This window comes from Brachyistius frenatus, unplaced genomic scaffold (genome assembly GCF_029030835.1).
Source record: "Brachyistius frenatus isolate BFR_SWC_R1_liver_20210118 unplaced genomic scaffold, ASM2903083v1 Contig_253, whole genome shotgun sequence".
NCBI classification, from domain to species: domain Eukaryota; kingdom Metazoa; phylum Chordata; class Actinopteri; family Embiotocidae; genus Brachyistius; species Brachyistius frenatus.
In genome coordinates this window covers 271,678-376,853 of record NW_027210852.1, presented here as the reverse complement: position 1 = coordinate 376,853, position 105,176 = coordinate 271,678, and the positions used below count along the sequence as shown (strand labels likewise).

Here is a 105,176-nt window from a genome sequence, read left to right as displayed (position 1 = left end):
CAGAAATGAATTATTGCAGCCAAAATTTCAGTTGAGAAAAAAATGTGCTGAAAGCGGCTAAATTGTGAGTTCATTAGAATCAGTTGATATTTAAAAAAATAGTTAGAGCTGTAGTGAACGTGGTGGTTCTAATAAATACATGGAAACACCTTAACGCTGACAGGAAAGTGCAGAAAGTGGAAGATTCAGATCGAGTTTAAACCCCGAAAGGAGTTGAAATGTTACATAAAGTGTTGGCGATGAATTTGAGCTGGACGCGTCAACCCCGAAGCGGAAGTTGAGAATTAACAAACGAAGTGGCAGAAACTAAAACACGACATCAGTTCAAACGTCAGTTGAAGTGGAAGCGCCGAAAACAGTTCAAGTGTATCTGAACCAGTTTGTAAAAGACATTGAAGGCTGTTTCTTGTTACTCTGCCAAACACACTGCAGCACGTGTCAGCAGAAAACCTCAACGATTTCTCCTCCTCCGTCTCTCCTTCTGTGTGGAAGAGTTTCAAAGTGATTCTAAGGATGGACGGCGTCTAACTAGAAAACCGTATGAACTTTAACTGTAGGCAGCAGCACGACGGAAGAAATAACAATAAGCACAAAACGGGCAAAAGAAGAAACGCTTTACCTGCTAAAAGCATAAAAAGTTTAGGAACAATCACCAAATCGGGAACTCGACAAAATGGTGAAGTTTAAAGTCTTTGCTTTGTGACGGGCTCCCGGTGGGGAATGAACAAAAACAGCATCACAAGCGCGACATGAAGCGGTTGAATTGTTAGTTAATGTGCGTCTCAGCTCTCAAATGATTATCAATATTCATTTCGATGTTTACGTGAAAACAAAAGTATTTTAAACACTTCAGCACAAGGCGATTATTTGCTGACCGCACTGAGCCTCAACCTGGCGCCGTTATGGCAGAGGATAAATAATTCATGTGGTATCCAGTCAAGATTATGGGCTACTTATTTTTTTTATAAGTATATTTTTTTTCACTTTGAGCCCATGCGTGACCCCAAGCTGTCCAATGTTTAATTAACTCTCTCAGACTTGACGCGAGGAGGAGGCAAAATCTTCAAAGAATATGACCAGCGCTTTGTGAAACATTAAATCCAGCTCCAGATCCTTTTGTGCCGAGTTTGCTCATAGTTGACCTCACCTTCTGTTGGGATATCCTGTTGAAAGACACGACCGGCTTGGACCGCCCAGACAAAGAGGATTTCCCTCCAGGGAAACTCTGAGCCGTCGGTGGGAGATGCTGCTGCTGATGCTGTTGTCATGTGTCTGATCTGTTACTTATGAAAGACCCCGGCCTGAAAAAAAAAAAAAAAAAAAAAAATAAAAAAGGATCAACAAAGAGAGTTGTTGTCGTTGTTGTTGTTTTCTGTGGGAAGTTTGACGGCAAATCTGTTCTGCTCCCCGTGGAGAGGCTCTTATGGTTGCTTCTGCATCCTTTCATTTAACACGCGGACCGTCACCCGGCACAGTACATTCGGAAACGGCATAAAACCGTCAGCACGGCTCGGCCTGAACTAATCAGAGACGGGTGTTTATCCCTCGCGTGTGGCAAACGCTAACCAGGACGCATCTTTCTTCTAAACTTAGCAGCGGAGCCGCGTCCGCTGCCTCTGCTGGCGAAACACCGTCTGAATGACGGTATGCGGTAATTGCATAACTTGCTCCTCATCTCGGTTTACAGAATCATCTCACATGTACAGTAAATTCTTTTCTTATTATGTGATGTCTCGGTGGGTCCCTGCAGACAGATAGTAGCTGTGTTCGCTGGCAGGTAGTCAGTTGTAAAATGAGTCGTGAAATGTGTTCTTTAAGCACCGAGACTGCTACTTCACTGGCGGGTTGTTGTTTTTTGTTTAACCGTAGGCGATGTTGGATTTATCTGTTTTGGCATTTGTCTGACTAAGAAAATGTGGCCCCTTTAAAACAGTGGAAGTTAACGTGTTACTTTGAACAAAGAAGAAAATTATTAAATAAGGGTTACTGGAAAGATTTCATACCTGTAATATGTTTGATTGTCGTGGAGCACTTGTATCATGTATTCTAAGTAAGTTGCGCAACTTGAAGGAATATTCCTATTTTTTTTTCTCCGTGTCATTAAATGACTTTGTTTCTTTAAAGGGTAGAAACAACGATTATTATAATTTATTATTATTATGTTCCCACAACTACGGCGAGCAAAGTTGAATTGAGTCAAAGTTGATCTGAGAACATCAAAGTTAAGCAAGTCACTTTGATAAATTCTCTAAAATTTATTGCGTAAAAAAAAAAAAAGGCTTTCACAGTATATGGACTATATACAAAAACTCATTCTAATGTTCTGAGGCAGAATAACACATTTATTCGGCATAAATTATTTTAAAAGTTTTTATATGTAAATTGCCCGTAGAATTATCATGGCCGATAGTCTTTACTGACTGTATACAGTATAAATAAACATATTTTGCAATGATCCCGCTAATGTGGTTATTAAACCCTTTTTGACACTTGAGAAAAAAGATATGTAATGGAGGCAGGATATTTGACTGTTTATTGTCCACTCTGACGAGTCCACTAAAACCAAAAACTTGATTGGAAATGTAATTATTATGAATAACTATGAAGAAAAAAGCCCCCAAAAAGCCTCAAATGGAACAATTTCATATTTTACTAAGCATCCTTTTCTAAATAACGTTCTGTTAAAAACAGCTTTCTTATTGGCCAGCATGCACACCATTCCCGACATAACAGCGGTCGCTCAATATTAGCCGATCAAATCGGCCGGCCAATGTACGAGTTAGACCTTCGTTGCAATAATTTAAGTAGTTACGAGTTTCTAAGTCTGTTCAGACAAATGTTTCTGTACCATTCGCTGCAAACGCATCACTCCCCGGGCACCGGAGCACAATCCCCTGGAAAAAGAACCGAATGTGAAAAATAACTGGCAATAGGTGGATTCATGTGATAAATGAGGCACATTTCTATTCATGTGCAAATGTGAGATTCAGGTGTCCACGAAGGGGAATCATATAAGTTGGACATCACTTTAAATAAGCTCTTGCTGTTTTGTCACTGACAGCCTTCAGTTGTCGCCATGAAAACAACCAAATTAACCACAGAACAGAAAAGCATTCAATCCCTCAATTAGACAACCAGATAGAAGGTTGAAGCTCAGGCGTCATCCATCATTTCAGCTGGCCAAATAAGAGGTCAAAAGTGGGGTTGAGAGGGGGGGTGGAGGAGGGATGGGGGGTGGGGGGGTTGTCCATTTGCAGCTGTCAGATCACTGCTGGGTAAAGTTGAGGTGACAGTGTCCCAGCTGGGGATGGATGGTGAGGAGGTGTTCAGGACAAACCAGGAGAGCTGTTCTCCTGACAGCTGAGTCGCAGCACGACCAACAGCTCCTCATTTTTCAGGGTCAGCAGATTATGTTGAAGATTGTTCCGTTCCCGTCTTTTATTTATGATCCTCGTTTATCTTTGCTCCTGTTCCTTTGCTTTCCTTTTTTTTTTTTTCCCCTTCCTCTCAGTTCCTTACTTTTACCTTTCCTTCAGTTGTTTTCCGGCTCTTTTATCCTTTTTTTTTTTTTTGCTCCTACACTGTATTACATTAATGTGTCCTTTTCTTTTTTTAATCAGTTCTTTCATTCCCTTTCCATTTTGATCTCCTTAGATTTATTCTTTTATATTTTCCTTTTTCTTCCATGCCTTTTCATTGCTTCCTCGTTCTTTTCTTATGTTTTTTTTGTCCCTAAACTGTGTATTACAGTTCCCGTGTCCAACTGTCCTTGTTTTTTTTTTTATTGCTAATTTCTTCCCTCCTTTCTTTTTCTTTTGTTAATTTTTAAACTGATCACATGCACTTACAACCTAAACTTTTGGCAAATGTGTGACTCACTGACTGTCTTTTGAAACTGCTAATGAATATTACAGTAGCTGCAGTGTCTCAAAGTGCATGAGATTCGCGAAATGTCTGAATAATTCAAAAACAAGGAAAATACAGAAATAAAGGGGGAAAAGAAAAACACCAAACAAACAATGTAATATTACTGCTTACTGTAGACTTTTTCTTTTTGCCATCGATTCCGCAGGTCGTCTTTCTTCATCAATTAGGAAATGTGTTGGCATCGCAGGCAAAGCGTTGAGTAATGCTGATGATGTCATTGATGAAACCCGCAGCTTACAAATCAGAACAAAATCATAAATCATCTCACAGATGTCTCCTTCATTCGATTAACACCGTGTCCATATGGTTCACTGTAGTATATCAATCAGGAGAATACGCCCGCCGCTCGCCGGCCTCTCCTCCGCTGAGGCGGGCCTTAATGGGGAACACGTAGTAACACATAAACTCCTCAGGTTTTACACTTTTAAAATGTCCGTTGATATTGTCCTGCAGCCAGAGCTGTTCGTTTTGTCACTCCAGGCTGTCATCTTTTATTTGTTTATGTTGTCGAGGTGTTTGCCAGTTTTTTTTTTTGTGACACTTCTATTTAATTTTTTACGGGAATCCAATTTGCCGACACAGCCATTTGCATTTCCTATAAAGTGAAGCTCTTAGCGACTGCTCAAAAGCCTGATCTTTCAGGACTCTAAGGGTAGCACGAGGTTATGATAATTTCACACACAATAAGGCTGCCGCTCTGAGCCTTATAACATGAGCAGGCCTCAATGCTCCCTCTCTGCATATCAAAAACAAAACCGTTTATGCGGCGCACAACTGAACTCATCTCATCTCTCATCTGAAGACTCATCCGACCATTATAGTTTTTGAAAAAGATCGCAGAAATGATGCAACAAATAATTAAGGGATTTCAGGCTGCAGATATGAGCTCTATGTACTAATTATCGTACTGCTGTAAATGTATTCTCTCCTGTTTCAAGTTCATCCTATTGATTTCAGCGTTGCTTTCTTTTAATAACATTTCTTTTATGTCTGTCAGACCTCATGCATTAGTCCGTGGGTCTCATTTACATTCAGGTCTAAAGCTCCACAAATGACACGACAAAACCTTTGAAGTAGGTGAATATGATTTATTCATTTTAGTTAACTGGGTTTTTTTTCCTAACCTGGTAGTGCTACTGAATTCAAAAGCATCTATTTTTTTTAAAACGTGGCTGTGACAGGAGGCACAACACATACTCAGCAACAAGTACCAGGGAAACAGGCAGGTGGCAGAAATCTATGAAATATAAACCAAAAGAAAAAGTGGTGTGTGTTACCGTTTAAAGAAATGCCAATTACATATTAAGAGTGCCAGCAGATTGGTCGGAGACTGATTGTTATGACATCGTGAACCGAGTATCACGCCAACGCATGAATGTCAGTGTCATGTTCCTTCGGTTTATTCACCAAAAACCATGTGGTTATATTTCGTAGGAGATCGTGGTTTGGTTAAAAATAAATAATGTTATGTGAGCAGGTCAGATCTGAATATATGGGTCTGGGAGCGCTTCATCAGAATCAGAATTGGCTTTATTGACTCCGGTTGTAACTTGAGATCTCAGTGTGCAAACAACACAGAGACATAAAAAGACATGTGAAACATAAATCGACGTGTATGTACAGCTAAGAAAGAAAGAAATATATACACCTAAAACAATGGTGCAATTGCACCTGGTGCAAATGATGCTGATGGAGTTGGGGAATGGTTTGCAGTCGTTGCATCCTAGTGGAGCAGCTTCAACCAATCAGTACGCGTGGAGACTCAAACACTGGCGGCTGATTGGTCGCCGAGCGGCGGAGCGAACGTTAATGCGAGCTGCGTTTCTAGACTAAAATTATAGTGAAGAAAACTGAAGCTGTGAGCAACAGTCTGGTGAAGCCAGGCTAACGAAACGTGACACTGACACAATATGCTCTAATCAAACCGACTGGTTTATTAAATGCTTTTTTTGTGATACCTGGCTGATATCACTGGAATTCCTCGAGGGGATTTCCTCAAATCTGTCACATATGTTAACTTGGACTCAAGGATGAAGTGATTTAAATCTGGTGGTTAAAAGGTAACTCTTCCCTTTAAAAAAGGTTTTTTTTTTTGTTTTTTTTAATAACGCAACCACACAATGAAAAGGTGCAACTAAACCACAACACAATATTTTAGCTGAACATTTCACACGTCAAAAGCAACCTTTGAAAAGGAAATTGAAGTCGACCCTGCTTTCTTTCAAAGTCGACCTGAATGATTTGAACATCTCTGACTTCGCTGAGTCCTCGTGGAAATTTCAATGAAGAACTAAAGCAAACGGCAGCTTGTGTTGCTAACCATCTTCCATCCCCCTACGAATACCCAAGGACACTTCGAATGAATGACTGCCGCAACACATACTGTAAACTGCAAATAATCATGCCATCAAAAAATAATGGAACACAGCATGTGGAGGTTTTGAGTGACAAACCAAAAGGTTGTGAACCACTGATTTAGAAACATATAACTAAGTGTGTCGTCTATGTTTCAAAAAGGTATTCATGTATACACTTCTCTGCTCTCTAATTGGGTTTTCACATCCTCATATTGCAAATTAATAACTCAATACAACGCTATTCACTTTCCATCTGAATTCACTGGTGGAACCTCACGCGTTTAAGATTGAATAGCTGATGTGTACGCCTCATTGTCAATTGAGTGTTGTCTGGTGGGTACTTGAAAATGCATTAACCTACAAACCAGGGGGAATAAGCCAGAGAGGGTCCATGTAAAACCAGTGAACCCATTAAAAGGCCTGATCAGAGCGCTCCGTTTATGAGCGTCTCCACTTCATCCTAATGTAGCTTTTAGATGATGCTAATAGATCACAGGCCGTTGTGATCAGACAAGGTAATGGACCTTTGTCACAGCTTGCTGAGTATGGCTTCAGGCAACACACACACACGCGCACACGCACACACGTATGAACATGCACACTCACAAACACATCTGCATACAAACGAAACACACACACACACACAAGAACAATGACCCTAATTAATAACGATTAGTCCTCTCTCAAACACACTCGCAAAATGTGCAAATGGAACAATAAATATAGCTCTTAAACATGGCTTTTACAAGTGAGCTGAAACAATCTCTACTAATCATTAGCAAACATTGCTCCGATTCGTCATTATTACTCTGTGATGCGTGGAAAGGCAGATAAACCGGGTTCAGGTCTGGCACTGAGCAAAGCTCGTCAAAGTGTAAAGTGGGAATCAAACAGCTCTGAAAGTCCAAATACAAACTCGGCTCCGACAGAGAGGATATTTGGTTTAGTTCAGTTTTTCACACTGAATAATAAAGTAGTACCCGAGTACAATTTTGCAGTACTGGTATTTGAACTTTCTGTTTTATGCAGTTTTATACCCTCTTGTCCACTATATTTGAGATGCTGTGAATTTTTAACTCCATTATTTATCTGACGGCTGAGGCTACTGCTTGCTTTGCAGAGTAAGATTAATATAAGATCACGGTGTAAAAATGATCAAAGATTAAACTACCCCCAAAAAAAAAAAAAAAGAAGCTAAATCAGGTAGTTAACGTTCGCTCCACTTGAAACATTCAAATGATTCAGTATCAATACCGCATGAAAAAAATACAACATAGCATGGTATGCTGTCCAGGAAATTATTAGCGAGAAAATGTAAAGTGTAAATCTTGCCTGTACATGTACATTATTATTCTTCTGTAAATGAGCCGTTATTGATGAACATAAAGAAACTGCGGATGCAACAAAAGCATAAAAATGACATCTCACCAGTACTGGACATTTAAATAATAATAAAAAATTTAAAAAAACCTCAAAACTGATGAACCATATTGTCTCTTTTAAGCCATCTTCCTCCTCGTCACAACCTGCCGCCTACATTACCCACAATCCAACTTGCCCATTGGCACTTCAGCTGAGGTGTGTTCTACGAATAATGGCTAATGCGGCCGGGGGTGCCTTTAGGCCAAAGATGAAACCGTGATGTCAGGTTAACTCACTTCTTCTCAAGTTTCCTAAATTTAGAAACTTGCGGTGTCGAGATCGACTCCGGCTCGAATGACATCACCTGAGGCAGTTTATCAGACTTCGTGCTCTGAGGACACACAAGTTTTAAAACGACTTTCTCACTAATGTGCAGCAGCGCTTCCAAAGAACTGCGAACACGCTTTGATGTGTAGAAACTTGAGTTTGCTTTGTTACGTCGAGCTACAAGCCCTCATTGTGAGGGCGATAGTTGAGGGGTTTAGATGCTCACTAGACATCCCTCTGTTTTCTTCCTGTCTATCTCTATCGTCATTCTCTAACAAAAGCAAAATACACCAAAAAAAAAAGTCATCATTTTTATATTACATATATTTTTATATTTAATATTCTCGTTTAAATTGACTCGTGAGAAATTGTCCAAATGACACGCCAGAAAATGGACTCAGCCAGCGTAATGATTACTTTTACTTTTTAAACAGAAGTTTTACTTGTATAAGAGTATTTTTACACTATAGCATTGCTGCCTTTACTTGGGGAAAGGATCTGAATACTTCTTCCACCAATGGTTTCAAAGCTTCAAGTGCAGTTTTGTCTGTAAGGGGAAATTATTATTTCACTTGTCAAGATTGTTTATAGTCTGGAGTGGATGACAAGTTCTGAATCCCGGTTTGGTGTCACCATTAGAGTTGACAAAATACCAGAATAAAAGGGATCACGGGGGATTTTGGGGGATATTAAAACCTCTGTTCATCTATTTTTCAAATTCATTGTCCTAAATGTCCCTTTTGAGAGCACTTTACTCCTCTTTTATGAAACACTGAATGGTTTTCAGCCTTCAGGCCTCATCTGATCTCCTATCAATGACACAAACTGAAAAAAAGAAAAGTCATCTCGGCTCCAACACTCCACATTTCCACAGCCTCAGACAAAGAGCTGCAAATACTGAGAGGATGAGGGAAAGGAGTGACAAAAATAAATAAAAAGTACATTGATATATACCAACCTAAGACATAGATTAAACAAATACTCCAAGTATCACAGGTTTTAGCTTCTCAAATGTGGAAATTTGCTGCTTTTGTCTGTTTTAAATCATTATAAATGGAGCATATTTGGGTTTTGGACTTTCGTTTGGACAAAACAAGCAAATTTCAAACTAAGATTAAAAGTCTAAAATAGAATTGTTACTTAAGGCATCAGCTGTGTTAAAATGGGGTTAAACAAATCAAAGGGAAAGAGTGGGACAGCATTTTTCAATTAAACAACATAGGAAAATATTGTAAATATCACTAATGCAGGAAACGAAATCATAGGGAAAAATGAGTGCTGCTGTAATACAATTTTAATACAAGTCCGAACTGCACTCAAAATTCATTGTTCACCTCTTTTAAACAATGAAAGCCGGATTTTTTTTATCTAAATATTAGCTGCTGCTGTTGTCTTTCCCCGATATCATTTCCTCCATCAGTGACCTGACCATCAGAGCATCACTTCTGACAAACAGCTTATTGTTTTAGCCCAGAGAGAAAAGCAGGGAGCGGTGATAGTGGGGATAATAGGGGACTATAAAAAAAAAAAAAAAAAAAAAAAAAAAAATAATGATTAGCCTACTATGTAAATGGCAATTAAAGGACACTAAGTGCTGCAGGCGTTGTCCTTGCATTACGCGGTTGGATTTTGGTAGGAACACACCCAGCTGCTGAGAGCCGCTGGCCTCTGACACTCATTTGTCAAAATGAGGCTGATGGGGGGGTGGAAGGGGATCTGGCACTTTGCTTTAAATCAATTAAGTATTATGGAAAAAGTGATTAGAATGATTAGTGCACCCCTTCTATACCTAAAAAAAAAAAAAAAAAAAAAAAAAAATTAAGTGTACAATGGTTTTAAATGTGTACGTGTGATGTAAATAGAAATCATACAAAACAAATAATCAAAACGAGAGTCACTGCGATTCAACAAAAAAAACTGAAACTTTTGAGCCCGTTCAAAATAAAACGGTGATAAATGACAGAAATGGTCAACAGAGTGCTGCGGTCTGCTGCTGAAAACGAGCGTCATTAGTTTTACTTTAAGTCAAAGAGCTCCTGGTGTAATTGCAGGGTGGGGTGGGTGGAGGGGCGGAGGGGTGGGGTGGGGTGCGGTGGGCGTCCGCGTGAAGCCGCTTCCCCGTTGACGAATCAGAGATGAGGAAGAGAGAACGAGCACAAAAGGGGAACAGACTACAACAAACAGCGGCGGATGCTCAGAGGTTGTCTGAACGCTCATTGACTCATCTCTTCAAACAGGCAGAGCAAACACAGCAGACGGGGCGTCGGGAGGGATTTGCATAGAAGCACACTGCCACCTAGTGAGAGTCCGTATGCAAAACCACAGAAATAACAACAGGAAACACTGGAAGTTAACTTTTTTTTTTTCTTCTTTCTTTCTTTATAGCGCAGTGACAGCACTATAAATAATAATAATAACAATGATAATTGTAATAGCTATTATTTCTGCGGGCAAATAAGATAGATCATAAAGATCACTTCATGCAGCTTTTAAAAAGTTGTTGTTTTTTTCTGCGCCGTGGATTTAAAAGGAAGTCTCCGAGGGAGCAAGACTGATTTAATACGCCAGAGTTTGTGGGACCGGTTTGGGCCGGAGAATTTTTCACGAATTTACACGCTGTAAGAAAGACAACGAATCTTATGACACCTTAAAAGATAACATAACTACCTGTTGTCCGTTTACAAGCCATATTCCTGCCCCTGAACGTTTCCTAAAGGTTTTATTAAGATCTGCCCACACGTTCAGCACTGCGACTCTTCACTTGTATATTTGTGCACAGCGGCTTTGCACATACAAATTTTACATGCAAAACGTGATGAATGTAAAATATAAACTTCTCAGTATACTGCTTAAAGCAGTGGTTCTCAACTGAATCGTTAAAATGTGGGTCTTTTCTGAGTGACAGAAATGTTGAAGTGGGGGGCGGGGAAGGGTCTAACTTTTATTTGGAAATCTACACAATTTCCGATGCTGCACTTTCATGCTAAAGGACTTATTTTATATTTGAGCATTTGTAAACAGATCAGATAAGTTGGCCTTATTTATTTAATTCAAGAAAAGTCTAAAGACAAGTTTTTATTTCCTCCAGTTCAATTTAGATTCTTAAAAGCATCACCACTTTAAACTCGTTTAAACAGCAAACCTGTAATTAAACGCAAGTCTGCCTTTTTATTTTATTGGGATTTTAGCCCCATTTGTGCTATACTTTGCTTTATTTCATGGTTTGTTTGTTTTTTTTACAGTGCATTAAGGCATCGTGTATTTATTGCACTATTTGTTTGGGTGTGGGTCTTGAGGAGAAACCTGCTGAGAATCACTGATTTAAAGGGCTTATAATCACTAAATATACATCATTGCCACTTATAGAGGCATTCGTGATCGTGAACTTTTCATAGAAAATGTGAGAAGGACGTGGAGTTATAATTATTTTTGCTTTGTCAATAAAGCATGAGAAGTTACTCGTCTGTGATCCATTTAATCTCAGAGATTCCGAGTAACGCTGATGATGTAGATTTGTCCCAATCTGCTGCAGACTCACAAAGGAAAGAGTATATTACAGCTCCTCTCTGCAGTGAAAAAGAGCAGCGATCTGGACGTGAAGTCACAGTTCATTTCATTTTTCAGCACCGATCAGATCTCAGCTGTTATCTGATGAAATTGAACAACCATTACCAGGCGAATAAAGCTCTTTTGAGTTCTCCCTAACCGAAATTCAGCCGGCCCCTCTCTTTGTCCTCCGTTTTGAATTCATTGGCCCCCTCTCAACAAGATGATAGGAATAATCTTGCCAAGTGAGATTGACAGTTCATTTCAGAAATCAATATTTACAATTTACTTCTTTCAAAGTTCATTCTGGGAAAGGGCTCCATATTATCCACCTCCCAAATAAGCTGATCATATCTCCGCTGGCTCTGGAATGAGTTTCCTCCCCAAAATGTGTCGTTTTTTTCCCCCCCTTCTCTCCCGCTCAGAAATCAATGTCTGCGTTTGTGCGCTTTAATCTGGCCTCTGATGACAGTAAATCTTTATCTGTTTCTGGGCGAGCAGCAGTGAGCGGCTGACACCATTTCCCATCAGAACAAAGAGCCAGGCCTGTGTGGACTCTGGGAGATACATGGGGCTCTAATGTGGCTGGACATGTTTCAGCAGGGCCATTAATCAGAGAGGGTGACAGCCAGACCTGCCGTGGTCGTCTTCGGCCCGGAGAGCCGCCTCTTTTCATCGGCCAAACTCAGAAAACTGAGAAGTCCGGGGCAGGTGGAGAGACGTGAAACCTCAGGTGTGCTGCTGTTATCTCTGTCACAGCACGAGCCGGGATATTTATATCCGGAAAACTGTGTTTTCACCAGAAGTTTCAACTCGAAGAAATATTTGAACACCAGATCATCAGATACGGAGAAAGGAAAGGCTCTGCACACCTTAAAGCCAATTCAGGTATTTAATATTGAAGCCGAGCTTCAAAAAGGACAAAAAGAAATATGATGGGTGATAACGCTGAAATTAAAACTCCCAAAAACTGGGCTCAAATATTTCTACGGCCTTTAACGCTACATCTTTATACCACCTTGCCAGCATCTCTGTGAAGCTGTTAACAGCAACAAGCTATAACATACTTACAATCACAACACCAACATGCTTTTCTTGAGCAATTTACCATCTTATAGTTTGGCCTCTTATAAGCACTGAAGTAGAGCTGATGAGGAACCATCGTCATTCTTTGCCTACATCCCTGAAGCTCACAACAAAGAATTAGTTAAATTAGTTATGTAGTCACTTCTTAACTTGATTTTTTTTTTTTTTTTTTATCATTTCAGGTCAAAAACCTATCAAATCTAATTTTCTATCTGATTCAAGCTGAAGAGAAAAAAATAAAGAAAAGTAAAGAATAAAATAGATCACAACTTTTGATTAGACAAACTAAAAGATAATTCAAAACACAAAGAAAAACAGGAACAATGCTGGCATTATTGAAAACACCAGCAATCTGCTCTGAGATGAAAAGACAAAACATTTTTTAAAAAGCATAAAGATGTCATATGACCACTAACAACATAGCACCCAGTAAGTCTGGGGTTTTTGAAGCCCCTGGAGTTCTGGGGCACTCCAGTTCACGCTGTTAGAAATGTGCATCGTATTAAAATATAATCAAAACTAAATTCATACCTACATCTTTATTACATGGATCTAAATCCAGCCCTTTAAGAAAAGTGTAAAAAAAAAAAAAAAAACAAAAAACAAACATCTGCAGCAGATAAATGATCTCAAGCCTCACAGCTGCAACCCTGCAGTGAAATCTGTGATGATTCATAACCTCCTCTGTATTAATAACAGCACCTACAGCAGTGAGAGAAAAGGCTGGAGTAATATTTATCATTCAGCAGATTTATGACACCCCCCCCTCACTCCTTCGTACTAAACAAGGCTGAAGTAGCCCACTGCTCCTTTCACTGCGGCTCCACAGGGAATTATTGGGTGGTAATCTATTGTTAAACAGCTTTTGGAGTGATGGATGAAAAGGCCCGCAACCTCCACACAATCAATTCATATCTAATTAGCCCATATTATTTATGACACTTTCAATAGGCTGGGTGGGAGTCTCAGGGGAGGGATAGAGACCTCAGCTGCCACCGAGGGAAATGAGAAATGGGAGCGGTTATCAGGAAGCACTATTGATTAGCATACGAGATCTAGAAATTAATTTCCCACCGGCAGCGAAGGGAGGACTCAACATTGATACAGATCAGAAGAGAAACAACACACAGATACCCCAAAATTATTTGATTAATTGATTGATATTTTTAAAAAAAAAATTAATCTATCCTTTACTGCTCCAGAAACTAACAGAAAAGATTTTGTTCAAACTACACGTCATAGCAAAAAATAAAAGAAAGAAAGAAAGAGACAGAGAAAGAGAGAAAGAAGAAAAGAAAGAAAGATAGACAGAGAGAGAGAGAAAGAAAGAAAGAAAGAAAGAAAGAAAGAAAGAAAGAAAGAAAGAAAGAAAGAAAGAAAGAAAGAAAGAAAGAAAGAAAGAAAGAAAGAAAGAAAGAAAGAAAGAAAGAAAGAAAGAAAGAAAGAAAGAAAGAAAGAAAGAAAGAAAGAAAGAAAGAAAGAAAGCATCTCTACTATCAACACTTGTATAATCCTGCCATCTGCTGGTCAACTGATGTTAAAACAGCTTTTGATCAAAGGGGAGAGAATGAGTATCTGTATTTCCTCACATCCTCCATTCATCATTTTAATTTTAGGAGAAGCAGTCAGTAATGATCTCAGGGACTTAGTTGGCCGGGTATTGGGGGATAAAAGACAAATGATTTTCATATAATAATAAAAAATATTAATAAAAGCAGTGCCATAATGAATATGGTCTTTTTATAAGCCCCTCAGTGACGAGCAGCCAAACTACCTCTTCATCATGTCACTGCTGGTCTGGTCTAATGGAGAATAACATTAGCACCACTTCAGCACATTATATAACAGAGTCCTTCATGAAAAAAAAGACGTTCTTTTGATCCAGACACAGTAAGGATACCTTCAATTACACATTCATAACTAAGAAATAGATCGGAAAGTGTTTTTAAAAGCACAAAAAAGAATATCAAGTCAAATATATCTGCCATAAATAGCCTTATATTATAAAGACGTTGTGTTGTTTGTGTTTTTTCCTCATCAGAACTTTTACTTTCCATTGATCTGCATAATTAGTAAATTTTGAAATTATATATTGTTAATACATTTCTGGAAACAATTTCATACATCAAATCATTTCACTTTTTGTTCGTTATTGATTTAGTTTCGTGTCACTGACTATTACAATGAAAGAATATATGTGGAAAAGGGAGATAAAAAAGAAGGAAGTTTGTAATACATGTCATGCTAATTCAACAGTTATAGACTAAAGTCACAAAAACAGGAGGTTTTTTTTGTTACTGTGGAATAAACTGATGAATTATCACATAATCTTAATGAGGTCAGTAATGTTTTTCAAAACTTTAAGCCTACTCAAAATTATGACAAATATGAGGCCATTTCAATGTGGGATCGCCCTGCATTTATAATAAATGAGCAAACCAAACTCACAATCCACTTAGTTATGTTTAACATGCTGCCCTAAAGCCCTGGTTCAGAAATGATTCCCCATCTTGCCTTTGCAATCATGTTAAATTACAGCAAATGAGAGTGAACTCTGATTGATAATGTCTCTGCAGTGGCCCCATTCACTGATTCCCTGATTACAAGCTAATCACGAACCATTAAGTACAGTTTGTCCAAGGATGTGCAGCAGTGCTGATTGGACTGAGACTACAAGAGAAGTTTTTTTTAATTAAAGCCATTAAAAAAATATATATTTCAAAAGGAAAGGCAACAAATCCTCACATCTGAGAAGATCGTGACATTTGATTTGTTTTTTGCAAGAAAAATAACTTCCGTAAAGCGATAAATAAATAACAATAGTTCCCTCAAGGACGGAACAAGTATTTCAAAACTCTACTCGAGTTACTTTCCGTCACTGTCACTAACAACCTGAAAGCTACTTGAGGGAAAACAAAAGGGGGAAAACTGTCATTTAAAAAAGGTTAATGACCTTAAAGTTACACTTGACATTCTCACAATACAATTTCCTCTTCAGTAATTAGAATAGTTAATTACAAGGATATTGAAAGTGTTTGCCTGATTTAAGTAAGGGCAGGATGTCGTATATGCACAGAACATTTAAATGAAAAGCATGTTTGAAGCAGCCTGACGTGTTCCTGCATTAAAGGACGCACGTCACCAGACATCAGCTATTAGCCATGTATACTAAATGCAATTTTTCATTTGGAAAATCTCCTCATTTCGGCCATAAATTGTTCACATTCATATGCAAATGCTTTCTTTCTCTCTTTTCCCGAGAAGGTATGAAAGGCTGCTCTAGTTTTCGGCGCCATAATGACCGCGGGGACCGACGACGTTGCAGAAAGGAGCCGGCAGAATTACCTTCACGCAAAAGTTATCCGAATCTAATTCAGCCTCGGGGATAAACAGGAAACGGTATTTAATCTGATCAGATAAAGTAGCCCAGCTCAAGGCTGTAATGATTACATCAGAACAAGCTGATTACATCAGATGGTAGTTCATGCATGTATGAGCTATATAAAAAAAAGATAAAATTTAAAAAAAAAGGAGTAAAGTAATTATTAATCTGATATATTACTTATTCATCTCACTGTATAGTTCATTCATACACAAACATAGTGTACACGTATTCATATATTCATAAGACACTTAGTAAGACTACAAACAGAAGTTCCCGTTACAAAAATGGGGAAAATCAAGAGTGTGCAGCAAATTTGGAGTACGTTCCTACTTCTGTGAAATTATATATTATATAAATTAGGGCAATATTTCCATATCACCATGATCAAAACCTACAAGTGCAACACTTCCCCTGGATGATATATTGAAAACAAACAGAAAACCACAAATGAAAGGTGAGATCTTTACTTCCCCGACTCCCTTTTTTGTTGTTGTGTGAACACCGAGCAGGTAGACGTAGTGTGAACCTTTTGTTTATCTTTCACCTTTGGTCTTTGAGAGCAGCACGGTTATCAGCGATGTCACTTAAATGCTGCATTATTAATTTACTGTCATGCAGCTAATGTTCTCTGATTTAGAGCACGGCAGTAAGCGTTGGCCGTGGGAACATGTTCCACACGTGGGAATGACACCGAGGTCTGAATCCAAAATGACCAGACTTCAAGCCTGCAAGTCCAAAACAAAAACAAAAACAAAAACAACTTGCTTAAAACAATTATTTTGTTAAAAATGTTACTTAAATCAACGTGCCTTTTTATGAGTCTATCAGCGTGTCTGTCAGTGACTTGTAGAGTCTCTCTCAGGCCCTTCAGACTTGACATGAAGATGAACGGCGACTGAAGTCAACATGCTTACGTCATCGCTATTAAAAAATAACAACCACGTCATCGACGTGATGACGCACGTATTACGTCAATAAGGAACCGAACTACAAGATTTTGCTTTCTTCCTGTGGTACTCCAAATAGATCGTGAATAAACACACTACATTATTATTATTATTATTATTATTATTATTATTATTAAAAAATAAATAAATGGAGGTGAAATTCAGTGACAAGGTGCTCCTGAACCAGAGAGACTGAAGAAGCAACTGAGCTTTCCGTACTTTACTGTACTGACGGTAAAATGCCGTTTTATGGCCAATATACGCACTTTTAATCGTCGCCGAGTATGAAACGCGGTGTTTAAATAAACTTACTTTTGCCTCCTGGCTCCGTGTCTCCTTCCTCTCCCGGTTGCAGTTGGGCGCCGTTAGCCGCTCCTTTGCTCCCAATAACGGCTTGATAAATTACCCTGCCTGCTCTCTCACCGGCAAAAACGGTTCGCCGAGGTCCTCGTCTGTCGCTGCTGGTTCCGCTGTCAGCTGTTGGTTCCGACCTCCACCCCTTTTTTTTTTTTTTTTTTTAGTTTAACTGTTTTCGTCGGCTTCGCGAAGAAACTTTTAGCGTCGCCATTTTGTGCCAGTTTGTGGTGACGTCACCTCCAACCTTTGGGCACGTGTGGTTTGACCTTAAACGTCATTTCCAGCCGGACCGAGTTGTAATATTAACAACTTCCTGAAATCAACATATGATTAGAGTATGAACAACAACAGTAAATAAAAGCTTATTGTTTATTCATATTATTTTATTTATAGTTGTGGACATGCAGGTCCTCGACCATCCGCCGGGAGGTGCTGCAACATCCTCCCACTTCCCAAGACCAGATGGTTCGTACATAGTAATCATATATCAATTAAAGCAGTCTGATATCCTTATACTTACGCCATTTGTATTTACCAGTGCCATAATGAAGGTTATTCTTCTATCTTCTTCGTTCAGTCCAGTTTGGGAGAGTTTTGGCTCAGTTTTGCTTTCAGTGGTTGGAAATTCAACCAAAAAGCACTTTACAGATGGAGTCTTTTCTCAAATGTGTCTCAGCAAGAAGCTCAATTTAAGTAGATTGTAGTCCCCGTCAAACTGTGCCATTAAAATGACATTTCAAATCACTTTATGGCACTCGGCAGATATTACCAAACTCAGAGCCCAACCAATACACTTTTTTTTTTTTAATCAAATAGTGGCGCTGAGAAATAACCAACTTTAATGTTCTGGGTAAAACTGTGTCAATCCAAACATACTCTTTACATTATTTTAAAATCCAAACATCAGTTGATACATCAGCATTGAATTTTTTTTTTAAACTCTTAAGGATTAATATTTGCATCATCCTCAAAAATCCAGTATGAGTGACAGGCTCTACTCAGAAAACAGGATGCACTGGCGATGGCATCAAAGCATTTTACTGATCTGAGAGTCATGACCTTTGTAGGTCACACTGACGTTAGTGGAGGGCGCCTTCTCCATCCTGTTGCGGAGGTCTCTGGTGTCGTTCAGTGGACACTCGCCGGGCACCCGGCACCAGAACAGCTGCTTGTAGGAGTTCCTGAAGTTCTCGGACAGGAAGGCGTAGATGATGGGATTGACGGAGGAGTTGCTGTAGGCCAAGCAGTGAGCCACCATCCTGAACACGAAGGAGGCCTGGTTGAGTGGGAAGGAGCCGAACTCCACCCACAGGTGGACGATGTGGTGAGGGAGCCAGGACAGACAGAAGACCACGACTACCACGAAGACGGTCTGAGCGGTCTGTGGAGGGGGAACAGAGGACATAATGAGGTGGGCTTTAAAGTGTCATATGATCACATATAATTGGAAGAGAAGCATCGTATTAGAGGTAACAACAGTGACAAAAATGATAGATTTTATTACACTGTAAAATGTAAACAATTTTTTTTCTCAGATACCAACGAGAATTTTTTTTCTCTCAGGAATGTATCTGCTGCATCCTACATCTCTGGGAAATCCGAGGCAACATTTACAACACATAAAATCTACTTTTTCAGTATTTTCCATTAAATATTTCCTGTTTACTTGACATGATAGTGAATTTCCACATTGGACTTGCAAGTAAAGACACAAAAAACATTGCTTCCACTGACCTTCTTTTTGGACAGCTCAGATTTTTTGGAGAAATTCTTCAGCTTTTTGTGCAGATGCTTTAAGACCTGCCACCCACAAAACACAATAAGAGGGCTGTTTACACCAACATTTTTTTTATTTCTTAATTTTAAAAAGACCACACATTTCTCTATGATCAAGTAAATCAATGCAGCATCTGATTTCGGAGAGATGTCAGATTATTTAAACCGCACCTTTAAAATACATATTGCCTTATTTTATATTTTAACTCTATTTGTGTTTAATTTTATGCATTTTATTTATTTTCTATGTTTTAAAATGTTCCTTTATATGTGAAACATTGCATGTAATTTTCTTGCTGTAAAGCAATTTGAGCTGCATTGCTTGTATGAAAGGTGCTATACAAATAAAATGTACGATTATTATTTAACTGAACCTGACAAGTCAACATTTGTCATTATAAAAAGAAAGAAAAGTGACTTTTCTCAGTAAATCCACGATTGTGCATTATATGTGTCTCTATGCTGACATCTATGTCTGATGTGTGTCGTTAATTTGTTCCAAAATCTGAAAACACAATGGATTTATGCGCATACATTGACTCTGATTCATGCGCACCCACCTTTGCATAGCAGACAGATATCAGAGTGAGCGGCAGGAGGTATCCAAACACAAAGGTCCACATCACGTAGACTTTCCTCTGGTGGTCCGGCCAGACCTCCCAGCAGTATGTGTTGTTGTCCTCCCTCTCCACGATGCTCTGGTAGTGCGCCACGGGAGCTGCCATGATCAGAGACAGGGTCCAGATCAGCACCACTCCGAGCATGGCGTGCCTCCCCACCCGGATCAAGGAGGACTTCCTGGCGTGGACGATGGCCACGTATCGGTCCACGGACATCGCCGACAGAGTGAAAATACTGACCAGCATTGACACGGTGAAGAAGTAGTGGATGAACTTGCAGATGAAAGCTCCGAGCACCCATGTGGGCAGCATGTAAATGGTAGATTGGAAAGGGACGCAGAAGAGCAGGTAGGACAGGTCCGCCACGCTCAGGTTGAGGATGAAGATGTTGGTCGTGCTCCTCTGCTGTCCCGGTTTACTGCGCGCCAGCACGGTGATCACCAAGGTGTTGCCGAGCACACCGAGAATGAAAATGAGTCCAAATATGAGCAGAGAAATAAAGTTATCTACACCCATCCCCAGGATGAGTTTAGCTGGCAGCCTCACGGTGTTGGTGTTGATAGGCTGACTTTGGTTTTCCACCAGTAGCTCCATGTTTTTCAGGGAATGAAGACAAGTAACATGTTGATATGAAAAGATGAAAATCCTCTCCTTCAGGCGCAGGCTGAGGATGAGTCTCCTTTTCAGTCAATGTTGGATGGAGCTCTTTGCATTTGCAGGCTGCCCCCTGCCTTCCGAGGAAACGTCAGTGCGCAGCCACCAATACCTTTCCACTGTTTCCTCTGACATGCAGCCACTGAAACGGGGGGGGGAAAAACCAATCCTGAAGTGCTTTAAAGATCCGTATCATCATATCAGTTCTTCAAGCAGTCGGTATCATTAAATAAATTGTCAAATAAAAGCACATTTGCGCACTGAATATATTTTGACATAAAGACTTCTGAAGGGAATTTATCCACATATTTTCCAATACATGCAAATATTATTTTTCCTCGTGAGTGTCTTAAAAACATAATTATACAATTCATAGGCTAGAATTGAATATTATCAATATCTAACAATTAATTTTAAAGTATCAATGGTTAATGTATTCGTTCATACAATCGTTAATGTCACAGCAGCACAGAGACAGACTGAAGTAAGAAAAATGTAGTTCAATAAAATTTAAAGAGGAAGTCAACATCATGATATTAACAAAGTTTAAAGGCTGATGTTAAGCTTGCTAATCACATAAAGCTTAAAACCACATGTGCTAACTTTGTGTTGTCACTCAAGGAAAAAGTCTGTCATGAAGATTGTCTGGGCAACTCGAAGATCCAAACCAAATTTTTGCCAGTACATTCGGGAATCAGTAAATGTTAAAATTTGTAACTGGAAAAAGAAAATATTTGGCACTTGCTGGTTGTTCGAAGAAAGGTCAGAGGATCTCAAAAAGATGAATTCAATTCAATTTCATAACAATCCGTTCAAAATTCATCAAGATGTTTCACAAAATTACTTAAAATGTCAACCTTTCTGTATTGCAAGCAGAAGCATCAGACATTAAAACTTTATGGACCCACACGTGGACCGTCCGACTGACTTCACCATCCATGATGCCAGCAAGGCTAAAACAAAACATCAGATTTGCCCCTTTTATCCTTCCTACAAATAGACTTTTCTGATGAGTCTAACAATGAACATGTGAGTGAGAATGCACAGACTGAGGTAGGAAAAGGTTTGTCATTTTTATAATTTCCATTGATCGCCCTCTGTCTTCTGTTATCGATCTGCTCTGACCAGGTCTGGGAGCAGCTTATCATTTTGCGAGCATGTGAGCCTCAGACAGATCTGCTCGGGGGATTTAACCATCTGCAAATGACGACAGGGATGATGCACACGCTATGTAACCTGAGAGCCGAGGCTGATGGTATCTTCAGATCCACTTGTCCTCAGTTGATTGTGCATATTTGAGGCTGTTATTGTTGATCAGGCGTTAATCATGTTGCTTCAACTCTTTCACAGCTAAAAAAAAAAAAAATCAAGGGAATGAAGGTGGAGACGGTGACGTGCTGATGGTGTTGATGACGAAGGTGAAAACAGTCAGCCTTGTCGGAAAATAACAGTTATCAAATCACCTTTTTATCGCGGGATAATTATACATGTGGGAGCTTAGCGGTTGTTTTGTAAATGGTTTCTCATCTCGTGTCCTGAAGCAGCCTGAAGTTTCCATGGTGACTCTTCACTCCATCGACCGACATGTTATCCCTCTTTCTCCCGGGGAAAAAGAAAGTCCTGCTGAAGCCTGAGACCGCAGCCAATTTTCTGAGAAATTATTGAAGAAGTTATTGACTTTAACTTACCACACGTAATAGTTACTGAATATTAAAAGTTTGTTGTTAACTTTTCTAATATGACAAGAACACATAATAGTTGAAGTTGAAGTTGAACTTTATATTCTTATCTGAAAATCAGTGTGATAAATGAAGTGAAGACTTTAAAGGAATTGTGAATCCATCTTGTTTAATTTTGTATGATAAAAATCAATATTAACTTGACAAACATCTGCATTTGTGGAGTAAAGAAGTGAAAAAGAAGCCTCTTGAGCCTTTGTTTCCTTCCAGTCTCTGTGAGGGCATAATCATGACTCTCAATTTGTGTCTCAGCTTCATCTCAGTGCTACAAAGATCTCCTGCCACAGTGTGACTGCACCGTCTTCCCTCCTCCGTGATCTATTGCGCCAACCTCATCACAGACATCAGGAGATGATTTGCTTTGGACCCTGCTGCTCCTCCTCTCAAGTGGTTATCCCTTAACCTCAGAGTCAGAGTCAGACCTGTTGTTACCATGACACTGAGCCATGAGAGGATACCACGGCAACAGCACATCCATTTTCCCCAATAATTTGAAATGTACTCTCCTCGCCTGCGGCAGCCTCAGATTACCATTTGGGTGATTTAGCTTTGACAGACTGCCGTGTTTGTTCTGATTGGTGCTTTACCTTCATTTCCTTTCAAAGATAATGACCGTTGTTTATGAGAATCAGATGATTATAATGTCACTTCAAATCTGTTACTCTTAAATACTCGTAAATCTTCAGACTGAAAAAAAAAGGTAACTTTTTTCTTTGGTTGTTTTTCCTCACTTTGGACTTTGTAACTTCAGAGAACGCAAAACACGGCCAGTCTTTCCCTCAGATATCGTGCAGTGCACAGATACAAGCACATGTTATCTCCTGGGACTTCCGTTTTATTTCTATTATCTAGTTTTATGTTGTTGCATGCGTGTGCAAATAAAAAGCACTAACCAAAAAAAAAAAACCATTACACAAGTCATAAAAAAAATAACCGAGGGGGAATCGGAGCTGGAGGGCAGCATTTAGTTCATACCTCAGATATGGAGTACAGACAGGGTGTCTGAGGTCGAGCAGTTACTGGACTGTAGCTACAAGATCTAATTAAAAGAGGAGATATGAGGTATTTGGAAGTCTTTAACAGCAGACCTTCAGATATGCATGTCATGAGAGGATTTTTTTTTTTCTATCTTTTCAGAGGGTAAATATTCCCAGCTCTATCACACAGGGAACAGTGAGGTGTACCAAATGTGAGTAGTGATAAAACATAATGCACTGTGACAAAAAAATAACAAAAATTCCCCTTGCGGGATTAATATACTATCTATCTATCTATCTATCTATCTATCTATCTATCTATCTATCTATCTATCTATCTATCTATCTATCTATCTATCTATCTATCTATCTATCTATCTATCTATCTATCTATCCATCTATCCATCTATCTATCAAACAGACATGACTTTGACAAGTGAAAAAGTTGTTTCGAAAAAGCCCGACAGCCATTTAATTCTTGTCTGTAAACATTTTTGTAATGTTGAGACAAGAGAGGTGTTGATTACCATTAAGTTCATTAAGCCTCTAACAGTCTCAGTGGAACGAATGCTGCGTTCCAGATGTCCTACTTGTGTACTAAAACTCACTATTTTGAGTGCGTGAGTGCGTTCACACTGTCAAGTACAGAAACACGCAGTGCACTACAAGTACCAGGATGATGCACTCCCAAGGGTCCAAAAAAAAGCAGTGGACACTTACCACTCTAAACGGTCGCCATCTTGGTTGCGTACAGGAAGGGGCGGGGCTACAGGCGTAAAGAAGCTGTTCCTGAACACCTGACAGAGGTGTTTCTTTTTCCACTGCTGCTGCTGCTGGACAGAAGCTATCAGTGTGTTTATCGAGTGTGTCAAACGGTGGGCACGAAAAACACATGCTGAGGTTATTTCCGGTCATTGCAGAACAACAGCGTGCGATTTGAAACAACACTGCTCTGTCAAAATCACTGCACTGCACAAGTAAGAGTCCGGACATGTAGGAGCACTATTTGTTAGTGTACTAAGGGAAGTGTTTCATTTGGTTTCATGTTCTGAAAGTTCATTACAATCCACCTGCTGCACATTCATGCAGAGTTCAGTTCCTCCCACCAGCAGCAGAGGGAGCTGTCGAGGTTTGCCTCTTCCACTCAGGTTGCTGCACAGTTAAGCGCAAAGACGAGCGGGACTGTTGAGCATTTTTCTCCAGAGACACAGACAATATCTTCGTAAATCTTGATTTGCTCAGATTATTTTTGCGATTAAGTGTCAGCAGTGACACGAGCACGCGGAGATCCGTGAGAGCGCCTCAGCACGCCCCTCCGGGAGCCGGAGAAGATCCAGGTTGTTTATTCATTTCCATACTGTTTACTGCACATGCGGCACCATGTAGGGAGTAACATGAAGCATCAGTGGGGAACATTAATCTGTGCTGGAAACATTCAGCTTTTTAAACTGTTACTTGTTTTAAATGTCAAACACACTTTCGGCTGAAAAACGTACGAGAATTCCAACATGTTAGGGCGACAATATGTTCTTGAATATGAGTGTTGAATACGAGCAAATCAATGTTTAATGTACAGTGCTTTTTAAAGGAGGACAAAATGACAGACAGGCCTGTTGTTTCTCATCATGAGTCCTCGTGGAAGTGCACTGGTTGCCGTTCCTGGTTTCTTCTACTACTTCAATTCGGTTCCACTGGCAAAAATAACTTTTTAGGATTTTGTCCAAACACTGAAATTTGCCACTAGATTACATACATTGTTAAGAACCAATGGGCAGTGTTAATTTTTTTTATTTTTATTTATTTTATTTTTTTTATGTTAGTGGGTTACTGGATCAAAACAACTCAACTTCTTGTGTGATTTTCTATCCATTGGTAAAACATGTAATGTGAGTGCTGTACGACTCAGTGGTGGGTCCGTTTTAACAACACACGATGTGCAGACAAACAACGACAAGCTTCATCTCCAAAATGATTGGACAATTAGGTAATGGTCTGATTATATGAAAGAGTCATCCTAAAACAGTTTACAATGCAACTAATAATCTCTATTCCATAAAGACGGGACATTTGTGACGCAATTGATTGTTCTTTTGTCTGTTTTGACTTTTGTGAAGATCTGTCATCTGTCTTTATCCATGCTGACAGCTTGGCTCTAAAAATGGCAGCATTGGTGTGTCAGTCCACAACTTTGCTCCAAACTAAAAATAGTATTCTATTTTATTGTATATATTGTGCATTTTCATATTTAATATTTTTTACTGTTATTTTTATTTCTTTACCTGTGACTATAATGCTGCTGTAGTGAATTTTTTTTAAACTATATCTATCTATCTATCTATCTATCTATCTATCTATCTATCTATCTATCTATCTATCTATCTATCTATCTATCTATCTATCTATCTATCTATCTATCTATCAAACGTAATGCGAGTTGAACAGCAGCAAAATTCTCGAAGTACTTTTACTCAAGTACAAACTTAAGGTATTTCGATTTTACCTGTATATTTCCTTTTCACGCCACTTTACATTTCAACTCTGTTGCATTTCAGAGGGAAATATTTTTTCATGTATCTGATTAAGTTACTTTACAAATTAAAAATGTTAGCATTGTTGAGCTAAGTTATGAATGCAAAGGTATCTCAAAGGTAAATGGATTTTGGTTTCTCGTCTGCTGTCTCCTCGGTTGCTTTGCTGCTCCAAATAGCACGATGCTGCAGATGTTGGTTGCGGAGTTTGAAAACAGCAGGGCAGCTGGCCCGATGCTTTGGAAATCTTCGCCAGCACAGTGAGCGAAATCGGTGAAATCTTTTTTGGCATGAAAGTTGAAAATATTGCCAACCAAGACAATAAGGCTGTGCTCTGTTTCAGACTTTGCCAAAACTCTCTGAATGAGTTCAAGTGAAGAGAGCTAAAGCGGGGCGGCGATAGATGCTTCGATCGGCTGCCGAGATCCTGCCAGGAAGATACGGCTGGGAAATGCAGCAGCATTTTACACAGATGAGTTCAAGGCAGTTAAAGTCTCCTGCTGTGAGGCTTTTTGTTTGTATTCAGTGGCAAGCAACATGTTTCAGTCACGCTCCTCCGGACTGGACCAGACAGGAGAACATCTGTGTGGTTCACACGTATACAAACAAGGCCTGTTTTTCATGTGATGACAGGGACTTAATCATCACCTGCAAAGACCGTGAGATGTACTCACCTGCAGCACCAGGTGCACAATAGGCCGCTTCTACCGAGGACAAGAGATTTCTGAAAACACCCGAGTGGCTCTAACGATTGTGAATGGATGACTTTAATCTCTGCCGGTACTCCATGTGCGATCAAGGAGAAGTGCTGTGACTTTTTATTACATTTTTCAAGAGAAAGGCAGAAGAAAGAGAGATGGATTACTGTACATGAACCATTCTGCCACAAATGATGTCAGAAAAGTCACTAAACAATAATTATGAAACTGTAACTCGGAGAAAACGTATTCTATTTTTTATTTACAGCCACAGCGGCTCGAAAATATCCTCTGACTTTCAGTTTTGAAACAAGAGAGCATGATATTGTTGAGATGCTAAACAAATGATTGCATTATGCTCGAGCCCTGTGCCGCTGCTGCTCCTGCCAAATGTTGATGGAATCATTGGCTTTCAACCACCGAGACATTTGCATTGAGTTGTTTACCAGCCAAAAGGATCGCTGCGGGGAAAAAGAAGAATACATCACATCTTACGGCCGATCTATTAGTTCAAACAATGGGAATTTTCTGAGACAACAGAGGCACAAGCTGCCTCGGAAAAATCAGGGACTCGTTGTGCTTTTGAGTGACGTGTCAGCTTTAATTGGGCGGTTCTTCGTTTATCAAACCTGAAGAAAAGATCAAATGAGATACAATTAGATGTTGTTTCTTCAAAAGGAGGAAATGTCGGCTGCACGGTGACATCGGGGGCTCGGCCTCATAGCTATGCTGTCATCCATAGGCATCTACGAGAGCTGCATTCGATACAAAGAGGTCATCCAGGGTGACAAAGACACACACACCAGCACAAAGGCTTTTCACTGTCAGTGCTAATTAGTTTGTCACGATTTCTACGAGACACAATAAAGTCCCCTCATTTAACCTCGAGTCATTGTCAACTCTGGATTAAAGAAAAATGCTTTTGAACAAAGCAATTTCACACAAATTCAAACCTTCAAAGAAAAAAAAAAAGGCTCCTTCAGGGACAGAAAGTCTGTCGTTGAAGAACAACACAAGCCTCTGTTTTTTGTGTGTCACTGCAGCTTTCAGGGTCGGGCTGATTCATTCTGAGTTTGATGCAATTCAACACTTTGACAAACGGTTTCACAGCCACTGATCGCTCATCTTCTCTGAGGTAAGTGGATCCAAATGTGACACCACGAATAACTAATCAGCCACAAAATGGGCCAAATAATTAATAGCTTTAAAAAAAAAAAAAAAAAAGAATACGTGAGCTTTGACGTTTCCTGACATTTTCAGAAATAGCAGAGGCCACGGAAGTTTACTTTTTGTCAGATTATAAGTTAATATTGTTGTAATTTTAGTTGCATGAAGTCTTTCATGGTCATTGTTGTTGCTTAGCAACGGTGTTTTCATGAACACTTGAACGCTGATACGCACACACACACAAACACACGACTTCCCCTGTTGTAACCACGAGCTCTCGATAACTATCCGAAGGACGTACTAAAGACTCCTCAGCTCCTGTCATGTCCTGTCCCGAAGATTTGTAACAATTAGTGAGGACATTTCACGAGGAATTAGCACGAGACGAAACAGCTCATTTGAAAAAAAGGAAAGCAGTCAATTTCCCTTGAGGTTACTGTGGTATCTAAAATTCATTAGTTTGAGCAAATTACAAATTATGAGCCAAACGTAGGTCTTGGCTTCATGGTTAGCCTGGGGGTCAGCTGGCTAACTTGGCCTCAAAAGAAGTCCGTCTTTATTGTGAGGAAACTGTAGTATTTCTGGTCTAACAGAGACTGGCCCTGAGGAATGGCTCTCGTCTTGTGTTTAGGTTTTTGTGACCTTTTTGTTAACATAAGACTGTGCCTGCGAACAATTTATATAAAGGGAGGCTTAATTTAGACGAGGAAGTGACCTCCATTACTTGTGTCAGAGAGAAGAGCGTCAAACTAACTCTGGGAGCCTCCCATGGCTGCAGCTGCGTTCACAGGTTGCAGAAGTCAAAAAAACTGTTTTAACCAAATAGCTTAAAACAAACCAGACTGTCTCATGTGGTCCTTTTCTGCGCATGTGATGAGACAGAGGAAGGCTTTCTTTCTCCCTCTCTCCAGCAGCAGATAGATATTCAGTCGCTTGCTCTGAGTGGGTGTCTCGGTGTGGATCGACATTCCTGCCGGGGTTCGAGGATATCTCCCGTGTTTGTGTCCCACAGCCCTCTTCCATGGCCGCTATTGTTTTCCCATCGCTGTGCCCCGGCCTTCCAGCCCCAGGAACAAATCCAAGACTCTTCTGGACATGAGGGCACAAGCAGCGTGGTCAGCCCACTCTCTGCATTCTTGCACCCTATCTCTTGTCAGGCCCGTGGGTGCTGCACTGAGGTCCAGCCTTGCAGGACAAACAGTCGCAGCACTGTGCGCGAGGCCGGGTGGACAAACATGTCTCCCTCTGAGTCTACCCTCATTTTAGTGTGTTTGTACAGGGAAACCGGGCAGCCATGTTGGCTCTACGGACATCAAGGCACGCTCACCCACATATTCAGGATTCCTCCGTGGATGAGTTCAAATAAAGGCCTCGAGTTTCTCCACTTGATACGAGATTTTTGATTTCCTCCAAATCAGATTCAAATTTAAAGTGAATGAGCTTTATTTGAGGTGCTAAAATAATATAAAGTTTGTATCATGAGGACCAACTGCTGACCAGCCTTGTTCAGCAGGTCTCCTTGATTTGCCCCACTAAAAATCTCTCAAATCAGAGCTGTAAATGAAGGACAGCAATTTTTGCCTGAACGTGATGTCTAATTTTAATTTGCAAATTTGCGACGCTCGTAACAAAAAAAACGGTTGCGTCCGGGCATGACGTGCACGGAGCCCCCTGAAGCTATAACCTCGGTGAGTAAGTGTTCCAAGTTACGTCATTTGATCAACATCAGCGCCTGAGTTACACACAATTTTGTGACCACCGGTACATCCGTGTTTGGTCATTTTTACCATGAACCGGAAACCTGAGCAGAGAGTTCACGTAGAATTTTTTTTTAACATTTCCAAATTCATCCAGTAGGTTCGGCGGGGAGCGATAATTACGTTGTTCAGGGGCAAAAAAAAAAAACTCGCCCGGCTCATTGTTTCATTGCTGTTGATTTTCTGAAGCATTTCAAAAGTTTCAAAGTTTGAAAATCTTTTTTACTTTTCTGTCGCACCTTGTTTTAATTCAACAAAACGTATTACATTTCCTGATGAATAAAAAAAAAAAGTCTTAATATTAAGGCGTGAATGTTGTTTATGGGTCATGTTTTGTTATTGGAGACAACAACCAACTCATATTTCCTTTGAGAGTAATAATATATAATAAAATCCATCACACAACAATAACACCGTTGTCTGTTTTTCTTGTTTGTTTAAATATATATATTAAAAAAACAACTTTGCACTATTGTTTAGTTAGTTTTAATTTAATTATTATATTTTATTTTATTCTATTTATTGTATATACTGTGTATTTTTATATTTAATATTTTTTACTGTTATTTTATTGCTTTCCTGTATCTATAAATGCTGCTGTAGCGAAAAACTTTCCCCTTGGGGATTAATAAAATATCTATCTATCTATCTATCTATCTATCTATCTATCTATCTATCTATCTATCTATCTATCTATCTATCTATCTATCTATCTATCTATCTATCTATCTATCTATCTATCTATCTATCTATCTATCTATCTATCTATCTATCTATCTATCTATCTATCTATCTATCTATCTATCTATCTATCTATCTATCTATCTATCTATCTATCTATCTATCTATCTATCTATCTATCTATCTATCTAATAATATGAAAAAAGTCAGCTCTGCTATAAACTATAAACACGGAGGTCATGAAAGATTAATAAATACAAATGAAAGTTTCTGGCCTACACTGATGTATTTTCTCATGCAGCCAATTTTCAAATATTGGGATTTTTTTTTTGTATTCCTGTGAAAGCAGGAAAACAAGCACTGACATCTCACACACTGACTCACACTTCACCCTCAGACTTCAGCAAGACGTCTCAGAGCCTGTTTTGCCTCTTGAAATGATATTTCACTCGTCCAGAGCATATTTTGTATTTCTTATCTCATCTCCACATTCAGCACACAAACTGCAGACGGATCATTTTATTAATCTGCAGACCTAATTGGTCACTATTGCGCAATAACAAGAGATACAACAACAAGAATGATCTGGAAACTTTTCGATCAACCAGCGTATGTTTTTCAGGTCATCCGTCACATTCTCGCGAACGGGATATCTTCCAATTTGGCAAAAACATTGACTTGGACCAGAATTTGGTGGCCAAAGGTCAGAGTGTCAAAAAAACATGTTTGTGGCCATAACTCAAGCATTCATACACTAAAATTTTACACCAATGTCTGATAGGGTAAAATAATGAAGTGATGACATTTTATATCCAAAAGGTCAAAGGTCAGCTTCAATGCCACGTCATCACGTTCTGCAAAAAAAAAAGCTTTCCGGCCATTATTCAGTTCTATTTCTGAGGAACAGAAGGGGACATTGTGAACATATTTAATACTTGGTAAGATGTTGAATTGGTGACACTAATCTTCATTGGGTTGATGATGTGCATGAAGCATCCACGTTTTATAGCTTCTTTGCAGCAACGTCTATGTTTGAAGCATTGTCTACTGTCATGGCTGCTGCAACCATGTGTTCAATCAAAATCAGCTTAATTGGCCAAATTCCTTCAAACTCTTCACCACATATATTATATAAGTCTGGACGAACATGGATGGTCGGCGGAGGCAAACAACCACAAGGCGGTTCAACTGGAGTTTTTCTAGTTACTTTCTGACTTGAAATAAGAAGCAGCTCCAACAAAAAGACATCTGTTCCAAAATATTAATATTCTGATGCCGCATGGGTGTTTTCTGTCACAACTTACCGAGCAACAGATCCGCCTTTGTTCGCCGGCTGCTGCAGCCGAGTGAAACAACACATCCAGGACTCCTTGTAGTGTTTAAATGTGGTACGATGGCAAATAAATATGTTACACAGACAAACATTTGTGGATATTTAGAATGAAAGATCTAAGACAATAACAGCTGACAAAAGTTTTAATTTTAGGCCCTCTTACCTGCTTCTTGTGGAGCTTTCAATTGTGACTCCCGGGTCTTCGTGATCAAACATGGTTTGCTCAGTCGTCCTTTCCAATACCCTGAGTAGTTTTTAGTCATGTTTAAAAGAGCAAAACCTGTTGAAAAAAGAACAATCTTTTATTATTTGACACAATTAAAGTTCGTAAATTGAATGGCACATTATTAGTGACATTAAAACATGAAGGTTGGTCCCAATTTTCAAGCCCAAAATAAAATTTTGAAGCTCATACATTTGCAGTGATAACTGGAGCTGTGTGATGGATTTGATTGGTTTTGATTGAAAGACACTAAAACTGAGAACATCCCGACGTGAGTTTATTTCATCGCAGTGCAAGACACACAAACTTGGCCCGTGTTCACAGGTTTTCGCGTGTCTCACACAATGATCTTACGCTTCCTCCATATGTTAATGTGGACGACTGCGCGTCCAATTTAAACGCAATGCATTAAGATGATATATGAGGCCGACCCAACAATGGCCTCACAGTGCTGCGGGCTGCTTTGCATCAGGGTGTGAGTTCAGACTCAGAGATAACCCTTGTTGTCCCTGCGGCCGGGGTGAGGCAGATGGGGAGAGGAACAATGGCCGGGCCCATGCGGAGGGCGGCAGTGACTGACACAGCCGCTGAAGCTCAGAAGAATGTCTGGAGCCGAGCCAGAGCCACGGACCTCATCACCGCAGATCTAAACCCCCCACCGCCCCGCCCCCCCACCTCACCCCTCCACCCATGTCCCATGGTGCCCCGGGGCAGAGGGGACGACACCTTCAAAGACGGCCCCCCGAGCGTCAGACGGGCAGCAAACCATCCTCAAGGAGCAGCCGAGTGAAACACAGTTGGCACTGTAGGCTTTGGACTGCACTTGGAAGAGGACTAGTGAGCAGACAGAAAGGTCAACAGCACCCCAACCTCAGCAGCAGCTAGCATGGCTACAGCAGGCACCTCAGGACAGAGCGCCTTCGGGCTCGGGAGGAAAAAGAAGAACCCCGGCCTGATGGATCAGATTACCAAATTCTTTGGAGGAGACAAGAAGAAGAGGAGCAAGGTGAGCATCGGTGCATTCAAAGGGATAGTTCGCTTTTCTTTTTGCGGACGTCACCTTTCCGAGAGTTTAACTTTGATTTAGTTTGATAATTGTCTTGTGCCACATTGTGGTTGTTTCAGTTTGGGATGGTACGCGTCAGCAATGCTGGTATTAGGGCAAAACCATCGTTTTTTTAAAAAATTTCTATATACGTATATATGAATGACAATCATTGTTAATATCAATTTACTTGATAATGGACGTATTTTAGATTTTCACATCCTCATGAGTGCTGTTTGCAGAAATAAAACACACAAAAAAAAATCAACTATCTTAAAAAATTTAAAACATATTCTCGCTATTTTAAATCATATTCTCAGTTATAGCAGTTTTGGTTGATGGATTTAGGAAAATAATTTTTTTGGCTCCTAAAAGTAATTTTGCCAAAGGAGGATGATCGTTCACTTCCCCTCACAAAACTCATAAATTCAGTTTGAATTGGTGATCCTGTCATTGCAGGTTGTGTTTTAATATTTAGGCAAATTTTCTGAAAGATCTTTTTTTCAAAATAGAGAACCAGCATGTGGAGGAAAACACAGGACATAGTATATGAAATAACCTGTATTTACCCCTCTTTAGCTTTGCTATTTAACATGAATCTATAGATAATATCTTAAAATTAGAAGAACATTTTTTCAACTTCAGTCTGGTTAAAATATTTGAGCCGTTTCATGTTCTTCAGAAACTACATCTTAAGGAAATTCTTCAATGGGCACTGCACTACATAAAGCTGCACCATTAAACCTGTCGTTTCTACTGAGCACCGTGAATTTTCGGCGCTCCAGTTCTTGAGCGTCTTTCAAAAATATTTAGTGATATCATATTCAATCATTTTAAAATCCTTTCTGACATTTCGGTAGCGTTGCTTGTGCGATCGCAGCTATAACACTCAAACAGGGAGGTTGTGAAGGGAAGAAGCGAGTCCGATCGTGGGTGTACATCTCGATTCAACGCTGTTTGCTGGGAGGGGCCCTCAGGAGTCAGTCCGCTTTCATCCAGCATCCAAGCCTGCTGCTCTGAGTAGGTGCAGCTCAAGGATGTTTGTGCTCTGATGTTTTCCCTCTCTCTCTCTCTCTCTCTCTCTCTCTCTCTCTGTCAATACTTTGGTGATACCACACAGCGGCAAATCACAAAGACACGTGCCTGCGTATATGAAAGGTTTCTGTCCAAGTGTATTTTGGCTTATTTGCATTGATGAAACATAAAAGGAACAGACATTTCCGGGGATAAACCGACAGCAGAGTATTTTTTTTATTTTTTTTATGCTTGTTTTCTATCACACGGCAGAATGAACGGTATGAACAGCTGTTTGTTCTGAACATTGTGTGAGCTGCACTCACAAAAAGAAGGACGTAGTTCTGCATGTGGTTTCTTTTTCTATTTCAATTTCCTTTAATCGGTTCTATTTGCATATATCGCAACATGGTGTTAGCCCTCTTTTCTACCTTCCTGTCTGCTTTATTTTGTCTCCAACACTGTGAGACTTGAAAACCAGTAGTTATAATTATTGGTATTATTATATTTGACATGGTGCAGCTGGGACTGACTTTCATGAAAAGACTGAGTTCATATCAAGCTATTCTATCATAAAGATCCCAATAAATGCATTCAAGTTTACCTGGTGCTTTAACATCGATGTAAACATATCATGTGACCTCTGCTGACCCTTTCAGGGGTCGTTCCGGGGTCACCTGGCCACCTCACCCCAGCAATCCTCCTCTCGCCGTCGGACCAATGAAAACGCTGTGGTGCACTTCTTCAGGAGCATTGTGAGTTTCATGGATGTAAATAGTACAAATAAATACATGATGTTGTTTACATCATATCATGCACATTTCTAACCATGCACGTAAAGTCTTTCTTTCTTTCTTTTGTTGCATCATGCCAACATCCTGAGTTTTGTTCAAATTTTAAATGTGTTTAAATGTGCCATGAGTTGCATAATTCAGAACAAACACAATTCTTCCAGTTCACGTTGTATGAGTGATGCATTGTCAGTAGTTTCTTTGGATCTGACTTCTGGCATCAGCAGCGTGGCCGTGTTTCAGAACCAGCAAGCTAAACCGTTTCTCCTCTCTCTGATTGCAGAGCTGCATGATTCCCTCATTTACATACTGATAAAAAAAAAAAAGAAACTGGGTTTCATTATATTGTTGCTCTATTTTCTTGCCCTGTACAATCAGTCACTCTGTTGTTGTTGTTGTTGTTTGGTGTTTCTCAGGTTTCCTCTCCTCAACCTAAATCCAGGGTGAGTCTCATTTTTTCACCATATCTGTTTTTTTTGGTCACTGCAGAGGTGTAGCTGCAGGGTGGAGATTAAGAGATCCACTGATTATCTCGAACGTTCATCAAGCTGATTTCTAATTATTCTTTAGATGTCACTGCTTTCATTTCATGACACGGTTTGGTTTCCATGGCGTCTGCTCACTGCATACCTCTAAGCCACTGTGTAAGAGATTTGACAGTTTCAGACTTCCAGTCTGGTGTTGACAGGCCCAAATTAATTTTGTGAATATATGGTCGAGTTACTCTCCATCTCTGCGTAGAGAATTGTTTCTAGTTGTTGCATCCTGCTGGGCGTAGATGTAGTCCATTTGGAAACTATTGGAGCAGCCTCTAACCGTCGTAGCTACAAGTAGAAAAAAAAATACTTGACTTCAGCGTCGTAGCTCTTAGCCACACCCACTGGTTGCTGATTGGTCCACCCTTCAGAGTGGCTGTGTGGACATTAAAGCAAAGAGGGTTTCCAGACTACCATGTCAGCGAAGACTGAGTGTGAGAATTAGGTGGGCGGAGCCAGACCAGAGAAAAATAGTTATTTGGTCAAACTGAAATTGTGACCCCGATGATAACTACGCTGCATTATAATGTAAGGGACCATCAAGTTCTTTGCTATAGGGAGCAGTGATGTCTATTCTTCATGTCATGACGAGCCATTTTATTGCTATATTGAGATATTTTACTGGATTAACATTCATCCTCTGGGGAACATCAGTGGCTAAAACCTTCAAACATGATGGTTTTAAGTTGTAAATGGGGGTTTACATGCAAATACAGAATAATCAGAGTGTAATGTCATGATTTTAGCATCACATTTATGTATGTTTTATGTTTTTATATATAAACAAATTTTTACGTAAAGATGACATCAATTTTTATAATAGATGCATGAGTGGTTGCCAAAACTGAGGGTTGTGGCGCCTCCAATTGGTCAACAGATGAATCTGAGGGGTCTTCAGATGTTTGGATTGAATTTTTATATTTTTTTAAAAAAACAAAGAAAATCATTATTCTTCTGCATACACTTGTGGTTTTTTTTGTGTGTGTTTTTTTTTTTTTTAAATGACTTTTTACTACCGTTCCTTGAATACTTTGAAGACATTACTCAAACCACCAAAAAGGTCGGGCGCCATCAGAACTGCGGCTCGATGAAATCATAGGTCGCCCATCATTTTATCTGCCGCCACAAAGCCTCTAATCTGAGATGAAGGTGGAGTCGCTGTATCTAATCTCACCGTGTCACTATCTGTTTCTTTTTCATGTCCAGTGGAGAGACGTCTTGGGTTTGGTACGTCACGCAATCCTTGATCGAGTCGTACAAAAAGCTTCACCGCTGACTGCGCCGCTCTGAGCACGTGCGATGATCTCATTTCAATCTGTCTGTAGAGAGCTCCTTCTCTCAGCGCGCCCTTTGTCTGCAGTGCATCTGTCACGTCTAACCTTCACGCTCGTTTCTGCCTCTTTCTTGCTTTGTGTTTCGCCGCTTTCCTCCTTGAAGAGAATGACCTTTTACACTCCAGCATCAAGCCGTAATCTAAAAGCCGCGCCGGTTCATTCGTCGCGCAGGGACTGAGAGGCAAAATCTTCCAGCTGCTCGGGCTCGAGGCGCGACGCAGAAAATCACTGTCATTTACTGACTGATCATTTGAAAAGATTCATTGATAAATTTTTGACGCAATTATTGGCTTTTTGATACATTTATCATCACATTTCAATTCCCTTCTTTGCTCCAATCCAGAGCGACTCACTGCTTCTGGATGACTTTGAAACTGCTCAACTATTTATGAGCCGCAACCGGTAAACATTTTCTCTTAGGACCTCTTGACCTACATCACCCTCCTCCTCCTCCTACTCCTCCTCCTCCTCCTCTCCTCATCTCTTTCACACCTCTAGTTCTCTGTAACACCTCCATCCCCTTTGTGCCAGAGATGACTCACAGATCCATCTGTGTTGTCTTGCCACCTCCTTTGTGTCTTTTCATCTGTCCGACAACTGTGGACGGCCCTTTGTGTGTCGAGTGACGGTGATCCTCCTCAGTGTCACTCGCTTCCCCCGTGGACTTTGTCTCGTCCTCGTCATCCCTCTTTTCCTTCCCCTAAAGGCTGCTGTTCAGTGAATCTGGTTAGAAGTTCATACTTTCCTCCTCTTAATGTCTCACTCATGTTATTCTCTCACAATAACAAATCAAAGACAACTTTCTTCTTGCTGCTGTTGCCAAGAAACCACATACGTACGCTGGACTTTTATTGTCCAAGAAGGCAATTCAGCTCTTATCAAAGCACATCAGAGACCGGTGCAAACCGCAAATACCACAATGTTAATCCTAGTGCATTTAAAGAGGATGGATTTATGTGGAAAATACCCAAATGGTGCAGAAGTTCAGGCATTAATGAGAAGGTACGCCGTCATATTATTGGTGGTTATGTGTTTTTGGTCCAGCAACAGCAATAATCGTGCCCTTTGTAACAAAACATTTTCCGCAAGCTGTTCCGTGTTTTGTCAAAGTCACTTGGACGTCTCTGAGGCAAACTGGGTCTCATCTCGTAAAAGTGAGACAGTCCATCGACGTAAAACGAATTGAACAACTGCTTGAAGGTTAAACAGTGACAAAGCAGCGAACGTGCTTTCAGGCCCCGCCTCCAGGTCTCCATCTGTGCTTACGCAGCATCTTTTTCTAGGCCTCGTCACCCCGTGCCGAGAGCGCGAAGTCGCCGGTCAGAAGACGCAGAGACCAAAGCACACTGTCCAGACTCTTCAACCTGGTGAGCTGCCTGCATGTTCGCCTCTTTGTTTTACTCAAGTTTCCATCCGGTTCGTGTAAAACTGGGATTAATAAACGTTGTTTCCTGTCTGTGTTTGCTCAAATGCAACAGTGATGCTCTCCTCAGAGATCAGTGAGTAATAAAACAAATAAAATGTGATTCACCATTTCAGCTTGAGAACATTTTCATTTCATCGCTGCATCATAATATACTAACAAGCATAAGAGCAACATTTTGCATTTTTTATAGTCCACGTAAAGCCAAATTATTATTTTTTTTTCTGCATTTACATCAAAGAGTTTTATTTTCAGTGTGGATCATCTCCATGAATCCCAATAAATGTGAAGTGTTTGACAATCAACTCTTTCATAACCTTTCACCCCCTGACTCTCATCTGCCAGGCGGGGGATAGAAAAATCTGCGTTTTTTTTTTTTTCCTCAGCCTCCTCATCGTCCTCCCTTCTTCCTCTTTTCTCCAGGGAGACACCAAGTCCCGTCCCCCCCCCAAACGCTGGAGCACCATCTTCTGAGCTCTCCGCCGAGGACCGAACCACAGATCCAACGCTGGTGGGGCAAGAAGACGGAGGAGAAACAGATCTGCATGCGGCGGACTCACAACCTCAAGAAATGTTTAACCCACTAACACAAGCCTCCTGTATGTTTAGTCAGAGACACAACACTGGCGTGGAATAAAAATCCATCCCACGCCAGTTTTCCTGTTCTTTAATCCGACTTCTGAGGAACTAGTGAAGCTGTTCATAAAGAGGTTCAAGTCGTGCTTCTTTTCAAACGTCCTACTGTAAAAAGCCTCTTTCGTCTGATGGTGCTAGTGTCTGCTGTCTGACGTTTTGTTCCTGCGCGGCAGATGTTTCGTTTCTCTATTCGTCCGCTGTCGTCTGCATTCTGTACACGAGTGAAGCTTCGCGGATCTCGCTGCTTTTCGAGAAAAACACAACTGACCCAACACGCACGCCAAACAAACCACTGTTTTTTGTTTCATATGTGAAATCCAGACCGTCTCTGCTTGAGTATGTCGCAACGAAATGCAACTGAAAAACACAACTGGGAAACGAATATGTTTGAGTTTCATTATGCCTCCTTGTAATTAATGAACTTGTACAGTACGATGCTACCAAAGGTCTATGGAAACATAAAATGCCCTTTTCAAATGCACTGTTTCCTAACTGAAAAATGTCCCTAAAAGCTGTTCTGTTGTCTTTTTTTTTTAATCGCTTTTGCTTCCACTGTAACTCATTTAGTGTAGTTGATCTGTTTGCATTTTAAATCAAGTTTTAATGTTGTTTGTGTGCTTTATTTAAACGCTGACAAACGTAGTTTGTTTTAGCTGATGGTTAAATCGTAAGTGGTTCAAAGGTTGAAGACGGAAGCGGGGATACGGCGCGAGGAGCTCGGTACTGTCGGACAGCACGGTGGATTCAAACGTTGTGACGTATTTAATGTCGTTTTTATTTTGTTCATAATAAATTACGCTGCCACCCCAGTTTGTACACGATCTGCTTGTATGTTCGCTTTAATTGAATTGTCAAAGGCGCTGCGGCGGGACTCATTCTTCAGAAACTGTTGTGTTTCCTCTTAATGCAAGATTCTCATTTTAAATGCTCAGCCTAACTGGTAATAAACATCTTTAGTCCTCTCAGTTAAGACTTCTCTTGTCTTTATTAGCCTACTTTGAATTTGTTTATGTTTTGCAGGCAGTTTTCAGTCTCGATGCTGAGCTAACCGACAGTTAGCTACGAGTATGTAAATGTGTTTCCCAAAATCATAAAGTCTTTTTTTAACATTAGAAAAACAAATGGGAGTAATGACATGATTGTGCGGCTGTCGGTCATCTTTGCTCCGGAATATTTAACATGAACATGAAATAATAACAATCAGCAGGGACATACACATCCAGAAATTCTTTGCAGAACCATTTAGCGGCATAAAAAGCCTGAAAAAATACTAACACAACGCGATCTTATTCAATTTAATTTTTTTTAAATACTATTTTTTTTTTTTTTTCAGGGACACACCAGTAGTATGTGAGAAGTTTTTCATCTTGTTGTCCAGGTTTTACAACGAGAGATTTGATCTGAACTTTGTAACCGTGATACTAATGTCTACAGCAACATCATGTCTTGTCGAGGACAACCGAGCGGCCGAATTACTGAAGAAGGAAAAACTGAATTAGCCCCTAATGCGTCTCAACCGTGGTCCATCTGTGAAAACACTCCCCGCAAACTTCTGAAATATCCTCTCGAGGCCAATCATCTAACCTCGGACAATAATCCGCACATCAAAGTGTTCTATAGACGGGGGAAAAACAAGATCTCTTCCACATCAAGCAGCACATTTTGTCCTACATGTATTCATGAGTCATTCTCATTTGAACTCCCCTGTCAATACTCAGCAGTGGGAAAAACAATGTTTCTCATCATTAGAAATAACGCTGAGAGACGTTTTCAAGGACAGCTGCCCCTGAAACCACAACAGGCACAAAGATCCCATCTCTTCTGCATGCTGCAATAATTGGCTCAGCGGCCCATAATTCATCTCGCACAATGTCGCATTTTAACGTTCACATAAAGGGAAAAATATACTCTGAGGCTCTCCCGAAAGATCACCTTTTGGCCACGCAGATGTCCGGTGTGAGAAAATTTCCAAATCTATAATGCTCTTTCAAGAATACATCGTTTGGGTGTGACTTAATCACTCTTCTACCCTCACCTACTTTGATAGATAAAACCGCTACTATTAACAAAGCGTTGCATAATTCCCAATACCGTCATATCTGGCGTGTTGCACGTACACCGTCATGTAACATGTTTTTTTTTCCCCCATCGCACCCTTTGTAGAATTGCGCTTTCGTTGTCACGTCCTCATTTTTGCCGTTGAAATGTAACTTTCTATAGGCTGCATCCTTTGACTGCGCCTGAATACGTTGGATGGCGGTCCTAGTCATTAGCTGGCCACCTTTTGGAGTCTCTGGATCGTTTTACAACTGATGGAGGAGCAATTAGATGAAGAGACGCGCTGCCTTGTTGAGCCGGAGACCTCTTGTGCTCCGCCCTCGTGCTGCAGAGAGGAACTGCTCGGAAATGAGTCACGGTGCTCTGGTACGAGTTTCAGGTGTCGTAAATCAGTCGCACGGCGCTCATTTGCTCTTTACTACTCACTGCACTACATTTACTTGATTTATTTGCGTTTCTGAACCGTGTGAAGATAAATGTGTCGAGTCCCCAGTGCCCTCAAAAAGTGCACGATGGAAGTAAAAAGTAGAGCCCATATTATGTACAGAAACAGTTGTCAGTGTTGAGACTCTAGAATTACCTGCAATGTTTAAAATCAGCCTCGGTATTCTAGAAGGACCTACAATGTTTCCAATTAGCCTCACGAGTTCTAGAAAGAGACACAATGTTTCAAAATGAGTTCTAGAAAGAGACACAATGTTTCAAAATGAGCCTCGGAGTTCTAGAAGGACCTACAATGTTTCCAATTAGCCTCAAGAGTTCTAGAAAGAGACACAATGTTTCAAAATGAACTTCAAGTGTTTTAGAATAATCAAAACATTCTACAAGATATCCCAAAAAAAAAAAAAAAATGTATTACCAAGACTTCTTTCCATTACATTATGTAGTGACACATCAATATGGCACGAAATCACTTGATGCACGTATTTTCTAATGCAGGCGAAAGGCAAATAATTTATGTGCAAAATGCAAATGAACTATATTCGCTCTGGAGAAGTGCTTTCACAAGACTGCTTGGTATACAGTGGTGTGAAAAAGTGTTTGCCCCCTTCCTGATTTCCAATTTTTTTTTTGCATGTCTGTCACACTTTTTCACACAGGGCCATGTGGGTTTGGATTTTTTTGTTCTCCCTTAATAATAAAAACCTTCATTCAAAAACTGCATTTTGTGTTTACTTGTGTTATCTTCGACTAATATTTAAATTTGTTTGATGATCTGAAACATTTAAGTGTGACAGACATGCAAAAAAATTGGAAATCAGGACGGGGGGGGAAACACTTTTTCACACCGCTGTAGTTTATAGCGTCACTAAACTAAAATTGAGCCGACATAACTTCCAAATTAACAAGAACCATTTCAATAAATGATTGTTTATTCTTTTCAAAATACCAATGAATGCACATAAAACAGGGTAGAATTGAAGCAGTCGATGATTTCTGCCCGTTGACTTTTAAAGTTGTTCCCTTGTTCACCGTCCTTCTGGAAAGTATTTACGTACAAGCACTGCAAAGTGCTGTAAACCGCTGTCTCACATTAATATTTAATGGCCACTAAAGCTCTCACTGGCTTCCTCTTTAAAAACGTGACTAACAGTGTCCAAATTTTGTGATTGTGTTCGTAGCTCATCCACAATCCCAGACACGCTTCCCAACAACCTGCCCATTCCATCCTCCATCTCCCTGTGAAAATCCACCTCTTCAACTTTCACGTGTCCTCCCGTCGGGAGAAAAGCCTCGCCTTCATCAAATCCGTAACCGTAGCCGTCATCCATGTCTGCCGCTGGTGTGCCGGCATTGTTGCCGTTAGCTGAGGAGCTGGAGGCGAGTCTCTCACATCGGGCCTGATGCCTCAGGAAGCTGTCTCGCCAAATGACTTTCTTCCCGCACAGGTTGCATTCGTAAGGCCGCAGCCCTCCGTGGGTTTTAAGGTGCTTGGTTAGATGGTGCTTCATTTTGAAGGACTTTGTGCAAACGGGACACCCAAAGGGCCGCAGGTTGAGGTGCTGCATCTTCACGTGGCGGTCGCGCATGCTTTTCAGGGTGTAGGCTTTACCGCAGTGGCAGAAGTGGACTTTGCCCGTGTAGGGGGCACCGGCGATGGATACCGAGGATGACGAAGATGGGGTCGGAGGCGAAGGGGGTGGTGGAAACGCAGCAGAAGATGGGGACAAGTGACGGCTGGAGGTGGGGGTCAACGAGCTGCCCTGTCCCCCACTGGTGGACGGCCAGTTCCCCTCCGAGCCCGCCATGGTGAAGTCGGGAGACACGGGCACTAAAGGCCTCTGGGAAACCTGTCCCGTGCCGTCTTCGATCTCATCGTATGTTTCCCTGCTATAGGTCCCTTCTGTGAAACATTCAAAGTCCACATCCTCCTCTTCCTCCTCCTCGTCATCGTCGTCTTTACTGCAGCTGCCCGCTTCTCCTTCCTGCAGGCTCTGCTCTTGCTGAGACCAGGGACCCGTCTGCCACTGCAGCCTGGCTGAGACTGGACAGGACGGGCCTGGAGCTCCTTCACCCGTCTGGCACCCGTGGACGCTGGGCAGGTTTGAGGAGGGACCACTTCCTACCAAATCTCTCTGCACTTTTTCCTTTGTCACCTCCACACTCTGCTTCCCTGTGGCGTGTCCGCCTCCCTCATTTTCATTTGAAGCCGGGTGGAAGTCTGCTGGAGAAATAAAAAACAAAATAACATGTAGATAAATATAGTATAAACATTTAGATGACGCAGAAAACAAGGGGGCGGGGGGGGGGGAGGGCATGAATTACTACGAGTGTGTAAATAAGGATTCTTTGATGCCGGTTAGTTCAGACTAAAACATTGCACTGGTGTTTTAAGTCCAACGAGGCTCTTGGCGTCTTACCACAGTGACCCATTTGTGCAAAGCCTTCCTTCTTCTCCACCGCTTCTTCTCCGACTCCTTCATCTGCCTCGATGCCTCTTTTCTCATTCTTCCTCTTCTCCAGTGTCTCATCACTGTCCCCGATCTCTCTCGTTTTATCAAGAAGACGTTCAGCACTCTGCAATGCACCACGCTGCTGAAACCTCACTCTCTGCTTTAACGCCTCGCCACCAGCGAGCCCCCCGTAGTGCCGGCTATTGTGTCCAGGTCCATCGTGAGCAAAGTGGCTGGTTTTGACGTGGCTCGATACCCAGGCCTCATCACCGCTGGCGTAATCACTCTCCACATAGCCGGGGAGGGTGTCCAGTTGGGAGTCGGCTAAGTGCTGAGCTGACGAGGGCCGCGGGCGCGCCCATCTGGGAAACTGCTGTGGGCGTCTCCATGTAGCTAATGGAGGCAAAGCGTCGGGCTTCTTCTCCCTCCTTCTTCCCTCCCTTTCCACATACAAGCACTCCGTGCTGCTTGGGGACTGCTGGCGGGACGCCGTGCCCTGGTGAGCTGCGGCAGCCTCTCCGGAGCCGACTTCTGCCGAGGACCGGGGCCTCTTCAGGATCTCGGTGCATTTGTCCACGATGTGCCACATCTGGAGGAAACTGGCCACGGTGACGTAGTTCACAATGTCGTCATGCACGATGCTCAGCTGGCCCGTGTAGGCCGAACTCAGGACACTCTCGAAGGCCACCGGGTCCATGACTGAGGGCAGGGAAACGGTCGTAACGTTCTTCAACAGCACCTGGCAAGAGATGAGAACAAAGACAGAAACACGGAAAGAATTCAGTGCCTTTAAAAAAACAAAACGATATCTTTATAATCAAACGAATCTGTATGAGAATTACAAGGGGGTAAATCCAAAAATAAAAAAAGTACTCTGGCATACCTGATCATGAAAGTAAGGCGAGGATGCAGCGAGCACACAGCGGTGGGCCCTGAACACTCGACCCTGCACCTGGATGGACAGATCGCACAGCCGGCCTTCCTCCCGCTGCCGGTTCAGATTGTCCAAAACAGCAGCTCGAGCACCCGGGAAACACACCTGGACAGTCAAACCGGGCGGAGCCGCAGAAGCGCTGCAGGTCGGATCCATGGTCGCATTAAAACTGCAGGCGAGATCAAAACACCACAGGATGAGGACAACGCAACAACACAACAACAACAACAACAACACAAAGGGGCAGTTTGTGAATGAAGGTTCGAGATAAACAAAAAAAGCAAAAACAACAACACGGACGTTGAGCTCAGTGGAAATTACTCTATTTGTTCAGTTTATGAATAAAAGTGAAACAAAACACGTATTTATTTATTGATTATTTTTTTTTACCCAATAAAACGTGATGACTTCCTGCGTTTTCTGTCTTTTATGACACTAAATCATATCTTAGATGTTTAAACTGTAATTTAGATTAAAAAAAAACAAAAAAAACATCAGACATTTTATACACCGGACAATAAATGCCGAGACACGACTTTGCCAATTAATCGATTCCCTTTACGTAATCGATTTATTTGCACACACAAAAAAAATAATAATAATAATTGCCCGTCCCTCTGCGGATCAATTCATTAACTTACCGCTTTGACCCCCCGCAGCGGAAACAAACGCCGGCGGACTGTCGATCAATACGTCTGCTGATCAAACAGCTGACATCCGATCGTCGTTATCGATCAGTGATCCACCTGATGCGAGCTAGCTTCGAGGATGTCCGAAACAACCGTTTTAAACAACAACAACAACAACAACAACGCTGCGTCATTTAAAGAGTTATTGACGAAGACGGTGTTAAACGTGAAGTCTATAAGGAAGTACAAACTGTTTTTAGATTCACAGTTTAGCCTCCATTCGTCCTCACTTCCGGCGCCGAGAGCTAACTAGCGGCTAACCCGGTGACGTTAGCGCGAGCTGGCGACACGACATCGTTGCCGTGGAAGGTTTTGTTTGAATTGTTCCGAAACGCCCCGTCAAACTCTGCGCTTTAATCCGCGGCGGGGTTATAAACGCTCGAGTGTGGAAGTTACTCGGTTTATATGTCTCACTTTTGTTGACAGAAAGGTTCCCTAGCGGGGTCGCTAGGAGTTAACTTAAAGGGCCAGTCGCCCTCTGATGCTGTCACTCCTCCCTTTTTTTTTTTTTTTTTTTTTAATAAATACAAATTACATTTAAATGCGAGGTGAAATCCCATAAGCCGTTTCCCCCGACGCGGTTAAGCCGGTATTATATTTTTTTTTAAAACAACAACAACAAAAAAAAACAGTCGTCACAACATCGCGCCGCTGCTCAGCCTCACGCGCACCCCCGTTTTTACCGCAGTGCATCTGCAGCAGCTGCTGCAGCATCCTCTGAAAGGAGCGGCGGAGGACACAAACAAAACAAACAGCCAAGAAAAAGACACCCCCCGTGAACTGAGCACAGGACGTATTTATTAAATATTTTTGTTGTTGTTGTTGTTTTTTGGAGGGGGGGAGGGAGGGAGGGAGGGAGGGAGGGAGTTTCTGGCTTTTTGTGTCTGCGCACACGCAGTTCAATCTGCGATGCGAGCGAAACGTCTCTTCTACCAGCACGGGGTCATCAGATAGGTGAAGATAATAACCGTTTCCACGTCAGCTGTGCCATCGCGGGAGAGGACTGGTGTATTTATCCTCTTTTCTTTTTTTCCCGGAGGGGACGACTCCGCTCGAGGAGAGGAGGCCTCCGGTTCGGGACGGCGGGCTTTGGATTTCAGTGATCCGGTTGAGGATAGTCACCATTTAGACCATTAGACCGGTCAGTATTAAATACTGGTAGCGTGCAGCCGGTAAGAGGTAGCCATTTGATTTGATTTTATTTTATTTTTTATCATAGAGCATGCAAATTAATTATATATGCACTGGCATGTAATTGTAGTCGTCTATTCAGTTGCACACATCACGTTTATTATAAGCATTGTGAACTGATTTTTTTTTATTTTTTTTTCTGGCTGGTCTACTGATTCCACACTAGGACCTCAAGGGGGAAAAAAAAACAAACAACATAATCAAATCTCAGGGTGTGGATCTGGGGAACACTGTGAGTCACCAGATACCTGGATTGTTTCATCAGCTACTTGATCATTAATAGCAGAGAAAAAAGAGGTCACCCTCTTGGACCCCCCCCATGAGATAAATTAAGGGGAACCGTCTTTATAATTAGCAGTAATAACCCAACGGGAGACTGTTACGGGCTTGATCCAAAGATCCGAGGCAGTCAAGAGTGGTTGTACAGGACCGTTAAGGGCTGATATTATTTGGGTGTGTAAGTGAAGCCTGTTTGACAATGCATGTTTAGCTGCAGCCTGCCCGACAGCCTGCACCTTTACTGACGCGCAGCTTTGTAAAAATTCACACATAAGCTTTGTTCTTCTTAAAATATATTTTAAAAAAAATCCATTCATTCAGCTTTTACAAACTAGGAGGTGCTCAGTTTAGGAGCGTGATTTCAAGCTTCAACAACACTCTCGGCGTTGTAGTGTGTGGAGGCCCCCCCCCCCACCCCACCTCGTCCATTAAGACAGCTCTGGCACCCGGAGAGATGACACCTTTACACCTACTCCTCTCTCTTTCTGTGCTCTGCACCCAGTTTGGTGAGTGGAACCTTTTTTTTTTTTTTTTTTTTTTTTAACAGCCTTCGTATTTCCTTTTTTTCCAACATCAAGTTAAGCCCAGACTGAAGTTTGTCTGTCTGCCCGTCCTTTATTTCAGCACTGTACCAGTGTCACGGGGCATGTGCCGAAGTGGACTCCGACACCGAGGCGGTGGCCGGCAAGGGCTTCAAACTGGGCTGCATCTCCTGCAAGAGGAGGAGTGAGGTGGAAGGTTCCGCCACCATCGAGTGGTACTTCAGGGCCAAAGAGGAGTCCGACTTCAACCGTGTGAGTACAAATCTAACGCTGGTATTTTTAGAGTGATGCCAGCACACTGTGGAGGAGAGGAGGAGGAGGAGGAGGAGGAGGAGGAGAGGGGAGTCTCAGAAAGTCTTAGTCATGAAAGCGTCCTTAAAATTAAACATGTCCTGGGCCACCTTTTCTCCAGACACATGCTATTTATAAATGCATTTATATATATATATATATAATCTACTCCCCTCCGTCCCTCCCTCCCACCGGCACACACACACACGTCCCTCACGGAGACACTGGCTGTCCTCCGTCACACGGTGGCGCCGAGGCCACCGGAAGGCTCGGAAGGAATCAATCGCGGTATTTGACAGCACGGAGATCATTAAAGCTTCGGACATGACGCATAAGCGTGTTGACCTCCTGCCGGAGCCTCTATTTGTCACGCAGGCTTGTGTTAGTAGTGCCCCGTCAAATGATTCAGCTTCACCCAGAGCGAACGACATGTAACTGAAGAGTCGGGTTTTTAATTCCACAACAAAGAAACCGAAGGAGGAACAAAGTCAGGTGAAATCCTGTAACAGGAAGAATGGCGATTTCACATTTCCGTCTAAATACAACGTACATATCAATTCATTTGAATTCATATGGCGCCAAATCACAACAGAGGTGATTTCATGGCACTTAACGCAGTAAAGTATTTATAACAGAGCTTTACAACGTTATAACGTTGTACAGAGGAAGCCAACAATCCAACACTCATCATACAAATAATAATAACATCATAGGTAACATTTAGGCCACGTACATGCTGTGTGCATATAAACGTGTAGAAGCAACGAGGCAGCACTGTGGTTTAGCCGGATCTCCCCCGTGACACCAGATCTACACCTACAACGAGGACGGCCCCACCATCGAAGGCGACAACTTCATGGACCGCGTCGACTGGAACGGGAGTAAAAAGAACACCGACATCCAGGACGCGTCCATCTTCCTGCTCAACGTCACCTTCAACGACACGGGCACCTACCGCTGCTTCTTCAACCGCATCCTCTTCTACGACAACTACGAGTACAACACCATCATCAGCAAGGTGGTCCACCTCACCGTGGTGGCCAAAGGTAACGACGAAATCCGCCGCAGCTCATTCGCATTATTGCCAAGTGTTTAAAAATACACGACGGTAGGTTGAAACAAGGATTTAAAACCGCCTGGCGGTCCGGTTTGAGCACTTTTGAGTGCGTTCGTCTCTTTTAAGATGTGATTTCTGTCCGATGTGGGAGGCCGTTCAGCATTTACTGGCCTTAACGAGGGAAGCAAAGTTTTGTTGTCTGGCTTGAGAACCAAAGAACGAGCGTTATTGTCTGTTATTGAAACACAACCTGCTGGCGTGTTTCAAAGCCTGCAGAACGAAGTGCATTCATTGAAGAGGCTGCCTCGTCCTGCTCTGATTAAAACGGATCCATGTTGCTTCAAATTTAGAAGATTTGCCGTCAGACATTTTTAGAACAAGTTCATTAACATCAGCGTTTACCGAGCCGTTGTTACCAGGCGGTTATTTACTCTCTAATTTAGTGAAGATGTCGAATTTTGTTGCCGCTTTTCCAACCTGACTCTGGCTTGGTGATCTGAAGTTGTGGAGAATTTAGTGACTGAAATTGTGAGGATGTTTTTCAGGTGGACATTTAAAAAAAAAAAAAAAAGACCTAAATGGGCTTTAAGGGGTTAAATAAATAAATAAAAGGGTAGCCACTCATCTCTCTCTCTCTCTCTCTCTCTCTGCTTTGAGCAGGAAACATCCCTCATCATGGTCACTGATGGACATTGTGCTTGTTCAGCAGCTGGGTTGAATTATATACTGTCTGTGAAACGTTGTGGACACAACAGACGAGTAGACTCTTGCTTTAAATGCGCATGATAGAAAAGTAAATGCATTTGTACAAGGTGGTTATAAAGCTGGTGGCGCAAAGGTTTTAGGCTACGTGCAAAACCAGAATGACGTTGAGAAAAGACAGGAATTAAATGCACAATACTGTTATTTGATCGTGCTACGGCGTCGACGTCGGTGCGGACACGCTGTCGGAAGTAGTTTTCACCCTTTTTCCTTAATCTGGTGAATCCTCCACGTGACAGAGGCAGCGTGTGGGAGTACCGGCTGCATCTACATGCAGGGTTTTCTTGGCCTTTAGGTTAGGCTTTGCGATATAATGTTCATCGCATCAGATGTTGAAATATTTGTTAAAAAAAAAAAAAACTAAAAAAAAAAAAAACAGAATTACCGCAGGCTTTAATAACACAAGATTAATATCAGATAGAGAACGCATCATGGATTCTGGATTTCACGTTTACAGCCGATTGCTTCGGCCTCTCCAGTTTAAAAAAAAACGATGCCAGCTGCACTCCCGTCCTTCGTAGAGCAGATGCCTGAGCCCTTGGCAGGTCGCCTCTGTGGTTTTTGTCTCACTGCCTGATCCCCCACCCCACCCCTTCTCTCTACCCCCTCCCCACCACCACCACCACTTCCTGTGCGCAGCCACCAGAGGTACGGCTTCCATCGTGTCGGAGGTCATGATGTACGTGTCCATCATCGGCCTGCAGGTCTGGCTCCTCATTGAGATGATTTACTGCTACAGAAAGATCTCGGCGGCCGGGGAAGAAGCATTACGAGAAGCCGCGTAAGTATTTCTTGTGACATCTGCATGCACGGAGCCCAAAGGCACGTGAGAAATCCTGTATCTCCACTTTAAAGATCAAGTCTCAAGTTAAACCGCAACTGCATTAAAAGAAAAAAAAAAAAGAGATACAAGATTTAAACACCATGAAAGTCTGTGTTGTTGTTGAGTTCAACCAGTACCGGATTCCGGAGGCAGATATATCAGCTATATAATATTTTTTTGATACAGTAAAAGGGTTTTGGTTATAAAGGACCAAGATATGTAGTGAATGTGGGGGGGGGTGGAGAAAAAGAAAAAATACCGTAAACTTGTCAGCACCGTCTGGTGGACAAACACACAGAACTGCAATTCTTGTGTTGCTCACCGGCGGCTGCATTTGCAGATATATTCCGACACGCTGGTCTGGTTGGGATGCATGTAAAGCTGGAAACAACACACGTCGACGTTAAGGCCCGCTCGCACCCGCACTTCGAGCAATGACGGTGGAATCGCCTCGATCACTGGATCCGCTCGGAGTCAGTCAACCTCGCCGTCTCCAGTTCTGACGCCGTCGGCCGATAACGAGCCGGGCGGTCCGAACTGAAGGAAGCTGTCGCAGCGCCGTTTTCCCTTTAAGCCTCCTCTGTCACAATCCTCCGAGCGTGAGCTGCTTCCGCAAAAGGAAGAAAGTCGGCGGACTGCTGTTAAGACGACTCGCGCGTTCAAGTAGACCGCGCGAACGTATCGTCCGGTTACGAGCTAACGCCGAGCGACTTTTTCCCCTTCCTGCTCGTACATAATCGTTGATTTCATGAAATAATTCACAATGACGATAACAGAGTCCCGGGGGGGGGGGAGTAAACGACATAATAAAGAGAAAAGTAAGTTGGAGACCGGCCGGCCTTGTTAGCTCACGAGCTGGCAGCCACCAAGTTTCTAGAAGAAAACTGTTCATGCAGCTAATTCTCGCCGGCACTCTCGATGAAAAAAAAACAAACTCTCTCGCTTTTCACACGGATGCGTTCAAAAGGAAACATTCGGCGTGAAAAGGAGGCATTCAGAAGTGTGCATTTCCTCATGAATCCTGGCAGATGGTATTCATGTCCTCGTGTTGAAATCACACCTTCAACCTTGAGGTTTGTCACGTCCTCTCTTTGGTCCTCTCCTCCGGTTCCCCCGCCCTCTTATCAGTCCTTTATTTCTAAGGTTGTGTCCATCGTGTTTGTGTGCGTTTCACTGTGTCTCTTTGTCCCGTTCTGTCTTGTCAACTTTTCCCGTTTTCATCCCGTCATCCTCGTCCCCAGTAAAAACCAAAACCAAAACCAAAACCTTCCTCGTGTAAGTTAAAAAAAACAAAACAAGAAAAAAAGAAAAAAAAACATACCTGTATTGTTTTATTTTTCATTTTTCACCCATGTCACTGTGATTAATGAAAATGCTTAATATTTTTTGATGACCGGTTTGTTTGTTTTCTCCCTTGTTTTCCCTTCAGAAATGCTGAATATTTAGCGATAGCGTCGGAGAGTAAAGACAACTGTGCAGGCGTGCAGGTCGGAGAATAGCGCAGGTACGTTGGGACACGCTCGTCTGCAGCATCATCCCACGATGACATACTTGACGTACTATTTAATGAAGTGCAAATTCTCTCATAATTTGTGATCATCAGAGGCGATGTCCCTTTTTTTTTTTTTTTTTTTTTTAATTGCAGTCTTCGCACTTTGTTTGCCAATTCTCACCCGGATTGGGTATTAAAAGTCGGTACTTGTTTGGTCTGAACCAAACCGAGTCGATATTGCAGCAACAGATATCGAAAGCTCCTGTTGCATGCGGGTTAATGATATCAATTTTCATCGCTTAAGTTTAATAACGTCATCAAAAATAATCCCGCTGTCTTCGACGGCCGTCTTGGATCAGTCATCTGACGCGAGACAGCTCCAGTTCAGTCAAAGAAAAATGTTTCACAATAAAAGCCTTCTTAAGAATTGAAGAGGTTTTTGTCTAGTAAAATGCTGGAGGGCCTTTAATTTGAAAGGATAAAGGAAGTGTTTGTATTAATGCGCAATGCGGTAACTTTAACAGGGCAAACGGCAGCGGATCAAAACGAGGCTTCGGGTTGAATCTGTGAATCAGTCAATGCACTTTAAATGACAACATGACTTCAGGCACTTAAAACATACATTTTAACGGGAACTGTGAACGTTTTATTTCCTCAATTGGAGAAACAAAGTGGGCGGAGCCTCGTTCCGGCAGCACAGGCAGCAGTCTTTCTGTTAGCAGTGGGAATTAACCAAGTAGATTTACTGAAGTACTTAAGTGCAATTTTGAGGCACTTTACTGAAGTATTTCCATTTAATGTACCTTGTATTTCCTTTCCAATGCTGTCCTCACCTAAATTAGTTTGACAGCATTATTATACGACAACATAATGAGCAAATCAATTCGTGTATTATTTTAGATTGAGCTACCTACCAGTATATGAAGTAGTGAAATTAGCACTACCTTTGTTAGCTGCATCATAAAACTAACGTAGACGTCAATAACGACCCAACACAGTCCATTTTACCGCTACTTCTTGGTAAGTGTACTTTGACGCTGAAGCCTGTGTCATTTTAATTAAATAAAAGTTGACCAGCATTATTTGTACACTGCGGTATTGTCACTGTTATTTGAGTTAAGAGATCCGAGTACTTCCACAATCTAAACAGCTCCATCTTTCCATCAACTCGAGTTGATCATTTCCGAGGCTCCATTATTTACTCACGAACTGGGTTTTCTAACAAACGCAGCGGTTCTGAACGTGAATCCGCTAACGCGTTTCCGCCTCCGTCCCCGAAGGCTTCCCCTCGTGGACCGAAAACCTCCTTCCGCCCTCTGACCTGCATGACGACACCCCGAGGAAGAAACCCCTCTTCATCTCAAAACCTCCGTTTCCGCCTCCTCCCCGACGAAGACCAACGACCGGACCACGACACACAGAGAAGAGCATGGTACCAGCACTGTATATAGTCTTCTGCGCGCAAAAGCATGTTCTGCACTTATATGAGAAACCATTATGCATTAATGAGCCACATTGTCGATAGCATACACAGTATTTCTCCGAGTATTATGTAGTCACGCATTTCTATAAAATGTCAGCGGTACTTTGGAGGTCTGTTGGGACTCCGTGAGGTCGATTGTTACAAGAAAGCTTTTTACTAAAAAAAAAAAAAAAATCATCATCACTTCATGTATAAATGAGACACACAACATGTATGGTGACATTATTTATAAACTAGAATGTGATGGGCTATGATAGACTGTATTTCCAGTTTAATTGCTAGTTGTACATTCAGTGAAATCTAAAGATGTACGAATAAAAAATAAAAAAATGGAGAAAACGTGACGTCTTCAGTTGAAATATTTTGCCGTTTAGACTGTCGAGTTTAGAAGATGGAAGCTTCTTGCAGAAATAACAACTTACACTGCTTTTGATCAATATTAGTATTTTATTTTTTTTGGTATATATTTTAATCAGCTGTGCATCATGATGCAGCTCGGTGCTTCGACGTGAAGAAAAACTCTTCCAGAAAGCTTAACAAACAAAACAACAACCTTTACAGCGCCGCTTTGGATTTACAGAACAGCTGCTTGAAGGAAGAGTTCAACATCAAGGCGAAAACTCTCATTTGACTTCTCTCCACAGGGTTAGAGATTAGTTACACCCTACGGGTCTACGTTTAATTTGAAGCTACAACTGGCAGCTAATTATCTTAAAGACAGGAAGCAGGAGTAAACGGCTAATCTGGCTCCGAGGAAGAAAATCTGCACGCCAGCACGTAGCGAGGCTAACCGCTTCCCCTGCTTCCAGGGTTCATGCTAAGCTAATTGGCTGCTGGCTTTAGCTTCATATGTAGCGCACACACACACACACACAATGTTGTCACTGTAACGCTTCAGGAACGTGAACTCGGTGTATTTTGCGAGACGTTTCGCTATCGTAGCTTAGCATAAAGACTGAAAACAGGTGGAAACGCTTAAGCGTAGCTTTAGAAATGAACACGTATCTTTTTTTCTTTTTTGTTGTTGTTAAATGCACACGTAGACATGTAAAAGGGGTTTTACGTGAAGCTACGTGCTTTATGTATTTACCCGGTACTTCTGTGCAGTGTTACAGCGGCAGCGGCCTTTTCAATAACGGTGTCTGCGGAGGCGCGACGGCGTCACACCAGGGAACCTCGTCGCCATGACAAGAACAGTTCTGCCTCGACGCTCTCGTCACTTTCAGAAAGGGAGCAGATCGGCTTGTTTGCGAAAGGTGCCGCGGGTCTCCTACAGCTGCAGCACGCAGTCCGTGCCGGGGTACCGAGGCAGGTTGAGCTCGTACTTCCTCTCCAGGCCGGGCGGCACGAAGCGGCCCCCCAGGAAGTGGTACCGCCCTCTGAACAAGGAGGCGGACTTCTTCGGGGCCGTGAGCGAGATGAGCATGTCGGGCCGGAGTCCGTCGGTGCTGCCCCGCTCCACATCCCAGCCTTTTCAAAACAAAACAACAACAAACAACAACAACAAAAAAAACAACCAGAAAGTTAAATCTGAACGTGCAGTCGTAACAATCTGCTCGTCAGCTTTCAACACGCCGATCACAGAAGGTTTAACCTCCGGAGAAGGTCGTCCACACGTCCTCCCGGCAACCTCGACGTGCACTGATTGATTTTCAAGATGTCCCGTACTGCTCACAGAGGAGGTCACAGAAAATCAAACCCGCTTCCCATTACATTCCCACCAAATGGGACAAAGTTCCACCGGCCGACGAACCAAACTTTTTTTCTTTTTTTGAATTACCATATTTTTCACACATTTAATATATAAGGCATCTATTTTTTTTTTTTTTTATTTTTTTTCAGAGAATCACACGACAAAAACTGATTCCATTTCTTCCGAATCATTTTTATGCGAGTTAACGTCAGCATGAAGGGAACCGTGGTGCTAAAAACAATCAGCAGCGCCGCGCGAATGAAAGAATTTAAGTGACGGTGGAAAAACTCAGTTATATAATCACACTGACGACAACAAACTGCACTGAATGTGATAACACGTCCACTTAATCCGCTCAAAAATTGCACCGGTATTAATGTCAGATCAGCGCGTCACGTTTTTGTTTTTTTCCACTTTTTTTTTCCCCGTATAATACGATCTGTTGGGAGAGCCGAGCGCCTTCGAACACCGAGAGAAGCTTTATAAATTCAGAAAAAGCCGTTTTCCCGGCCGACCGATCGCTGCCGAGGTGTCGAATTTCATCCTCTGCTCAACCGCAGACGCCCAGAAAGAGCCGGTGCTCACGGGAAGATGAGCGGCGGAGCGGCGAGTTACTGCGATTAAAATGTAGGAAATACACAAGAAGCGTGTTGTTCCTGGAGCAGAAATCCTTCTCGCTCTGGACTGACCTGAGGGGATGTCGATGCTGGCTGTGGGCACCGTGGTGTTTTTCAGCACATTCAGGATGGAACCAAACGGCTCTCGCACGGCACCCTCGAAGCTGAAGCCGAAGATGGCGTCTATCACCAGGTTGTAAGCTTCGTCAATCACCTTGGCCTGAGAAGACAATTTTATCCACACGATTCAACCATTTGGGATCATCTACATTGACTGGAAGGCGCCGTAAATTGCCTTCAAACATGCGCAAATCTGTCATGAATTTATATTGTTGACTGTGATATTTGATGCAATAACATCTCTGAGCTCATTCACCCCCCCGCAGGGATCGTTACGGTCTCATCTGATCTAAACCGAAGCCTCGTTTTACCGAGATCTAATAAAGTGGAATACGGCGTCGGTGCGGCTCGAACTCCGACACGCGCTCATGAGCGACAAGCGGCGTGTTTATGACTCGACCGCGTTTAAAGCCGCTGAATAATTGACGAAGGCCGAACCTCAGGCATCTCGGTGAGGAAGGGGATCTCCATTTTCTGGCACTGCGTGGTCAGGCCCTGGAACAGAGGCTTGTTCGGCCTCTTCGGGTACAGGACGGTGGGCTCGTAGCCCTGCAACGGGACACAAGGAGGAAGGATGTCAAAGTGGCGATTTGTCCTCAGACTTAACAACAACAAAAACAAATCAAAACGGCCACCGAGGCACCGAGGAACGAATCTCACGCATTAGGGCGAGCATAACGCTTCAGAAGATTTGTTTCGACATTTCAAGCAAGACAACAACCAACACGACGGCGTCCGCCGCCTCTCTTTGACCTTTTAAAAAACGACAAACTCTTTCCCGTGCCCCGTGATGAAAAATGAATGAAAATAGGCTAAATAACTACTCTCCAAATATAGTATAAAGTACAGTTATAAAATATAAAATAGAAGTTCTCGGGTGACAAAATCTTACTGTAAAATACTCACGAAGAGTTTAAGATGTCGAGCGCAGACCAGGCCGTCGCCCCCGTTGTTACCTGGTCCACAAATCACCAGCAGAGCAGGTCTGGCCTTCACCAGGGACGTGACTGGATATGCCTGCAGGAAGAAAAAAAAAAACATAACACGTGCAAAAATCTATACTGGAAGGAAGTTGTATTTTACACAAATGCTTCAGAAGAAATTGACCGGGACGTATAAATGCACAAATCCTGGATTTCGATGGAGAAACCGAATCAACTTGAAATCGTTACGTGCGCATTTATACAGGTTGGAGCGACGGAAACCAAGTAAAGCTATGATCATTATTTTCAAAGTGAGAGCCCCCGAATGAGCCTCACCCGTGCGATGGCCGTGGCACAGCTGAGTCCAGCCAGCTCCATCAGCTGGTCCACGCTGAAGCCGTACTCGCTGAAGAGCTCCTCGTCGATGTGCTGGGCCTCCTCCTGCCTGCGGAGACTCTGCGGGTCAGTTCGGCATGTAGTCTGTTTTTTTGTTGTTGTTGTTGTTTTTTTATACAATAAAACCTCACCCGAGATATTTGATGGTCTGCGCCATGGCGGACGCCCGCCTGCTACCGAAACAGTCCTTCTTACGGTTGCCAGCTGCAGCGGACGGCGGACATGTCCCCGTCTGAGCGAGGGCTGGCGCGGCTCGCGAGGTCACCAGGAGGCCGATCCCAACCAGAGCCCGAACACTCAGCATCCAGATGCCGGCTCCTGAACAGAAGAGGCCACAGCGGGGAAGAGCTGTGAGCAAAGAGAGCGATCGGTCCGCCGATGCCGCGCCTGCAGACCGCGCTCTCCAGACATTTACATGGAAAATGAACTGCTTTGTTTGTTGTTTTTTTACAATGTACGTTGGATTTGTAATTATGAGTGGGAGATACGACCGCAAAGTAGAGCAGCTACTAACAATTATTTCTAAGTATCCTTACTCCATTAACTGGTCAGTCTATAAAGTTTATTTTAAATCATTTATCAAACAAAAATGTGAAATATTCTCTGTGGTGCGGATTCTCATTTGCTACTTAAGGCAATTTTTTTTTTTTAACTATTTTCTAGTAAATCAAATCAATTGATGATGAAAATACAGGTTAGATGGAGACAGGCCACAAGAGTCAGTAAATATCCAGTTTGCCAAAATATGAAACAGAGAAAGAAAACAGAACTTTTGAAAACATCTGGCGGTTTTTGTTTTCTGACGTTTAACAGAACAATTCAATCAATCGATGATGAAAATAAAAGTCAGCTGGTGCAAAGCAGAAAAATGTTAATTTCACAGTTATAAATGAGGGAAAGGCAACAACAACAAAAAACAAAGTTAACGTTTGAAAAAGCTGGAAGCAGCAAATATCTGGCATTTATATATTAGTTATCAAAATCGTTGGCAATTCATTTCAAGACAAATTATTAATAATTCATGTGTATTTTCGACTTGGAAAGAAAAACCTGTCCTGTAGTGAACCGCTGTTGTTGTTGTTGTTTTTTTTTTTTTTTACTGAATAACATGCAGCTCTGTTTCTATTAACTTCAGTTAATATCAATACGCACCATGTTGATATCATCAGTATTAAAGGTATTTAGTCTGTTTTCACGTCACTGAGCTGCAGTCGATTTAAAACACACTTTACAGTAGGCTGTTATCTGGTTGCTGGAAGTTGCTACGTCCAACGTTTGCTATGAGCTTCATTTTTCTCCACTTCGTGACAAAATATTAATCAAACTCACCAAATGTGAACACGCTTTTCTTCAAGCGGCTCTAACATGCAGGTTTGTCCTGTTAAACACAACTTACAGGTCGATAATGAGACCAAATGTTTGAAGCTCTGCAGCGACGCGAGCAGCCCGGAGGAAGTCGACTACTTCCGGTTTAGCACCAAAAAAATAAAACCATTGATTGAATTTCAAAATAAAAGTCCGCTCACGTAACACGAGCAGGCAAAAGAAGAGTTATCTACGGCCTTATAGCCAAAATAAATTTAAAAAAAATACCACGCAATGAATTTGTACATAGATGTAGAAGAAGTACAAGTTATAAACAAAACACCATGTGAGGCAGAATGGACCCTTTCAGTGTTTTTCAGGCTATATTTTTCAGTCCCTGGAAGATAATATTAAACCGTATCACATACTGGTAAATCAATGTTTAATGTATACCATAAATCATGTTTTTTTTTGTTTTTTTTTACTTAATCTGAAACACAGCTTGCAACTATAACCGTCTGAAAAATGTAATGGAGTAGGACTACATAAATATTCTTTATACAAATCTCACGGGTGTCATATTCTCTATGGATACCACAGTAAATAGTCACATGTGTGATTTGTTAAGTTGACGTGAAAATACATCGGACTTGACCAGGCTTGATATTCTTATATACATTACTTATAATATTATATTGTCCAATGAAATGAAACCTGTAGTGGAGTTAAAATTAAAAGAGGATCAAGTTTAAATAGTTTAATAATACATTTCTAACATAAGAAACCAAATAATATGATTATTTAATAACTATAATTGTTATTTTATTCATTCTGATGGGCACCTGGAAAATATTCAATTCAGATTTTTCTCTTCTTTGAATAAAGTGCGGGTATAATGTAGGTGTAATTATCTGAAGGACATTTTTTTTCTTGTGTTTTAAATGTTGATTTAAAATGTACAGTTCATGTTTTTGTGTTGTTTTCCATAAAGGAGCATTAATACAAGTTAATCACAGTCACACAAACAAAATCAAAAATATCTCAAAACACCATGAAAACAGCTTGTCCATGAATATATTTCTGTTTCGACAATAAAACAAAGCAAATACTGCAAACACTCAAACGACCTTAAATGTCGTTACAGTTAAATAAGACAAATCAGAACATTTTCTGAAAAAAACCTTTATTGATTTTAGCAAAAATACACCATATTCTGTAGATCTGCTGGGGTCAATTTACTTGAACTGAGGAGGCAGATTAAATCAAAAACTACATCTTCATAATAATCAAGCTAACATTGTGAATTGATCACAACCCTGTTGTGTCAGTACGTGTATAAAGCATAATGAAACAAATGAGATTTAACTTTGAAAGTTTTTTTGTTTTTTTTATCATATCATCCTTTTATTCACCAGCAAACAAAGGTTTTTAGAGTGACAGCTTTAACAGCTGGTAAGCTGATTTATTTTACTGCCTGGTGAACGGCTGGTGGACATTTGTTCAACCTTAAATGTCACTAGTAGGAAAAAAAAAGTGACGGTTCTAATCAACATGTAAATTTGAGAAAAGTATGTGTAAGCATGCCTATGTACATTATAAAAAAAAAAAGTATAAAGTTTTATTGCATATAATATCCTGAAAATCTTTTCAAAGGACATGAACTAAACTAAAACCTACAACTAATAGTAAGTAAACAACCAATAGCTGAAAAGTATTCAAAGTAAAAAGTGTTTCAACGTGTTTCCAGGGGTTCACATGATCGGACAGCTCTCCATTCTGGCTCCAGTCTGGGAAGAAAGTTTGACAAAGTTAGAGTCATCAAATCCGTTCAGAATGAATATTAACTTTCATTTAAACACCTTGATTCTGACATACAGACAAGAAAGCTTCACTTTATTAAGTCTTATAAAAGTGTAAATGGACCCGCGTGACCTGTTGCATGACCCACCTTGCGAGGAGTGCTGGCGCTGAACACGTAGGAGTGCGGCAGTAAACCCTCGGAGATGCCTCCGCTGCGGAAGGAGCGGGAGGCCGAGGACACGGAGCAGTTGCTGGATTTGTCTGAGGGAAGTCCGCAGGAGCCGCACGTCACCGTCCGGCTGCGCAGGTTGTACTCGCCGTCTCCACAAGTGCTGTGAGCCACCTGCTGAGAGGAAGGCGGAGACTCAGAATCAGAGCATTGAATCGGGACTCTCTGAAATATGTCCAGTGTTTGACTGTTTGAGACAGAAGGCAGCCTCTCCGATGTGAAGATTTGCTGCCTTTCTAATCATGTCTGATGGGAAACTGAACATCGTTGGTCTGTTTGGACTGTTTGTCGAGCAAAGCACGTAATACAAATATCTTTTTTGGGCTCTAGAAAGTTGTAATGTGCATTCTTCACTGTTTTCTTATATTTAATATAGAAAATAATAAAAAATAAAATAATGATCATAGAGGAAGTGTTTGACTGATAAAAAAAAAAAACTTTTCCTTTGAAGATGAGCATTAAATGTCGCGGTTATAATGTCACTAAGGCCAACAAAGCAAGAGAGGATTTGTCCATTTTTCAAAGCTAGAGCTGACAATTATTATATTTTGTATAATATATATTTATATTATATACCAGAATAAGAAAATACTTACAGGTTTTCTTAAGCAGTCAGATTGCTAATTTTGAAATGTTGAAACGTCTAATTCAACATTTCTGAGATGCTGAAAAGTGCTGCTAACTGCTGATAAGTTGGTTTGGTTTAATTCGATACACATCAGGGCCATTTATCATTAAAAAAAAAATAGGGAAAAAAAATAAGGAACTGATCAGTGCTGCTAAATGCATTTTAGTCCTGCAGATTGCTGTGTTATGCATTAACTATGTATGTTATGAATATAATTTTCCTCACCATGTCATCATCATCTTCTTCAAACTGAGTGCGGGTGACCTTCCTCATGGCCATTTCCTGCAAGAAAAATTGTCACTAGCATCGTGCTGCTGATGTTTCAAGTACCTCAGGCTTAAATAAAGAGTCCATCGATGAGCTGATTGTGTAAATTTAAAGTACCTCTCCGCTGGCGCTGATCAGAGTGGTCTGCAAAAGGTCTCCGGTGCCCCAGGAGGGCTGAGTCTTCCACACCAGGTCAGAAGGAGGATTGTTGGTTCCGCCACCATTGGAGGCCCAGATCTGACCGCAAAGGGTGCAGTTCAGGGTAAAATAACTGTTTATCACTGCGTTGAAATGTTACTCTGATTACTGAATACTAACCGTGACCCTCTGACCGGCCTTCAGGATGAACTTGGCCGGAAACTTGAAGCTGATGGCAGCACCGGATCCCACCTGCCGCTTCACCTGCCAGTTCCCCAAGTTCTGATCCTGCAGGAGGAGATGGTGGTGGTTGTTGAGTAAAAGCTCTTTTTTATCATGTCAACGTAATTCTCTCCATCAGCAGACATTGAATTAAAACCTGTATGAAGCTACAGTTTGTCTACGGCTTGAAATGAGAAGGAGAGGTCTGTGTTTTCAGAAATATGGCCCCAAATAAAAGTGCAGGCAACATGTACAAATGTGGCAGAAAAAAAATGATCGGGGGAGGCTCCTCAGATAAACTGTAAGAATCTTCTCACCTCATCGGCCTTGTTGCCGAGTCGGACAAATTTCCCATCCAGGTCCACCTCGTCCACGGTGACCCGCCCGCTGGCCGAGGCCTGCTGGGTGATGCGGGTGCGGGCCACAGCACCGCCGGCGAAGCTGGAGGCCTCGCTGTCGGTGTCGTTGGGGCGGCGTCTCTTGGCGGGGGAGCTGCGATCGCGGAGGTGGACGGAGCGAGAGTGAGCCGCCGAGGAAGAGGAACGACTTCCCGTCACTCTGGTGGGAGGTGGGCTGGGGGAGAGACGCAGCCTGCAGGGGAGGAAGATGATGATGGTGAAGGTGGACAGAAGCGTGAGCGGTAAATGTCACCGTGAGCCAGAACTCAGCCTACCGTTCCTCCTCCCCCTCCAGCAGTTTCCTGTAAGCACATATCTCCATGTCCAGGGCCAGCTTGACGTCCAGGAGTTCCTGGTAGTCGTCCAGCTGCAGCTGCATCTTCTGCCTCATCTCTGCCATTTCTCTGTCTTTGTCTCCCAGCATGCGACGCGTGGTGTCCCGCTCCCGAGACAGAGCGTCCTCCAGGTCCCTTATCTTCGCCTCGCGAGCCGCCAGCTGGATCAGACAGAAGGATCACACAGTTAGTGTCTGATAAGGATCAAAGTCTGGAAACACAGTTTAAGAGGAATCAAACAGTTGGAACATCACTACCTGAAAACTGTGGGGAAAAAAAAACACCCCCCCCCAAAAAAAAGAAATATCCAATAAAATGGCAAAAAAAAAAAATCTATATTATATTGTGAGCAATAGAAGTACGACTGAACGCTGAAACAAGCAATTCAACTTCATATGTAGTTCAATTTTTGAAGTCTTAAATCTGTGACTGCATAAACACATTTAATTGAGAAAACCTGCACTACACAACACTGCATAATGTCCCCACATTCCCCTTTTGAAGTAAAAGATGTAGGCCTATACATGACGCAATAGTTTACGCAAACGTCTTTAAGTGATGATCAGACTTCTGCTAAGAACTACGTTTCTGATCACCTGTTTCTGCAGCTGGCTGAGCTGAACCGACGTGGACTCCAGACGGGTTCGTATCTGCTGCAGCTCCTCGTGTGCCGATCCAACCAGGTGGCTGCTCCTGTCCGCCGACTGACGGGCGTTTTCCAACTGATCGACAGAAGGTTCACAAACGTTCACAGAAGTTCACAAAACGCTGATTGAGTACCATCTGAATCTCTGTATTTCACCCAAAAAAACAGTTAAATCTGGTGTCTGGTGAGACATTCCCGCACTAGCCGTAAGCACGCTCTCTGGCCAGAGTATCTTCACCACAGACTCCCGCCAGACATATTTCTGTGCAGCCATATGCTAACTTGAACTTCTGATTTAATCCCCCTTCTGATTATGATGCCTTTTTTTTTTTTTTTTTTTTTTTTATCCTCAACTGATCCACCATTTTACAGTCAATGTGGAGACCCCATAAGCACATGCGGACAGTGTTTTTGTAATTCCTCTCACTGGCAGAAGGGGGAGACTAAAGCTCCACACTGCCGGTTTAAATTAAGTCTACCTTGGCATTGTAGGTCTTCTCAATCTCATCCTTGTACAGTTTGATCTGCTGATCGTGCTGGTTGCGCATCTCTATCATCGCCTCCGCCAGTTTGCTCTCAAAGTCCTGCTGGTTTCCGTTATCCAGCTCGACCACCCGAGACTCATGACGCCTCTTTGTCTCCCGCAGTTCCTGTTAAGCAAATCACCGAGAACTATTGTCAGCGGTTCCTATTTTTAAAAAGTGATTCACCGGTGGTACGAACTTTTGTCTGACCTCAGAGTGGATGTTCCTCTGAAACTCCAGCTCCTCTTTGAGAGTCTGCATGCGATTCTCTCCGTCCACCCTCCTCAGCATCTCGTCCTGCAGCTGCTTCCTGGCATCGCCCAAACTGGTATCCAGCTAAGAAAGAAGCGAAGAGGAACTGAGTAGCAACGCACAAACAGTCAAGTAAACATGCCGCCGTTGGCAGTCAAGCAGGGAGACAGTCCTTTAATCAACATGTTTGAGCTCAAGTGGGCATGACAGAGGGAGAGTCTGCTCTTCTGATGTCAGCTGGGAAAGTCTCAAGATTTCATTTTTAACTTGAGAAAATTGCACAAGTCCTCCTCCCTCTCAAACCTTAATGAATAAACACACAAGCATCGTGTAGTAAATATAAAATATGGCTGTTATTGGCTGCCTGGCTGATGTTTGGTGGAAAACAGAGAGGAGGAACAGAGTTGGTGAGCTGAATGCAGGAAGATTGAACCCAGATGTTTGTCTTGTAAGTCCTAAACTTAGCGTGTTTACCTTGGCAACCTGAGCCTTCAGGTCCCTGTTCTCCACGTCCAGGTTACGTTTCTCTCCCAAAGCCGTCGTCAAGGACGCGTCTTTCGAGTTCAGCAGAGCTTCCAGGTCTTTGAGCCTCAGCAAGGCTGCTGACAACTCCGACTCCTTTTTGGTGTTCCTGCAAAGATACAAAAAAAAAAGAAAGAAGAAGAAACAGTTTAGATGCTCATGTGACTCCTCCTGGATGTGTTTAAGCACTAACAAATGACATTCCAGGGAATGGAAAAGGGTTAGACGTTCTTTTGTAACTTTAGACCCAAGTGGAAACTGTAATCATGCAGTTTCCTTGACGCAGTCTAATGAAACAAATATGAGCTATTTTGGAATAAGGATCTAGCCCGGATGAAACAGAAACAGGGGAAAGACCTCGCATGACTCACAGGACGCTACGATTTGCGTGCGGTCCCGTGCATGTTTTAGCCACAGGCCACAGCCGGTAGTGTTTAGCTGAGACGCTGCCATGGCAACGGCTTTGCCAAACACACTGTGGCCGCCGTTTCAATATTTATGGAAAGAAATAATGGAACCAAGCGGCGGAGACCTTGGAAACACTGCCACGTATTGTGCGTATAATGATTACTTTGGTGAAGGAGGAGAAACTGGGGAAAGAGTTAGTCATCGAGCTCTGGATGTGGCAGCATGGAGGAAGGGAGTCGGAGTGGAAGTCCAACGCAAAGCAGCAGTGAGCAATCAGAAGGGTATGCTGCAGGGAGCGGCCCCACCAGCAGCAGCAGGGCGGCACAGCTCTGTGTCAGCGTGTTAATTTAGCATCAGTTATTGAGAGGCAATGAGTAACTTCTGTCCTGCAGCTGAGCTCACGATGTTTGTTATATTAACACCGTAGTAACAAACCTTTACACTTGTGGACACACGGGTGTCTTTAACTGAGAGAGATCTGGATGAAAAGAGGGATTTCAGAAGCCTTGATGCAACAAATAATCTCATGATCACCAAATGTCTGTATCTGGAAATTTTGTTATTCGACTCTTTAGTTGTACTTTTGAGCAAATAGTTTGTTGCGAGTACTTTCCAAGGAAAATTCTGACTTTAAATCTTTAATGTGAGCTGAACGCCAGTCAAGTAATAATTATGGGATCATTAGTAAATGCTACAAAGTCGAGTAAATATTGCACAAGCTGAACTGAGTCATAACGTCTGCAGGATGACTGAAAGAAATCCCAGGTATGCTCACATTAGCTGAAAGCATTTAAACCAAGACATGCTGTAACAGCTCTGGGGTGTGTTCAGTACAGTAAAGGTGCATTTAGTGCTTATGAACTAAACTTTTCTTTTGTCTTTTGTCCTTTAAAGTTACATATTTCCGCTTCAATTGTGAAGAAACTACATTTCATAAACAAGCAGGGGTGTCTTTAAGAAATGTAGGGCCTCTAAAGTGACTGGGCACCTTTAACCCCACCCCCTCCACCTCCCACCTCAGAAACGTGAATTACTACTCTTCCCCTTTTTTCTCAACTGGCACCGCCCCGCAGACACGTGCACACACATGCAAACATTGAGCCCCTGTCAGATTCAGATTTGGACCGGACTAGTGTATTATCACCCACCTGGCTTTCAGCTCCTTGTGGTCCTCCCGCAGCTTGCCCAGCTCCAGCTGCAGACGCGCTCGCTCTTTGGCCACCGAGTCCAGCGTCTGCCGGGCGTCGGCCAGCTCCGACTCGTAGGCCGCCTTCAGGCCCGTCAGCTCCCGGCTCACCTCCGTCTCGGACTCGGTGATGCGCAGACGCAGGCCGGCGTTCTCGACCTCCAGAGATCGGACCTTGTCGATGTAGACGGCCAGGCGATCATTGAGGTTGCAGAGGTCCTCCTTCTCCTGCAGCCGGGTGATGCGGTTGGGGGACAGAGGTGTGCCGGCACCTCGAGGAGTGTTTTTGGGCGTCGCCATTTCACCTTTCTGTTTTTGTTGTAGAAACAGACATAATGGAAAAAAAGTTTTTTAATTCTAAATGTTTTTTTTACACGCACAATAAATGTACAAACTTTATCCTGTTCTGAAAACACAGATAATGTACGCAGTAAAAACACACAACCATGTGATCAAGATGAAAAAGGAGCTAAATTTAGCAGATTTGAAAAGCGGATTTTTAGCTTCAAAGAAAAGCGTGGATTTGAGACGCTCCAGAAATTTTGAATTAAAAAAATTATTTCCAAAACCTTCCAACTCTTTTGAATGCAGTGAAATAAAACACGCAAAAGACAAAGCGTAATTCATCAAAAGACATGGGAGGGGTTACGACTCCACCCAAAGATCAAACAAACTTCCCTAACTTCTACCGGTTGACTCACCTTTTTAAAACTGGTCAGACGAAGAGAAAATTCTGCCTCCGGGGATCTTGGTAGACTTTGCTTGTTGATTTTTGTTTTGTTTTTCTCTGTATTATCTTGTGATCAGCGTGTTCGTCTCAGTTCTCCAACAGTCTGTTACTGTGCTGCCTGCAAACACTCTGAGAGTGCCCATATAGGAAAGAATGAGATGGGAGGAGAGGAGAGAGGTTGGCCTCCAGTTTGGCACTGTAAGTGGCTGTTCCTCCTCTCTCTCTCTCTTTTTTCTCTCTCTCTCTCTGTCTGTCTGTCTCTCTCGCTCCCTCCCTCTCTCTCTGTCTGTCTGTCTGTCCCGCTGTAAAGGGTGTGTGCAGTCTAAATAAATGAGTCATCCTCCGCTCAAAGTGACTCGCAAGGCCGACTGAGGGATCCTTTTAAGCAGAGCTACTGGCAGAGAGTTGAGTTGTAGTCATTTACTGTATGCTGCTTACTTCTCCTCAGGGCTTTAAATTGTTTAAATTCCAGAATACAGGACTCTTCAGACTCTTCAAGGATTGACGCTGCAGAGATACGAGACCTAAACACTGAATTTCCTTCTTGGTCGGTTGATTAAGTTTCAGGAATTTGTTTCTTCAGATCAGACTTGTTAACACTTCACCGTCTCAGATGCTAAAATAAGCCAAAAGAAAACAAATAATGGCTTCTGTAATAACCGGTTTTCTTGTGCTTATGAGGAGTTTAATCTATTACGCACAATAGTTTGGGGAAGTGTGATTAAAGATGATGAAATCATTAAAAAAAAAAACACCGCAGCAGTGACGGAAAGTAACTAAGTGCATTGATTCAATAATGTATTTTGAAACTCTATTGCTTTCATGTGATGATTTGATACATTAAATATTGTACTTCCTCCTCCACTAAATTTTTTTTAAAGCTTTCGTTACTTTTAAGATGAAGATTTGGCACAAAATATGATATAGCAAGTGTTTAAAATACAGCACATTGTTAAAGATTTAAATCAGTGGTTTCCAACCTTTTTGGCTCCTGACATCTTACAAAAAATCGCAGAGTAGTCCGGGTCACATTTCACATGTTGAGTTTTTAATAGTTCCAACAAATAAATTCCACACATGGTCTCAATTTGATAAATGTTTACAAAAATCCAACAATTCAAATAAAAATCAAAGATTTGAGGAAAAAGCCCAGGAAGTGAAAACCGATTTGCGGATCAGAACTTTGTTTTTTTCCTTCTTTGCTCTCCAAGTAATCCTCTGATGACCCCTAACATTTATCTGCTGTCCCTGAATATAAAACTGCATATGAAGTAGTTCAAACTGGCTCCACCTGCGGCAGCTACGACTCGAACACGCAGCTGACAAACTGATGATGCTGCACTATTAATAGTCTAATGATGTTAGGTAGTAATAGACCAGTCAGAGGGACCGAACCAGAAATGTTATGTTAACACTTTAATTATAATTTGCTGCTAAAACTTATTTTTACTTTTACCCAAGTAGGATTTTTTTTTTTTTTTTTATGCAGGACTTTCACTTGTTGTGGAGTATTTTAACATTGTTGTTTCGGTACTTTCTCCCGAATAAAGGATCTGAATAGTTCCTCCACTAGTGGTGTACAGATTACGTGATATTGTGGTACAGTTGGTAATAAGTGAGTTTTTATAACCTTAAAGTTAATGGGAAATAAACTGTGAAACATTAGTGGTGAGGGGTTAAAAGCCCACTTAAATCTCATGATGATATAACACATTTCAATCAGATGATGTAAAAGTTATGAATAACTTATGCTTCTATTTGTTGGCTGTTTATTGTGACTTGTAATAAATACATTAAGAGTTTGAATGAACGGCACAGATGCAAGTGCTTTCTACACTTCCAGGTCACGAGTGTGATTTTTCCATCATAGAATACTGCGTAGTGTTTCATTTAAAGGTAATAAAGATGTAGAGTAAAAAAAAAAAAAAAAAAAAAAAGTGAAGTGATTTTCAATAAGAATTAGAGAAACCTGACCTCCTAAAGAATCAAGACTCACAGTTTGAGACCCACTATTACTATTATAATGTGTAAAATCTACCCTGGTGTCTGTTCAGTAGTATTTTCTGCTTTACTGTATATAGAGTGTTTAGATTTCGAGTAGTTTGAAGGTGTGTGTATATTTTGTGTTTGTCTTGATGTTTAAATCTAATAAAGCCTCATAAGGAAAGTAGTTTTGCTCTCATTTGCATCGATCAGCTGCTGAGGACGATGCCTGCTGACACGCAGCATCGCCTCCCACTGGCTGAATTAGACGGGAGACTGACTTGACTGCAGAAAGACAAATATCCTTCGTCTGTCACTCTGTCGATCACAAATTGAGTAACGTCGTCAAGACTTTTAGATCAAATTGCTTAATAATTGTCCCGCGCGTCACGAAACGGTGAAATGCGAGAAGCGTGCGAGCTCTCCGCGTCGGTTCCGCGGCACGATGTGGAGAGTTTCTGTCATGTGGTTTGTGGGAAAACCCGTATTGGATCGCTGTGGTCACCTGGGCAAAAGAACCTGAAAAAAGTGCCGTCGAGGAGCCGATTGTCAGCGTGTGATTGGCAGAGAAATACAACATGGTCGAGTACGATTTGGAGAAAAAAAAAAAAAAAAAATACACCCCACAGTACGAAAAGCAAAAGGCGCGTAATCCGCGCGTAAAATAAGTTTTCATGCAGAAATTCACCGAGAAAAAGACCCCGAACCACCGAACTCTCCGCGGACGAGGAGTCGTGTCAGTACCACTTTTACAATAGCTGAAATCTTACAAAGAAAAAAAAATAAATAAAGCGACAATCACAGCAGAAAACACACCGAGTTTCCTTCCACACTAACAAAACAAAAAACACACACACACAACGTACAAACGAGTCCACTCCATATCTTATTGAGCGCATGTCGCAGCCCGCAGCTTTGCGCGGAGAAACAGCAGCTGTGCGCCGCAGAGCGACAAAATTAAGGACACGGAGGACAAAAAGAAACCCGGAGATCCGTCGAAGAGGGAATAATCTACCGTCCGTCCCCTCAATCTGACCGACGACGACGACCTAAAACCCGGACTCGGAGCAGCACCGCGGCCTCTGTGGAGCTGCGTAAACACCCGGGCTGGGGTTGTTTTTTTTTTTTTTTTGGCGTGTATATATATGTGTGTGTGTGTGTGTGTGTGTGTGTGTGTGTGTGTGTGTTCGCACAGACGCAGACTGTTCCGTCCTGCACGGCAGCGGCCTCCATTTTAGCTCCTTGCCCGGTCGGCGCCTCACGTGTCCTGGACTGTCTTTCTCACATGACCCGTGTGTTTGTCCCCGTGATCAGCGCTTCCATCTCCGTAAATCAGTGTCGTTGAATATCGGCGTTTTTACACCCGTAAAAACCTTCATGGATATGCTGGAGCAGAGTCTGGACAGCTCGGCGAGGTGAGAGTCTGCTGCCCGCTTCCTGCTCAGCCATGGCTCCCACCACGGCCTAAAAGCTTCTTTTTTTTTTTTTTGTCTACCCCTTAACGCGGTGCAGTTAATAATAGTCCGCCTGCTCCGGACACTTTTATTTTCTGAGAATTGTTTTGCGTCGTGCCTCCCGGTCGGATCGGCGGCTGTGCAGCTTGCAGCGATGATGCGTTTTCGGCATCCGTCAAGATATTTTCAGCAGAAACTGTGCGCCCTTTTTTTTTTTTTTTTCTTTCTTTCTTCTTTTTTATTTTTTTTTTTTTTTTTTAACACATCTCTAAAATCACGATGGCTGTTTTAATTCACTAGAAAATAATCATAATAATAATTTTAAAAAAAAAATGCACGGCAGCAAATTGTCTCTTTTTAAAAAAAAATTTTTTTTTTTTTTTTTTTTTTTTTTTAGGGCAGCATCTAAATGTACTGTCCTGTTCCTGGAACTGATGCAGCTCTTTTTGGATTAAAATACATAAATCAAACAACACAAGGGAGGATATTTGGAGAATTATAATTATTTGTGAAGTTTGTATTTCCGTGTGCAGCAAATTAAACCAATTAAACTTGACTTTTAAATTCCCCAAAATTTGAATTTGCCCCGTTAAGAGTTGCAGAAAACTTGCACGCCAGTTGTGTCACTTTATTTATGTTTTAACAGTTATCTCCTCCTACAACCGCGTGGGGGCGCCCTGTTTCCTCAGCTGATTAGGAGCGCTTGTTCTTCAGGCTTCACACACTGATGATAAATAATCTTATTTCTGAGAAATGTGTGTTTTGCCTCCAGCTTGAAATTTGACTCAGCGGTGCTCTCTTTTTTTTTGTTTTAGTCACGACAAACAGGAAACAGAAGAGGTGGTGCAGTTACAGGAAGGTGGGAGACTTCGTTTCTTCTAATCCACACAAATAACCTGCTTCTGTACTTGAAATTAAAATCTGTGGTGCAAATCTGAGTTTTTCTCCTTTTGGAGGAGACACTTAAAAAAATAAATATAAAAAAAAAGATCTGACGACTATCTTGGACAGTTTTTAATGCCTGTCTTTGTGGGGTGTCACAGAGTTGGGACATGTTCGTGTGTGTGTTGCAGGAGAGACGGTGGGGACGGACGAGCAGACTGCAGTGACCATCACGGGTGTCCCGCAGGCTGCGTTCACTGACCACAATGTGCAGTACCAGTTTCGTACAGAGAACAGTGGAGGACAGGTGAGCGCGGGCGACCTCTCATCTGTGCAGCAGCATCTTTTGCAGAGTTTTAGATTTAGATCAAGATCTTTTTTTAGAAGGGAGACGGAAGCTGTGTTTCTAAAGGTGTCTGCTAGTCAGGCCTCGTGTTGAAAAGGTAGACAAATGAAGTCTGTTGTGAGGATGTGGGTAAGTTTTTTTTGGGTTTTTTTTGTCAGTAAGATTTTTTTCCTCTCTGCTCCGTCTCCAGGTGACCTATCGCGTCGTTCAGGTAACAGACGACCAACTAGAAGCGACAGCTGATGGGACCGGAGCCGTCAGCGTCGTCTCCACCGCGGCGTTTGCCGGAGCCCCTCAGGCGGTCGCACAGGTGAGGGGACATAAAAGGCTTGTTAGGATGAACAGATACAATTTTTTTTATTTATTTTTTTTTTTTTAAAGTCTGCAGTCGTGTCAGGACAATGTGCAGGAGCCTTCAGTCTCTACAGGAAGTGAGTCACACTCACATCCTGTTAGAGCCGATTCCAATTCAATATTACCAGATTGATCTCTCAGCTCGTTGCTCCATATGAAAGGATAATTGATCACAGTGCTGCATTGATGATTTGATTAACAGGATATCTGTGGTTTAACCTTCATATTGCTCAAATATTTTACATAAAAGTTTATATAATGGCTTGAATTCTTGTGTAAAGCAGCCCTCAGTTTGTTGCCACATTTAAACAGCCGATCAGGCTCGATTTCTGGACCTCATCATCTGTTTAAGCTCATTTTAACTGCAGAAAAAAGCATTAAAGGGAAGCTTTTGGGAGATAAAGCTGAAGTTTTGGTAGCTAATGGTATCATTTAGTTTCACCCTTTTTTTTTATGCCTACAACTTTAAATATTTGAAATTACGATCGTCTGAACCAAAAGCATGCCGACAGATACGTCCTCAACCTTTTCATTTCATTCGTTATTTGGAGATCATTCCTGCTGGTTTTGACTTTTCCTTACCGCCACCTCCGCAGGCTGTTATCCAGAACCCGTTCAGTAACGGAGGCAGTCCCGGCGGCGAGACCGTCGGAGGAGAGACGCGCTTCGCTTATTTCCCCGCCGCCACCGTCAGCGATGGAACAGCCACGGCCGTGTCGGTGCAAGCCACCGCCGACCCAACCATCACGCAGGCAGGAGGTGAGGACACGCTCCGTCGCCATCGCGAGACAAATCCTGTCATAACGACGAGATACTTGATGTGATTAAATACGTGATTCTGTGGTGTTTTTTGTTTTTTTTTTTTTCGTCAAATCCAGGTCAGTTTTACGTGATGATGAGTCCCCCTGAGGTGCTGCAGACGGCGACCCCTCGTACTATCGCGCCACGCACACACACCTACACTGCGTGAGTTTAACACGACAGGTCCTCGCACACTGACCCCACCCTTAAAGTTACCCCCCCCCCTCCCCGCCCTCTCCTCCCCCCTCCCCATGACTCTGTCCCCACGTGTTTGGCCGACTTCACACCTCCACATTTTCTCCCACCTTTCCCTGTCACTCCTCACCGGACTGGATGTTCTTAACCTTTCCCCTTCCCTTCTTGGAATGATCCGTCTTGTCATTGTGTGTGCTAATGAAATCATATACATTAAAAAAAAAAAAAAAAAATAGTCAATATCCATAATTCAAAACATCCAACATCTGAAAACCACACTCTGTCCCACTTACCTGCCATCCCCAGAGACCTCGGTGAAAGCGAGATGTTGCAGCATGGCAGTTCAAACTGGTGAGAAGACCTTTCACATACGCCCCCCCCCCTTCCCTCCCTCCCCACTCGCCCCCGTCAGGTGTTGTAGAGGCCGACGTCTGGTGGTTCACTTATCAACCCGTAGCATCCTTGTTAGATTTATGAAAACAGAGGCTGCATTTAGATGCGTGGAATAACCTGCAGGTTGATCTCCCTCCACCCGCCTGCAGGGTTAGTATCCATCCTGTGACTGAGTCTCCCTCAGAGCCCGATAAGGCCAACAGAAAACGACTCCTTTACTTAGAGCCTGGATCCTTCAAATGAAACTATCAAAAGCCGCATTTCCACCGACGGTACCGATTCAACTCCACTTTCCTTTGGTATCGGGTACTTTTCTGGATTCAGCTAGTTTGAAACTTCGATTGAGACGCTACTAAGAAGAAGTACCAGGTACCAGATGCGATCCCTGGACAATGGAAAACCCCCCAAAAAAGTGGGCAGAGCTGAACCGAGCCGGTACCGTCAGTGGAAAAGGAGCTGAAATATTCTCCTCAGTGAATTTACAGGCCCCGCAACTTCTCTACAAATGTGAGAGTCTTGCAAGTGGTGCATTCAGGGCTCCTCGTCAGCTCATTTAAGTAAGAAAAAAAACGTAAAAGATAAATCAGACCAATGTTTTTTGTTAACCGACTTCCAGTTTAGGTATTCTGTCTTTGCTAGGGTTAATATAATAATACGGTTAACACTCGTGACTTCAGTGTCAAACTATTGCTGTTGTTTGTGTCTTTACAGGAAGGTGGACGGTCCTCGGGCACCCAGGGACGAGAGGCGAAGAGCACAGCACAACGAAGGTGATGCTCCAGTTTTCTGTCACCTCAGGAGAGTCTGAGTCCATTAGGAACAGTTAAAGATATCATAGCGGTACTATATCTTATCACATGGATTAACCACTGGGTCAGATTGAATTATTATTACAGGTACAGTTCATTTCTGCTGACACAAATAGTAGTTGCATATAAATATGTATTCAGGGCCTGGAAGTTCTTGTATTTAGTGGAACTTGTTTGTTTCTTGTGTTTGATATAAAGAGGGTACGATTTAAAAAAAAAAATATATATATATATATAGATTCGCAGCTCTGACTGTTAAAATTGAGCCTCATTTCTTTTTTTTTTTTGCAGTGGAGCGAAGAAGAAGAGACAAGATTAATAACTGGATTGTCACGCTGTCTAAAATCATCCCTGATTGCAGCATAGACAGCAGAACAGGAGCGGTGAGTGATGGACGGAAAATTATGTTCACCAAAAGCCTGAATATTTTGCAAAACCGTGCAAGTGGTGACAGATGGCACCTGTTATTTTGATAAGATTGAATATAGTTTAGAAGATCAAGGTGTTTTCAGGTCACTCTGCTAATCAGAACTCATTCAGTCTGAAAGCAGCTGTTTGACGTCTGTTAAATTAACCTCTATCAGTCGTGCTTCTCTTTATTTATTTTGGGGATTTATGGTGCAGCTTGATTCAGTGCGCTGTCTGTGCATCCGGACCGCTCACCTCATGCACGCTTTCATAACCCGGTGCTGTGTCAGATAAAAACAGCAGGTGTAACTACAGCTAAAGGGCTCAGTCAAAATTAGACATGTGGCAGGGACATGTGGCGGGGACATGCGGCGGTGCTTCTTCAGCTTATCTGATTCTGACTCAAATATAGACAAGCTTTTAAAAAAAAAGAAGAAAAAAAAAAGGTCTAATGAAGTGGTTTCATCACTGCAGGAAAGCTTGGTAAAGATTTCTCAGAGTAACACAGAGGGAGGAAAAACTGAAGCGCTTAAAAAAAAAATGAAAAAGTGAGGAATAAAGGAAGTGACGAGTCTCGTTAATCGCATTTTCTCTTTCGACATCTGGATGTGCTGCGTCGCTCAGAGTAAAGGAGGCATCCTGTCCAAAGCCTGCGACTACATCCGCGAGCTGCGTCAGAGTAACCAGCGGCTGCAGGACAGTTACAAAGAGGTGGAGCGAGTCGAGATGGACAACGAGCTGCTGAGACAACAGGTGAACTACTAACAAATGCAGGCACAACTGAGCCAACATGTCCGACGCTCGATATCGTATAATAGAAACAAAAACATTTGACGTGTTAGCTGGAAAATTTCACATTTAGAAAAAAAAAATCCCCAAAACCTCAGAAGTTAAATTCACCTTAAACACCCAACATAATAATGTCAGGATTGGAACATCATAAACCCACCATAGCGCCTTATACCAATTATTTTTTATTATTTTTTTTTTACGATTATTACTTGCAATGATGCTTGCAAATGACAAGGTGAGACAAAATGTAATTCAGGATTAGGCATTGTTTTTTGGGGGGGTTTTGTCCTTTTTTACTAAAGATTTCCTCTTTCTCTTTTTGTCTTTTTAACAAAAGGAACCAAACAAAGGCCAAAGAGGAACAATCTTGGAGATAATAGATAATAATTACAATCGATATCCAACTAAAATGTAAATCGGACTCCAATACTCTATATTAATAAGAAATCACATTTCAGTTTGAATCGGACATTAACAAAGCTTAATTTCTAGATTTTTTTTTTTTAGCCAAAGCTGATGTACAGAAGAAACCATAAAGTGCATCTGAAGGGAAATGCCAGCGCAGGATAACGGCGCCCATTTCTGAGATGTTTCAGCTGCACTTTTGTACCAATATAATGTGCCGTAACATAGGAGGGTCTTGGGAATAAAGATGTTTAATCATCACTGTTCAGCAAAGGTTACATCGTTAAAAGCTGACTCGTCGAATAGTGATGTGTTACAAACCCCCGCGAGGATGAAAAGTGAGCGAAATTCGGCTCTTCTTTCCCCGGTCTAATAATCGGTTCTGTGTTTTCCCAGATCGAGGAACTAAAGAATGACAACGCACTTCTTCGAGCACAGCTACAGCAGCACGGCGTAGAAGTCAACGGAGATGCGACGCCGCAGTGATCGTGGACCGGACGCACGGCGGCGTCACAAACACGAGTGCCGCACCCTCCCACCGACCCACCTGAACAAAAACACACACACACAAAAAACGGGACAGGAATATAACGATAAGAGACGATTTCCATTTAAAACTGGACCACAGAGAAAAACACACACACACACACACACACACACACACACACACACACACACACACACACACACACACAGGGCTCGAGAAGAACACCGAAGGACAGTGAACTGAAAACGTCTCGTCCACCTCCAGCTGTTTTAAAAAAAAAAAAAAAAAAAGAAAGGCTGAACACTCCGTTAACTGTGTAGCTAACTGAACCTCTCACGTCTGCTTCGAGAGACACGACCTCCGCACGGCACCGCCACGCTCGCGCCAAACTGTCTTTTTACTTTAAATTATGAACCTGCCACACACACACACACACACACACACACAAAAAAGAAAACGTACTTTTAACGATTTCGCCTTTTTATCATGACCTTCCTTCTTTTGTTTGTGTTTTGAATGAATGATCGTTCCCGTTCTCTTTTAATTTATTAGTCTTTAAGGGATGTGCACACGGAGAGAAAAAGAGAAGTCTGCATTTCACACACACCCACTTCCTCCATCCTCCCCCCACCCCACCCCACCCAGCAACGAACAAATAATAATAAGCAAATTGGATAATTGTGATTGGTCCTTACTGTTACTAAGGATACTTTAAACGGTCAGTGTAGTTGAACTGTGTTAGTGCCGACGCTCCCAACGACCGAGCAGAGCTCACAAACTATCGTAAACATAGTCCCAACGTCGGTAAATTCTAAAACTGGTCAAAGCAGCTTTGACACCACGGGCATTGAGGTTTTACTATATAGTGCAAGGCCTTAATAGAAGCCTATTGGAGGATCTAGGTGTTAACATAGCTCAGGTAATTGGGACAGTGCACTAGAAAGCAGTTCCCAGACTGGATGAAGTCCCTCTATAGAGAAGTTAGAGCTCATTTGTGTCCCCATTAGGTGCAATGTACAGATTTAAAAAAAAAAAAAAAAAAAACCTGAATGAATGGAGATGATTTACAGTGTGACATCATCTCTGCCGGGCATTAAACCATGGTTTGTTTGTTTGTATATCTGCTTCATAGGTCACTGGTGCGACGCACTGAAATAGAGGTTCAGCCAATGTGAGGTGTCGGTTTTTGAGACCGGCCTGTTTTTGGCCCACTGGTCCTGCTGCATTGTACTGGACACGCCGAGAGTGGCTTTTATTTTTATTATTATTATTATTTTTTTTGCAATATTCCCTTCAAACTTTGGGAACCGTTGCTGCTGACTCATGACCATAAAACAGCCGTGGTCGGGTAATGTGCTACGGGGGGGGGGGATGCGAGTGATGATAGTTCAAACTAACCAACTTTTGTCTACACTGAAAGTCACCACGGCATGGAAATATAACCACTGGCATGACTTATTCTGATACTACAATAAAACAGAGAAGTGTTTATACTTCCGTGTTCATTTAGAGACGACATCTGGGTTTTTGGGGTTTTTTCCAAGTTGTCTTGGAGCAGGAAAATATTGTTCTTCTTGCTCAGTTTGGACTGAACTATTGAGCTGGCTCAAGCTCAACATAAATATACCTCCAATTAACATAATAATCCCTGAAAACAACTGAACTGGTACCATTTACTTATTTTTCAAATGTGGGGATTTGCTGCCTTTCCTTATTACGCTTAAACTATTGTTAATAACTTTGCAGTGCAATAGTTTTAAAGGTTTAAAAACAAAAACAACGTGAGAAAATAACCCTCACACTGTTAATACACCTCAAATTATGATTTTATACAAAAGATATATACAGTGCATCAGCCACAGGGGGCTTTTTTTTTTTTGCACGTTGAGTTTTTAATACTTTATATACATTTTTCTTTTTATAGATAGATAGTTGTATGCAGTTGTACTTTTTTTTTTTTTTTTTTTTTTTTTTTTATTTACAGAATATTCCTCTGCCCCTGTTGTGGGCATTAAAGAGCTTGTTCTAGCTTCTTCGCATCCCCCGTTGCTTTATTAATGTCGCTGAAGGCTCCGCATCACCGTTTCCACCGTGTTTTAATTATTAATGAATGATTGTCGGCTCGTTGCCCCTGGAGACGGCTCGGTTTTGCCGTTGCTATAGGTAACGCGGTGCTGAAAAACCCCGCACGCGTGTCTGAACGTCGCAGAAGTCCGGTGAGTAAACTTCAAAGTGATGCGACGTTAAAATGAGATTTAAAGTTGTCGTCGCGATGTTTCAGGTTTCGGTTTCACAAACGGCTGTAAAAAAAAAAAATAAAAAATAAACACGAAAACCACCAAAAAAAAGTTTGGTCAAAATTTAGCTCAAACTTTATTTTGTAATTAATTCAAATACCTAAATACAGCTGAAACAATTAGTAAATTAACATACCGTCCTTTTTAATGCAAAAAAATATATATATATATATATATTTCATAGTTCCAGCTGCACAAAAGTGAGGATTTGCTTTTCTTTTGAGATATTTTCAAAATTTGAAATGGATTCATCAAGGTAAACGGAAGATTATAATAAAAGATAATCATTATTTTCAGCAAGAGGATGTCCTCGCTTCCCGTAAAGCCCTGCCTGCACCACAGTGTGTCAGAGTGGTGCAGCCACAACCATCAGCTGTCTGCCACGGCTCAACACCAGCGTCACGTTTCCGACGTGATCAGACAGGAGGGGAGGTCGCTGCTCAACGAGACCAACTGCAAGGTGGGTTACTGTCGGTGAGACCCGGATCGGCCGATGCTCAGAAAACTGACGAATAAGAGATTAAATGTCACAAAAGTGCAGAGATTTGAAATAAATCTGGTCGTTTTCACGTCAACGCGCGCACTTCTTCAGATCCAGTCCGCTTCTGACAGTATATTCTGCGATGTGTTTAAACATTCACCACCTGCAGGCTTTAAAATTGTCCGTAAAAAGTTTGTAGCTTCCCCCCAAAGCAGCAGCTGCAGTCATAAGGTCGGAAACTGATGATTGTTGTGGAGGAATGCCATGACTTTTTTGTTGTTGTTGTTGTTGTTTTTTTGTTAATGCTTCCTTTTCTCTGCAGACAACGTGGGATGAGAGCGACACCTCTCGCAGGCTGGGCGACCGGGTTTGGGATGTTGCCCGGTGGAAGGACGTGTTGGAAAGCTGCGCTCGGAAAGTGGATGTGGAGATGGAGGCTCTGACCCTGGTGACTTGTTAAAAAATAAATAAAAGAAACGTTGATACAACTCACAGCTTTTTTTTTTTATGCTCATGAAAGTAGAAAGCCGTCAGCCTTTTTCGACTTAAAAAAAAAACAACAAAAAAAGATGTGTACTTTTCCTCCTGTGTGAGTCCGACTGAACTTCCAGTGATTGTGTGTCGTGACAGTCTAAAGAGCGGACCGAGCAGGCCCTGGCCGCCACCGCCGTTCCTCTGGAGGTCAGCGCCGAGTGCCTGACGCTGAGGGAGGGACGGCGAGGGTACGAGCTGGTCAACGACCCCGTGGACGAGCAGCTGAGGAGAGAAGTGGAGCTGATCGAAAGAGCGCAACGAGTTCTGCAGCGGCACGTCGACAAGGCCTTCGAGCAGCTGTGGTGAGGAGCGCTGCGGCGAAAACGCGCACGTTTTACTTTCCGCATCGCAAAGAAAGCCCTCCGACCGCCCGATCTCGCTCTCGTCCCAAAGTGTTCTGCAGGAGGCTCGGCACCGGCTGACCGCCGACCTCCAGAACAAGATGGAGGCTCTGGATATCGATATGTCCTGCCTGTCACTTACAATAAAGTCACCTCTCATCTCCCTGAAGAGCAACCCCACGCGCATACCATCAGGGTAACGAGGGGTGTGCGTGAAATATGATGTATGTGTTGCTGTAAACGCTTAAAACAGATGATAGAATAAAGCTTCAGTTTTCAAACTCTTGTGGTAAATTTGTAGAATTTTTAAACCTCATTTGCTGATATGACTTTTGTCCTTCTTGTAGTTCCTCCACCCCTCAGGAGTGGGTCCAGTTCAGCCAGTACAACGTGGCTTGTGCCCAGGAGGCCATGCAGGTGTCACAGCAAACGAGGGCGGACGTGAGCCTCATCAGACCCCAGGTGAGTCTGATGTACAACTTACTCCAGTGTTGTCCTGTTTTCACTCTTTCTTCAATGAATTTTAGCCATACAGACATTTAAATGTTTAAAAAAAAAAAACTAAAAAACATGTTTAATAGCGGGTTGGACACCTGTACTGTTAAATTTACAATAATTTATCACTTGGATTATTTTTCTGCATTAAAAATAATTCAACATTGACTATAAAAATGTCGCTTTATGAAAAAAATGTGTAATTAAATGTTTTACTGGCATATATTCAGGGTGAAAGATGTTTTTCTGCTTGCTATGACAGTGAATGATTTTTTTGAAGTGCCTTTAAATTTACTTTAAAATGTTGCATTCTTCTGTAAAAAAAAAACTAAAAATGAATTACAAAAAAACAACAAATTCTAATTTAACATATAACTTCTAAGTTGTTACTGAGAGCTGTATTCATGAGGTGCAGTCCTTAGTTCAGGTTAATAATCATCCGATTCCTCATGTCAACAAATTGTATTGTTATGGCATCCTTCCACCAGGGGGCGCTGCAGAAAGGCCTTAGAGGATCCGTTTAATTCAATGTTTCCTGTTTTGGTTTTCTTACCTGCCTGAGAATATGGTGCACCGTCCTTTCTTTCATTTCTTCCGTCGCCAGCAGCATAAGATGCGATCAAATCCTTTCTCTTCTGTGTTTTATATTTGTTTTAGCTGCAGAGTGAGTTGGAGAATCAGCACAGGGCCACCGAGTTTGCTATCCGCAAGCGAAATCACCACGAGGAGCAAGCTCAACATGAACTGGAGTGGCAAAAAAGAAAAGTACGACATTTGTAAAGCCTGTATTGTCAGGTATTTGTCTTCGACTTACAGGGTGGGATTGCGAACTCGGAAAAAAGGCTCACCGAGGGCTTAATCCAGCTTTTTGTGGAGGACAAGACGTTGTTGTTGTTGTTGTTGTTGTCGTTGTTGACTGGACCGCAAGCGTGAGGTCGACCCTGCGAACATGAATGTCTGCCACACTAAACTGAGGCAGGTGAATAATTGACGGACGGGCTGAGGGATGAGGTTACACGAATGGGCTGCCGGTGCCACAACTTCCTGCATCCATTTCAAATTAAGAGCCATCTCGTGTTTTATACGCGCCGCCCGCCGCCGCACGCTCGGTTCTGACCCAGCCTCGGTTCTGACCCAGCCTCGGTTCTGACCCAGCCTCGGTTCTGACCCAGCCTCTGTAGTTATAGTTTCTGAACCGTCTGCACATCTGTCTGTAGACCGAAGATGAAATGGCGGAGATGGAGAGCGACATCCGCGGGCTGGATGCAGATCTGCAGGCGAAGACGGCCTCCCTGAAGCTGGCTCACACCAGACTGGAGACCAGGACCACCAGACCTGGCGTGGACCTGTGCAGGGACGAGGTTTGTGTGAAGCACGTCGAGGGCGTCGGCGGCGGCGCAGAGGAGCGATTCAGTAGAAATGATGAAAGGTTTCTCTCCGATCGATCTTCTCTGGTTTCGCAGGTGCAGTACGGCCTCATTGCCGAAGTCCAGCAGCTGGAGGCCACAATCAAAGCTCTGGAGCAGAAGCTCTCTGAGGAGCAGTAAGAGGCGTTCATCCACATTTTCAGCATCAAAACACACAGAAATAATAAAGATAACCTTCAGTCAGTCGTGCCTCTTAAAGCGTGCTGGACGTTTCGAACAGATAAGAAGAGTTCACGCGCCAACGGGTCCGACGGAGAGTAAATAAACGAGTCTCGACACTTTCGTCTCTGCTCGTTTCGCCCACACAGGAACTCCCTGCAGAAGATGAAGCTCCATCACTCCCGCATGCTGCTGGACCTCTCCAGGAAACGGGAAGCTCTGTCTCTGGAACAACGAAGCATGAACACCCGCGACCGCCTGGCGTCGGCCCCCGTCACCGACCGAACGCCGGTGCTGCTGGTCCCGCTCGCAAACTCCAGTGGGAGGAGCAACCTGCGGCTGCTGGCTCAGTAGGAAGGAGCTCGCCGAGCCGTTGGAGGGAGGAGATGTGAACGACTCCTCTGTTTAATCCCGCTGTCATCGATTATCAGTGGACACCGACACCGAAATAATACCCAAAGTGTATAGAAACTTAAAGCCTGAGCGCCTTAACAAACTTCAACACTTAGTCCTGAAGAAGATAAAACTTTACTATATTTCATTTATTTATTGCATCTTATAACTGTCATGCTCTCCTGACCCGGTTAGATGGTTTGTGTGTGATTAATTTACCTTTATGTGTGTTGTGTTAAATGATCGTCCTTATCTGTGTGTGTTTCGTTTTTACAAGATATTTAAATCATCTCTAAAATGTCAATTTGAACACCAATAAAACATTCAGCTATTAATACACCGTATACGGCGTCTGCCCTCGTTCATCCAAACTTCACAGGCCGAAGCGCTTTACGTCCATCGACCGCTCGCTCTTAATGGCTTTGTTTGGCTTTGTCATATTGTTTGATCAACTGACGGTGTTTGGAGGATGACGGCGGCGATAATGACGTGAACTTTGACTCCGGTTTAAAAAAAAAAAAAAAAAAAAAAATCTGGTAAACAAGTTCCCTGAGACGATAAACTCCATAAATCTCCCTCGCCGCCGCAGTAAAGTCTTCAAATGGATGTTTGTGTGAGTCGCTGCCTTTTAAAAAAAAAAAAAATTATATATCCGCTTCCAAGAAACTTTCAGTGTGTGTTTTCTGAAGTTTTCCACAAGTAGTAAGGTTTTATAAGTAAAAACAGGTCCAGCAGCTGTATAATAATCTATTTTTCGATAATGACGCCAGAGAAGAGAAATGTGCCACAAATCAGCAGGTATGGACAGTTTCTAGGAAATAAAAGAATTGGTGCAGATTAAAGGGCAGAAGGGATTTTCAAATATGCTCATAATTACTTCACTTTTGGAAACTATATTCTCCATTTATGTTGAATTGTGTATTTTCCTGTGGACGGTTTTAACAGTTTAGCATGTGAACTCATCTGTTGTGCTCAAAATACTCAACGTTGCCGCAGGTAACCGATTAGGATCAGTTATTTGTGTAGACGAGAACAAAAAGTGCCTGTTCTCCCAATTGTTATTGTCGTTATTAAACCTCATGAGGATCACAAAAGAAAAACGGACTATTAAGTGTAACCTGAGCAAACAGCTGAAGACAGAGAGCAAACAGAAAGTGGCTGAAGTGCTCAGATGAAAATCAGAACCGAGGAAAGAATATGAGCGATAAATAAAAGTAAATATCTCGTCATTTCATTGCAAACATTCACGTCACAATATAATAAGACCGGGAGCTGCACACGTTTGTTTTGACGGTCGGATCAGTAGACTAATCCGACAGCTGGTCCACTTTGCTTTGTTTTGAACGACTCACGGTCTTTTCTTGGAAAACCGTTTTCTTGGTATCGTTTTTTTTTTTTTTTTGCAACCAATAAAATGCCTCTGCAACAAGTCTCAGTGATTTTCTGCTTCATTTTCCTCACCGAAAGCCTCCAGGGTGACACACCCACCTCTTCTCACACACACACACACACACACACACACTGGGGAACTCACTCTCCGCCATAAAACTGTTAGAAGGGCCTTCGCGCCACAAACAAGTCACCCTTTTCCCAAAGCCCAACCCGTCCTCCCCTCGCATCGACCATCAGCACGTTTATGACTTTACTGCCCGGCCCTCCACTTCGTTTAGACGGCCGCGGCTCCAGCTGGAACGGCCCGGCGCTTCCTGACAGACTGAATTATTCTGAATCATTTCACTTAAGGGCCCAGATGCTACCTGTCTGTTGCCCCTTCCACCGAGAGGACACTTAAGGCCGCTCGGTGCCGGCTAAATGCCCCCCCCACCCCCCGCTTCTGCATGAGCGGATGCGTCTCCTTATCTGCATCTCTGTCACGATGTCGTGTGCACCTCGCCCCCTTCGTGCCCACGTGTATCATTAGCGGGCACCGCCTCTTTTTTTTCTTTTCTTTTGCTGTCGCCTGTCTCGGAGATGTTGCCCGCGCGGCCGAGAGCGGAGTCTGTGCACGATGGAGGGACCTAATGGAGACTCTGTCGCGCGGTGCGCACCCGTCTGATTTGTCATGGTGAACCGGAGGAGCCGCTTCCTCTCCGGCGGACTTCACTGAAGAGATGGACGTGCATTTGAAGGACTGCGTCGCCCTCTCCGTCTACATCTTCACCTTCCTGCTGGGCCTCCCCGCCAACCTGCTGGTCCTCTTCGTGTACGTGCGCAAGGCCCGCCGGCGCGGCGCCACGCCCAACGTGGTCTACGCCCTCAACCTGTGCGGGTCCAACCTGGCCCTGGTGGCCTGGATGCCCGTCAAGGCCTGGGAGACGTTGCTGAAGGACTGGATGCTGCCGGCGCCCGTCTGCCCCGTCTACAGCTTCTTCTTCTTCTCCTCGCTGTACGGCAGCTGCCTCTTCATCACCGCCGTGACGGTCGGGCGTTACCTCAGCATCGCCTTCCCGATCGTCTACAAGAGGTACCGGCGGGCTCGCATCTCGTGCTTCATCAGCGCCGCCCTGTGGCTGCTCGTGCTGCTCCACCTGAGCGTGAGCCTGGTGGCCGAAGGCGGGGCCAACTTCGTCTCCACCGAGGACGACGTCTCGGCCTGCTACGGCCGCTTCAACGCGTCGCAGCTGGTCGTGCTGCTGCCGCTGCGCCTGGAGATGGCCGTCGTCATGTTCCTCGTGCCTCTGATCGTGACGTGTTTCTGCACCCTGCGCTGCGTCGCCCTGGTGTGGCGCTCCAACCTGCGCCCGCTGGGGAAGAGGCGGGTCCTGACCGTCACGCTGTCCACGCTGGCGGTGTTCGTGGCGTGCTACGCGCCCTACAACGCCTCGCACGTCGTGGGGTTCGTGCTGAAGACCAACGTGGAGTGGCGGACGTACGGCATGCTGTCCAGCTCCTGCAGCGTGTTCCTGGAGCCCGTGGTGATGCTGATGCTTTCGCCGGCGGCGTCGAGAGGACTCCTGGGAAGAGCGTGCGGATGGCAGAGCCAGTTCAGCCGGAGCGATCGGCGTCGGTGTAAACCCGCCGGCGCCGCCGCCGCCGACGCCGCCGGGGCGCCGCCCACGCTGTCCGAGAGGAGCCAGGGAGGGGCGGAGGTGACAAAAGTGAGTCAGGGGTGACGTCACGGCGGGTGGAAATAAAAACCAAGACAATTAGGAAGGAGGATCACCGTGGAAACATCGAGGGACAGACCTTCCTTCACATGTCGCTCCCAAAAACACCCAGAAAATCGATCTCTCTGGTTCAGATCTGCTCCTCCTCTTCACCGACGACGCAGCAGTTCATCTGCACGATGTCTCTGCTGTGTTCGTCGATTCAAAGCAGACTATAACCTGATCAAAGCTCGGCAGTCGTCGGGCTGCAGCGGCACTTTCTTCCAACTCTTTAGACCAAATCTTTCCATAATAATAAAAAAAGGATTACAACGAAGGCTGTTTCGCAAGTCCGACGACAGACGAGAAGTATTGATGGATCACGTGATGTTTGGCTGATTGTAAAGAGTGACTCACGCTGCAGCTTTTCCCGTGACTGTTTCACACGCCGGGAACGGCCGAGTCGGCAAGAAAGAGGAACAGTCATTGGAATTCTTGTTTTTGACCAAGGAAATGTAATAAATGTCATTATTCTAAATTAGTGAGTTTGTTTTTTCCTTTTCAACAAGACAGGAAAAGAAAACAAACCCGTCAGATGATTGGTTTGGTGACGAATGGCTCCATCTGGTGTCTCTCGAGCTGTAAGAGGGAATTTGATTAATTGCATTGTTTTTTTTTCCTGCCGTGACGACGCAAACGATTCAACCATTACATTTTAACCACAATTTGATGTCTGACATGAATTCTACATGTTAATAAAAAACTGTATGACCCTTCATTTATTGTTTTCTGTAGTGTTAAAGTCTGTTAGACCTTCAAAATAAAGTACCATGCTTGCAAGTGTTTTGTGTGCATTGTCTTTTAGGCATTGTGGTAAACAGAATAACCTGCAGTTTAATTATTATTTCTAAGTTACCGATGGACACATCTTTAACGGTAATTCTTTTATTTTAATTTTACACCAACAACAAAACCTTTTTTTTTTGCCACTGAATGTGATTATCTCACACACACGATGAAGAATAATTGCAAACTCATCAGTAAATAAAACTACCAAAGTATCATCTCCAAAACTGACTTTCCATTTTAGGAGTTGTTCTCATTACAAAATAAAATGTGCAGTTTTTCTGCCCCCTTGTGGACACCGCAGACAAGATATATAAAAAGATCTCCCTCCTCACGGCCAAAATAAAGACGTCACAGCTTCTGAGTGGTTGCCGGGAGATGATGTTTGGAGAAGATGGAGAACATCGAAGATTGTGTCCTGACACTTATTAAATTTCCACAATTGACGGGGAAGTAGCGGCTCTTCAGTGACGGAGAGGCTGGATCTTCACGCGTAACACAGGTACATCCATCAGATTCCTAAAAACCTCACGAAGGGACATATTTGACTTCTCGGGTGGACTTTACGTTCGTTAGACAACGAAGGAGTTTGCAGGTAAAACTGAAGAACACGACTGCTGGAATTCAACTCTTTACTCGGGACGTTTCGGTGCTACTTTTTAAACAGCAATGTTTAAGCGGGTAATTTAAAAGATTTTAAAGTTTGGTGATTTTTTTTTTTTTTTTTTCTATTCCTGTCAACAAACGCCAGAAAAGACCAAAACTAACAGAATGAATCAAGCATCTTAATCTTCTGAGTCAGACGGCTCACTTGCTGCACAACGACATCAGTCAATCACAAACGTTTAGTTTGAGCAGCGTTACATTAAAACTAGTGTCCACCTGTTACTTTTTTAACTCTAGATTTTTGTTTTTAAAAGGTTCAGATCTTCAATGGACAAATGGTCGAGGAAGCTGGAAAGTACTGAGAGAAGGATTGTTGATTGATGCACTTTCTATAACTTTGTAAATATGCATTTTATTTAAAAGAGTATGTGGAGTTTACTTTGCGACGTGGAAATGACTGAAGCAAGTATGTTGACCTGGTGGACCGTTTCAGGAACAAACTGTGCTTACGTGTTTTAATAAAATGAACAGTGAAAAGAACTTGAATCTGATCTGAATTTGTTTTGAGTTTTTTTTCTTGCAATTCATCCTGATGGGAACATAAATCATGAATCGAATTTTTTTTTTTTTTTTTTTGCCAATCTATCCGACAGTTGTTGAGACGTCTTGGCGGTAAACTAAAACGATCAACTTCCTGAAGTCGGTCGGATTCGTCCTCCGGGGACCGTGAATTCTCAGTCCGCCCGATGGTTGTTGAGATTTTTTTTTCCTGGCAGTGAACCTGCTGCTCGCAGGGGTCCCCGCCAACATCCTGGCCTTCTGCCGCAAGGTGTGCCGCGGGGCCGCCCCGATAAGACATCCTGCTCCTCAACCTCACCGTCTCGGACCTCGTCTTCTTGGCTTTCCCGCCTTTTAAAATGAAGGAGGCCTTCGACGACACGGCCTGGCTGCTTTCTGTTCTACGTCGCCATCTACAACAGCACGCTGCCGCTCACGGCCGTGAGCGTGGAGCGCTTACCTGGGGGTCGCCTACCCGAGCGGCTCCTCGACACCCGCGACCGAAACCCTCCGAGGCCGAAAAACACGAGGGAGCGGCTCCTCCTTGAAAGTTTGGAAGACGTTGTACGAGTAAATGTGCTTTTGACGGAGGGCATTTCTTTTTTATTTCATGCAACAACAACAACAACAACAAAAAAAACCTGACAAAAGTGCTGTTATTCCACTTGAGCAAGTTTATTTGAGTGATATCGTCGTACGATTCTCTACGTTGCTTCTTTCATTTTAATAGATATCGAACCGTCATATTTTCCCCTTAAAACAAGAGTCTATAAGTTCTCAGTCGGACGTATAGGTTGGTTTCATCTGCAAAGAAAATGGACGTTGAAGTACAGCGAAGGAAGAACAATGTAAGTCGGGGTCCAAGTTTTTCTGAAAACCGTTTAGAAGTGTCACAACTTAACGGGAGCCTTTAGGTTCGCTAAATTTATCCGGGAGACTTCGGCGCTCCCGCGGGGACGCCGAGGATGTCTTTCGAGGTGCAGAACGGGTAAAGATATTTCCAGAAGCGGCGACTCCGCCAACGTTTTTTTTTTTTTTTTTTACCTTCGTGTAACAGCTGAGAGCGAAGAGGCCGACGGGAAAGCTGCCAGCTGGACTCGAACCGTGAACATTGCAATTACGCGGCGTTGCGCTTTTAACCGTTCAGGTGCCGAGGCTAAATGTCCAATCCCCCCCCCCCCCCGCCACTTGTATGGCCACTTCCTGCCAGCACTAATGAACCCGGCGCTCCTCTGCAGGCGGATGACATCCCTTTATAGTGTCCCGTTTGTGCACCGAACTCGTTTACAGCCGTCCGACGCCTTCGTGTTCACCTGCGGGTCACACGTCCGCTCAGACTTTGTTTGGATGTGGAAGAACCGGGATTATTTACTTAAGTACAAAAAAAATAAATATATATATATATATATATACACACACACACTCAACTACAAGTCAAAGTACTGCATTTAAAATGTTATTAAAAGTAAGTGTAATCGGGGAAATGTTATTAAAAGTATTTAATGCGATGCGTGTTATACTGCTGCGACTCAACTATTTTGTTTACTTGGCAATTTATGATTATTTTAATACGGAAGAATATGCTGATTATTTTATTGATAAATCAGTTGCTTGACTTGGAAGATAATTTGAAGATAAATCAATGATAGTAAAATAGGCCTATTCAGTGATTTATATTTGCTTTTTTTTTTAATGAAAATTAAAAAGAGGAGCTTCACTTGTAGTTTTTTTTGATGTTGTAAAAATAAATCTCGAGGCACAAACACCTGATGTAAAAGTGCAGCTTTCTAAACATGCTTCCAAACATCAAAAACAAGCTCAATGGATTCATAGAGTATTTATTCCAAAAAAAAAATTAAATATGACCAAAAAAAAAAAAGGCTCATCTTAGGACCAGGTGAGTGTTAAGACAAAACGAAAGGTTTTGACATACAAGCTTTACTTCTAAAATTTCATAATCAGGCAAAAAAAAAAAAAAAAAAAAACTAAAAAAGAAGAAGAAAACAAGCACATTAATATACATTGAAACCCAAACGTCATTTTTCGTCTACGAGTTCGATAGGCAGCTAACCGCGGAGGTGTTTATAGAGATTTATTCAGGAGGGGAATCCCTTCAACGGGGGGGGGAGGAGGGATGGGGGGGGGGGGGGGCGACGGGCACTCGCTGAGAAACAACCAAAAAAAACAAACAACTTTCCCCGAAGTCTGTAAACGTCTGAATTTGCCGATTGCACAGGAACTCTACGACCACTTCATTATTGCCGTCAAATCTCAGAATAAAAACATGAATTTAAACACTAAAAAAGAAAAACGGAGGAGGAAGTGTGTTTACAGGCAGTGAGAAATAAAGTCAAATAAATAATGCTACATAATGTCTACGCCGAGATACTCGTTACACCTCCACCCCCCTCACCCCCTCCCCGTATTAATCCGGTATTTAGAAGTAGGCGGGTTGAGCTCGAGAGTGCCCGTCCAATAAACCGATCCCCACAGGCCTTTTGGTCCTGTCAGCTCCGCAACCGATCAGTTCTGCATATTTTTGCTTTCTTGGCATGTCAGAGGCGTCCACACACACACACACACACACACACACACACACCACCCAGTATCGTCATGTATTAATATATACTCATTCATTTCTGAACAGTTCTTTGATTCACTCGGGGGTTGTTGTTGTTGTTGGGTTTTTTTTTTTCAGCACCATCAAGGGAAAAGGCACAGTCTGTGACGGACAGGTCGGTCCGGCGGTGACCTTTCAACCCTCCTCCTCTCGTCAATGTGCAAAAAGAATGAAGGAAAAAAAAAAAAAAGTTTGCAGTACATAAACTGAAAAAAAAAGAAAAAGAAGTTCATTCAAAGTCTTTCACCGCCGCGATGAGACGACGAAATAACGCGTTCACTGACCGAGGAGGGCTCGACCGCTCGTCGGTCCAGCACCAGTAAACCTATTGCATTATCAAATCTGGGAAAAAATTTTAAAAAAAAAAAAAAAAAAACGATCACAAACCTCAAGTATTAGTTTCTTTTTCAAATAGGACTTTGCTAGAAAAAATATGCGGCATGTGCGTTGCGGTAATATCTTTACGTATAAATATATCTCCATTCGGACTTAAAAACGAGCTTTTATTTTGAAGGGTAAAAAGGCGTCGGATTTCCCCGGCGGCGTGCCAAACGGGCTCGACGGGTCGACCCGCCGCACGTGGCGTCGCGAGCGGGAAAAAGGGATTCCTGTGATAAAGCTCGCTCGACATAAACTTTCAAAGACGTGTGTGGGGGGGGGGGGGGGGGGGGAGCGAACGGTGCTAAATATGCCCCGCGAGTACAATAAATATCCTTCAAGTAAAAACAAATGCTGGTAACGTCTGACATTAAGAAACGGACTCAACACGAGAGCAAACACAGAAACGGGAGGGGGACAAAAGCTTCTGATGCTTTAAAAATTTTAAAAAAAAATCCTTCAAATGCAGGCGGCTCCGAACCTTTTAAGAAAATCTAATCTCAACTCGACCCATAAATACAGGCAATTTCTTCACATCACCATTTTTCTGATGTTTTGCAGACAGAAGATTGATCGAGAGAATATTGGTTTGTTTGCACATTTTGCCGAGACCGCCTCCGACGACGACGCGAGCAGCGAAGCGACGAAGACTCTGAATACGAAGGCTCGGCGTGGACAGTACGTGACGTCGGTGCCCCGGAGCGAGGCGAGGCGACGCCAAGCGGGAGTCTCCGCCCCCGACGACGCCCCCGACGACGCCCCCGACGACGCCCGCTCGGAAATTCACCTTTTCAGCCGCGTCAAGATGCCCACAGAGGACGTTTGTGTGTGATGGAGTTTTTGTTTTCTCGGGAAGGCAGGAGGCACTTTGATCTCACTCTAGGTCTATTTCATTATTTAAAACAAAACGACAAAAAAAAAAAAAAAAAAAAAAAAAAAAGCCGCCGCAGAGCGTGATTCCAGTTTTTTTCTTCTAAACTTTCAGTATGAATATTGTTTCAGGAAAATAAGGTTGTTGCCTGATGAATATAATTCAATTTGCGTTTTTATTTTAGTTTTTTCCGGAAAAATCAGACTGAAGATGTAAGTATAAATAATCTATGACAATTACAATAAAATGGAGGACGAGCTCAAGAAGAACGAGACCCGAGTGAATATAATTATTCTAAATATAATTTTGCGGCATTAACCTTGTTTTGTTAAGACCATGAAACGATGATTTTGTGACCAGGAAAGAGAGATTTTTCATTTTCTTAAATCAGATCTCAGAATATTTGTTGATCGGGAGGAAACGAGTGTTAAATGTTCAAAAGGTCAGTTCCCGAGAAAACAAAATATATATATATATATATATAAAAAAAATAGTCACACAGTTGGCTGGCGGTGAGATCAGCTACAATCCCGCGTGCTGTCCCGGCCCCCCCGTGTGTCGGGGAGCACGGTGCGTTTTACGGCGTTCGATTTCACTAAAATGCGTGAACAGAGGCACCAAACCGACGCACAATTAAAAAAAAAAAAAACCTTCCGTTCAACCGGCCGTTTCACTTTCTAAACAGATCAGGCACTTCGTTTCAATCTCTTCAAAAAAAACAAACAAACAACAAACACCGTCCGACCTCACGACTGAGGCGTCAAGCGCTACTCCTTCACGGGAATGTCGAATCCCCCCCCCCCCCATCCTCTCCCCGACGTTCCCGAATCCAACTTCACCGTCACTTGCCGAAAAAACAAAAACCAACCCTCGCTCGAACACTTCCTCGAAAAAACATTCACCGCCGAAGCCGCTCCTTCTGCGTCGACGCCTCGTTGCACCGAAGGAGCTCGTCACAACTAAGTCGGTCGGTTTCTGATGTAAAAACTGGGATCAAATTCAGAAGGTACGAAACATTGAAACTAGCCGCTCCGCTCCGTTGCTGAAAACGGATGTTAATTCAAGTTAAAAAAAAAGGAAAAAAAAAGAAAAAAAACACAGCTCTTTAAATAGCGAGAGGAATAAAACACGCACCGAGCTGAACTTGAGCTTAAAATTGTCCGGCTTGTGGCCGTGGCAACGTAGTCCAACAGTCCTCTCGATGCAGCTCGCCTCGCGGTAAGGCAACAAAGCGATGCACAAAAAGCCTCAAACAACGGCTGCACGAGACATCGTTTAAAAATTAAAAAAATTAAAAAATAATGTCGGTGTCCGTGTTGGCAGGTTACAGAGTTACGCTTCTCACTGTCTGGCCGACCGACCGACCGACCGAGAGGAACCGACCGGCTTAAAGGGAGACGGAAGAGGAACCGCTGAAGGCAGCACCGCGAGGCCGACGCGTTGCCACGACAACCACACATTTGCTCAGCGGAGAAATAAACGCGCGCGCTTTACCCCCTCCCTCTCCCACCGGAGAGATGAAGACACGCAAACAAACTTGTAAATCCGGCTACAACATAAACCAGCGACCTCGGGCTCGACGTGAGGCTACGAAACGAGTCGGGTCCTCGCTGGTTCGGCTCATGCACCAAAAAATAAAATTAAAAAATTCATCAGTTTTTTTTTTTTAAATTACTGGCTGCTCCACCACTTTTGAAACACACACACACACACACACGCACACACAACAACAACAAAAAAAACAGCAAAGTAAAAGTATGAGTATGACGTTAAAGGGGAGAGACGATCGTCGTCTCCGCGATGAGGAGGAGACGGAGACGAAGGGCGGGAGCACAGAAACAACTGGCCGGTTTCAGATTGCATGCTGTGGCCGTGCTCCTCTCCGACATCCTTACGCAGCTGCTGCAGTCCCGTCCCAGAGACCGAGAGCTGCATGGTGAGATGAGGTCGCCGAAGCGATCCGGGCACCGAGACTGGCCGAGGGGGAGGGGAGGGAGGGGGCGGGGGGCGTTCAGGCGAAGTACATGGTCCTCAGTGTGTCGTGGTGGATCTGAACAGCCCGAGCCAGCGCCTGGGGGTCCCTGCCGTTGCTCTGCCCGGAGACGTGGCTGCCCTCCGCACTGTGGCAGCAAACCAGCAAGGAAAACAGTGAGACAAAGAAAACGAGGGAGAGATCGACAGCACCGACGTGAAGTCACACCTGCTCCAAAAGAAAAAAAAAAAAAAAAAAAAAAAGATGTAACTGAGAAAAGTGATCAAAGGAAAAAAAAGAAAGAAAAAAAAACTATGTTCACCAAACTTTTCAACCGTAACCAGTGGTGGGTTTTTTTTTTCTCCTCTTAACTGTGCACAAAGTGACTTTGTGATCGAAAGTGGTAATTTCAAATGACCGCTCACGTCTGCTTGATTGTAAAACTTCAATTGTCGTTCTGGTGTGGATCCAGAAAGCTTCTGCACACACCAGGGTTGACTTGTCTATCACTTAAATGCAACAGTAAGAACATAAACTCACATTCCTCATAAATATTTCAACATAAATAAATAATAATTTTCTTTTAAAAAAGAACCCTCACCTGTCGTGCTCTTTGTCGACCAGGTGGTAGCGAGCGCGGAAGGCCACCAGGTGGGCGTAGTAGGCCGGCGCCGGGATGGAGACGGAGCGCGTGCAGCGGACGTAGGTGTGGCACAGCTGGTAGGTGAGGAGCTGGAACTCGTCGGCGGTGAAACCGTTGTCGTCCCACAGCACGTGGTAGTGGGAGGGACGACTCGTACCCTGGAGGGAGGGAGGGAGGGAGGCTTAATCGACACCCCGGAGAAAGCAGCTCCGTGGAGTGAGGGCAAACGCCGAGCAGCTAAATTTAGGTGAAGCAGGGAGGCCTGGGGAGCTTCCCCTTCTCCAACAGCTGCTGAGCTGCCACTCGCATAATAGAGCATAACGCGCTGTAAAGGATCATTATCACGCGCGTGTGCCGTTAGTGTGGCTTCAAAGAGACTTCAGAAAAGCAATTTGTGGACTGGAGTCAAGTCTTCAAAACTCAAAAGGAGCAACAGAAGAAAACGAGTTCTGTCCAGTTAAATCTGTAACTATTATAATGATGCGTTGCTGAACATCTGAAAACAAACTTGGGAGTTTTTCTTTATCAATACTTCGAGTTTTACTTTGATGCAGGCAGCGCACGAACGAGAAAAAAAAAAAAAAAAGGTCAAAGTCCGAGTCGGATCCGTAAAAGCGTACCTGGATTCCAGCGTGGCTGCAGAGGTAAAAGTCAAACTCGTAGGGGTGAGTGATGTCCGTGTCCACCGTGGTGCCGGCAGGAATGTTTCCACTTCGTCCGACCTGGCAATTAAAACATAACGTAAAATATAAATAATTAAAAAAAAACAAAAAACAAACTCAAGTCTGACCAAGATATCAAATCCTTCCTCGGTCTCTTTTCCCTTTTGGCGAGACACCAGCTCTCTTCTTTTTTTTTGGTAACCTGAATTAAGGAAGTTTCCCTCAAACAGAGACAGAAGTGAGTCCGCGTGATTTCTGCCATGAATGACGTCGGCAGAATGAAATCCGGCATCGCTCACCCGCTCGTTGCGGTCCGCGCAGAAGAGGCGCGTGTGATGGCGTTTCTGCACGACGATGTAGGTGATCCCCGGCTGGTATTCCTTCTCCAGAGTGATGCACGCCTCCCTGATGGCCACCAGCTCGTAGTACAGCACCTGCACGCAAAAAGTACAGCTTCAATTCTGGGGAGGAGCTTCGGGGGAAATCGCTTTTACCAGCCGAGCGGGAAGACGTTTGGAGAGACTGCGGTATTGTCAAAGTCACAGAAGTTAGGAACTTTTAAGACTTGGCAGACAAGTCTGGAAGACATTTCTGAAGCTATTAAATAGAAAGTGATAAAAAGGTACAAATTCATGTCTAGTTTAGCTAAACGCATAAAAAAATAATATACATTAATTTGTCTTAAACAGATGAATTAAACATTAGCAGCACTTTCAGGACTCATTCAGGCTTAACTTTGGGACTTTTTTTTTTTTTTCCTTTACCAGGTGTGACTACTAAAGATCTGAACCTAAACAGAAAGAATAGACACAAAAGCGGTTTCTACCTGTCTGAACTGGCCCTCTGACACGCCGTCCCTGTAGAAAATGATCCTGGTCGGTTTGTAGCGGGTTGATTTGTAGAACTGGATCAAGAGCTCTCGCACCATAGAGGCCAGGTCGTGGATGATCTCCTGTCTGGGCCTCTGGACCCGCACCGTAGCGCAGTACCTGCTGGGGTGGGCGTCCATACTGCCGACCACCTGGAGAGGAACGAGCGGCGGAAAGACTCGTCAGGCATTACAGCATGAATGGTATCGCGCTAGAAAACTTTCAAAAGGAGGTCCTACAATTTCAGCAAAAACTGAATTAGGCCTGATTTGTATTTGTAGTAAAAAAAAAAAAAAAAAGAAAGAAAAAACAAAAGGACCCATCACGGTGAACATTAAAAACAAAATGGTTGCTTGTGGTTTAAGTGTTTGAGTAAGAGAAGCTTCGTGAGTTTCGTAAATACAGATTTTCACGTGGACTTTAAATGGGAATAGAAGTTGTTTTTGTTTTTTTTTTCCTGAAGTAAAGTCTCACCGCTGCAATAGATGGCTTTTTCCCATCTCCGGCTGGAGGATGAGTGACGTCAGCCCCGAGGAAGATGACGGGCTGCTGGAACACCGACGGTCTTAGATGGAAGAGGAGACAAAAAAAAAAAAAAAGATCTTCCAACTAATCTGTCACGGCGAGACGGTTTACAAGATTTCTGACAGCCAACAGAAAAACTGAAGGATTCTGATGAGACTCGGGAGGAGAAAAAAAAAATAAATAAATTAAAAAAAAAAAAAAAGCATCAGGAAACAACACGGGTGAAGTGCAAAGCTGTCTTGATTTTACCGTTGGTGTGGAACCAGGATGTTGTTGATGCCTCCCAGTTTCACGTTGATCTTGAGGCAGAGGTTGGAGAGGGTCTGAGGCGACGTCTTCACCACGTTCTTCACCTGCACGCACTGGGTGGCCATGCCGAGGAGGGTGTCGCCCACCCGCTTCACCTCCGCTGCGGGTCGGGAGAGATTTTCGTTAATTACGGACCCGCCGTCACAAACGCCGCTAAGTGGTTTGCTTTTCTGGTTTCAAACATTTCACACGGTTGAGAAAAGATCGGGGGTTTTTTTGGGTTGGTTTTTTTTTTTTTTTGGTACCGTAGACGGGCGTTTTGCCGGGCAGGATGACGATGATGAGCTGCAGCCCGGTGTAGGTGTTCTTCAGGTGTCTGAACATCGGCTCCACGCTGTCGGCTCCCTGCGCGTATTTACAGAAACAAGGCTGGCCCTGGATCGGCATCCCGGCATCCTTGGAGATTTTCCGCAGCTGGTCAGTGAAGCTCCTGAATGATTGGGGGGGGGGGGGGGGGAATTCAAAAATAAATCAAGAATCAAGATTAATAGGGAGCCCGCAGTTCGACACGTCGGGTTAGTCGTAAATAACTTGTGTCGAAGTTCTCTAAAACAAATTCGATCTCTAAATTATTGGCGATACCTTCGTATAATTACACGAAATAAGAATCACCAACAATTTACACGAGAGATCGAATTTGTTTTAGCCTTGTAAATCTGAAATCCAACCGAGACAGACGGTGCTGCGAGTTGCACCGTTCATGCTGCAAAGCAACGTTTTCGATTTGGTAGCATCGACAGCAAAAGGCAGAGAAGCAGCGAAAATAGGAATTCTTTCTTTCCCGGTGACGACGTCTTGAAGTAAACATGCCTATTTAAATCAAATTTAACGTTGGGAAGAAGAAAAAAGAAAAAAAAAAAAAAAAGAAAAATATATATATATATATATATATATATATATATATATATATATATATATATATATATATATATAGCAGATGAGTCCAACGCAATAGTTTTTGATAGTTCAAGTACGTACTGGTGTCGTATATCTTGTGTGATATCGTCTTTGTTTTTCCCCAAAACTGTATTATCCTGACTTGTTTTTATCCATTCTTTTAAGTGTGTTCGTCGTTTTGCGACTCTGTTCACAAGTAACCAAACTAAGCAACAAACAAACAAACAAACAAGTTGGTGAGCTCACTTGAGGATCTCTTCCCGGCACTGCCTCTGGGTGGCGAAGCAGGCGATGGCCCACATCTTGATCTCCACGCCGGTGTGAAACTGTTTCCCCCTCATGTCCCACACCCCGTGACTGGGCGTGGCCACCGTGCGGTTCTGCAACGACAGCGCAGGGTTGATCTGCTGGGGCTGGCAGTCACACGGACACAAACAGTACACGGAGAAACAGACCAGGTATGGATTCAAAAGATTCTTTTTTTTTTTAGATTGACATGCAAAACAGACATTTCAAACTACTACTCTGGGTGATTATTCAAAACGGCATTCACGTTTAAAAAAAAAAAAAAAGAGTGTAAAACTGAAGGAAATGTTCAGAGAGAAAAGAGCAGAAATAATGCGAGATACACTTAAGGTGTTTTTTTTTTTTTTTTTTTTTACAGTGAAAGCAAATCAAACATCATCTATCCACAGAAAATGTATTGAAGGTACACAGCTGATCAACTCATTGAAATATTTTCATACTAATGAAAGAGCTCCAAACTGTTTTATATTCCAACGATCACCACTTCATTATTTGGTAGCAAATACTTAAAAAACAAGATTTTTTTTTTTTTTACCTAGTGTCTATATTTAGAATTATCTTGTGTCTAACTGGAGGAAAACACACACACACACACACACACACGAAGTGATTTAAAGGGGAAGGTACCATAAAGGGTTCAGAGCTCACCCTGCCGCCATACTGCAGCATGGGGGCCGGCAGGACGCGGCCCGTCACCTGAGCCATCTCGTCTCGCACGCGGAACTGGAACTCCTGCACGAACGGGTCGGCCTCGTAGTTCGCGCTCCGCACCTGCGACGAGAGGAATTTACTTTCCAAACAAAAAAAACACAAACAAAAGCGGATTTCGCTGCCGTTTTAGTTCCTGTTGCGAGTTAGACACTCACCAGCCTGCTGATCTCTTCCTGTCTGTCCGGCGCAGAGCGGGCTGTTGCTTTGATCATAGTTGACGTCTGGTTATCCGTTAGTTTTTTAATACAGCGCTGACCTGCGACAACGTGGCACACCTAAACGTTAAAAAGAACAAAAGAAGCAGAAATTCTGGTTAATCAAGACTCGTAGACAGACTTCTTTATTCATAGCGTTCAAGCACGTTTCCTCTTCGGAGGGGTCTTTTTGTTTTGTTTTGCCCGCAAGTAACAAAAGACGTGGACGATGCAGCGGTTGTCGATTGCTGTATGTGAACTATCAAAAACTGTTGTGTCAGACTCTTGTTATTTTTGTTGGTACTTCTCATGAAACGTTTGTTTATCCCGCTTGCTAAGCTCTAATTAGCTGACCGGTGTAAACAGTCAACAGCGGGTCCAACACAAGGCCCGATACGATTGGATGTGGGCGTCATCTCAAGAGGGCTGAAACCATTTTGTTTCCAATGCCGGTAATTAGCATTTGTGTACAGCATGAAAACCGTCTATGTTAATACTGCTTCGACCTTAATGGCAGGTGATCTTTAACGATTTCCAGTTCTTCCGGTGTTTGGGCAGCGGAGTCGCGCAGCCTTCTGCGGTCCTTACCTCCAGGGGCAGGTAGGTGTGTTTCTGTTCCTGGCCCACCTGCAGGCAAGGCAGGTGGGGGTACTTCAGCTGCAGGTTGTACTTCTCTCTGAAGTACTGAGACACCGAGCGTTCGACCGTCTGGCCGTTCTCGAGCTGCAGCGGAAATCTGTGGATTTTAGGAGGCAGGAGAATCTCGTGTTATTGTGAGCAAGCGGCAGCTTCGACTGCGGGTTTAACAGCTGCGGGGGATGTGATGTGGAAACGTACGTCTGGAGGTTGGCGGGCCGTCGTGTAACATTGCAGACTCTGTACTTCCTACGCATGCTTCCACAGTGTGTCACTTCCACTTTGAGACCTGCGGAGATGATGAAACAGCAGTTGTAATGATTTGAGGCCCGTTTTCCGAAAGTGTGGAACAACTGAATAGTCTTCAAATTCCTACGGCACCAAGGCTGAACTTTCATTTCCGCCTCCTGTACACACGAATTAAAATGTCAAAACATGCGGAGGACCCGATATCCAGTGGACTCGAACGTAAACACAACAGCTACGGGAGCTTCCCGCAGCAGCAGCAGCAGCACACAAAACATTGAAGGATGAACCGAGGCCGTTGTTCCACGGTGACAAACCTTTGATCTCTTTGGTGAACTTGACCCTGTGGGAGTCGGTGAGAGGGCGAGGCTGCTCGTCGATGTTGTGAATGTCCAGGACTTCGCACATGAACTGAATGACAGGCTGGGCTTTGTAGAAAGCTGTGGCCGACACTGAAACGATGCAGAGCAGTCAAATATTACACCGATAACAGTGGAAGAAAGTTTGTCCAGAGCGTGTAACCTTTTGGGGACAATGCATTACTGTTCAGACAAACTTTAAATGACAACGGGCAACAAACAACAACAACAACATAAGAATGTTAAGGCATTATGCAGACACCAAGGACATTTTGAGTTGGTTTTGAATGTCCGATAAAGACAAAAGAACATTTTGATTTTATTTGCAGGTATTTAACATCAATGGAAACACTTTATTGACACGAATTGAACAAAATCCATCCAACAGCACCTCTAAAGCTCACAAAACAAATAATTTAAAAATAGTTGTGGTTTTACAGCAGGTAGCAGACTTTTTCTTGCTCAAGCCCAGTGGAGCCACAATGACGACAAGATTTCCAGGAGCTCGTCAGGCACATATCCACAACTTATACTATATAGTATTATTATTACTGCATGGATAAACCAATCAAGAAGTAGTATGTTCTCTAGCGAGCTTTAAAAGGTGCCGTTATGCAAGTTTTATTTCCTTTGATAGAGTTTGCCCCCGTTTCTGGTCTTTATGCTAAGCTAACCAGCTGCTGGCCGTAGCTTTACGTTTATTGAACAGATACAAGAGTCGCAGTAAGAAAGTGAATGCGCGTTCACCAAAATATCAAACGATTACTTGAAATATCCCCAGTTTCACAGTCTTTACTCACCATCGATGTTGAGCATCATCTTCCACATGGCTGGCCGTACTGACTGATGGAAGCCGAACCAGACCTCTCTTCCTCCCCCTAGTGGATGGTCGTAGCCCTCTGGGGAGGAGAAGAAGGACCGTCCGACGGGGGTGTACCTGGCGAGGACAGGTGACACGACGTTTAGCAGCGGAGGAAACGAAAACTCTTCCAAGGCTCTGAGGTTCACCGGGTGCAGCACCGAGTTACACGTCTCAAACCGGAGGAAGCTAATAAGGCTCACGTTCATGTTACCGAAAGCTATTTTGGTTAATGGATTCACCAAATGACACGTCCCGAGGGGGATTACACGTAAACACGCTTTTAATCCGCATCTCCTTGTTCAATTCAAATCCCACTGGGGCCAACTATTATACCAAAACTACATCCGCCTCGGGTATTGTCGAGGACATACACGTGTCCGCCAAATTGCAACCCGTTATAATAAGTGACAACAGTGCGGCTGAAATGCTGCATTATAAATAAAGGGGGCTATACAGTATTTCCAGGATGCAGGTATCCTTGGATCAGATTTCATGACCGCAGAATTAACCAATGAGAAATACTGAACTCGTGCTTCACTCGGAACCATTTAGATTGTAGGTTTTATCTTTGTTGTTCGGTTATTGAGGCCGAAAACTGCGACATGTTTATAGCAAACTATAAAATAAACAGTAGTAATCAGTCGTGATTATTTTGAGGCAACAGTCATGATTTAAGTAAAAAAAAAATTGTTTAACCAAACTTGAAATCTTAGAAACTTGAAATTATATCAAATGTTCAGCGACACTGAGCCTTGAAGTTTTCCAGTTTCAAAAGGTATTTGTGCGCACAACAAATGTCTGCAGACGTCCGACGGAGGGAACACACTTCATGGAGGGCAGGTGTCGGAGGACGACGTCCACAGCGTGAACCGGGTTGGTGCTCAGCGGTTTCTCCAGGTCCAGCGGCTCCGCCACACCACGTCCCGTCAACACCTCGTGCAGCATGTGCCAGCTGACCAACGACACGAATCTGATGCTGACTTTAAACGGGCGGTCCTTCCCACCTTCGCCTGGCAGCGTGACGTCCAGATCAACCTGCCGATGACGAGGGTGGAGGTGTGAACGGAGCACGCTCATTTCAGTCCTGCAAATCTGTATTCATGACGTGTTCCAACGTGCAGGACTTAAAATGTAAAAATCAGAGGCAGGAAAGCTGAAGACGGGTGCGGCCGACACAAAACACCAGCATCATATAGCGGGTGGAGAGTCTTACCCCATCAGTGGCGACAGGAAGTGGTTGAGCAGTGTAGAGGCTCTTCTTCCCATCATAAACTGGCAGCCGATCACCGAAGATGGTCACCTTGAAATGCTGCACCATGGAGTCCACCACCTCCCTGGGAAGACCACCACGTCATAGAAATCACGTTACGACCTTTCAATGCGCAACAATTAAAGCATATAATGTAAAGAAAATTCACGTCTAATACTTTCACACTGTACTAAACTTCTGCTGTAATAATATCCATCTTTCTTTTCCGTTACCTGTTGACCCGTCGAGGACATTTATCCGGCATGATGTCCACCTCGTACAGGTAGACGTCAATCTTGGGGATGTCCACCTGGAAGCAATTGGCCAGAAGCTTGATGGGCTTTCCAATGGTGCCATAGCCTGGTCGCCGTGGCAACGTAAACAGGGCTTGGGCTCCAACCGCTTCTTAAAAAAAAAAAAGAAAAAAAAAAAAAGAAGTAGGAAAAACAAAAAAACAAAATGCGAACAAAATAAAAACAAATTCTAAAAACACACTCTGACAAAATGCAATCTATAAACTAACCAGTCCATCAGCAGCACTCTGGACCATCAGTCCCCACCAAACATCCAAAAACCACTAACGCAAAGTCTAAAACGGCAATAATGGACGTGATACAGCATCACAATCAAGCTCGGAGCTTTAAAAACGAGACAAAGTGGAGGAAGGAAGTGGTTAATATGGAGGAAAGGCGCGTGTGCTGCCTAGGAACGAAGACGGTGAGGGATGTTAAAGATTGCCTCATATCAAACTGACAAAACGGAAACAAATGTGCCAGCGCTGCGTTTCCCACATCAATCTGATAACAGCCGCATAAAAAGGTTACAGAGTTGGGTGACATTTTAAAATAAAAGACCAGCTTGATGGCCGCACATTTCTCCCGACTGCCACGGCCTTTGCCAGACAAGAGGAGAACGAGGTGAGTGAAACGCCGCACTAATTTGACATCAATTTTTTTTTTTCATAAATGCCAAAGTGGAAAGTACACAGAGCGAGAAGAGAAACGCGACCACATAATTTCCACGAGAGGATCCGCACATGCACCGAAATGACATCAAGTCTGCACATACGCACAGAGCTCCAGCTGTGAGAGTTGTTAGAGGTGCACTTTGCAGTAATGTTGGAAAAGAGGGTTAAAAAAAAAAGTGGCCATGGGGGGGGGGGGGGGATACTTGGCAACTATGATGAATGTGGCCATGAAATAAAGTGAGAACGAGCAGCTGCTGTGGGCTGAAAACAAACTAAAGTGTTTCAAGTTGTGAAGCTCTCGTCAGGGTCACGGACTGACCCCGACGGAGACGACATTCACTAAAAAGACTGCACTTCCTGCTGATGCGTCCCCACGTCGCTTCCTCCCCTGTGCCGTTCCCATGGCGATGGAACCCGTGTTGCTACGGTTTCTCCATGGCAACTAAAGGCATGCGGACACGGGGAGGAAAAACAGGTGCCCACAGAGGCGTCTCACTTACGGCGGAGATTCGGTAAGAAAAGACGCACGTTTTAACTTTGAAACTAATAGAAGGTGAAAAAAAAAAAAAAAAAAAGACTTTTTTTTTTTTTTTTTTTTTAAATGTTTTTGAGGAATAGTGAAAACTGGGCACGTGACAGACGGCAGCTACTGCACCAGTCATGACCCAAAAAGACAAAGGTTCACTGTGGCCTGAGCAACAATGGAGAGATTAATGACCACTTATCAGACTGGTTCATCATACAAAACGCACCGCACAAGCAGTGGACGCCCACACAGGGCTGACATTCAACCCACACACTTTAATAGAGCACTCTACTGATGTAATATGTCCCGACGTCACTTCACTGACGCTGGAGACTAAAAAACAAAAAGACTAAAACTTGTACTGTAATATTAAAAGTGAGTATTGGTTTTACCATCTCAACCTTTCAGAGCACAAGTTTTCAAAACTCATGACGTGCAGACGAATACATTGTAGACCAGCGAAATTTAAAATCTGCGTCTCTCACGAGTAAGACTTTAGAAAAATATCAAAACATGACATGCTGAAATATAGGCTCATGTTACTGTATCTAAAACTGTGTTTTGTCACTGGATTTTATTCCATTTGGGATCATAATAAACGTAATATATATATTTGGGTTTTGGACTGTTAGTTGGGCGAAAAAAATATATGTATATGTATTTCAGGACTTTTCTAGGGTCTTTAGGAAAATGAAATGGACATTTTAAGCATACTTCCTAACACTATAAAGACTAAATGGTAAACACATTAGTCTAAAACTAATGCTCTGATACAAGTTAAACGAATAAATACAGATTGCTGGAACATCTTAATACCTTCGTGTCCAGAGTCCTATCGTTTTCAAAGCTTTCATAAGCAGAAGACTGGTCTGTTGAAGCAGCACAAGATGTTTTCCCGCAGGGCTCGCAGTAAGTTTAGCCACAAGCAAAATAACTTTTTATAAACCCCAGGCTGTTAAATAGTCAATCGCTCCTTCTGTCTTTTCTTTCCTTTCAGTAATTGAGCTAAAACTGAAAGCCTGGTTTAAAATTATTAGCTCGAGTCAGTCAACCCAATAAATAAACATCAAACCGCCTTCAATGAGCCCGTAAGAAATGTCCTCATTGGGACTTAAACACACATGTACGACATATGAATAGTATCAGTAAGGGGATGAGGTATTATGAAAAGGAAGGACAAGATTTTTAACTCGTTGACAACAAATCTGAAAGTATTATAAACTAAATATGGCAAACATTAATTGGTTACAGCCTCTCAAATGTGAGAATTTTCTGCTCAGTATTGGCGCAAATTACATATCTTTAAACTTTGAACTGTTGACCAGAATCTTGTTAAGGTCTAGGAAGTTGTGTTGGGTAATTTTACTGGTTGTGAATATTGATTAAAAAAATAATAATACTGGAACTGAAAAAAATGACTAATCAGGTGGCCAAAAACCAGATATCACAGCAAAGTCAAAAGTTTAGAGAAGTGAGAGTTGAGTATGGAAGCACTGGCGACAACTCTTGAGAAATAACATAACTTTTTTGAAGTTTCTAAATTGAGGTTACTCTGATAAAGCTTGGTCTGCATATGCTCGTGGAGTGAAACGGGTAGTGGGTGGAGAACGCGTGGGTCAGTGTCACGGAGGTCATTTTTTTTTTTTTGTGGTTTTTTTTTCCTCCCAGTCCACCAGACCCCCCCCCCCCCCTCCCCCAACACCATCAATAATATACCAGCTGTGACTCACAAATTGTGCCCATTGGCAACAGAGTAAATTGACGTATGACCAACTGATTTGTAATTAACACAGAAAGAGGTTAACCTTATTCAATAGTTGCAGTAACTATGGCAGCAGCTGGTGTGAAAGGCACACACACACACACACACACACACACACACACACACACACACACACACACACACACACACACACAGCTTCTCAGGCTTCAAGCACACCTGACGGTGTCACCACCACCTGCCTTTGACAACCGACAAAGAATGACGTATGGAATAAAAAAATTAAAAAAATAAAAATACCCCGGTGACTTTATTCACACACTGCGTTAACAACTCGGTTCATTTAACACCCTTTAATTCTCGATCTACGGGGGGCGGAGGGGGTCAAACATGCGTGAAGCGCCACACCGCGGTCTAAAAATAACTCGGCGGTACCTGAACGCAACATCAAGCGGTGAAACGAGAAGAACCCACCTGTTGTTCCGATTTCCATTCATGAGGTCTCTGTCCGGGAGACCCGGCACCCTCGTGTCCGACTAGCAGCGAGTCGATTCAAACTTTTGACAAATGAATCCGTCCCCGGATCCCCCCACCCCCTCCCTCGGTGATGTGGAGCCCGGCCGCTCGGGGGTCCCCGCCCCCCTGGTTGGAAGTCCTTCTCCCAACTGCCTCGCCGAAACACACAGCTTCAAAAGTTGACCAGAAAGTCCCCCCTCCGCCCCCCGCTTCCGTTCTCTGACGTCGTTTCTGCTGCAGCTGAAATGAGAACGGGAGTTATTTATCATTTGTTTTGTTTTTTTTTTAGTATCGGAAATGTTTCGTGACAATTTGGGACACGAAGTTGGTTGAAATTTCTCCCGACTGTTCAGCGGCGCTCGGGAAGCTAACCGCGTTAGCCGCCGACATTTAGCGACCGACTCGAAACGCCAACACGGACATGAATATTTACCGGGTCAGGGTCCGAAGCGGTTGTCCCGTTGGTTAATGTGACGATCCGGCTTCTTTTTTTTTTCTTCTTTTCTTTCTCTAATAGATACGAGGAGTTCACTTCCTCGGCGTCCT

General features: G+C 42.9%; 10 protein-coding genes and 1 long non-coding RNA gene across 36 annotated transcripts; 6 read left to right on the top strand and 5 right to left on the bottom strand.

The window, feature by feature from the left end:
- Positions 1 to 17,695: 17,695 nt before the first annotated feature.
- On the bottom strand, positions 17,696 to 20,370 carry LOC138634169 (galanin receptor type 1-like). 2 transcript variants are annotated; one of them, XM_069720850.1, is made up of 3 exons: positions 19,631 to 20,370; positions 19,029 to 19,094; positions 17,696 to 18,675 (listed from the first exon to the last, which is right to left on the bottom strand). In XM_069720850.1, the coding sequence occupies exons 1-3, from the start codon at positions 20,282 to 20,284 to the stop codon at positions 18,322 to 18,324; spliced, it is 1,074 nt and encodes a 357-aa protein (XP_069576951.1). In that variant the 5' UTR covers positions 20,285 to 20,370; the 3' UTR covers positions 17,696 to 18,321. The 2 variants fall into 2 exon arrangements, with proteins under 2 accessions (XP_069576951.1, XP_069576952.1); XM_069720851.1 differs by lacking the exon at positions 19,029 to 19,094.
- Positions 20,371 to 25,941: 5,571 nt separating this feature from the next.
- Positions 25,942 to 29,027, top strand: LOC138634200 (uncharacterized). The gene is made up of 2 exons (XR_011311951.1): positions 25,942 to 27,421; positions 28,365 to 29,027. It is a non-coding gene; the product is annotated as an uncharacterized lncRNA (long non-coding RNA).
- A 3,162-nt stretch (positions 29,028 to 32,189) lies between these two features.
- Positions 32,190 to 39,191, top strand: mbpa (myelin basic protein a). Of its 4 annotated transcripts, XM_069720916.1 has the most exons (7): positions 32,190 to 32,453; positions 34,166 to 34,261; positions 34,714 to 34,740; positions 36,040 to 36,060; positions 37,451 to 37,534; positions 37,646 to 37,666; positions 38,014 to 39,191. In XM_069720916.1, the coding sequence occupies exons 1-6, from the start codon at positions 32,334 to 32,336 to the stop codon at positions 37,646 to 37,648; spliced, it is 351 nt and encodes a 116-aa protein (XP_069577017.1). In that variant the 5' UTR covers positions 32,190 to 32,333; the 3' UTR covers positions 37,649 to 37,666; positions 38,014 to 39,191. The 4 variants fall into 4 exon arrangements, with proteins under 4 accessions (XP_069577017.1, XP_069577014.1, XP_069577015.1 ...); XM_069720913.1 differs by lacking the exon at positions 37,646 to 37,666; XM_069720914.1 differs by lacking the exons at positions 36,040 to 36,060; positions 37,646 to 37,666.
- On the bottom strand, positions 38,833 to 45,591 carry zbtb22a (zinc finger and BTB domain containing 22a). 2 transcript variants are annotated; one of them, XM_069720883.1, is made up of 4 exons: positions 44,754 to 45,591; positions 44,062 to 44,281; positions 43,146 to 43,917; positions 38,833 to 42,949 (listed from the first exon to the last, which is right to left on the bottom strand). In XM_069720883.1, exons 2-4 carry the CDS (start codon positions 44,266 to 44,268, stop codon positions 41,826 to 41,828), a joined length of 2,103 nt encoding a protein of 700 aa, XP_069576984.1. In that variant the 5' UTR covers positions 44,269 to 44,281; positions 44,754 to 45,591; the 3' UTR covers positions 38,833 to 41,825. The 2 variants fall into 2 exon arrangements, with proteins under 2 accessions (XP_069576984.1, XP_069576985.1); XM_069720884.1 differs by having other exon boundaries at positions 38,833 to 42,946.
- Positions 45,592 to 45,670: 79 nt separating this feature from the next.
- On the top strand, positions 45,671 to 53,060 carry LOC138634198 (sodium channel regulatory subunit beta-1-like). 10 transcript variants are annotated; one of them, XM_069720908.1, is made up of 8 exons: positions 45,677 to 45,973; positions 46,159 to 46,224; positions 46,593 to 46,777; positions 46,896 to 47,065; positions 47,913 to 48,150; positions 49,563 to 49,704; positions 51,176 to 51,250; positions 52,519 to 53,060. In XM_069720908.1, the coding sequence occupies exons 3-7, from the start codon at positions 46,726 to 46,728 to the stop codon at positions 51,243 to 51,245; spliced, it is 672 nt and encodes a 223-aa protein (XP_069577009.1). In that variant the 5' UTR covers positions 45,677 to 45,973; positions 46,159 to 46,224; positions 46,593 to 46,725; the 3' UTR covers positions 51,246 to 51,250; positions 52,519 to 53,060. The 10 variants fall into 10 exon arrangements, with proteins under 10 accessions (XP_069577003.1, XP_069577009.1, XP_069577012.1 ...); XM_069720902.1 differs by having other exon boundaries at positions 45,671 to 45,755; positions 45,841 to 46,777; XM_069720911.1 differs by lacking the exon at positions 46,159 to 46,224 and having other exon boundaries at positions 46,664 to 46,777.
- Positions 53,061 to 53,148: 88 nt separating this feature from the next.
- Positions 53,149 to 57,932, bottom strand: naxe (NAD(P)HX epimerase). 3 transcript variants are annotated; one of them, XM_069720898.1, is made up of 7 exons: positions 57,867 to 57,932; positions 56,602 to 56,788; positions 56,411 to 56,519; positions 56,058 to 56,168; positions 55,590 to 55,700; positions 55,104 to 55,251; positions 53,149 to 54,191 (listed from the first exon to the last, which is right to left on the bottom strand). In XM_069720898.1, the coding sequence occupies exons 2-7, from the start codon at positions 56,772 to 56,774 to the stop codon at positions 53,992 to 53,994; spliced, it is 852 nt and encodes a 283-aa protein (XP_069576999.1). In that variant the 5' UTR covers positions 56,775 to 56,788; positions 57,867 to 57,932; the 3' UTR covers positions 53,149 to 53,991. The 3 variants fall into 3 exon arrangements, with proteins under 3 accessions (XP_069576999.1, XP_069576998.1, XP_069577000.1); XM_069720897.1 differs by having other exon boundaries at positions 57,800 to 57,926; XM_069720899.1 differs by lacking the exon at positions 55,590 to 55,700 and having other exon boundaries at positions 57,800 to 57,926.
- A 1,217-nt stretch (positions 57,933 to 59,149) lies between these two features.
- LOC138634191 (lamin-A-like) lies at positions 59,150 to 69,323 on the bottom strand. Of its 3 annotated transcripts, XM_069720887.1 has the most exons (14): positions 69,237 to 69,323; positions 66,032 to 66,189; positions 65,293 to 65,639; positions 63,689 to 63,845; positions 63,173 to 63,298; positions 62,918 to 63,088; positions 62,389 to 62,514; positions 61,733 to 61,953; positions 61,377 to 61,650; positions 61,018 to 61,125; positions 60,817 to 60,936; positions 60,658 to 60,714; positions 59,724 to 59,921; positions 59,150 to 59,562 (listed from the first exon to the last, which is right to left on the bottom strand). In XM_069720887.1, the coding sequence occupies exons 3-14, from the start codon at positions 65,628 to 65,630 to the stop codon at positions 59,527 to 59,529; spliced, it is 1,932 nt and encodes a 643-aa protein (XP_069576988.1). In that variant the 5' UTR covers positions 65,631 to 65,639; positions 66,032 to 66,189; positions 69,237 to 69,323; the 3' UTR covers positions 59,150 to 59,526. The 3 variants fall into 3 exon arrangements, with proteins under 3 accessions (XP_069576988.1, XP_069576987.1, XP_069576989.1); XM_069720886.1 differs by lacking the exon at positions 69,237 to 69,323 and having other exon boundaries at positions 66,032 to 66,460; XM_069720888.1 differs by lacking the exon at positions 69,237 to 69,323 and having other exon boundaries at positions 59,724 to 59,918; positions 66,032 to 66,460.
- A 49-nt stretch (positions 69,324 to 69,372) lies between these two features.
- usf2 (upstream transcription factor 2, c-fos interacting) lies at positions 69,373 to 76,862 on the top strand. 4 transcript variants are annotated; one of them, XM_069720893.1, is made up of 11 exons: positions 69,373 to 69,458; positions 70,313 to 70,356; positions 70,571 to 70,686; positions 70,916 to 71,035; positions 71,676 to 71,838; positions 71,958 to 72,045; positions 72,382 to 72,426; positions 73,180 to 73,238; positions 73,569 to 73,660; positions 74,310 to 74,438; positions 75,279 to 76,862. In XM_069720893.1, exons 1-11 carry the CDS (start codon positions 69,421 to 69,423, stop codon positions 75,366 to 75,368), a joined length of 984 nt encoding a protein of 327 aa, XP_069576994.1. In that variant the 5' UTR covers positions 69,373 to 69,420; the 3' UTR covers positions 75,369 to 76,862. The 4 variants fall into 4 exon arrangements, with proteins under 4 accessions (XP_069576994.1, XP_069576993.1, XP_069576997.1 ...); XM_069720892.1 differs by having other exon boundaries at positions 70,541 to 70,686; XM_069720896.1 differs by lacking the exon at positions 72,382 to 72,426.
- Positions 76,863 to 77,959: 1,097 nt separating this feature from the next.
- Positions 77,960 to 81,840, top strand: tekt2 (tektin 2 (testicular)). The gene is made up of 9 exons (XM_069720863.1): positions 77,960 to 78,126; positions 78,470 to 78,595; positions 78,778 to 78,983; positions 79,075 to 79,218; positions 79,370 to 79,484; positions 80,175 to 80,282; positions 80,735 to 80,878; positions 80,981 to 81,060; positions 81,253 to 81,840. The coding sequence occupies exons 1-9, from the start codon at positions 77,971 to 77,973 to the stop codon at positions 81,455 to 81,457; spliced, it is 1,284 nt and encodes a 427-aa protein (XP_069576964.1). The 5' UTR covers positions 77,960 to 77,970; the 3' UTR covers positions 81,458 to 81,840.
- A 1,767-nt stretch (positions 81,841 to 83,607) lies between these two features.
- LOC138634185 (free fatty acid receptor 3) lies at positions 83,608 to 84,609 on the top strand. The gene has a single exon (XM_069720873.1). The coding sequence runs from the start codon at positions 83,608 to 83,610 to the stop codon at positions 84,607 to 84,609; it is 1,002 nt and encodes a 333-aa protein (XP_069576974.1).
- Positions 84,610 to 92,176: 7,567 nt separating this feature from the next.
- ago3b (argonaute RISC catalytic component 3b) lies at positions 92,177 to 104,708 on the bottom strand. Of its 5 annotated transcripts, none has more exons than XM_069720874.1 (19): positions 104,589 to 104,708; positions 101,135 to 101,306; positions 100,866 to 100,986; positions 100,479 to 100,687; positions 99,591 to 99,727; positions 98,749 to 98,883; positions 98,387 to 98,474; positions 98,138 to 98,285; positions 97,511 to 97,630; positions 97,272 to 97,415; positions 96,585 to 96,751; positions 95,687 to 95,871; positions 95,382 to 95,541; positions 95,082 to 95,172; positions 94,565 to 94,759; positions 94,038 to 94,172; positions 93,697 to 93,798; positions 93,035 to 93,234; positions 92,177 to 92,581 (listed from the first exon to the last, which is right to left on the bottom strand). In XM_069720874.1, the coding sequence occupies exons 1-19, from the start codon at positions 104,605 to 104,607 to the stop codon at positions 92,473 to 92,475; spliced, it is 2,637 nt and encodes an 878-aa protein (XP_069576975.1). In that variant the 5' UTR covers positions 104,608 to 104,708; the 3' UTR covers positions 92,177 to 92,472. The 5 variants fall into 5 exon arrangements, with proteins under 5 accessions (XP_069576975.1, XP_069576978.1, XP_069576977.1 ...); XM_069720877.1 differs by having other exon boundaries at positions 96,585 to 96,718; XM_069720876.1 differs by having other exon boundaries at positions 97,293 to 97,415.
- Positions 104,709 to 105,176: the final 468 nt, after the last annotated feature.

Bases quoted from the DNA above. Each gene is read 5' to 3' on its own strand.
- LOC138634169 (XM_069720850.1), bottom strand. From the start codon at position 20,284: ATGGAGCTACTGGTGGAAAACCAAAGTCAGCCTATCAACACCAACACC. The intron at 19,095-19,630 runs GTGGGTGCGCAT...TGTGGGTGGCAG, and splicing joins TATCTGTCTGCTATGCAAAG to GTCTTAAAGCATCTGCACAA. The intron at 18,676-19,028 runs GTCAGTGGAAGC...CCCCCTCCACAG, and splicing joins CTGAGCTGTCCAAAAAGAAG to ACCGCTCAGACCGTCTTCGT.
- mbpa (XM_069720913.1), top strand. From the start codon at position 32,334: ATGGCTACAGCAGGCACCTCAGGACAGAGCGCCTTCGGGCTCGGGAGG. The intron at 32,454-34,165 runs GTGAGCATCGGT...TGACCCTTTCAG, and splicing joins ACAAGAAGAAGAGGAGCAAG to GGGTCGTTCCGGGGTCACCT. The intron at 34,262-34,713 runs GTGAGTTTCATG...GGTGTTTCTCAG, and splicing joins TGCACTTCTTCAGGAGCATT to GTTTCCTCTCCTCAACCTAA.
- zbtb22a (XM_069720883.1), bottom strand. From the start codon at position 44,268: ATGGATCCGACCTGCAGCGCTTCTGCGGCTCCGCCCGGTTTGACTGTC. The intron at 43,918-44,061 runs GTATGCCAGAGT...ATCTCTTGCCAG, and splicing joins CGCCTTACTTTCATGATCAG to GTGCTGTTGAAGAACGTTAC. The intron at 42,950-43,145 runs GTAAGACGCCAA...TTATTTCTCCAG, and splicing joins TGCACAAATGGGTCACTGTG to CAGACTTCCACCCGGCTTCA.
- LOC138634198 (XM_069720902.1), top strand. From the start codon at position 46,726: ATGACACCTTTACACCTACTCCTCTCTCTTTCTGTGCTCTGCACCCAG. The intron at 47,066-47,912 runs GTGAGTACAAAT...CCGTGACACCAG, and splicing joins AGGAGTCCGACTTCAACCGT to ATCTACACCTACAACGAGGA. The intron at 48,151-49,562 runs GTAACGACGAAA...TCCTGTGCGCAG, and splicing joins CCTCACCGTGGTGGCCAAAG to CCACCAGAGGTACGGCTTCC.
- naxe (XM_069720898.1), bottom strand. From the start codon at position 56,774: ATGCTGAGTGTTCGGGCTCTGGTTGGGATCGGCCTCCTGGTGACCTCG. The intron at 56,520-56,601 runs GTGAGGTTTTAT...GAGTCTCCGCAG, and splicing joins CAGACCATCAAATATCTCGG to GCAGGAGGAGGCCCAGCACA. The intron at 55,701-56,057 runs GTGAGTATTTTA...GTCCCGTTGCAG, and splicing joins CTCGACATCTTAAACTCTTC to GGCTACGAGCCCACCGTCCT.
- LOC138634191 (XM_069720887.1), bottom strand. From the start codon at position 65,630: ATGGCGACGCCCAAAAACACTCCTCGAGGTGCCGGCACACCTCTGTCC. The intron at 62,515-62,917 runs GTAGACTTAATT...TCTGTCGATCAG, and splicing joins AGAAGACCTACAATGCCAAG to TTGGAAAACGCCCGTCAGTC. The intron at 59,563-59,723 runs GTGGGTCATGCA...CTTTCTTCCCAG, and splicing joins GCGCCAGCACTCCTCGCAAG to ACTGGAGCCAGAATGGAGAG.
- usf2 (XM_069720892.1), top strand. From the start codon at position 69,421: ATGGATATGCTGGAGCAGAGTCTGGACAGCTCGGCGAG. The intron at 69,459-70,312 runs GTGAGAGTCTGC...TTTTTGTTTTAG, and splicing joins AGTCTGGACAGCTCGGCGAG to TCACGACAAACAGGAAACAG. The intron at 70,687-70,915 runs GTGAGCGCGGGC...CTCCGTCTCCAG, and splicing joins CAGAGAACAGTGGAGGACAG to GTGACCTATCGCGTCGTTCA.
- tekt2 (XM_069720863.1), top strand. From the start codon at position 77,971: ATGTCCTCGCTTCCCGTAAAGCCCTGCCTGCACCACAGTGTGTCAGAG. The intron at 78,127-78,469 runs GTGGGTTACTGT...TTTTCTCTGCAG, and splicing joins TCAACGAGACCAACTGCAAG to ACAACGTGGGATGAGAGCGA. The intron at 78,596-78,777 runs GTGACTTGTTAA...GTGTCGTGACAG, and splicing joins AGATGGAGGCTCTGACCCTG to TCTAAAGAGCGGACCGAGCA.
- LOC138634185 (XM_069720873.1), top strand. From the start codon at position 83,608: ATGGACGTGCATTTGAAGGACTGCGTCGCCCTCTCCGTCTACATCTTC.
- ago3b (XM_069720874.1), bottom strand. The intron at 98,475-98,748 runs GTTTGTCACCGT...TCATCTCCGCAG, and splicing joins GTTCACCAAAGAGATCAAAG to GTCTCAAAGTGGAAGTGACA. The intron at 97,631-98,137 runs GTAAGGACCGCA...TTTAACGTTTAG, and splicing joins ACACCTACCTGCCCCTGGAG to GTGTGCCACGTTGTCGCAGG.